At 50.6% G+C, this 143,806-nt stretch overlaps 1 protein-coding gene across 1 annotated transcript; it reads left to right on the forward strand.

Moving 5' to 3' along the window:
* The first annotated feature begins 27,552 nt into the window (after positions 1-27,552).
* LOC119968887 (NXPE family member 3-like) lies at positions 27,553-107,006 on the forward strand. Its single transcript, XM_038801824.1, has 6 exons — positions 27,553-27,655; positions 69,898-70,076; positions 73,529-74,316; positions 97,594-97,667; positions 103,345-103,554; positions 106,217-107,006. Exons 2-6 carry the CDS (start codon positions 69,957-69,959, stop codon positions 106,765-106,767), a joined length of 1,743 nt encoding a protein of 580 aa, XP_038657752.1. The 5' UTR covers positions 27,553-27,655; positions 69,898-69,956; the 3' UTR covers positions 106,768-107,006.
* Positions 107,007-143,806: the final 36,800 nt, after the last annotated feature.

The following is a 143,806-nucleotide window of genomic DNA, read 5'->3' on the forward strand; positions in this document are numbered from 1 at the left end:
CCACGCGAACACGGGGAGAATGTGCAAATTCCACACGGACAGTGACCCAGGGCCGGGATTCGAACCCGGGTCCTCAGCGCCGTAGGCAGCAATGCTAACCACTGTGCCACCGTGCTGCCCCCCCCTCAGGATCTTAAGCGTTTCAATCAGACCCTGAGGGGTCCTGGGGTTATATATGTACATTGACGTTGCTGGAGCAGTTTGAGAGAGTGGTTAATTAAGCATACGAGATCCTGGATTTTCCCAATAGAGGTATGGAATACAGCTCAAGAAATTTATGATAAGGTGTTTAAAACATTAGTTGAGCCTCAACCGTTGTATCAGGTAAGTTCTGGGCACCACACTTCAGGAAGGATGTGAAGGCATTAGAGAGGATTTAGAAAAGGTTCAAGAGAATGGTTCCAGGGATTAGGAACTTCAATCATGTGGTTAGTCTGGAGAAATTGGGGCTATTCTCCTCAGAAAAGAGAAGGTTGAGAAGAGATTGGATAGAGATGTTCAAAATCAAAAGGGATCTGTAGAGCAAGATAAGGAAAAGCTGTATGGAAGAATCAAGAACCAGAGTACACCAATGTAAAATGACTGGTAAAGGAAGCAGGGATGTCATGTGAGTGTCCCTTTAAGAAAGGTTTTGTTTGACCACATGGCTTGTCACACGGCTTCAGGGATGCCATTTGTGGGTGGAGCTGGGCTGTGGCTGTCAGGTGAGAGGGGGTTTTGTGTTTTGGTTTCATTTTTGGTTTGTTGGTTTGAACTGCAGGAAGTTTTCCTGTTTTATCTGTTTTTATTTTAAAGCTGTTTCAGTGAACTGAAAGCATATTGGGTGTGGCAAACCGCCTTGGTAACTTTAAAGATAGAGTAGATTTATGGAATGAGTTTTGAATCTGCTGGTTGGAGACTGGACCAGGATCTCAGGAAAAGGTCCAGTCCCATTCAAGTAAGATCACAGTGTGCTGGGTTTTGGTTTTATTGGATTTTGTATTGAATTGGAACAGCTACTAAGGGGGATTCATTAAGAGTTATACACACATATATTTCTGTAGCTGTTGCGTGATTTTTCATGTTTGTAATTGATGACAAATTCTTGATAAGCATCTTATATATGTTAACTACATTCTTATAATAAACTTTGTTTTGATCAAAGTGCCTGATGAATCACACCTGAAGTGAAGGCTCTTGTGCTATTCCTAGCCAAATTCAACATAAGAGTTATAGGTCAGGTGAGCTTCATAATACACTTTGGAGTTTCTAAGCCCTGGCCCATAACAGATTGGGGGCTCGTCGGATAAAAGTCTATTTCATTATTGGGTTGGCTTAGGGAACTCAAAGGTAGTGAGGGGTGAGCATATTTGTGTTTGCTTTTCAGATGTTGTATTCAAGTTTAAATAGGGAGTACATTGTGGACAATGGCTCTTTCAGAGGCTCAGAGGTTTTTGGGGCTGGAGAAGGCCACGCAAAGTACCTTACAAATGGTAACTAAAACAAAGCTTTTAGAATTGGCAAAAACATTACAGTTAACATTGCCTGACAGAATACGGAAAGGAGAAGTAATTGCGGCGGTAGCTGAGCATTTAAAATTGCCTGAGACACAGTCGGAATCATTGGAAATGGCAAGAATTCAATTACAGATGAAACAGCTTGGACATGAAAAAGAAATAAAACAGCTGGAATTCAAAATGAGGCAAAAGAAAAGGAGAGAGAGGAAAGGGAAAAAGAAAGAATAGCCCAAGCAGAACAAAGAGCGAAAGAAAGGGAGGTACAGATCAGGGAAAAAGAAAAAGGAGAGAGAGGAAAAGAAAAAGAGAGAGACTTTGATCTTCCGAAATTCGTCATGAAAAGTGAACGTCAGTTAAAATTGGCAGAGGTAAAGAGAAAAATGCAGTCTGAAGACAGTAATAAGGATAGTGAGAAAGGCAAGAGGTTCATGATCGAAGGTTTTGTGGGAATCTATTTCAATATGTCCAAGCATTGCCAAGATTTGATCAGAAGGATGGCAAAGCATTTTTCATTTCATTGGAGAAGGTGGCTAAAAATTGAAAAGGCCACAAGACATGTGGGTATCACTGATTCAAAAAAAGCTGGTAGGTAGAGCTGGTGAAGTGTTTGCATCTCTATCAGAGGAGGTATTTGGGATGTATGAGGAGGTGAAGAGATCCATCTCAGCTGCATATGAACTAGTACCTGAAGCCTACAGACAAAGGTTTAGAAATTTAAGGAATGAATCTGTTCAAACATACAGGGGGCGATTCTCCACACTCACGACGGTGCGGAGAATAGCGGGGGTCGTAAATTTTTACGGCCACGCTGGTCTGACGCCCTCCCGCTATTCTCCCCCCCCCCCACACACGCCTTCCGACACGAATCGCTGCCCGCCGTTTTTTTACGGCGAGCAGCGATTCTCAGCTGGCTGATGGGCCGAATTCCAAGCCCTTTACGACCGTTTTTAGGAACGTCAAACACACCTGGTCTGACCGTTCGTAAAAACGGCCGTAAAGTCGCGATCTGGGGAACCATGGCACCGATTGGCACGGCAGTACCACGGCCGTGCCAAGGGTGCCATGGGCCCGCGATCAGTGGGCACCAATTGCGGGCAGCGGGTACTTACCCCGCGCACTCTTTATCCTTCCGCCGCCCCGCTGTATCCAGTCGCGGGGCGGCTGAGGGGCATACCGGCCCGCGCATGCGCGGATTTCACGCAAATGCATGATGACGTCATCCGCGCATGCGCGGGTTGGAGTCTTCCAATCCGCGCATGCGCGGCTGACGTCATGTGACGCGTCAGCCGTCGCAAACTCTGGCAAGCGGGCTTAACGAAATTCGTTAAGCCCGCGATGCTGGAGTTCACGGCCGTGGCATGCTAGCCCCGACCGGGGACCAGAATCGGTTCCCGGTCGGGGGGGGCGGAGGCTGGCGTCAAACCCGCCCGTTTTTGACGCCAGCCTCATGATTTCTCCTGGGTTCGGAGAATCACGCCCACAGAGTTTAAAAGGATCAAACAGAGTAATTTTGATAGTTGGATAAGGGCTTTGAAAATAGACCAAACGTATGAAGCTCTTAGAGGAATGATAATTTTGGAAGAGTTTAAAAATTCAATTTCTGATGTAGTGAGAACTCATGTGGAACAGCAGAGGGTTAAAACTGCAAGTTTAGTGGAAGAAATGGCAGATAATTGTTAATTAATTGCGAAATCAAAGTTTAGTTTCCAACATTTGTTTCAGCCTGTGAGGGATGGAATCTGGGGAAAAGAGAAATACTCAGATGGTAAAGGTTAAGGAGATCTAATGGGAGATAATAAGGATAGTGCACCTCAGATTAAAAAAGAAATCCAGAAGGGTGGAAGAGAAATGAAAAGTTTCAGATGTTTTTACTGTAATAAACTAGGCCATGCAAAGTCACAGTGTTGGAGGTTTAAGAAAAGCACTGGGAAGGCTGATGTGGTAAAACAGGATAAGCCAGTGGGGTTTGTTAAAGTGGGAAAGGAAAGCCCAAGTGAAGTGAAGGAGGTGCAAAAGATTGTACAGCTGGTCAAGAGGTGATTGATAAGAAGGTGCCAGATCTTTTTAAAGAATTTACTTGTGTGGGTAAAGTTTACTCATGTGTATCAGGAGGAGCAGGTAAAGAAGTCACAATTTTAAGAGATGCGGGAGCTCGTCAATCTTTAATGGTAAGAGATGAGGAGTTATGTAGTTTGGGAAGAATGTTGCCAGAAAAGGTGGTAATATGTGGAATTCAGGCTGACAGTAGTAGTGTTCAATTATATAAGGTAAGGTTGAAAATTCCAGTGAAAAGTGGTGAAGTGGTAGTAGGAGTAATAGAGAAACTATCTTGTCCAGGAATACAGTTTATCTTGGGTAATGATATAGCTGGATCGCAGGTGGGAGTGATGCCTACTGTGGTTGATAAGCCAGTGGAAAATCAGACAACTGAAGTGTTGAAAGACGAATATCCTGGGATTTTTCCGGATTGTGTAGTAACAATCGAGCGATGATGAAGTTGAAGTGCAATTATCAGAAACAATTTTTGATCAGATGGTTGAAAAAGAACAAGAACAGGTGGAGGATGAGGCGGATATTTTTAGTTCAGGAAAATTGGTGGAGTTACAACAGAAAGATAGAAATAAAACGGATGTATCTGAAAGCATACACGGAAGAGGAATCTGAGTATATACCAGAGTGTTATTACCATAAAAGTGATGTGGATGAGAAAATGGAGACCTTTACATATGCAGGCGGATGAAAAGTGGGCAAATGTTCATCAAATAGTATTGCCGGTAGGGTATAGATAGGAGGTGTTGCGAGTTGCACATGAGGTACCAGTGGGAGGTCATTTGGGAATAAGGAAAACTCAAGCTAAAATACAAAATCATTTTTATTGGCCTGGACTACATAAAGATGTAGCTAAATTTTGTCAATCATGTCACACATGTCAAGTGATAGGGAAACCGCAAGCAGTGATAAAACCAGCGCCCTTAATACCCATTCTAGTATTTGAGAAACCTTTTACACGGGTCCTAATTGATTGCGTAGGACCCCTTCCTAAAATGAAAAGTGAGAATCAATATCTTTTGACGATAATGGATGTGTCTACTAGGTTTCCACAGGCCATTCTAGTACGTAATATTACAGCTAAAAAGATTGTGTAGGAGTTACTTAAATTCTTTACTAGATATGGACTACCCACAGAAATACAATAGGATATGGATCAAATTTTACCTCAAGGTTATTCAAAGAAGTTATGGATAGCTTAGGAATAAAACAATTTAAATCAACTGAATACCATCCAGAATCGCAGGGAGCGTTAGAAAAGTGGCATTAGACATTAAAGACAACGTTGAGGGTGTAGAAGCGGTTTCAAGACCTGTGTATTGAGTCAGCTTCCACCAGGGGTTATTCCCTGTAGGTCAGCTCAGTACAGAGAGGAACAAACATGACAACCTGGACAAAGATGGCTTACTTAATCAAGCTTGTTACGTGTACATGGAGAACAGACTGGATATCGGCCAAAACCTGTTCTGCCGAACAAAGACCCAAACACAGTAATTATACAACATTCAAAAATCAATAGCCCACCCCAGGTGAATGCGATCCAATCCCTGAAGCTGCTTCTTTTAAACTCATCCAATAGAATTGCAAGCAGTGTTTAAACTTCACCCAATGGAGTCGCAAGCAGCACATGATTGATCCTCATCCTGACAGCTGCGTACAGTCCCAGCAGCTTGTTGACTATTTGAGAGAAACAGAACAACAGAACCAGCACCCTGAATTGTTTCACAAAAACTGATGTCAGAAGTAATGTCCTTTTGGTCAAGTTAGCTATCCTAAATCCATTTTGATTACTTATTACTGCTATGCCCTAAAAATACATGTTTAATGGTTAATAATGATTACTCAGTCCTATAATTCATCTCAATACTTAATAAAACAACTTTTGTAAAACTACTCTAGTGGCATGCTAACGATTCAGCTTTAAGAGGCATCATCGCTGAACCCTCCCCTTCAATCACCCCTTTTGGCCCTTGGTTAGCCCAAGAATAGGTCATTAAAGAGACATACTGAATTTATTGGAGTCCGGCCGATGTGTGGAATATTCAACAGGTAAGAGCTGTAACAGTTCCTCTTTATCTAGGGGCGACAGGTGGTCTGCCATTTCCTAATGCGGCGTCTGAGGCAACAGAGCATAATAAAAAAGACAAACAATATAAACAGCCGCAAAAGTACAACAACGTGCGATATAATATGTATCCATGGATAGATATTGGCATTCAGTCCCCAATTTCATATTGTAGAGAAGAGGTTCTGTGACTGAAACAGTTCTGCAGCCTTCTCGGCGTGAGTCTGGATGAGCTTCCGCTCCTTGTTCCAGAGGTGGTCAATTGGCGTTGTCTCCTCCCGAAGTCCTTCCCAATCGGCCTGCAAGCGCGGGATGCGTGGAACTCCTTTCTGGACATATCAGTGAATCTGCTGGTCATCGTCAGTTCGCTTGAGGTCATCCGCGTCCACGATGGACACAATCCTGTATGTCAGTTCATGTCGGCCAATGGTAATAGATTCAGATAAATTGGTCAGAAGAACATTATGCCTGCCGTTCGTATGGGGCGGTAAAAATGCTAGGATCCCAAAGAAGGTCCTACTAAATACGAAATCCAGGGAGGGGCTAACCCTCCCAAACCTACAATTCTACCACTGGGCGGCAACAGCCGAGCGAGTAAGGGGATGGATACAGGAGCCAGAGGCCGAGTGGCTGCGCGCGGAGGAGGCCTCCTGCGTGGGGACCTCCCTCCGGGCCCTCACCACGGCAGCACTCCCATCCCCACCCAAAAAACACTCCAGCAGCCCGGTGGTGACAGCCACCCTCCAATCCTGGAACCAACTGCGGCAGCAATTTGGCCTGACCAAAATGTCTGACAAAGCTCCCATCTGCAACAACCATAGGTTCACCCCAGCACTGACTGACGCCACCTTCAAAAGGTGGAGGCAGGACAGAGCGACACTGACAGTCAGGGACCTATACACGGACGGCAGGATCGCAACACTGGACGAACTGACAGAGAAATTTCGGCTAGCCGGGGGAACGAGCTACGGTATCTGCAGCTCAAAACCTTCTTACGAAAGGAGACAAGGATGTACCCACAACCGCTAAGACAGACACTACTGGAAGACCTACTGGACGCAAGTATCATAGATAAAGGGAACTGTAGTGACATGTACGACCAACTGACAGAAAGGGCCGACACCGTACTGGACGCAACAAGAAAGAAATGGGAGGAGGACCTGGGGATTGAGATAGGATGGGGGCTCTGGAGCGAAGCACTGCATAGGGTCAACTCCACCTCCACGTGCGCAAGGCTCAGCCTGATGCAGCTAAAAGTGGTACATAGAGCCCACCTAAAAAGAACCCGTATGAATAGGTTCTTCCCGGAGGTGGAGGGTAGATGTGAACGGTGCCAAGTAGGCCCGGCCAACCACGCCCACATGTTCTGGTCTTGCCCCAGACTGGTGGAGTACTGGACAGCCTTCTTCGAGGCTATGTCTAAAGTGGTGGGGATGAGGGTGGAGCCATGCCCGAAAGTGGCGGTCTTCGGGGTCTCGGACCAGCCAGATCTATTCCTGGGGAGGAGGGCAAACACCCTTGCCTTTGCCTCCCTGATCGCCTGCCGTAGAATCTTGTTTGGCTGGCGGTCAGCAGCACCACCCAGAGCTGTAGGGCTGTCCGACCTCTCGGAATCTCTCCAAATGGAGAAAATCAAATTCTCCATCCGAGGGTCGGACGACGGCTTCCACAGAACGTGGGAGCCATTCATGCGACTGTTCCGGGATCTGTTTGTGGCCAACGAACAAGAGGAAGAATAGCCGGGTGGCCATGAATCAGGGGAACGTCAAGAATCAGGGGAGGATAGCCAAGGCATGAAAGGGAAAGAGGGACTGAGAGGGAGGGGGGGGGGGGGGCTAAACCTGAAGCAAGAAAGGCGCACCACAGGGGAGGGGGGTGGGGGAGACAGCTGAACATGAGGAGGGAGAGGCGAACCGTGAAGGGAGGGGGACAGGAGAGGAGAACCAGCGGGATGGGACAGGGGGCAGGGAAACGGGAGCCGGAAGGGAGGCACGGCGTGCCAAAACGTGCATGACATCTCCAGGAGCGGGGAACGAGGAGGTTGGGGATGGAGGATGGGAGGAGCAGCGGAGGCGAGCGGGGGACAGCGGCACGCGACCCGGCCAGGTGTCGCACACTGTGGTTATCTCCCCGGCACCCAAATGTATATTTGCCCCCCCCAGTCCCCGCCACCCCTTCCCCGCCACCCCTGCCCCCCCTTCCCCCACCCCACCCCCCCCCCCCCCCCCCGCAAACAGTCGCGTACTTACGTGGTGTAAATAATTCAGCCAGATGCACAGAGCTGCCGCTGTCGAGCTGGTGCACAGTACCCCACCAGTTAGTCTATTTCATATTTTATTGTATTCTATGTTGGGGTGTGCCCTTCTCTTCTAAATATGTGTATATATATAGATATATGTTTCTTATTCTGTGTACATAACGGTAATTATACCTTGTTCAAAAACCCAATAAAAACATTTATTAAAAAAAAGAACATTATGCACAGGCAATTCACACGCAATGCCTCGCTTGGTATAGTTGTTATATGATGTAACTCATTAATTGTTGTCTAATATGATTACAGCTGTTTAAGTGCCTTCCACACAAGCTGATTGACTTGTTGGCTAAGGTCTGTAGCCGTTTCGGCATCCTGGTTTATATCCTGAACTGCAGCTCTCATTTGCCCTTTCATAACCTCAATCCCTTCACTTATAGAACATAGAACATAGAACAGTACAGCACAGAACAGGCCCTTCGGCCCTCGATGTTGTGCCGAGCAATGATCACCCTACTTAATCCCACGTAACCCGTATACCCGTAACCCAACAATCCCCCCATTAACCTTACACTACAATTTAGCATGGCCAATCTACCTAACCCGCACATCTTTGGACTGTGGGAGGAAACCGGAGCACCCGGAGGAAACCCACGCACACACGGGGAGGACGTGCAGACTCCACACAGACAGTGACCCAGCCGGGAATCGAACCTGGGACCCTGGAGCTGTGAAGCATTGATGCTAACCACCATGCTACCGTGAGGCCCTTATCTCCACAATGTCAAGGGCGTTCAGTTCCACTATGTTTCTCTGTTGTCGCTTATGTATTTTCCATCAACTCCCGTCCAAAATCCCCCTCTCCAAGGCTACAAACAATCCTTGACCACAGCAATAGACTGGTAAGGGTAGATTGGCGACATCAATCATCACTCTTACTTGTCCATATCCTGATACTATCGTCACTGATTCATCATCGTCGCTGATTCATCAGTGAGGGTGAGAACTAACCCATGTCCCACAGTGTGGCTAGTGATAGGCTCATCACATTCGGGCTTGGGGGTTGTCCTTGGACTCGTGGTTGTAATCAAGCCAGAGCTCGCCGGTATCATAGTGGTGGTTTATGTCTTCAGCATGGTCCCCACCCATACCCTGTGGAGTCCTTGCTTCCTACAATATCCCACCCGATTCTCAAACTGCTGCACTGACTGGCTGCCTACCTCACTTCCCCGATACAAAGCTGTTAATCTATCACATATTATCTCATGATTGTCTGTACGGTTAGGTGCCTGGCAGGGATCCATGCAGTGAATTACCAGGCTGTCCCCCATAACTTACTAGTTCACAATCGGGCGATCTGGGCCATCAATGGCATGTAGGGTTCCCCGATTGGTCATTTTTAAAAACAATGTCATCTTGCCTGGGGGCAAAGGTCCTGCGTCCCAGCTTTCCATATCACCTGTAACTCCCATGATCATGGTTCCCAACTGATATAGGGCCCAGGAATCCGTATAAGCTGCCCTGCAGGGACATATAGAATCCTGTTTGTGCATACATCCTGAGGGTCATCATAATAAAACCTATACCACTCCTCCACTTTGCATCTCTCATAACATTAACAGCATCCCGACGCACCCGCATGACATTAGTATACATGCGATAACTGGACTTGACTTCAGCAATGTCCGGCTGCTTCTGCTTCCCTAGTGAGGTGGTCGATGTTGATGGCTGCAACCAGAGGTGAGATGGGATCCACAGGTGAGCTCGCAATATAATCCTGTAGGAATAAACAAACACCTTCCGGCGCTCAATTAGTATTATATCATTCACATCATCGCCACTCCTTCCTCGTATACATCCCCTCTGTGCCTTAGTCCCATATCGTGAGCCACTCTGGTGACCCATCTACAAATCCAGATAAGTCCCATTACAAGTGCGCAGCTGGCAATGCCATGGCTGCCCCCCCCCCCCCCCACCCGCCCCCCCCCCCCCCCCCCCCCCCCCCCCCCACAGCTCCTTGGGGTCGCCGACCCACCGGCGGGTTCTCTCAATCCTTGTGACTATGAGATGCCTCATGAGGATATGATTTCAACTGTGTCCAGTACCACCACCGCAGACCGGGTTTCTCGTCTATTAAGGCACATATTTGTCCAGCAATGATTACTGCATAGGGTCCCTCCCATCAAACCCCCTGGTCCCTTTTTACCTGTCATGAGTTTGACTATGACCCTATTGTCATAATATACACATCAGTATATAATGGAGCAGACACACACTGACTGACACACTGCAAGACCAATCAACACACACAACACAGCAGCCAATCACCAGTTAGAGCACACTCACTATAAAGACAGAGGGCACTAGTTTTCCTGCAGTTTCGGGATGCAGCCTCTGAGAAGGACAGAGCTCACAGCTTGTAGCACAGATCTTTACCATGTGCTGATAGTATAGACTGGTTAGGATAGGCATAGGTCTTCAGTTTAATCTAACATAGTGTCGACCCACAGTGAAAGTATGTTCAACAGTTCCGAGCTTAATAAAATAGTGTTGTACTATTTCAAGTGTTGGTAGCCTGTCTATGTTACTGCTAAGGTAAACGCAGTCTCCACAGATCCAGAGTACCCAACACATCACCTATCCCCTGGTGTCGGTAGTGAAGGGGTATCCTTTCCAGTCAGTTTGGCCCAATCTCTATGCTGTTGCTGTGCTGATCCTTAAGGACATGCAGGCGGTTCACCAGATCTTGCATGCATTGGAGTACAGTGCCTTTGCTTATCTCAAGTTCTGCTCCTCCAGTTATCACCTCCTCCGGGAGGCACATTGCTCTTCCTGGCATTAACTCAAAAGGGGTTAGACCCGTTCCCCGGACGGGAATGGCTTTGTTGCAATAATTTTGCAGACAGGGCCCATACCCAATTATTCCCTTCCTGCAATATAGCTTTGGCGAGGCTATTTTCAAGGATTGGTTCATCCGCTCTACCATTCCTGAGCTTGGAGGATGGTGTGGGATGTGGAATCTTTGCTGGTTGCCAGAAACCCCACAAGCCTCCCTCATGACTTTCCCCATGAAATGGTCCCCTTGGTCAGAATCCAGCTGAAGTGGCACCCCCCACTTTGGTATTATTTCATTAGCCAATATCAAAGCCACGGTACTAGCGGTGACATCCTTCCACGGGACTGCTTCCACCCACCGGGTGAATTTATCTACAATCACCAAACAGTATGTTTTACCCTGTACCCGAGGCAAAGGCCCAGTAAAATCTAGTTGCAAATTTCCTCATGGTCCCTTGGGCCGGGAGCTGACTTCCCATTTATCTTGCAGGGACGGCCTGTTTCCACCAGGGTGCACTGTATGCCTCACTGGCAGAATTTGGCCACATCCCTGTCCATTCCCTTCCACCACCAACATTCCTTTAATAGTTTGATCATATTGTCTCTCCCTGTGTGAGCTTGTCCATGGTATATGTCTAACAGGGATTGTTGCACGTCCCCGGAGGCTATTATAGTTCCCTCTCTCATCCATATTCCATCATGGCCTATCCGTCTCCCGTTATTTCTCCCCCCCGCACCCCTTTTCCTACACTAGTGCTTGTTCTTGCACCTGCCTTACATCAATATCAGCATTGCCTGCGACCTCCACGGCTGCTAATCCTGGAGTCTGCATCCCCCACCTGTTCCTGCTCTAAGAGGTCTCTCGCAGCCTGATCGGATCAAACTGTTACCTTACTGCGCATAATTCTCAATTCTCCGATAGGCCTAGACCTTAATCACGGCTGCTTCAAAGGGCTGCCGGGTGGCCAGTATCACGTTCCTGATTAAATTCTCATGCTGTATGTGGCCTCCACTGTGGCGGTCCACAAACCCAGCCTACTCCAAGCTGTCATATAGGCATGAACTATGCCAGAAGCGTCCCGACTGTCAGTGTACACATTGATCCACTTTCCCTTTCACTATTCCAGGGCCTTCGTTAGAGCTATTAATCCAGCTATTCATGCTGAGTGGATCCCGGGGATCTGTTCTCCTGCAATCAACTCACCTTCAGTATCCACTACAGCCCATGCCGTACAGGACTCCCCTCTGATATACCTCCTTGCTCCATCCACATACAAGTTGCTCACTCCCTCTCCCGCCAGTGGCTCTTCTGCCAAGCCTCCACTAGTGTTCTCCTCTACTTCCACAACACATTCATGAAAATGAAAATGAAAATCGCTTTATTGTCACGAGTAGGCTTCAATGAAGCTACTGTGACAAGCCCCTAGTTGCCACATTCCGGCGCCTGTCCGGGGAGGCTGGTACGGGAATCGAACCGTGCTGCTGGCCTGCTTGGTCTGCTTTAGCCAGCGATTTAGCCCAGTGAGCTAAACCAGTCCCTGTTCCTTGTATTGTTAACCCTATCACGGTAGCATTGTGGATAGCACAATTGCTTCACAGCTCCAGGGTCCCAGGCTCGATTCCCGGCTTGGGTCACTGTCTGTGCGGAGTCTGCACATCCCCCCTGTGTGTGCGTGGGTTTCCTCCGGGTGCTCCGGTTTCCTCCCACAGTCCAAAGATGTGCAGGTTAGGTGGATTGGCCATGATAAATTGCCCTTAGTGTCCAAAATTGCCCTTAGTGTTGGGTGGGGTTACTGGGTTATGGGGATAGGGTGGAGGTGTTGACCTCGGGTAGAGTGCTCTTTCCAAGAACCGGTGCAGACTCGATGGGCCGAGTGGCCTCCTTCTGCACTGTAAATTCTGTGATAATCTGTCACAGGATTTTCCCTCATATCTTTGCACATTTCCACGGGCGCGATTCTCCGCACTCACGCCGGTTCGGAGAATAGCGGGCTGCGAAATTTTCACGGCGACGCTCTCCCGCTATTCTCCGAACCCCACACAAACTACATGTCGGCATTCCCGGCAAAGGCCTCGAACGCGCCCCCGACACGACCAGAATCGCTACTTCTTGGCCCCCCGCTATTCTCCGGCCCGAATGGGCCAAAGTCCTGACGTCATCACGCACTGTTTTCACGCCGGCCAACACACCTGCTTTTCAAGTTCGTCAACCAGTCGTGCTGGCTGACGAGAGCTTTGAGGAGGTGAGCGCACCGCTCAGCGCACTGCTGGAGTCTGGCCACAACGGGGAAGGCATCCCCGAGAACGGGAGGGGGTCCAGAGCGGGGGGGTGGAGTGTGGGAGATGGAGGGGGGATTGGGGAGACGGAGGGGGGAGTGTGGGAGACGGAGGGGGCAGTGGGGGAGACGGAGGGGGGGGGGGAGTGGGAGTGGGGGGGTAGGGAGAGAGTGAGCGAGTGACCCGTCCAACCCCGGTTACAAAATGTCAGCCACCATGCCATGGCGTGCCGTTCACGAGTACACGGCCACTGTTTGCCCTGTGGCTTACGGACACAGGCCACTGACGCACCGGTGAAGAGGACGTAGTTAACTGCCCGTTGGATGCAGAAAGTGACCAGGGTTAGGCTGCCCACGTGTCAGCAGCGTGACCAGGCCACCGGGACACACAGGTATCCCGTGGCAGGCGGCTGCCGAGGTGTCGACTAACCTCCGTCTAACCTGTCCCGTTTCTCTGCCCTCACCACCCTTCTGTAGGTTAGCACGATGTCTGTGAACAGAACGGCTATGTTCTGCGCAGTGGTTGGGGCTGCTGCACTGCATTTGGAGATGCTGCAGCATCCACACCCACAACCCGCAGTGGATGCAGGGCCAGCTGCAGCAGCAGAGGGAAGGGCCGAGGAGTTGCCAGTCGTCGAGCAGCATGGGGGAAAGGAGGAGGAGGGGGAGGAGGAGAGAGTGAGGGTGCCGCCACGGCGCCAGAGGCGACGACCAAGGCCGAGAGTGTACCCTGCCCGGATCTCTTTCCTAACAATGACGGACATCACCTGCAGGAGGAGACTACGGCTGCGTAGGCGGACGGTGATACATATCTGTCACCTCGTGGCGCACCTCGCCCCACGTGGAATGGGGGGAGGACACGCGATCCCGGTTGCCATCAAGGTGACGGTCGCTCTTAACTTCTATGCGACCGGCTCCTTCCAGTCTCTGAGCGGGAACCTCTCCGGGATCTCCCAGTCATCGGTCCACAGGTGTGTCCGGGATGTGACCGACGCCCTCTATGCCATCGCGGACCGCTATATCACCTTTCCCGAGGACCGAGCAAGTCAAGACTCACGAGCTCGTGGATTTGCCAGCGTAGCCGGGATACCGATGGTGCAGGGGGCAATCGATTGTGTTCATGTCCCCATGCGCCCGCCTGCAGGGAGGTGTTCACAAACAGAAGGGGGACATACTCCATGAATATCCAGGTGTTATGCGACCCCCACATGAGGATCATGAATGTCTGTGCAAGGTTCCCAGGGAGTGTGCATGACTCCTACATACTGGTGCAGTCGTACATCCCTGCGATGTTTGAGGGGCGTCCCCCCCTGCTGAGGGGCTGGTTGCTAGGCGACAGGGGTTATCCGCTGAGGTCTTGGCTGATGACACCTATACGGAGGCCTCAGACCAATGCGGAAACACGATACAACAAGGCCCATGCAGCAATCAGGGGTGTGGTGGAGCACTGCCTTGGCCTCCTGAAGATGAGATTCAGGTGCCTGGACCGCTCCGGAGGGGCCCTGCAGTACCAGGCCGAAAGGGTCGCTCGCATTGTTGTGGTCTGCTGTGCGCTGCACAACATCGCGATGCAGAGGGGAGATGACCTACTGAAGGAGGCGGAGGGAGAAGCCAGTGGCAGTGGTGCCAGCACAGAGGAGGAGGAGGAGGAGGAGGAGGAGAGGGAGGAGGAGGAGGAGGAGGAGGCTGGCGGAGTGGCGGGCGCAGCACGCAGACACGACCCAGGTACTGGTGATGTCCAGGAGGTGGCACAACGGACCCGGCGAGGACAGCGGGCAAGCGACGCCTGTCGGGTGACGCGATTCACGCGTCGCATATGACGTCCCCGCTGAACACCAAACCACCACCTGCATCGCTAGTCGTGCAGAGGGTCAACACACAACTGCCACCACCACAGCCCCCCCCCCCCCCCCCCCCCCCCCCCACCCCCCCACCCCATCTCAGTGTACACTGCTCCACTTAGACATCACCCTTACCACTGGGTCCAGAAGGTATGGTACAACATCGATGGCTGTGTCAGCGGGTGTGATCAGTGCCATGTGGAATGATGACAGCCCGCTCTGTGAATACCCTTGATAAATGAATGCACTGCAGTGCAGAACAAACAAGCTGTTTAACAACCGTTGCTCGTAACTCCTGTGGAATATTAAGTTTATTATTAATAAGTAATAGCAAAACAGATCTATTGGATATCCAGTAAAATATTTAGTCATAAAAACAAAGAAGATTCAGAACAAACAGTCAATTATTCATTATATCTAGTTGAATTTACATCAGAGGTTAAAAACTACAATTCCTTTCCAACTGAGGTAGGTTCCTTCATCAAGAAATGACAAATTATCAAAATTATAGTAATTTTAGCAATTCTTCATCTGATGATGGGCTTATGTGACCCCAAAAGCTTGAGGTACTTTTGATAAATCAGCAATTCTATTCAGGAATTACAGCTGCACAGTAGCACAGTGGTTAGCAATGCTGCCTCACAGCGCCAGGGACCTTGGGTTACTGTCTGTGTGGAGTTTGCACGTTCTCCCCATGTCTGTGTGGGCTTCCTCCGGGTGCTCTGGTTTCCTCCCCCAGTCCAATAACGTACAGGTTAAGTGGATTGGCCATGCTCAATTGCCCTTCATGTCCAAAAAGTTAGGTGGGGTTACTGGGTTATAGGGATAGGTTGGGTGCGTGGGCCTAGGTAACGTACTCTTTCAGAGGGTTAGTGCAGACCTATGGAACGAATGGCCTGGCTCTGCACTGTAGGGATTCTATGATTCATGGGCTTCATTATATTGAGAAGATTCATAAGTATTCTAGATTTATGTAAAACATGAAAGTGCTTAAGAGGCTTTCAATTGGTTTGCTTTAGCACATAAGGGGCGAGATTCTCCGGACTCACGACGGTTCGGAGAATAGCGGGCGTCGGAAATTTTTACGGCGACGCTGTTCCGACGCCCTCCCGCTATTCTCCGAACCCCGCAAAATGTCGGAGTCGCCATTCCCGACAAACACCTCCTTCCTGCCCCTGACACGACCAGAATCGCCACTGATAGCCCCCCCCGCTATTCACCGGCCCGGATGGGCCGAAGTCCCGACGTCATGGCGCCCTGTTTGCACGTCGTGAAACACACCTGCTTTTTAAATTCGTCAACCAGTCGGCCTGGCCGACGACAGCTTGGAGGAGGTCAGGGCACCACTCTGCGCACCGCTCAGCGCACCGCTCAGCGCACCGCTCACCGCACCGCTCGAGTCTGTCCACAACGGGGAAGGCATCCCTGAGAACGGGAGGGGGGGTCCAGAGCGGGGGAAGTGGGGGAGACGGGGGAGGCAGTGGGGGAGACGGAGGGGGCAGTGGGTGAGACGGAGGGGGCAGTGGGGGAGACGGAGGGGGCAGTGGGTGAGACGGAGGGGGCAGTGGGGGAGACGGAGGGGGCAGTGGGTGAGACGGAGGGGGCAGTGGGTGAGACGGAGGGGGCAGTGGGTGAGACGGAGGGGGCAGTGGGGGAGACGGAGGGGGCAGTGGGTGAGACAGAGGGGGCAGTGGGTGAGACGGAGGGGGCAGTGGGGGAGACGGAGGGGGCAGTGGGGGAGACGGAGGGGGCAGTGGGGGGGGCGACGGAGGGGGGGGGGGTTAGGTAGAGAGTGAGCCTTCCAACCCCGTAATAAAATGTCTGCCAGCATGCCATGGTGTGCCGGTGACGAGGACACGGCCGCTGGTTCCCCTGTGGCTTCCGGACACAGGCCACTGACGCACCCGTGAGGAGGCCATAGTTTACTGGCCGTTGGATGCAGAAAGTGACCAGGGGTTAGGCTGACCGCGTGTCAGCAGCGCGACCAGGCCACCGGGACACACAGGTATCCCGTGGCAGGCAGCTGCCGAGGTGTCGACTAACCTCCGTCTAACATGTCCCGTTTCTCTGCCTCCCACCACCCTTCTGTAGGTTAGCACGATGTATGGGAACCGAACGGCGATGTTCTGCGCAGTGGTTGGGGCCGCTCTACTGGATTTGGAGATGCAGCAGCATCCACACCCACAACCCGCAGTGGCTGCAGGGCCAGCTGCAGCAGCAGAGGGAAGGGCCGAGGAGTTGCCAGTCGTCGAGCAGCATGGGGGGGGGGGGGGGGGGGGAGAGGAGGAGGAGGAGGAAGAGGAAGAGGAGAGAGTGAGGGTGCAGCCACGGCGCCAGAGGCGACGACCAAAGCCGAGGGTGTACCGTGTCCGGGTCTCTTTCCTAACAATGCCGGACATCACCTGCAGGAGAAGACTCCGGCTGAGTAGGCAGACGGTGATACATATCTGCCAACTCCTGTCGCACCTCGCCCCACGTGGAACGGGGGGAGGACACGCGATCCCGGTTGCCATCAAGGTGACGGTCGCTCTGAACTTCTATGCTACCGGCTCCTTCCAGTCTCCGAGCGGGGACGTCTCCGGGATCTCCCAGTCATCGGTGCACAGGTGCATCCGGGATGTGACCGACACCCTCTATGCCATCGCGGACCGCTACATCACCTTTCCCGAGGACCAAGCAAGTCAAGACTCACGAGCCCGTGGATTTGCCAGTGTGGCCGGGATACCGAGGGTTCAGGGGTCAATCGACTGTGTTCACGTCCCCATGCGCCCGCCTGCTGTGGACAAGGAAGTGTTCACAAACAGGAGGGGGACATACTCCATTAATGTCCAGGTGGTATGCGACCCCCACATGAGGTTCATGAACGTCTGTGCAAGGTTCCCAGGGAGTGTGCATGACTCCTACATACTAGCGCAGTCGTTCATCCCTGCGATGTTTGAGGGACGTCCCCCCCGGCTGAGGGGCTGGTTGCTAGGCGACAGGGGTTATCCGCTGAGGTCTTGGCTGATGACGCCTATACGGAGGCCTCAGACCAATGCGGAAACACGATACAACGAGGCCCATGCAGCAACCAGCGGTGTGGTGGAGCGCTGCCTTGGCCTCCTGAAGATGAGATTCAGGTGCCTGGACCGCTCCGGAGGGGCCCTGCAGTACCAGGCCGACAGGGTCGCTCGCATTGTAGTGGTCTGCTGTGCGCTGCACAACATCGCGATGCAGAGGGGAGATGACCTGTTGCAGGAGGCGGAGGGAAAAGCTAGTGGCAGTGGTGCCAGCACAGAGGAGGAGGAGGAGGAGGAGGAGGCGAGGGAGGAGGAGGAGGAGGAGGAGGAGGAGGAGGCTGGCGGAGTGGCGGGCGCAGAACGCAGACACGACCCAGGTGCTGGTGATGTCCAGGAGGCGGCACGACGGACCCGGCAAGGACGGCGGGCATGCGACGCCCTGGTGGCAGCACGGTTCACGCATCGCATGTGACGTCCCCGATGAACACCAAACCACCACCTGCATCGCTAGTCATGCAGAGGGTCACCACACAACTGCCACCACAACCCCCCCCCCTCAGTGTACACTGCTCCACTTCGACATGACGCTTATCACTGGGTGCAGACGGAATGGCACAACATTGATGGCTGTGTCAGCGGGTGTGATCAGTGCCATGTGGAATGATGACAGCCCGCTCTGCGAAGAGCTGTGAGCTCAGAATCGTTAGAGAGAGTCTGACCCATGGCAATAGCTGAACCATCCACCTTGGTGGCCGCTGAGATCGTCACGGACACTCTATCACGTGCCCGCGTGGGATAGCTGTGGGAGAGGGTGGGGGGAAGGGACTGCACACCCGGCACCGAAGTTTCACCGCTCATCAACCCCAGCGACACTCGGTCACCATCATGAATCCTGTGGCTGTGGAACAATCACACGGTATTACAAGTAAGGTGGGACAGTGCTGTGAACAAACATTTACAGGTGCCCTAGCCCCTACAACTAAACTGTGCCCTTCACCCGTGTCAACTTACTCAGTGTCTTACTTTGTTGCCTTACGGGCCCTACCACTACGTCTAAGTGATTCCCCAGATGATACAGCAGGAGTGGAGGAGGACTGCTGCGAATCGCCCCCTTCGACTAGTTTCTCCATCGGCAAGCGTTTCCTGGGGCGACCTGGCCTTGGTGGGCCAGGCTGCTCTGCGGGCATCTCGGGTGACGTTGTGCCACCCTGCTCTGCCTGCTGCCCACCCGATGCACCAGGGATGGGACGGGGGGAGGCCGAGAATTCCGCGACGTCCCGTGATGGAGTTAATGGGACGGGCCCCGAAACCTCCTCCTCCCTCGGGGAGCCCGGTTGCCCCCGGGCCTCACTTTGGGACAGAGGTGCAAGGGGGGAGGTGTCCCGTCGCGCCACCGACACCTGGCGCTGCCAGTCCTGGAGGCCTGCAACGGTATCCACCAGGATCCGAAGGTTTAAGGAGACGGAGTCCAGGGAGTTAGACATTCCCGCCAGGGACTGTGCAACCTCAACCTGTGAGTGCACGCCGCCATCCAACACGTGTGTCAGGCGGTTGATGCTCTCCGCGACTGACTGCTGCGACTGGGCCATGACCTGCTGAGACTCGGCCAAGGCCCGCAGCGCGCTGGCAATGTCGTTTTGGCTCTGGCGCATTGCTGCCTGTGAGAGGGAAACCCTGTCCAGGGCCGAGGATGACGCCTGCACGTGAAGCCCAACGTCTTGCATAACCTGACCCATGGCCGAAACAGTTTCACCCATTGCCTCCACCGTGGATGCCACCCGTGCGGTGTCGGCCTGGGTTTCTGCCATGAGCGGCACCACTCCCTGCTCGTGGACGCGGTTCGACTCCTCTAACAGCGTCTGCAGAGTCTGGAAGACAGCCCTCATCCCGTCGTTGTGTCCCTAGGTTTCTTGATGCATCGGCTGTGCGGGTGGGTGGAGAAAGTCCAGGAACTCTGAAAACGTCTGGGAGCCAGCTGCATTTTGGGCCTGGCCTGGCCTCCGCCAGTCCGGGCCCTCGGCTGCTCCGACCTCCACCTGCTGTACCTGCTCAGCTGTGATGTGCGACCCAGACTGTGACCCAGGAGCCTCATCACTAAATAGGCCCGCCGGGGTGAGTGTCTCTGGGATGGTGGATGGTGTGGGAGAAAGCTGTGCCGCAATCACGAGGTCGTCTTGGGTGGACGCCTCCTCGATGTCATCGGCCCGCTGAGAGGCCGCAGGGCGTTCGCAGGCCATTTCTTTATCCAGCGGTGTCGCCGCCCTCTGGGCATCCTGCTTCACAGATTCTGTTGGGGAGGATGGGACTCCCCGCTGATCAGGCACCCTCTGTCGTGCGGCCCCGGGTGAGGTGGGGGCAGATGCCTGTGTCCGTCTGGAGCCAGACGGCCCTGGTCGTTCGGCATCATGTCCTAGGGAAGAGAGTGAAACGGGTTATTTAGAGACGCTCGGCCGGGCGCTGGACGGTCCCAGTGGGCAGAGTGTGAAGGGACAGAGGATGGGGGAGGTGTCCCAGTGGGCAGGGTGTGAAGGGACAGAGGATGGGGGAGGTGTCCCAGTGGGCAGGGTGTGAAGGGACAGAGGATGGGGGAGGTATCCCAGTGGGCAGGGTGTGTGAAGGGACAGAGGATGGGGGAGGTGTCCCAGTGGGCAGGGTGTGAAGGGACAGAGGATGGGGGAGGTATCCCAGTGGGCAGGGTGTGTGAAGGGACAGAGGATGGGGGAGGTGTCCCAGTGGGCAGGGTGTGTGAAGGGACAGAGGATGGGGGGGTGTCCAAGTGGGCAGGGTGTGTGAAGGGACAGAGGATGGGGCAGGTGTCCCAGTGGGCAGAGTGTGTGAAGGGACAGAGGATGGGGGAGGTGTCCAAGTGGGCAGGGTGTGTGAAGGGACAGAGGATGGGGGAGGTATCCCAGTGGGCAGGGTGTGTGAAGGGACAGAGGATGGGGGAGGTGTCCCAGTGGGCAGGGTGTGTGAAGGGACAGAGGATGGGGAGGTGTCCCAGTGGGCAGGGTGTGTGAAGGGACAGAGGATGGGGGAGGTGTCCAAGTGGGCAGGGTTTGTGAAGGGACAGAGGATGGGGGGGGGGGGGGGGGGGGTGTCCAAGTGGGCAGGGTGTGTGAAGGGACAGAGGATGGGGGAGGTATCCCAGTGGGCAGGGTGTGTGAAGGGACAGAGGATGGGGGAGGTGTCCCAGTGGGCAGGGTGTGAAGGGACAGAGGATGGGGGAGGTATCCCAGTGGGCAGGGTGTGTGAAGGGACAGAGGATGGGGGAGGTGTCCCAGTGGGCAGGGTGTGTGAAGGGACAGAGGATGGGGAGGTGTCCCAGTGGGCAGGGTGTGTGAAGGGACAGAGGATGAGGGAGGTGTCCAAGTGGGCAGGGTTTGTGAAGGGACAGAGGATGGGGGAGGTATCCCAGTGGGCAGGGTGTGTGAAGGGACAGAGGATGGGGGAGGTGTCCCAGTGGGCAGGGTGTGAAGGGACAGAGGATGGGGGAGGTATCCCAGTGGGCAGGGTGTGTGAAGGGACAGAGGATGGGGGAGGTGTCCCAGTGGGCAGGGTGTGTGAAGGGACAGAGGATGGGGAGGTGTCCCAGTGGGCAGGGTGTGTGAAGGGACAGAGGATGGGGGAGGTGTCCAAGTGGGCAGGGTGTGTGAAGGGACAGAGGATGGGGGAGGTGTCCAAGTGGGCAGGGTGTGTGAAGGGACAGAGGATGGGGGGGGGTGTCCCAGTGGGCAGGGTGTGTGAAGGGACAGAGGATGGGGGACGGGGGGTGTTTGTCATGCAGGGTTGTCTCACTTGTTGCAGCTCCGCCAACCTCGCATTGCGCAATCTCCCGGGTGGCAGATCTGCCAACAAGGTCCAGTGCCCTCTGCTCAAACGTGGTGAGGGGCCGCAGGATGGGCGAACCCCCTCCTGTCTTGTTCCGCTCACGGGTGTTGTGAGCGGTCTTGTCCTGTTGGGGGAGGGGGCATAGGTAGATTATTACAATACGGCAGGTATCAGCAGTCCGTTCAGATACTGGTACAGTTTGGGGGTCAAGTTGTAATAAGATGATTGCATCTCTCCACGGGGGCCAGAGCGCTGGGTCTGTGACAGCTTTGTGAACCACCCTCAACTCATTCTGCCACAATCCCCCTCCACCCCCCTAATGAGTCAACCAATTTCAATCCTTTTGAACTAATTTTTGGTCGTGAGGTAAGAGGACCACTTAAATTGATTAAGGAAAAATTGGTGAGTGAGAAATCGGAACTAACATTAGAACATAGAACATTACAGCGCAGTACGGGCCCTTCGGCCCTCGATGTTGCGCCGACCTGTGAAACCATCTGAAGCCTATTTGACCTACACTATTCCATTTTCATCCATATGTCTATCCAGTGACCACTTAAATGCCTTTAAAGTTGACGGGTCTACTACTGTTGCAGGCAGGGCGTTCCACACCCCTACTACTCTCTGAGTAAAGAAACTGCCTCTGACATCTGTCCTATATCTACCACCCCTCAATTTAAAGCTATGTCCCCTCGTGTTGGTCATCACCATCCGAGGAAAAAGACTCTCACTGTCCACCCTATCTAACCCTCTGACTATCTTATACGTCTCTATTAAGTCACCTCTCAACCTTCTCCTCTCTAACGAAAACAACTTCAAGTCCCTGAGCCTTTCCTCGTAAGACCTTCCCTCCATACCAGGCAACATCCTAGTAAATCTCCTCTGATCCTTTTCCAAAGCTTCCACATCCTTCCTATAATGTGGTGACCAGAACTGCACGCAGTACTCCAGGTGCAGCCGCACCAGAGTTATATACAGCTCCGAAACTCAATCCCCCTGCTGATAAAGGCTAGCACACCATATGCCTTCTTAACAGCCCTATTAACCTGGGTGGCAACTTTCAGGGATTTATGTACCTGGATGCCGAGATCTCTCTGTTCATCCACACTACCAAGAATCTTGCCATTAGCCCAGTACTCTGCATTCCTGTTACTCCTTCCAAAGTGAACCACCTCACACTTTTCCGCATTAAACTCCATCTGCCACCACTCAGCCCAGCTCTACAGCTTATCTATGTCCCTCTGTATCCTATAACATCCTTCAGCACTATCCACAACTCCACCGACCTTCGTGTCATCTGCAAATTTACTAACCCATCCTTCTACACCCTCTTTCAGGTCATTTATAAAAATGACAAACAGCAGTGGCCCCAAAACAGATCCTTGCGGTACACCACTAGTAACTGAACTCCAGGGCGAACATTTGCCATCAACCACCACCCTCTGTCTTCTTTCAGCTAGCCAATTACTGATCTAAACCGCTAAATCACCTTCAATCCCATACTTCCTTATTTTCTGCAATAGCCTACCGTGGGGAACCTTATCAAACGCCTTACTGAAATCCATATACACCACATCAACCTCTTTACCCTCATCCACCTGTTTGGTCACCTTCTCAAAAAACTCAATAAGGTTTGTGAGGCATGACCTACCCTTCACAAAACCGTGTTGACTATCGCTAATCAACTTGTTCTTTTCAAGATGATTATAAACCCTATCTCTTATAACCTTTTCCAACATTTTACCCACAACCGAAGTAAGGCTCACATGTCTATAATTACCAGGGTTGTCTCTACTCCCCTTCTTGAACAAGGGGACAACATTTGCTATCCTCCAGTCTTCTGGCACTATTCCTGTCGACAAAGATGACATAAAGATCAAGGACAAAGGCTCTGCAATCTCCTCCCTGGCTTCCCAGAGAATCCTAGGATAAATCCCATCTGGCCCAGGGGACTTATCTATTTTAACATTTTCCAAAATTGCTAACACCTCCTCCTTTTGAACCCCAATTCCATCTAGCCTGGTCGACTGAACCTGAGTATTCTCCTCGACAACATTGTCTTTCTCCAGTGTAAACACTGATGAAAAATATCCATTTAACGCTTCCCCTATCTCCTCTGATTCCACACACAACTTTCCACTACTATCCTTGATTGGCCCTAATCTTACTCTAGTCATTCTTTTGTTCTTGATATACCTATAGAAAGCCAACATTGTTGGATTACGTGTCAAATTTTAGGGAATGGTTAAATAGAGCAGGTGAATTGGCTAGACAACATTTGAAAGTTGCACAACATGTGATGAAACATATAGCAGACAAGAAATCTAAAGTTCGTAGTTTTGCCAGTGGAGATAAAGTTTAAATATTGTTACCAGTGGTAGGTGAACCTTTAAAAGCTAGGTTTTGTGGACCTTATCAGATTGAAAGGAAATTAAGTGAGGTTAATTATGTGGTAAACACACCAGATGGAAGAAAGACTCACCGAGTGTGTCATGTAAATATGCTTAAAAGGTACTTTGAAAGGGAAGGAGAGAAAAAGGAGGTTTTAATGATTCTAACTCAAAGTGACAAACCAAATCCAGATGACATGGAATTTGACATACCTCAAATTAAATTGGAAAATGAGGATGTTCTTAAAAATTGGGATAAATTGTTGAGTTACCTTCCAGAGGAAAAACGAACTGACCTGAAAGAGTTATTGATATCACGTGGGCAAGTTTGTAGAAATAAATTGGGACGTACTAAAATGGCTATACGTGATGTAGATGTGGGAAAGGCTGTTCCAATCAAACACATCCATGCAGACTTAACCCTTTAAAATTGGCACAGGTTAACAAAGAGATTGAGAGTATGCTTAAAAATGGGATAATTGAAGTGGGTTGCGGTAATTGGAGCTCACCCATAGTAATGGTACCTAAACCAGACAGTACCTAATGGTTGTGTGTGGACTATGGAAAGGTGAATGCAGTTACAAGAACGGACTCTTATCCTATCCCATGTTTGGAGGATTGCCTTGAGAAAGTGGGACAATCTGCTTTTATTTCCAAACTGGATTTACTTAAAGGTTACTGCCAGGTACCTTTATCTGAAAGGGTGAAGGGAATTTCAGCTTTTGTGACTCCAGATGGTATATACCAATTCAAAGTTATGCCATTTGGCATGAAAAATGCCCCAGCCACATTTCAACGGTTAACAAACAAAGTTGTTTCAGGATTACCCAATTGTGCAGTATACATTGACGATCTGGTAATTTTCAGCCAGACATGGACAGAACATTTAAAACATCTGATGGAGTTATTTGATCGACTTCAGGAGGCGGGTTTGGTGAAACCAACAATTGATTCCAGCGGGGTGGAGTAGAAGTATACAGAAGGATGATGTTTCAAGAGTCCCAATCAAGTTACAGGTTCAGTCGGTCCGGAGCCTTGATCTGCCGTTGGGAGCGACGCAGTGGTGGTGGCGATTCCAGTGTCGGTCTGGTCCTCGGTGACTCCGGTAGCCTGCCAAAATCCTCTTCATCCTCGGGCGTTGGTAGGGGAAGGACGGATTGTCCTGGAGGGGTTGTGGCTGGGTGCACCAAGGAAGGGGAGGATGGCTCCGGGCCGGAAGGGTGTGTGTGCGTGGAACCTGCTGGTGCCAGGTCCCTGAGGGAGACAGTATCTTGGAGGCTGTCGGGGTACGCTACATAGGCATACTGGGGGTTGGCGTGGAGTAACTGTTCCCATTCAACCAACGGGTCTGCCATGTGGAGTTGTACGTGCTTACGGAGGAGTACGGGTCCTGGAGCTGCGAGTCAAGTCGGGAGCAACACCACGGATGTGGACTTCCTGGGGAAGGCAAAGAGACGTTCATGAGGTGTGTCATTAGTCACAGTGCATAGGAGCGACCGAATGGAGTGCAGTGCGTCCTCTCCACCTGCCCGTTTCCCCGGGGGTTATAGCTGCCTGTCCTGCTCGAGGTGTAGCCATCTGGGATGGCCACTTCCAGAATACAAAATGGATGCTCGCAAAGACTGTAGGGAACTGTGGACAATGTTAGGAAAACAAGCAGGCACAGAGCCTGTATGCATATTGGGAAAGCAGCTCCCAGACAGAATCAAAACTGTAGGTCAATTGACATATTGATGGCCCATCTCCGGGAACAAAGGAAAGACACTCAAGCAACCGATACTGCTCCAGACATCCCGGAGTCAGTTCCCCAAACCGAAAGCGTAAACAAAGCAAGGCCAACGACCACCAAGGACACGCCCAGCCATCAGGGCCCCCACCCGTTGTTGGTCAAGATCAATACCAGTGATCAAGAAGCGGTTGTAGCGCTAACAATTATACTCAAAGCCGAGAGACTAGTACAATAGAGGCTTTATTGTTGTACGATGCTGTCCCTCCATCTGCAACTGTAGACTAAAGGTCTGAGTGACTCACACGCATATTTATACACAAGCGTCCTGTGGGCGGAGCTAGCCGGCAGGGGCTTCCCGGAGGAACCTGTATTACAGGTACAGGCATACATCCCCCTACTGCAAGTACACATCACTACAGTGGTTATATCACCACAGCGGCACAATTAATTGGGGCCAAGTTTAAGGCCTGCCCAAATACACGCAAAGCCCCTCCGGGTATAAAAAGAAACACCAAGAGAGAGCCTACAAAGCCTTTTGCTGCAACTTTGTTTGATCTGTTCTGCAGCCTGCTTGTCCATAAAATCAGACCACGTTTCCCAGCATCCCTTGCTGGACACCATTTCAGGTGGCCACACCATCAACCCTTGATATTCAATGGCATTATCATCGCTGAATCCCCCACTAATAACATCTTGGGGGTTACCATTGACCAGAAACGGAATTGGACCAGCCATATAAGTACTGTTGCTATGAGAGCAGGTCAGAAGCTGGGAAGTTCGATTCCTGGCTTGGGTCAATGCCTGTGTGGAGTCTGCACGTTCTCCCCGTGTCTGCATGGGTTTCCTCCGGGTGCTCCGGTTTCCTCCCACAAGTCCCGAAAGACTTGTTAGGTAATTTGGACATTCTGAATTCTCCCTCAGTGTACCCGAACAGGCGTTGGAGTGTGGCGACTTGGGGATTATCACAGTAACTTCATTATAGTGTTAATGTAAGCTTACTTGTGACAATAATAAAGATTATTATTAAGTCAGGAGTGCAGTAGAATACTCTCCAGTTGCCTGGGTCATTGCAGGTCCAGCACTCAAGAAACTCAACAACTTCAAGACAAAGCAGCTCGCTTGATTGGCACCCCATTCACCGCTTTCAACATCCACTCCCTCCAACACTGACACATGGGCAGCAATTTGTCTCATACACCAGATGCACTGCAGTCAAGTCACCGTCGACAGTACCATCCAATCCACGGCCTCTGCCGCCGAGAAGGATAAGGGTAGCAGTTGCATGGGAACACCACCACCTGCAAGTTCCTTGCAAGCCACTCTCCATCCTCACCACTCACCAAGCCACTTCCAAGCCACTCCACCATACCTGCACCACATGGACTGTAATGGTTCAATAATGCAGCTCACCACCATCTTCTCAAGGGCAATTATGGATGGGCAATCAATACTGGCTGAGCCAGTGATGCTGACATACCATAAAAGAATTAAAAAGATATGCATTCAGCGCAATGAATGTTGGTCCTGCTAATGACATTCACACAAGATCAGATAGATTATATAATCTCTCCTCATAAATGTGACATATCGAGCCCAGGTTAAATATTAACCACTTGTACCAAAGGTAGCATATCTTTTATTCACGTTTTGTGCCTATATGCAAAGCTCCAGCTGTGGTCTAACTTTTTCTTAATTTTATTTGTTTCGGGGTATCGTTGAGAAACAGGAAGTGATCTGACAGATTGGTAACACTGGTGAACTGTGAGCTTCAAGTATGGACCAATGAGTAAGAAAGGGAAATGTGTATTCCTGGTCTGTATTCTGTTTCCTTTACTGCCTGGTGATACTGTTGGCTTTGCTGGTGATGGGAATCTGAGTCTTCGTCACATAAAGGTAAAATAATAAAACAACTTATTCATAAGAAATTGAAAAGTTAAACTGTTATTCATGTTTGAGCCTTTGACAGTAAATGTTGACAAGTGATGCGACTAAAGGTTACTCCAGATAAGAGCGAGTGGGCCGGATTCTCGTGCCTCAGTGTTGACATTGAGGCAGGATTTTATTTTTTTTAAATCATTTTTATTAAAGTTTTCACAAAATATCAACAACAAAAATATAAAGTACAAAATGTAAAAAATGTCAAAGAAGCTCAGTAACAGAAATCACCCGCCCAAACACATAGCAAATATATACACCCAGACAAATCCTCCAATAAATAGAAACAAGACTGAAATAAAAACCTCTCCCCCCCCACTTCCGGGTTGCTGCTGCCACTGATCGTTGTCTACCGTTCTGCCAGGAAGTCTAGGACCGGTTGCTACCGCTTGAAAAACCCCTGTACCGACCCCCTCAAAGCAAATTTCACCCTTTCCAATTTTGATAAACCCCGCCATGTCATCGATCCAGGCCTCAACGTTTGGGGGCCTCGCATCCCTCCACTGAAGAAGAATCCTCCGCCGTGCTAATAGGGACGCAAAGGCCAGCATACCGGCCTCTTTCGCCTCCTGCACTCCCGGCTCCTCTGCAACCCCAAATATTGCGAACCCCCAGCCCGGTTTGACCCTGGACCCTACCACCCTCGACACCGTCCTCACTACGCCCTTCCAAAATTTCTTCAGTGCTGGGCATGCCCAGAACATATGGGTGTGATTTGCTGGGCTCCCTGAGCACCTAACTCACCTGTCCTCACCCCCAAAAAAACGGCTCATCCTTGTCCCGGTCATGTGTGCCCTATGCAACACCTTGAACTGTATGAGGCTGAGACTCGCACACGAAGAGGAAGAGTTGACTCTCCCTAGGGCATCTGCCCAAGTCCCCTGCTCGATCACCTCCCCCAGCTCCTCCTCCCACTTACCTTTCAGCTCCTCCACCGAGACCTCCTCCTCCTCCTGCATCACCTGGTATATTGCCGAAATCTGTCCAACCCACACCCCCGAGAGCACCCTCTCCTGTACCGTGCATGGCGGCAGCAGCGGAAATCCCACCACTTGCCACCTAACAAACGCCCTTACCTGCAGATACCTAAAGGCGTTTCCCGGGGGGAGCCCCAACCTCTCCTCCAGCTCACCCAGGCTCGCGAACTTCCCATCCACGAATAGGTCCCCCAACCTCCTTATCCCTGCCCTGTGCCACCCCGAAAGCCCTCCACCTATCCTCCCCGGGACAAACCGGTGGTTTCCCCGTATCGGGGTCCACATTGAGGCCCCCAACTCCCCCCCCCGAGCCGCCTCCACTGCCCCCAGACTTTCAGGGTAGCCACCACCACCGGGCTCGTGGTATACCTCGTTGGAGGGAGCGGCAGCGGCGCCGTTTCCAGCGCCTCCAGACACGTACCCTCACAAGACGCTGTTTCCAGCCTCTTCCATGCCGCCCCCTCCCCCTCCAGCATCCACTTGCGCACCATCGCCACATTAGCGGCCCAGTAATATCCACAGAGATTGGGCAGCGCCAGCCCCCCCTCCCTGCTCCGCTCCAGGAATACTCTTCTCACCCTCGAGTCCCACGCGCCCATACAAACCCCGTTATGCTCCTATTGACCCGTCTAAAAAAGGCCTTCGGGATAAGAATGGGGAGGCACTGGAACAGAAACAAAAACCTCGGGAGCACCGTCATCTTCACTGACTGCACCCTACCCACCAAGGACAGCGGTAGCGCATCCCACCTCTTGAACTCCTCCTCCATCTGCTCCACCAGCCTCGAGAAATTAAGTCTATGCAGGGCCCCCCCGCTCCTGGCCACCTCGACCCCCAAATATCTAAAGCTCCTCTCCGCCCTTTTTAGTGGGAGCTCACCAATCCCCCTCTCCTGGTCTCCTGGGTGAACCACGAACAACTCGCTCTTGCCCATGTTGAGCTTATACCCTGAAATCTCCCCGAACTCCCTGCGGATCCTCATTACCTCCGGCATCTCCCCCACTGGGTCCGCGACATAAAGTAGCAGGTCGTCCGCATAGAGCAATACCCTGTGCTCCTCCCCGCCCCGCACCAGCCCCCTCCAGTTCCTCGATTCCCTCAGTGCCATAGCCAGGGGTTCAATCACCAGTGCGAAGAGCAGAGGGGACAGGGGAGACCCCTGCCTCGTCCCGCGATACAGCCAAAAGTACTCAGACCTCCTCTTGCTCGTGGCCACACTCGCCACCGGGGCCTCATACAACAACCTGACCCACCTGATGAACCCCTCCCCAAACCCGAACCTCTTCAGCACCTCCCACAAGTACCCCCACTCTACCCGATCAAAGGCCTTCTCAGCATCCATCGCCGCCACTATCTCCACCTCCCCCTCACTTGCCGGCATCATAATCACGTTCAGGAGCCTCCGCACATTCGCATTCAATTGCCTCCCCTTCAATTCTCCTCAATTCTCGAAGCTAAGACCTTCGCCAGCACCTTAGCATCCACATTTAACTGCGAAATCGGCCTGTAAGACCTACACTGCAGGGGGTCCTTGTCCCGCTTCAGGATCAAGGAAATAAGTGCCCTGGACATCCTCGGGGACAAAGCCCCACCCTCCCTTGCCTCATTGAAGGTCCTAACCAACAACGGGCCCAGCAAATCCACATACTTTTTGTAAAATTCGGCCGGGAAACCATCCGGCCCTGGTGCCTTCCCCCCCTGCATACTCCTTATCCCTTTGGTCAGCTCCTCCAGCTCAATCGGAGCCCCCAGGCCCACCACCAGTCCCTCCTCCACCTTCGGGAACCTCAGTTGGTCCAGAGAGCGGCCCATTCCTCCCTCCTCCAGTAGGGGCTCGGACCGATGCAGATCATCATAAAAGTCCTTGAAGACCCCACTAATGTTGATGAAACCATCAATTCACGAGACACGTGCTTTAAGATATGAACAGTGGTTTTAATCTACTTACAACAGAGCCAGCCTGTTCCGCGTTGAACTCTCGATGAACTGAACGACTGGCTCTGAGCATTGGTATTTATACAGCAGTCCAGGGGGAGGAGTCGTGGGCGGAGCCAAAGGTGGAGCCCTGTAAAAACTCCTAAGCATTCCCAGCGCTACTCCCCCTAGTGGTCGGGCAATGCAACTGCGCTTACAAATGCATGGTCTCATGTATATATAATACAGTGTGAATTACGGAGTTACATTCACCACAGATGTCAACCCCACTTCGCGCCACACTCCCCCTCCTGTGCTTACCTCCCCCAATCTCCCTAGCTGCGTCCCGCTTCCGAAGCTGATGCGCCAGCATCCGGCTTGCCTTTTCCCCATACTCAAAGATCGCCCCCTGGGCCTTCCTCCACTGCGCCTCCGCCTTCCTGGTGGTCAACAGGTCGAATTCGGCCTGGAGGCTACGCCTCTCCCTCAAAAGTCCCTCCTCCGGCTCCTCCGCGCACCTCCTGTCCACCCTCACCATCTCCCCCACCAGCCTCTCCCTCTCCCTCTGCTCTCTCCTCTCCTTATGGGCCTTAATGGAGATCAGCTCTCCCCTAACCACTGCCTTCAGCACCTCACAGACTGTCCCCACTCGAACCTCCCCGTTGTCGTTAGCCTCCAGGTATCTCTCTATGCTGCCGCAAACCTGCTCGCTCACCACCTCATCTGCCAACAGTCCCACATCCAAGGACCACAGCGGGCGCTGGTCTCTCTCCTCCCCCAGCTCCAAGTCTACCCAATGCGGGGCGTGATTTGAAATGGCTAACGCTGTGTACACGGTATCCTCTAACCTCGTGATCAGCGCCTGACTCATAACGAAGAAATCGATCCGGGAATAGGCCTTATGAACATGTGAGAAGAATGAGAATTCCCTAGCCCTCGGCCTTGCAAATCTCCAAGGATCTACCCCACCCATCTGGTCCATAAACCCCCTCAGTACTCTAGCCGCCGCCGGCTTCCTGCCCGTCCTGGATCTGGAGCGATCCAGTGTCGGATCCAACACCGTGTTGATGTCTCCCCCCATTATTAGGCCCCCCACTTCCATGTCCGGGATTCGGCCTATCATGCACCGCATAAAACCCACATTGTCCCAGTTCGGGGCGTAAACATTAACCAGCACCACCCTCTCCCCTTGCAACTTACCACTTACCATTACGTATCTACCGCCATTATCTGCCACAATGCTCGGCGCCTCGAACGAAACCCTCTTTCCCACCAGAATCGCCACCCCCAGATTTTTTGCATCTAGCCCTGAATGGAACACCTGGCCTACCCACCCCTTCCTCAATCTAACCTGGTCCGCCACCTTCAGGTGTGTCTCCAGGAGCATGACCACATCCGCCTTCAGCCCCTTCAGGTGCGCAAACACCCGGGCCCGCTTAATCGGCCCGTTCAGTCCCCTTACGTTCCAGGTTATCAGCCGGACCAGGGGGCTGCCCGCCCCCCTCCCCCGCCGACTAGCCATAACCCCTCCACGGCCAGCCACGCGCCCACACCCCACACTCGGCCTGTTCCCCACGGCGGCAGACCCCCATCCCGACCCCCTCTAGCGCTTGACCATACCAGCAGCAACCCGGTTCCCCGCCTCCCCCAGCTAGGACCCCTCCGAGTTGCGTTGCTCTCCCCATTGCACTCCCGCAAGTCAGCCGACTCATGCTGACCCCAGCCATTCCCGCCTCTCTTTCGACTCCTCCTCTTGTGGGACGTCCCCTCCCCCTCCGTTACCCACCCACAGGGTCCCCACCTCCCCCTTCATCCCAAGCGCGAGAAAAAGCCCGCGCTTCCCTGCTCTGGCCCCGCCCCTTCCAGCCTTCAGTCCGAGAAAAGAGCCCACGCTTTCCACCTGCCCGGTCCCGCCTCCTCTGGCGCAGCTCCTATTCACAGTCCCAGTCCTGTCACCCCCATCTCGGGCTTTCCCCTCCCCCGCGGGGGCCCCATCCCCCCTACCAACCCTCCACCCCCCACTTCATTTATTTGCCTCCCTTCACTAACCCACCCGACGGATCTAACCAAATCAGTGCCCAACTCACCCCAACTAAATCACGAAAAAACAAGAAAAAACAAGAACAGAGAACGTACAAAAAGAATCCCCACTCGAAGTGTAACACAACCTCAGCAATTCCCGACCATCCCAATGCACGGCCCTCATCCCGACCCTCAGTTTGTGTCCAACATCTCGGCCTGAACAAAGGTCCACGCCTCCTCCGGGGACTCAAAATAATGATACCGGTCCTTGTAGGTCACCCACAGACACGCCGGCTGCAACATGCCGAACTTCACCCCCTTTCTGTGCAGCACCGCCTTCGCCTGGTTGTACCCGGCCCGCTTCTTCGCCACCTCCGCACTCCAGCCCTGATAAATTCGAACCTCCGCATTCTCCCACCTGCTGCTCTGCTCTCTCTTGCCCCACATGAGAACACACTCCTGACCAGCGAATCGGTGAAACTGAGCCAGCACCGCCCACGGCGGCTCATTAGCCTTGGGCCTCCTCGCCAGCACTCTATGGGCCCCTTCCAGCTCCAGTGGCCCCTGAAAGGACCCCGCTCCCATCAGCGAGTTTAACATAGTGACCACATAGGCCCCCACGTCCGACCCCTCCAGCCCCTCCGGGAGGCCCATGATCCGCAGATTCTTCCGCCTCGACCGATTCTCCATCTCCTCGAACCGCTCCTGCTATTTCTTGTGGAGCGCCTCGTGCGCCTCCACCTTTACTCCTAGGCCCAAGATCTTGTCTTCGTGCTCCGAGACCTTCTGACGGATCTTGCGGATCACCACCCCTTGGGCCGCCTGGGCCTCCAGCAACTTATCAATGGAAGCCTTCATCGGCTCCTGCAGGTCCGCTTTGAGCTCCCTGAAGCAGCGCTGGGGAGCCTCCTGCTGCTCCTCCACCCACTGCATCCACGCCGCTTGGTCTCCACCTGCCGCCATCTTGCTTTTCTTCCCTCGCATTTTCTTTGGCTTCACCACCACTTTTTTAGTCGCCCCGCTCCTGGTCCAAGCCATACACCATCGGGGGAATGCTGCAAACTGCCTCCCACACCGGGAAATGTTGAAAAATTGCCATTGGGGGCCCTGAAAAGAGCCCAAAAGTCCATTCTAAGTGGGAGCTGCCGAACGTGCGACTTAGCTCTGCATAGCCGCAACCGGAAGTCCGACATTGAGGCAGGATTAGTGGACGACTATGACAGCAAACTTGGCGCCGCACCTGGACTAATTCACCGACCGTCAAGGGGCTAGCACCGGCGCCACGTGGAACACAATCCATTCCAATGAGAAACGGTGCTGGATTCGGGATTTACACTCAGGAGGCTGACAAGCTGCAGCAGCAGATACATACTCCACTCCCCACACACACCATCCCAGCCAACAAGATGGCAGCAAGGAGAACAGCATCCAGTTTCATGGACACTGAACTGGAGACCCTGTTAGACACCCTGGAGGAGAGGCAGGCGACCCTGTACCCTGGGGTGTGAAGGAGGCTCCCAGTCACTGGCGTTTGCTGTGCCTGGGGGCAGGTGGCAGAGGCGGTCAGCGTTGTTGGCAACCCCGAGGGAACCGGCCAGCAGTGGCGAAATAAACTGCATGACCTCCTCAGGGCGGCCAGGGTGAGTGGGCAGCACTCTGCCCCTCCGACCAACCTCCATCCCACACACCCACAACCCCCGCACCAGGAGGGCAGCCGAACCCCCACCCTGCAACACATGCCGGCACCATAACAGCCGTCATGACCAGGTGCCCTGGGTACTGAAGCCACCAGTCACCCACCCCCTGGGCTGGATGCATCAGACTGTCTCACACTGTGCATTTTCTGTTCCAACCCCCCGCCCCCTCATAATCTCATAATAAACGTGAGAGGGAGAAGACCAGAGGGGGAACCACTGGAACTGTGGCCTTTCACCGCAATGGAACAGAGGGCACTGGACATGGTCACTGGTCCCGGAGAAAGGGCATTTGCCGAGGCAGAAGTCGGCATCTAGCGAGGAAGTGAGACGCCGCTGCGTTGTCGTTACCCATGTCACCCCACCCATCACCACTCCTCCACCCACCACTGCACCCACCACCACACCAACACCTCCCCCCACACAACACTCCACCACTACCACCCTCACACCCCCTGTCCACCAGCATCCCGCACCCTGCTCCCCACATCCCCCTTCCCCCAAACACCTCCATCACCCCCCCCCCCCCCACCACAACCCCCACCCCATGGTCCAATCATGCATCCTGTCTTGTGTCTTGCAGGTGCTCCTGGTAATATTGTGAGCCCTTCTGGTTTCCCCCGTCCCCGGCTCAACCACAACCAGTGGTGAGCACCGACGACGAGGACACTGACAGCGACAGGAGCCCTCGACTCGCATCCCATCACACCCTGTAGCTTGAGTCCGGGAAAGACCCCGATGTTCCCTCAGAGCTGTTTCCAGCACCTTCCACCATCCCAGATCGACTCACCACAGTTGGGCACTTTAGTGAAGAGGCTCCCAGGACACTATCTGGTGCGCACCACACACATGCAATGGTACAACAGTTGGAGGTAGGAACCCTCGAGGGGGCAGTTGGTCAGAGGGCAGGCCAAGCCCAGGTATTGGCCGTCGTCCAGATGGATTTCAGCCTCCTGGATCGGACGGTCCCATTGATTGCGGAGATCCAGTCTCAGAGCCAGGGACTACATAAGGGATTGTTGGCAAGTATCCAATGCCTGCGTGCAGGAGCAGGAGGTGGTTCCGACCATTCATGCCACCCAGGCCAACACTGCCTGGGTGGCGTCAGCGGTGGAGGTCTTGAGGGTGAGGTTTTCGTCCAAGGCTCAGGATGTACAGGGCCTGGGGCACTCTGTGGAGGTGGTGGCCGATGCCCAGAATGGGGCTGCCCTATCACAGGCAGCCTTGTACCTGGACATTGCAGCGATGCTCCAGAGCGTGGCCCAGTCACAGCTGAGAGCGTCGGTGGCAATGCCCAGGCGCTGGCTGGCATGGCACAGACACAGAGTCCCATGAAGTGGCCTAGGGGCCATCAGGCACCCCGAGGGAGGAGGAGGTGAAGGGGTCCCATGCCGGTGACTCCTGCAGGGGAGGTGCCTGAACACCGCAGGGCCTCGCAACCCCCCTCCTGTCCCTGGCGCATCACATGGGCAGCAGGAGAACTGGGCGGAACCATGCCAACTGGGACACCCAAGCAGCAGCTAAGCTCATCCAGGCCCGGTTGTCCCAGCAGACAGGCGCCAAAGGGGACCTAGGTCACAGGGCAGCGATCACAGCAGGCCGCCTCCACTCCTGATGTACCATCTGGGGATCCACCAAGACGTAACGTTAGGGCCATAAGGCTTAGTCAAAATCCTGGAAGTCTCTCCCGAATAGCACTGTGGGTGTACCGACACCACGTGGACCGCAGCCGTTCACAAGGAGAATTAGGATGGGCAACAAATGCTGGCCTAGCCAGAGAAGCCCATTTCCTGTAAAAAAGAATTCAAATAAAAATATTAAATAGAATAAATGAGCTGAATATTATTTAATTGAAGAAAGACTGCAGAAAGCTGCAGAGGGGTTTAGAGGTCCTTGCGTACAAATCACAAAGAGCTAGCATGCAAGTTCAGTTGGTAATAGGGAAGGCAAATGGAATGTTGGCCTTTATTCCAAAAGGAAGGGGAGCGGAGCAGTGGGGGGAGGGGGGGGGGGGCAGTGTGCATGACGCCTTCATCCTGGCACATTCGACGGTTCCTGGTCTCTTCGAGGCGCAGTCCCGGCTGGGGGAGGGGTGGGGGGGTTGTCTCCTGGGCGGTTTCCACTGTAGTTGTGGCTTGTGACACCAATCTGGAGGCTACAGACCGACCGGGAGACTCATTATAAGGAAACCCTGCCCTGACCTGGGGCCTGATTGAGCCGAGCTCCGGCTCTGGAGGGACCTTGCAGCAGAGGGGTGTCGTGTTGGAGAAGAAGGATGAATGTCAGTCCTAGCCTGATGAAGAGGATGCAGGGGAGGGGGAGGAGGGACAGGACATGAGACCCGAGCAGGAATGGGAGGCCGCACTGTTGCACGTTTTACTTGAGTGTAATTCGCGTTTATTGGAGTGTATTAACACGCCTCCGTTTAAAGGCCGTGTGCTTAACACTGCTAGGCTCTATGTATGTATTTTCAGCTCGGGAGTCACCAGTTGCCGTATCTAGACAACTCACAAATATTCCAAGGTCAGGTTCAAAGTAATAAAACGATACACCGATTAGTAAGTTCCAAACGATCAATATTTATTATACAAATATAATAAATACACATGCACACGCTAAGGGACTAAGCTACAACTAAACTAAGCGATCAGAATACTTAACTAAACAGGAACAGGCAAGGTCAGGGAGCGAGGCCTTCGTTCCGATCTTGGTCTGCAACCTTCAGAGAGTGTGCTGGTCGCTGGGGGTCTAGTGGGCCTGGTTCGCGTAGCGAGCGTCGTATTGTCACTTACGGTTCGGCGGCTGGTGCTCAACGGCTGGAGTCAGGATACAGGTCGAAGTTCTTGGTCAAAGCCGGAGCACGAAAACAACAGCTCAAGCCGGAGCACAAAACAGACAGGACCATGTGTGGGGTCTATCTTTTATAGGACCCCAATGTCCGTGCCTCTTTTGGGGCGGGCTTTACCTTCAGGTATCGATTGGACCGAATTTTAATCGATATCTTTTGAATTTCCCCCAATGTGAGGGTCTCTTCTTGATGGAGGGGGCGGTTTCTATAGTGGATACTTCTGGTGCCGCTCTGTCTGGACATCCACTTAAAGTATCTATTCAAACCTGAATGTTGCCATTGTGTGTGCCCAGATCTGGATTGCCTCATTAATATGCAAAGCGTTTTGCCATTAACACCTTTGGTTTGAGATCTTCCACCTGGCCAGAAACTAGTTTTGCTGCTTGCAAAATGCTAATCAGTCTTTGCAGACTGCTGTCTTGGCTAAACTGCTTTTCCCTGCAGTCTTAGCAATTCTCCATCTTGTCAGTCCAGTGTCCATTTTAGGTGGCTACAGTGGCTACAGCACAACATGTGAACCTGGGCCATCATGCACAGGACGCCCTAGTCGCCTCCGGGTTCACCAACTGGCAGGGGACGGACACCCCCCCCCCCCCAAATACGCAGCAACCCCCCCCCCCCCCCCCCCTGCCCCACATGCTTGAAATCCCCTTCGTGATTCCTTCCTGACCTATTACGGGATGCAGATCCTGGGTTGGCAGTATCAGCGAGTCTGGTCGATGGGTTGGAAGATGATGACAACCTGCACTGGGACAAGCTCTTGTGCTCTGTGTCGTTTTACAACATCCGACTCCTGCTCTTGGTAGCACTTACCACCGAGCACTCAGGTGATCGCTGCATGCTGGCCATTCCATCACACGGTCCCATCGAATCCCTGGGGTGGCAGTGGTGGGGAGATCTTGGGGTGCGGGCGGGTGTCTGTGGGGGTGGGACACCTAAGCGGAGAGCGCTGGTAGAAGCGCCATCCCCGGGCCAATCCCACCTACAATGCTCATCCAATCCCCCCCCCCCCCCTCTGTGGCCAGCCCAGACCAGCCCACCCCTTCACACCTTTCTGACAGAGCACCGAGGCAGGTAGCAACGTTGTGCACAAATGTTTAATGTAACAAATATATACAGTTTTGTGCCCCAAACTCCAATGCAATAGTATGCCCTGTACGCCCGCCAACATAACTGGCCTAATTTTCCAGCCTTGCCTGCTCTAACACTACCCCTAGGTGCAATAGGAGTGGAGGTGGGCCTGCTGTGAAATCTCGCACTGTGACCTGGGTCCCCTTGAGCACCCGACTTGTTGGCGACCGGGCCTGGATGGGCCCAGCTGCTGCCCGGTTGTCCCAGGTGGTAAGGTGCTGCTGCCGATGTGATGTGCCAGGGATGGTGGGGCGAGGGGGAGTCCATGGCACAGCGGTGTTCTGGCACCTCCCCTCTGGGAGTCACCAGCATCATCACCTCTTTCTCCCTTGTGGTGCCCCCGGGCTACTCCATGGGACGGGTGTTTGAGTGGGGCTAACCCTGAGGCTCCCTCTCCATCTGCCACTGCCACTTCTGAGGCCTGCTGCCGCCTCTTCCAGGATCTGAAGGCTCGCGGCCATGAAGCACAGGGCGTGGACCACCTCCGTCTGGGACTGCTCTACATCACCTGCAACTATGCCACGTCAGCCAGTGCCTGGGCAATGCCGCTGATGCACTCGGCTATAGTCCGCCGTGACTGGGCCACAGTCAGAAGTGGCGCCACAATGTCTAGGGGCTCTGGGACATGGCTGCCTGTGATAGAGTAGCCTGTCCTGGGCCTCGGCCTGAGCCTGTATAGAGTGCCCTATGCCTTTGACATCGTGACCCATGGTCGAAACCTTCGCCCCAATGCCTCTACCATGGACGCCACTCATGCGGTGTTGGCCTGGGTGGCACACATGGTCGGCACCACCCCCTGGACCCCTCCTGGGCAGCCTCTCTCCATCCGTGGTTGGCAGAATTCAGTTGGTGAAAACATGTCCTGTCAAATTGTCTATTTTTATTTCAGTGCTTCCCGTTTTTTTGCCAAAATCCTTTTTGAGGGAGTGGAGAGATTGATTTTGACATTTATTTGGGCGGGAAAAGCAGCTAGGATTCAGAGGATGGTATTCCAGAGGGATTGGCAGTCGGTGGCTTGGCATTGCCAAGTTTGATATATGACTATTGGGTGGTTAACACTGAGAGGGTGCTGGGATGATGGGGGTGATCCTAAGGCATTATGGGTATGGATGGAGTTGGGTTCATGTAGGAGGTTGGGGCTAAGGGTGTTGGTCACGGCTTTGTTAAACTTCTCTCAGGGGAAGTACTCAGGGAATCTGGTGGTGGCTTTCACATTGAAGATATGGAGAAAATTCCGACTGCATTTCAAATCAGGGACGGTATTGAAGTTAGTGCCGATTTGAGCAAACCACATATTCGAGCCGACGAGGCTGGACGCTAGGTTTAGGGAATGTGAGGAGAAGGGGGTGGCAGTGATGAAGGATTTGCTTTCGGAGCATGGATTTTCGAGCTTTGAGGGGTTGGTGGAGAAATTGGGACTTTGATGGGCGGTGTAAGGTCTACACTTTCCTGTTATTGCATATATTAAGCAACGCCGACCATGCAACTAACAATGCAAAATCTTGTCTACCCGTTTCGGGTGCAAAGTAATTTTATTTGGTATCTATTGGTCGATTATAAAATAAATCCTTGTTACAGAATTTACAAGGTTCTCAGTTTAGCCCTTGCCTGCAAAAGACTATTTTGAGAATCAAATTATCCTTAGTAACTTACAGATGACAGATGGGCAGCACGGTAGCATTGTGGATAGCACAATCGGTTCACAGCTCCAGGGTCCCAGGTTCGATTCCGGCTTGGGTCACTGTCTGTGCGGAGTCTGCACATCCTCCCCGTGTGTGCGTGGGTTTCCTCCGGGTGCTCCGGTTTCCTCCCACAGTCCAAAGATGTGCGGGTTAGGTGGATTGGCCATGATAAATTGCCCTTAGTGTCCAAAATTGCCCTTAGTGTTGGGTGGGGTTACTGAGTTATGGGGATAGGGTGGAGGTGTTGACCTTGGGTAGGGGGTAGGGTGCTCTTTCCAAGAGCCAGTGCAGACTCGATGAGCCGAATGGCCTCCTTCTGCACTGTAAATTCTATGTTCTAAATTCTATGACTTGAATTCAAAATACAATAAAAGTAAAGGTTTTTTTGCATGTGAAGCAAGACAACTGCGTAGGTTAAAATAGATCGTAGAATGTAGACTGCTAGATACTAGATAAAAGGTCGCTTCCAAGCAAAAGTGAAAGGATGATTCATGAATAGAGCTTTAGTCTGAAACCATAGCTTTCTTAAGGAATTGGTTATCAATCTAAATCAATCTATTCCTTGCCCCTGTAATGTGTTGATTGCTTTGAGTCAATTTCTAATGCTTTTGATTTGATCTTTGAGCTGCCAATCCATCATATGCAACATTTTTTCATCGAACCTTAAAGTTAACATTAAATGTTGCATCCATAAATTCCTCAGTAGGGCTTTATCTCATATTGGTATTTAATTTTTGTGCTTATTGTATGTTGGTATGTGTTTTATGTAGGACACGTAATATAATTTTTTCTTTCGGACAAAGGATGGACAAAGGGGCAGCACGGTAGCATGGTGGTTAGCATAAATGCTTCACAGCTCCAGGGTCCCAGGTTCGATTCCCGGCTGGGTCACTGTCTGTGTGGAGTCTGCATGTCCTCCCCGTGTGTGCGTGGGTTTCCTCCGGGTCCTCCGGTTTCCTCCCACAGTCCAAAGATGTGCGGGTTAGGTGGATTGGCCATGCTAAATTGCCTGTAGTGTCCTAATAGTAAGGTTAAGGGGGGGAGTTGTTGGGTTACGGGTATAGGGTGGATACGTGGGTTTGAGTAGGGTGATCATTGCTCGGCACAGCATCGAGGGCCGAAGGGCCTGTTCTATGCTGTACTGTTCTATGTTCTATGTTCTATATGAACTCTAATATCAACCTGACCTTCATTAGAAATGTTGCATTTGCTTAGCTCGTTGCAAGCTATTCCTTGCAAACAGATATCCATTTTGCAGAGGCAAACAATATTCATTTTGCACAGTCAAGATGGAATCCATTTTAAATGGTTTCTGATTGAGCTTTTTAAATCAATTATTAATTCAACTTATTAATTAACCCTCTTTCACCTAAAGAAATAGCTAGTTTCTTTCAGGCGTATGCATTTTGATATTTACAGGTGCGACTTTGCAAAGAAGATCTTTCCGACATTCCCTGTGGTGTCACCTGCCTCGTTGCTAAAGAGGGTTTTCTTCACTGTGGGGACGGAGGAGGGAGTAAAACCCCAGGGTTTTATGGGTGGCTTATCGCGGAGGAGGCAGTATCCTTGGAGGGGGTTAAGGCCAAGTGGGAGGAGGAGTTGAGGTTTGAGCTGGGGGAGGAGGTGTGGTGTGAGATTCTGCTTCGGTTGAACACATCATCATGTTCGAGGTTAGGGCTGATACAGTTGGAGGTAGTGCACAGGGCCCATTTGACCAAATGCAGGTTGAGTAGGCTATCTGCAGGTGGGAAGGATGAGTGTGAGTGTTGTGGGAGGGGCCTGTCTAACAATGTACACATGTTCATCTTGTGTCTTAAGTTCGTGGTGTTCTGGGTCTTGTTTGGCACCATGTCGCCGATTCTCCAAGTGGAATTGAAGGCTTGTACCCTCAGGCCATATTTGGGGTATTGGTCCTGCCGGAGCTGCTGACTGCGATAGGGGTTTCATAGTTTCATAGAATTTACAATGCAGAAAGAGGCCATTCAGCCCATCGAGTCTGCACCGGCGCTTGGAAAGAGCACCCTCCGTAAGTCCTCTTATGCACACGCCCTCACCCTATCCCCGTAACCCAGTAAATCACCTAATCTTATGGACTAAGGGGCAATTTATCATGGCAAATCCACCTAACCTGCACATCTTTGGACTGTGGGAGGAAACCGGAGCACCCAGAGGAAACCCACGCAGACTCAGGGAGAAAGTGCAAACTCCACACAGACAGTGACCCAAGGCCGGAATTGAACCTAGGACTCTGGAGCTGTGAGGCAGCAGTGTTAACCACTGATGTTCAGGCCTTGGTCTCACTAGTTGCTCGAAGGCAGTGCTGAGGGATTGGAGGTCAGCTTCTCCCCCCACTGCCTCGGTGTGGCTGGGGGATCTCATGGAGTTTATTTCCCTCGAGAAAGTTAAATACACGGTGATGGGGCACTTGAAAGGTTCTGCCAAAAATGGCAGCCATTTATTCTGTACTTTAAAAAGCTGGTCGCCCTCAGTTGTTAGGGAGTTGGTGGTTGGGAGGGGGGGGGAGAGCTGGTGGGATTTCTGTTCAGTTTTCTGCGGTCGGGTGCGGGAGAGTCTGTTATGACCTGCTATCATTTTTGTTATGTATAAAATTGAAAAAATTGAATAAAAATACTTTTAAAAAATAAAGGTGAGTGCGGGGTGAAACTTTCCTGGGGCAGGGTTCACCTCAGTAGATGACCATGTACACAGCCTCGAGATGGGGTGGATAAAGGTCCACATGGATCATGGTCCATCACATGTGAAGGACTCAGGGGGTAGTGTTGGAATGACCGCCACAATTATTGTATCCAGTGTTAGTGGGGAAGTTTGGAGAACAACAGGAGGGAGATCTACCTTCACACCGTGAGATTCCTGCTATATCTCTGGCACACAGATGATGAGGGAGGAAGCATGGAATTCCCTGTGTGAGAAATAGTGAAGAACCATCATCTTACTGTAGCACAGCAATGGCACTGCTATGATTGATCGTACCAGCGAATCTGCTTGGGTCTGAGGCAGTGTGGGGCTAAAGGGGTCCTTTCTGGGGGTGGCCTCTAACTTGTTGGTGGTACAAGAGTGACCAGGGGCCTGCTTGGTGAGAAAGGAGGAAGACCTCTTTGGAAAGAAAGCCACTGAAAGCCAATGGGATTCTCCGTCCCACTGCATCCATTTTCTGTTCCTGCACATCCCCACCGGCAGCAGGATTCTCCATCCCGGCAGCCGGCCAATGGGGTTTCCCATTGTGGGCACCCCCAAACCTTCAGAAAATGGGGAGGGGGTGGCGTGGTGGTATTGTCACTGGACTAGTAAACCAGAGACACAGAGTAATGCTTTGGGAATCCAGGTTCAAATCCCACCACTGCAGATGGTAACATTTAAATTCAATAAAAATCTGGAATTAACAGTCTAATGATGACCATGAAACCATTGTCATAAAAACCCATCTGGTTCACTAATGCCCTTTCGGGAAGGAAATCTTCCATCCTCACCGGCTCTGGCCTACATGTGACTCCAGACCACAGCAATTTGGTTGGCTCTTAACTGCCCCCTCAAGGGCAATAAAAAATGCAGGCACAGTGAGCGGCGCCCACATCCCATGAACGAATAAAAGAAAAACCGAAACCCAGATAAGGTTTTCCAAATACAACTTTTAAACATAGCTGTGTTCCAATTTTAAGAGCAAATTCAGTCCAGGATTTCTTTGTCTTGACTCCTGCGCAAACTGCTCGCAATTGCTTTAATTCTCGATTCCAAGACTCTATTAAGATGATTTCAGACATTTGATTTAGCTTTGAAGGCTGTTGTCCCACTTTATATCTAGTTACTGCAATTGTCTCTTTAACTCAGAACACTTTGTTTACTCTTCCTTGAATTCTTCTGAACTATACCTTGGTCTCTGTTCACTTAACGCCAGACTTCTTGGACAATCCTCTTCATTACTCTAGTTTCCTCAAAAAGAATCTTTATTAATAATAATAATAATAATAATAATAATAATAATAATCTGTATTAGTGTCACAAGTAAGCTCACAATAACACTGCAATGAAGTTACTGTGCAAATCCGCTAGTTGCGACACTATGGCGCCTGTTTGTGTACACAGAGGGAGAATTCAGAATGTCCAATTCACCTAACAAGCACATCTACTCGCTGGGCTTTAAATTTCCGGCATCTGCTTTTTTTAACCATTCCTCCATAGTATGTCTTTTCTTCTAGCAAGGCTGAGAGAGATATTCTTCTTTCGCCCTTTAAAACCATTTGCTTCTTGTAGAGCTGTTAGAGCAGCTTGCTCGCTCACTTTCTTTATCCAACTGCAATAAAATTAGCTAAACTGAAACTTAAAAGTTTCTCTGCCTTATAAGGTCCCAGTTGCTAAGCAACCACTGCTGGTTTATTTATTCTTCATGATGTAATTCTCTCTCAGCAGAATAGAAACGCAGTTGAAACTTAACCAACCCCTCACATACATATACCTTTGTCCAGCATGAATATGACTATAGGTTTTACCCTTCAAGGCCCAGAAATATTGAATTAAGCAGACTTAAAACTATACCTTATCCCGAATGTTTACCAATGCAATTCTAATTCCTTTAAAACTACCTTTGCTTTCCTGACTGTCTGAACATGACAGTCACTGCATCTCAAGAGTAACACCTCGGAACGTAGACTTTGTGAAAGCAGGTAGTAGTGAAGGAGGCACAGCTGCATCATATATAGCATTCCATCAATGAAGTCCATCATGTGTTTACCAAAATTGACATTAATAATGGAGCAAAGGACATTCATTCATTGACCGTGAACAACTGATTGGTCATTAGTATGCCACATCAGAGACTGGAGCAGCGAGTTAGGTTGCACCTTGTATCTCATTTACACATTAACCCACGCAGGTCTCCAGATGGTACATATCTGGGATTGTCTCTTGGTCACCTCGATGTGCACGCTAATGTTTCAGGGACAAGGCTTCATCAGCCACCATGCATGTCGGGCAGAAAAAACTATAATGCTTCACATTTGCCATATGCTTCATATTCCGAGCCCTTTAATCATTACTATCTTCAATATTTCATTTCAAAGAGAAGGCAAAATCTGGAATGGATCCATAGCTCAATGCTGCCTTTTTCAGTGGCCTGAGGTTGGTCAAGTGGATTAAATCAAGTGGCAGTCAGGAAAATTTAGGGGATACTGACCAGGGTATCATAAGATTTAGGTTATCTATGGAAAAGACAAAAAGCAAACCAGAGTAAAAATTATTAATCGGGGAAAGCCAATTTCAGTGGGGTGAAAACAGATCTGGCCCAGATAAATTACACAATCTCCCTGTGTCTGCGTGGGGTTTCCTCCGGGTGCTCCGGTTTCCTCCAACAGTCCAAAGATGTGCAGGTCATGTGGATTGGACATGCTTAGGTGCCCTTAGTGTCCAAAAAGATGAGCAGTTTAGATGGGGTTATGGGGATAGGGCAGGGCAGTGGGCCCAGGTAAGGTGCTGTTTTGGTGGGTCGGTGCAGACTCAATGGGCCGAATAGTTTCCTTCTGCACTGTAGGGATTCTATGGATTCCATATTGAAATCAAAGATTGATAGGGGACATGTTAATAGGACAATGGGCTACCTTAAAAGAAGAGACAGTGGAATTAAAGTGAGATGCAATTCGATGAGCGAGAATGGTAGGACAAAGAAAGACAGATTTTTAGATGACATGAGTGATACGGAGTAAGATGATATAGAAAAGGTTGGGCAGCACAGATGCACAAATGGATAGCACTATGGCTTCACAGCGCCAGGGTCTCAGGTTCGATTCACCTCTGGGTCACTATCTGTGCGGAGTCTGCACGTTCTCCCCGTGTCTGTGTGGGTTTCCTCCGGGTGCTCCGGTTTCCTCCCGCAATCCAAAGACGTGCAGTTTAGGTGGATTGGCCATGCCAAATTGCCCTTAGTGTCCAAAAAAAGGTTAGGAGGGGTTATTGGGTTTCGGGGATAGGGTGGAAGTGAGGGCTGAAGTGGGTCGGTGCAGACTCGATGGGCCGAATGGCCTCCTTCTGCACTGTATGTTCTATGTTCTATGACAAATGTCATAGTGGTAAAGTGAGAACCAGATTGAATGTAGAAAGTTCAAAGGGGAAGTGAAAAAGTGAATAGAGGCAAAACGTCAATATGAAAATAGACCGACGGCAAGCGTGAAAGGGAATCCATTAGTCTCTTAAAGATATGTTAAAGAGTAAAAGGACAGTGAGAACATGACTGGGCTCAATTGGGGAGAAAAAAAGGGGATTTATGCATGGAGGCTTGTTGACAAAAGAAGGCTATTCAGGTTGCCGAGTCTGTGTCGGCTCTCTTTAAGAAAAACTCAGCTAGTCCCACTCCCTGACCTTTCCCTTCAGTCCTGCTATTTCTTCCTATACAGAAGACTGTCCAATTCTCTTTTGAATGTCATACTTGAACCTGCCTTGACCACATTCTTTTTCAAATTCATTTACGGAAGCAGGTGTCACTGACTAAATCAGCATTTCATTGCCCTTCAGAAGGTGGTGACCTACCTTCTTGAACCGGTGCAGTACATGAGCTGTAGGTACACACACAGTGCTGTTAGGGAGGGAGTTCCAGGATTTTGACCCAGTGACAGTGAAGGAACGGTGATATATTTCTGATTAGGGATGGTGAGTGACTTTGAGGGAACCCAGATATCTGCTGCCCTTGTCCTTCTGTTGCCGATCAAGAGGGCTGCTTTGTCCTGGATGGTGCCGAGCCTCTTTCTTCGGGTGAAAATATCTTTATTGACAGTTTAACAATTTTTATACAAAGTTTACAAAACCAAACAATAACACATAATAATAGTAATAACCTGCCCCAGCCTCCATCCAGAGCTCCGACACATCCGAAACCACAAATAATCCCACCAGTGGGCAAGGCCCCAACCCATTATTCAGGATTGCCGACATGGTATCAAACAAAGGACCTCCAGAAGCCCAACAGCTTTGAGCACGACCAGAATGTATGTGTGTGGTGCGCCACCCCCATCGAGCAAGTATCGTATCTGTCCTCCACCCCATCGGCAAACCGACTTATTCTCACCTTTGTGAAGTATGCTCAAAACACGACTTGTAGCTGAATGAGACTCAGCCTTGCACCGGACGAGGTCACATTCACCGTCCTTAGTGCTTCGCTCCAAAACCCCTCCTCCAAAATTAGCCCCAACTCTTCCACCCACTTGCCCGTCACTTCCTCAACCGAGTCAGTCTCCCCTCCCACTATCCGCTGGTATATGCCTGGCATACTGGTCACCTCCGACCCCGAGCAGGTTAAAGTCTGCTCGAGCCAGGTAGAAGGCTGCTTCACCAGGAAGGCTGGAAAATTCTTTTTGACCCAGCTACGCACCTGGAGATAACTGAACCCATCAGCGTCCGTCAGCCCATATTTCTCCCCCAGGCTGGCGAACTGACCGTCTGGAAATAAATCTCCCACCTTCTCTAACCCCTTCTTCCTCCACTCTCGAAACCTCACATCCAGCTTAGCAGGCTTGAATAACTGGTTAGCACAGGTGGGAGGCAGCCTCAAGGCAGCCTTCAAATTGAAATGTTGACGGAATTGCCTCCAAATGTTTAATGTGGCTACTACCACGAGTTAGTCGAGTGTTTTCATAGAATTTACAGTGCAGAAGGAGGCCATTCGGCCCATCGAGTCTGCACCAACTCCTAGAAAGAGCACCCTACCCAAGGTTAATACCTCCACCCTATCCCCATAACCCAGTAACCCCACCCAACACTAAGGGCAATTTTGGACACTAAGGGCAATTTAATATGGCCAATCCACCTAACTTGCACATCTTTGGACTGTGGGAGGAAACCGGAGCACCCGGAGAAAACCCACGCACACACGAGGAGGATGTGCAGACTCCGCACAGACAGTGACCCAAGCCGGAATCGAACCTGAGACCCTGGTGCTGTGAAGCGATTGTGCTATCCACAATGCTACCATGCTGCGGAACGGAGACATTACCAACGCCCTCAGGCTACCCCCACCCTCACGGACTCTGCTTCCACCAGGACCCACAGCTCCTCCGAGTCCCCGCACCACTCCAGCAACTTTTCAGCAATAGTCGCCCAATAGTAATATTGAAAGTTTAGCAAGGCCAAGCCTCCTAATCATCTTTCCCTCTGCAGCACCACCCTCCTGATCCTCAGGCCCTTTCCTGCCCAAATAAACCCAGTGACCAGCCAGTTAATCACTCTGAAAAATGCCGTGGGCAGGAACACCGGGAGGCATTGGAATAGAAATAAAATTCTCGCAAGATATTCATCTTAACTGATTGTACTCATCCTGCCAGGGATTGTGACTATCCTATCTTTGCAGGTCCACCATGATCTTGCCGATCAGATTTGTTTGGTTCAACCTCTGGAGTTTACCCCAGTCCCTTGCTGTCTGGAGCTCCAGACACCGAAAATTACTTCCTACTAACCGGAATGGTAACCTCCTAAGCCCCTCTCTCCTCCCCGGGACCCCAATTGCAAATGATTTGCTCTTTCCTATATTTAGCTTTTCGCTGGAAAAGACCCCAAAATGCCCGTTCCCCGTAATGTTTCCCACTGACGCCTCTGACTCCCTGACATAGAATAGCAAATCATCGGCATTTAGTGAGACCCTATGCTCTACCCCTCCTCTAACTACTTCTTCCCAAGCTCTTGAAGCCCTCAGCACCATAGCTGGTGGCTCTATTGCCACCGCACATAACAAAGGTATCAGTAAACATCCCTACATAGAGCCCCAACCTTCTAGACCCTCGCCAGGGGTAAGGACCACGTTCAACAACTGTCTCACATTTACTGTCAATCTCTGCCTCTTTACAAATCCTGTTTGGTCTTTCCCAACCACCTCGGGGGGTGGGGGGGAGGGGGGGGGTGGGTGCAAGACTCCAGTCTTAATGTTAACACCTCAGCTAGAAGCTTTGTGCCAGGGTTAACAGGGAGATCGGGTGATATGAACCATGGTCTGTGGGATTTTTGTCCTTCAGGAGCAGAGAAATCAACGCCTGTCCTCTCAACCGTGGCAAGGCACCTCTCTCAAAGGAAGCCCTGAGCATCCCCAACAACTGATGTTGTGGTCCAACTGATCTATGAATCTTTAAATAAAATTCCAGCAGGAATCCATCGGGCCCTGGTGGCTTCCCTGATTGCATCAATTTCAGCACTTTGTTGATCTCTTTCAACTCTAACCGAGTGTCTAAATCCTCCCACAACTCTTCTTCCCATCTTGGGAAACTCCAATTCCCCCAGAAATTCCATCATATGCTTCTCACCCCGAGGCAGTTTGGATCTGTATTACTCCTCGTGGAAGGCCCTAGAGATCCATTCACCTTCTCCTTAGCTGAAACCAGCCTCCCATCCCACGCCCTGATCTGGACAATGTCCCACTCAGTGTCCCATTTCCTTAGTTGATATGCCAGGAGCCAACTTGCCGTCTCTCCATACACCTAAATTGCCCGTTCAGCTCGCCTCAACTGCTGTATCGTCCAACCTGTGGAGATAAAATCAAACCACATTTGCATTTTTTTCCTATCCGCTAGTAATTCTGGGGATTGACTGCTCGTATTTCTGCGATCTATCTCTATGCACCAGTTTTCCCCATTCCTTCCTCGCGTCCGCATCAACATGTGGCTTGAAAGCTAATCTCTCCCCTGATTACTACCTTCAGCGCCTCCCATATTATCATGGGTGAGACCTCCCCATTCTCATTGTTTAAGATATAATCCTGGCTAGCCTTTCAGATCCTTGCACAGAACCTCAGGTTCGCCAACAGACCGACATCTAACTGCCTCCCCTTGCGACGCTCCCAGCCTACATCCAACTCCAGGTCCACCCAATGTGGGGCTGGTCTGAAATGGCCACCGCCGAGTACTCAGATTTCTTCACCCTGCCAACCACATCCTGCTCACGACAAATTAGTCAATCCTGGAGAACACATTATGGACTGAAGAGAAGAACAAAAGCTTTTTCTCCCCTGGATGCCGGAATATCAAAGGGTCTGTCCCCCCACCTACTCCCCCCACCGACCCCCCTACCACCATTTCCTCCATAAATGCAAATAACACCTTCGCCATACCCCCCCGGAACCAATGGCCTTGGCTTATTAGAGCGGACCGTCCTTGAGTCTAGCACGCAGATCATACCCCCCCCCTGCAGAATAAACTGATGTGTGCCTTGATCTAGTTTTGCTGCCAACAGCCATTTCATGAACGTTGTATTGTCTCAATTTGGGGCGTATATATTCACCAACACCACCTATTTCCCTCTATTACCCCCGAGACTATAACATACCCCCAGCTCAAGTCCGCTACTGACGTCTCCGAACAAAACCGGACCTTTTTATTAATTAAAATCGCCACACCTTAGGACCTGCCGTCGAACCCAAAATGGAAAACCTGACTTCCCAAGCCATCCCACCCACACGTGTGGGTCTCCTGGAGAAACATCACGTCGGCCCCCAGAGTCTTTAAATGAGCAACAGCCTGTGCTCATCAACACAACTTCCCCTCCCTCTTACCTCCTGTTCTATCTTTCCTATCGCATCTGTACCGTGGAACATTGACTGCTAGTCCTGCCCCTGCCTTAGCTATGTTTCAGTAATAGCTGTCATATCCCAGTCCCATGTACCCATCCATGCCCTAAGTTCATCAGCCTTGCCCATCAGGCCTCTTGCATTGAAATGAATGCAGTTTAATCTAGACTTCACTTGCTCTCTGCCCTGCTTCAACAGACCATCTGTCCGGTCATGTTTTGTATACTCTCCCTGTGTTTTATTTCACTCAACCCGTTCACTGAGTTCTCCACAGTCTCTGTACTCTGTATCTGCCCTTTTTAATTTTTGACTTTGGTTTCCCTGGCTTTCACTATTTCCCTTACTGCCATTTGTTTCTGTCCGCACTTTAATTCCCTCAGAATTCCAGCTTCTGTTCCTATCCCCCTGCCCCATTAGTTTAAACCCTCCCCAACAGCCTTAGCAAACACTCGCCCTAAGACAGTGGTTCCAGTCCAGCCCAGGTGCAGACCGTCCAGTTTGTACTGATCCCACCTCAGCCCAGGTGCAGACCGTCCAATTTGAACCAGTTCCAATGTCCCAGGAATTTGAATCCCTCCCTCTTGCACCATCTGGTTTAGCACACTGGGCTAAATCACTGGCTTTTAAAGCAGACTAAGGCAGGCCAGCAGCTTGGTTCAATTCCCGTACCAGCCTCCCCGAACAGGTGCCAGAATGTGGCGACTAGGGTCTTTTCACAGTAACTTCATTGAAGCCTACTTGTGACAATAAGCGACTTTCATTTTTCATTTCATCTCTCAAGCCAAGTATTCATCTTATCTATCCTGATTTTCCTATCTGACTAGTATGTGCCACTGGTAGCAATCCTGAGATTGAGGTCCTACTTTTTAGTTTAACTCCCAACTCCCTGAATTCAGCTTCCAGGGCCTCATCACGTTTTCTACCCATATCGTTGGTGCCTATATGCACCACAACAGCTGGTTGTTCACCCTCCCCCTCCAGAATGTCCTGCAGCCACTCTGAGACATCCTTGACCCTTGTACCGGGGAGGCAACATACCATTCTGGAGTGTCGTTTGCGTCCGCAAAAACGCCTGTCTATTCCCCTTACCATTGTGTACCCTATCACCATAGATTTGCCACTCTTTTTCCTGCCCTCCTTTCTCGCCTACACTAAACGCATTCAAATGGTCATTGGATAGGCATATGGACGATAAGGGAATAGTGTAGAGGGACTTTAGAGAGATTTCACAGGACGGCGCAACAACGAGGGCCGAAGGGCCTGTACTGCGCTGTAATGTTCTATGGTCTTCTGCGCAGCAGAGCCAACCACGGTGCCATGAACCTAACTGCTGCCACCTTCCCTGGTGAGCCATCTCCCCCAACAGTATCCAAAATTGTATATCTGTTTTGGAGGGAGATTGTTTGATTGATTGATATTTCTTGTCACATGTACCGAAGTACAGTGAAAAGTATTTTTCTGCAGCCAAGGGTACAAAGTAGATAAAAGAATAATCAACACAGTACATTGACAATGGTACATCAACAAATAGTGGTTGGTTACAGTGCGGAACAAGGACCAAAAAATAGCAGCATAGGGCATCGTGAATAGTGTTCTTACAGGGTACAGATTAGCAGTGGCGAACTGGGTCTAAAAATATTGGTTGCCAGGAGACAAAGGGGGCCCACCCACAACTACAATGCTATCATTTAATTTTCATAACGAATAAATAAAATTTTCAAAAAATACATATGGAAAAATGGGTACAATTAAAATTTTTATGGAAAAAATGTGTATTTCTTAGTAATTACAGTGTACATGTACTGTACATATTACTGGCAGTAGATACCAAATGTAAATACAGAATGTTATGATTGAATTTTTTTTAATTTTTTAAAATTTTAAGCAATTGGTTGATATTTTTAAATAGTTTACTGCACAATTTACACATTAACAGATAGTTCAAAAGCACAATAGAGCATTGCATGCAGTCCACTATATTAAGAGCAATTGTTTGTGTTCGCTAGATGACTGTGCGAATCTGCCAATAATTGCTTCTGCATCCAATTCATCTAACAATTCCTTTTCAATGGATAGCAACATGTATGATTCCAAATTCTCCTCAGACAGCGAATTTCTTAACCTTGTCTTTATGATCTTTAGCTTTGAAAATGTCCTCTCACATTGGACTTGAGTAACTGATAGTGTGCAGATGACTTTATAAAGTTCATAAAGGTTATCATATGCCTTGTCATGAAGTTTGTTGGATGCCAGAATTTTTAGTACACACGATGGGCAAGTGCTGCAAATTTTACAATTGTTGCAACTGGAATCCATATTCTCACCATCATTAAGCAATAGCTTTAATACATCAAAGTTTGAAGCAAAAGAAAACAATTCCAATATTACTTGATCTTTGCTGATTTGTGGAAACAGCTTAATAATACCTTCCAATGCTTCATCTTCAAGGCCCTTCCCTGCAATAGTTTTAAACTTTGCTGGGTCCAAGCAGGAAAAATCTTTATACAACTATTTGTGTTGTACAAAGCGTGATTCTAGTGACTGGACAATGCGATCCATTATTAGGTTAAACACATTTACTCGAAAATCAGCTAGAGAATCTGAGGAATTTCTTTCATCATCAATAAGCTCATCTGCCATTCTTTTCTTCTTCCTCTGCCTCTTAACTGGCAATGCTGTTTCCAACGCATCAATTTCCAATGTTTGATTTTCATCCATATTCATCTGTGAAATTCTGTCATTACATTTATTTACAAATTCCAAAGACTTGCTTTGAACGTTGTCAAATGTTCTTGTCTGTTCCTTCAACTTTGTTGTAGCGCTCCGAGGCCCCGACCGTAGAGCTCCTGGCGGAGAGAAAAGAACTACAAAGGAACTTTGACCTGCTCTCCACCAGGAAAGCAGTACACCAACTCCGCCAGGCGCGCGAGACCCTGTACGAACACGGAGACAAAGCCAGCCGCCTGTTGGCACACCAGCTGAGAAAGCAGGCAGCCAGCAGAGAAATTGCGCAAATCAGGGGTACCAGAGGCATGTTGGAAACAGAACCAGAGAGGATTAACAAAACCTTCAAGGCCTTCTACCAAGAGCTGTACACCTCAGAGCCCCCAACGGGGAAGGCTGGGATGAACCGGTTCCTTGATGGACTGGACATACCAGTCGTGGGAGAGGGCAGGAAACGGGACCTGGAAGCACCACTAGCACTGGGAGAGATCATGGACAGTATCAGCTCCATGCAGACGGGGAAGGCGCCGGGACCGGACGGATTCCCGGCGGACTTCTACAAAAAATTTGCGACAGCGCTGGCCCCGCACCTGCGGGAGATGTTCACAGACTCGCTAGCTAGGGGCACACTGCCACCCACATTAGCACAGGCCTCAATCTCGCTGATACCTAAGAAAGACAAAGACCCAACGGAATGTGGGTCATACAGACCCATCTCACTGCTGAACGCAGACACCAAAATACTGGCCAAAATCCTAGCCAAAAGGCTAGAAGACTGTGTACCTGAGGTGGACGGGCTTCGTCAAAGGTAGACAGCTCACCTCGAACATCAGGCGCCTGCTGAACGTGATAATGACCCCCTCCGGGGAGAGAACACAAGAGGTGATCGTCTCCCTGGACGCAGAAAAGGCCTTCGACAGAGTCGAATGGAAATACCTCATAGAGGTACTGGAGCGGTTTGGGCTTGGAACAGGGTTCACCGCTTGGGTAAAGCTCCTATACAACGCTCCCATGGTGAGTGTACGGACCAACAATACCAACTCCCAATACTTCCAGCTGTACAAGGGCACCAGACAAGGATGCCCACTGTCCCCGCTGCTGTTCGCACTAGCAATCGAACCGCTAGCAATCGCGCTCAGGGCAGCAAAAAATTGGAGGGGGATCCGAAGGGGAGGCAGAGAGCACAGAGTCTCACTCTATGCAGATGATCTGCTCCTCTACATCTCGGAACCACAAAGCAGCATGGACGGAATCATCGCGCTCCTGAAAGAGTTTGGAGCCTTCCCAGTACACCAGCAAGGGGGGGGGGGGGGGGGGGGGGGGCAGCACTAAAGGGGCTGCCGTTCAAACAAGCCCGACATAAATTCCGCTACCTGGGGATCCAAATAGCCCATGACTGGAAAGGGATCCACAAATGGAACCTCACCAGCCTGGCGGAGGAAGTAAAAAAGGACCTGCAAAGATGGAACACACTCCCACTCTCCCTCGCGGGGAGAGTCCAGACGATCAAAATGAACGTATTGCCCAGGTTCCTCTTCCTGTTTAGATCCATTCCGATCTACATCCCCAAGGCCTTCTTCAAAGCACTGGACAAACTTATCATGCCGTTCGTATGGGGGGGTAAAAATGCTAGGATCCCAAAGAAGGTCCTACAAAAAACAAAATCCAGGGAGGGGCTAGCCCTCCCAAATCTACAATTCTACCACTGGGCGGCAACAGCCGAGCGAGTAAGGGGATGGATCCAGGAGCCAGAAGCCGAGTGGGTGCGTGCGGAGGAGGCCTCCTGCATGGGGACCTCCCTCCGGGCCCTCGCTATGGCAGCACTCCCATCCCCACCCAAAAAACACTCCAGCAGCCCAGTGGTGACAGCCACCCTCCAATCCTGGAACCAACTGCGGCAGCAATTTGGCCTGACCAAAATGTCGGACAAGGCTCCCATCTGCAACAACCATAGGTTCAAACCAGCACTGACTGACGCCACCTTCAAAAGGTGAAGGCAGGACGGGGGGACACTGACAGTCAGGGACCTATACACTGACGACAGGATCGCAACACTGGACGAACTGACAGAGAAATTTTGGCTAGCTGGGGGGAACGAGCTACGGTACCTGCAGCTCAAAAACTTCCTATGAAAGGAGACAAGGACGTACCCACAACCGCCACGACAGACACTACTGGAAGACCTACTGGACGCAAGTATCCTAGAGAAAGGGAACTGTAGCGACATGTATGACCGACTGGTAGAAAGGGACGACACCGTACTGGACGCAACAAGAAGGAAATGGGAGGACGACCTGGGGATGGAGATAGGGTGGGGACTCTGGAGCGAAGCACTGCATAGGGTCAACTCCACCTCCATGTGCGCAAGGCTCAGCCTGACGCAACTAAAAGTGGTACATAGAGCCCACTTAACAAGAAACCGTATGAGTAGGTTCTTCCCGGAGGTGGAGGACAGGTGTGAACGGTGCCAAAGAGGCCCGGCCAACCACGCCCACATGTTCTGGTCTTGCCCCAGACTTGTGGAGTACTGGACAGCCTTCTTCGAGGCTATGTCCAAAGTGGTGGGTGTGAGGGTGGAGCCATGCCCGATAGTGGCGGTCTTCGGGGTTTCAGACCAGCCAGATCTATTCCTGGGGAGGAGGGCGGATGCCCTTGCCTTTGCCTCCCTGATCGCCAGCCGTAGAATCCTGTTTGGCTGGCGGTCAGCAGCACCGCCCAGAGCTGCAGACTGGCTGTCCGACCTCTCGGAATCTCTCCAAATGGAGAAAATCAAATTCGCCATCCGAGGGTCGGACGACGGCTTCCACAGAACGTGGGAGCCATTCATGCAATTGTTCCGGGACCTATTTGTGGCCAACGTACAAGAGGAAGAATAGTCGGGTGGCCAAGAATCAGGGGAAAATGGACGTAAATCGGGGGAAGGTAGCCGGGGGGGGGGGGGGGGGGGCTACGGGTTTGTTATGGGGGTTTGATGGCTAGCTAAGGCCCAAAACCAAACTGTAAATAAATGCCAATAAACATGTGCCTCGGCCATATTGGGGAATGTATAATATGTATGCCGGCTAAAGGGGGGAGGCCACAGTTATTATTACGAAGATGCTTATCTGTAAATATATATGTTAATTTTTGCGTGTTCTTTTTTTTTCTCTCTCTCTAACAATTTGTAATTTGTTCAATATAAAACATGAAAACTGAATAAAAAACATTTATAAAAAAAAACTTTGTTGTAGCTGAATCTCCATGCAGTAAACATATCTAAACCACTTGTCTGTAGATAACTTGATAACGAGGTTGTAGTTTCAAATATATACAAGTAAGTAAATGCTGTCAATATGGTTTCAAACTTTAGAAGACTTTGAAGTAAAACATTTGCTTCATGTTTTGTTTTTGCATCAAACTTTTCTGAATCTTGTATCATTGATAAGCATGTCAATAGATTTACGAAAGTACTGGCAGCGGCATCATCAAAACATCCAAATATAGTTGTTGCTGCATTGGATTTTCCTGACCATCTGGTCTCACCAATTAGCTTTAATCGTTTCATTTTTTCTTGTCCTAGATGTTTTCCAACAACTTCTATCCATACAGCCATTCTCTTGTATGATGCTTTCAGAAAAGTTGCTATATTCTGGAGCAAATTGCAAAAAGAAACTGCAGGCACGCAACATTTTGTTGTTTCAGTTATCACCAAATTCAAGACATGGGCATAGCACCATATATGAACATGTTGATCAGCCACATCAGCAATTTTACTTTGTAAACCATTATACTGGCCATGGTAGCTTGCAGCGCCATCTGTGCTATCAGATAAACATTTTTGGGGGTCAATTTTAAGATGCTGTAATGTTTCAATCAATAGATCAAAAAGTCCCTGTTCTGTACCATCATTACTTGGCACAACTGAAAGTAGTCGCTCACAGATAATACCTTTAAGCACATACCGAATAATAATGCTCAACTGATCGATGGATGAATTATCTTGTGTTGAATCAACCTGAATAGAATAATATTTTGCTTGAGAAACTTCATGACTAATTCTTTCTTATATCATAGTCTTCATAATTTTGATTAACATGTTTATAGTTGTTTTACTCAGGTATGTAACAAGTCCACCACGGCCTTTACTTTGAGCCTTTCCTTATTGCTCTAATCGTTTGATTCTTTGTTTAGACTTCTTTTGCACTGCAGAAACGTGAGCTGCCATAATGGGGTCATATTTTGCCATCAACGGCACTGTAGCTAAAAAATTGCCATGATTCAGAACCTCATTATCTAGAGTGTAGGCCGATTCATTTCTGTGACCTCGAAAAGAAAATGCTTGCTTGCCTAACATCTTTATGATGTCTATAATCCTCATAACAATACTTTTCTCCTTCAATACTTATTTTTTCCTTTTAATTAGTGATGCTGCAAAAAGATTTATCTAAGGTGCCATCATTAACCACACTGATATATTGCTGAGCATTTCTGACATGTGATGTAAAGTCAAGCTCTGGCTAATACGCCTGTAGTCACTAAAGCCACGTACAAAGGGTGATGGATTACAAGTAGAACATAGAACATAGAACATTATAGCGCAGTACGGGCCCTTCGGCCCTCGATGTTGTGCCGACCTGTGAAACCATCTGAAGCCTATCTGACCTACACTATTCCATTTTCATCCATATGTCTATCCAGTGACCACTTAAATGCCCTTAAAGTTGGTGAGTCTACTACTGTTGCAGGCAGGGCGTTCCACACCCCTACTACTCTCTGAGTAAAGAAACTGCCTCTGACATCTGTCCTATATCTACTACCCCTCAATTTAAAGCTATGTCCCCTCATGTTGGTCATCACTATCCGAGGAAAGAGACTCTCACTGTCCACCCTATCTAACCCTCTGACTATCTTATATGTCTCTATTAAGTCACCTCTCAGCCTTCTCCTCTCTAATGAAAACAATCTCAAGTCCCTGAGCCTTTCCTCGTAAGACCTTCCCTCCATACCAGGCAACATCCTAGTAAATCTCCTCTGAACCCTTTCCAAAGCTTCCACATCCTTCCTACAATGTGGTGACCAGAACTGCACGCAGTACTCCAGGAGCGGCCGCACCAGAGTTATGTACAGCTGCAGCATTACCTTGTGGCTCCGAAACTCAATCCCCCTGCTGATAAAGGCTAGCACACCATATGCCTTCTTAACAGCCCTATTAACCTGGGTGGCAACTTTCAGGGATTTGTGTACCTGGATGCCGAGATCTCTCTGTTCATCTACACTACCAAGAATCTTGCCATTAGCCCAGTACTCTGCATTCCTGTTACTCCTTCCAAAGTGAACCACCTCACACTTTTCCGCATTAAACTCCATCTGCCACCTCTCAGCCCAGCTCTGCAGCGTATCTATGTCCCCCTGTGTCCTAAAACATCTTTCAGCACTATCCACAACTCCACCGACCTTCGTGTCATCTGAAAATTTACTAACCCATCCTTCTACACCCTCTTCCAGGTCATTTATAAAAATGACAAACAGCAGTGGCCCCAAAACAGATCCTTGCGGTACACCACTAGTAACTGAACTCCAGGATGAACATTTGCCATCAACCACCACCCTCTGTCTTCTTTCAGCTAGCCAATTTCTGATCCAAACTGCTAAATCACCTTCAATCCCATACTTCCTTATTTTCTGCAATAGCCTACCTTATCAAACGCCTTATTCAAATCCATATACACCACATCAACCGCTTTACCCTCATCCACCTGTTTGGTCACCTTCTCAAAAAACTCAATAAGGTTTGTGAGGCATGACCTACCCTTCACAAAACCGTGTTGACTATCGCTAATCAACTTGTTCTTTTCAAGATGATTATAAACCCTATCTCTTATAACCTTTTCCAACATTTTACCCACAACCGAAGTAAGGCTCACAGGTCTATAATTACCAGGGTTGTCTCTACTCCCCTTCTTGAACAAGGGGACATTTGCTATCCTCCAGTCTTCTGGCACTATTCCTGTCGACAAATGTTGGGAAACTCAAAGGCTAAGCAATATGAACAATATAAGCATCTATTTTCTTTGTTATATGTTAGCCATTTTCTTGGGACTGAGTCATTCATAATTTTCCTCTCATACAAACGAGCATCAAATGGCAGATCATCAAGTGGCTGGTGGATGTTCAGCAAAAAACTGTTTTAGCTTTGCTCGTGATAGATATTGGAAGATTCCAGTAATTAATCTTTCATTTTCTTGCGTAGGTTCATTTACAGGATGTGCTTCAGAAACCAAGTCATTTATGCTTGAAGGAATATCTGATTCCCTGTCACTAGTTGAAGCTATGTGTTCAGATGTTGCAACTACAGGCAGTACAGATACCGGAACAAGGAAGCCTGAAGAAATATTGGGCCTGGATTGATTAGTAATGGATGCACTTGTATTTGTCTCTACATTCAAAATAGCTCTTCTCTGTTCTTGTAACTCGCATGTTGTTGCATCATCACCATGAGCATTGTTTCTTGCTTCTTGATTATTTGTTGCAGAACTGGATATTGATGTGGATTGTGCTTGTGGTATTATAAACTCTGTAATAGGCCTGCATCGCTTGGCTGATTCCTTCCTTTCTGCTTCTTTTTGTTCTTTGCATTTTAGTGACCCAGATTTATGCTTTTTCTTTTCCATGCTGGTAGGGGTAATATTCCTGAAATAAAAACTTAATTAAAAATAGCCCACATTGGGAAAAATGAATATTGATGATTGCAAGAATAACTTGACAGAATGCCAGATAAACCCCTACTTGATAAAAAATATAAAATAACTTACATACACTTCAGTAGGCTATGTTCATTAGTCAATACTACTGTGGCCTATGCAGCTTCAGAAGAGGAGACAATCCACTGTCCAGTGTTCACACCAGCAAGCAACTGAGACAACTGTTGAAACTTAGAAGTTTGGTCCGACTATACTAAGACATTAAGAATGGTCCCACGACCAAAGTTAACATGTCCAGTTTGATACCAGTATAGTTTTACAAGTCGCAACCCTTTCAGTTTACCGATCATGGCTTATCACTTCAATATCTTTGACCTCATGATTCACGGTCAAAGGTACCGCTTCTCCTTTTCGGTGACCTCACGACCCTATGTACTGCTTGATATCCTTTCAAGTTGTCGACCATCTCAAATCACGAATTGTAACTTTATCTTTAAATTCACACACTCTTGCTGAAAACATGGAATTTCCTTAATTATGCCCGAACCGGGCCCCCCTATTCCACATCCTTCCACTACCTCCCCTGCTTCGTTCCTTTTCATGCACTGCTTATTTGTGTCCTGTTCTCTTTTTTTCTTATTCCTTTTTATTACTAAAACAGTTGTCTGTGTTTGTTTCTTTATTGCATTTTTATTTGATATAGGGGGCCCACTTCATCAGGGGTCCACTTGCCATTGGGCAAGCTGACACCCTGGCCAGTCCGCCACTGCAGATCAGTCCAAGGGAGAGTTGTTGAGGAGTCTGGTAGCTGTGGGGAAGAAGCTGTTCCCCTGTCTGGATGTGCTGGTCTTCAGACTTCTGTATCTTCTGCCTGATAGAAGGGTCCAGAAGAGGGCAAAGCCTGGGTGGGAGGGGTCTCTGACAATGCTGTCTGCCTTTCTGAGGCAGCGGAGGTGTAGACAGAATCAATGGGAAGGTAGCAAGCTTGTGTGATGCGTTGGACTGAGTTCACCACACTCTGTAGTTTCTTGCGATTTTGGACCAAGGCTGTGATGCAGCCGGATAGGATGCTCTCTATGGCACATAGAACATAGAACATAGAACATAGAACAGTACAGCACAGAACAGGCCCTTCGGCTCTCGATGTTGTGCCGAGCAATGATCACCCCACTCAAACCCACGTATCCACCCTATACCCGTAACCCAACAACCCCCCCCCTTAACCTTACTTTTTAGGACACTATGGGCAATTTAGCATGGCCAATCCACCTAACCCGCACATCTTTGGACTGTGGGAGGAAACCGGAGCACCCGGAGGAAACCCACGCACACACGGGGAGGACGTGCAGACTCCACACAGACAGTGACCCAGCTGGGAATCAAACCTGGGACCCTGGAGCTGTGAAGCATTTATGCTAACCACCATGCTACCGTGCTGCCTTAAATCTGTAGAGATTTGTGAGACTCGATGCAGACATGCCAAATTTCTTTAGCTTCCGTAGGAAGTAGAGACGTTGTTGGGCTTTCTTCACTGTCGCATCAATGTAAGTGGACCAGGACAAACTGTTGGTGATGGTGATCCCCAGGAACCTAAAGCTATCGACCATCTCTACTTCGGAACCATTGATGTAGACGAGGGGGTGTTGGTGAGGAAGTCAAGGATCCAGCTGCATAGGGATGGGTCAAGTCCAAGATTGCAGAGTTTGGTTATTAGTCTTATTGGGATAATGGTGTTGAAGGCGGAGTTGTAGTCTGTGAACAGCAGTCTGACGTAGATGTCCTCGTTGTCGAGATGTTCGAGAGTTGATTGGAGGACCAGAGAGATAGCATCTGCTGTGGATCGGTTGCCGCGGTAGGCGAACTGCAATGGATCGAGACCACAGGGGACCCTTGCACTGCTTTCCTATTCTTTACACTCACTCTCAACGGGCTGAATAGCCTAATTCTACTACTATATTTTATAGTCTTATGGTTTTATCTAAAATCAGAATAGTGAATGGAAAGGCCCCGGGAAAGGTAGAGAGCATGAGGTGTAACAGTACAGTGAGCTAGTGCGCAGTCCATTCCAGCCTGACTGGACCCGGAGACCCAACACAAGTGAATTAACCACTAATAAGTTTTATACAACTTCCTGAAATCCTTGGCCCTTGGCTATCCAATAATTACAGTCACCAGGGCCGGGATTCTCCCCTACCCGGCGGGGCGGAGGGTCCCGGCGTAGTGGAGTGGTGCCAACCGCTCTGGCGTCAGGCCTCCCCAAAGGTGCGGAATTCTCCGCACCTTTGGGGGCTAGGCCCATGCCGGAGTGGTTGGCGCCACGCCGACTGGCACAATGACGTCAGCCACGCATCCAGCGGGGCGGCGGAGGAACAAAGAGTGCGCGGGGTTCGGACCCGCTGCCCGTGATCGGTACCCACCGATCGCGGGCCCATGCCACCCTTGGCACGGCCGTGGTGCGGCCGTGCCAATCGGTGCCATGGTTCTCGAGAACGGCACTTTGCGGCCGTTTTCACGAACTGTGAGAGCAGGTGTGTTGGAGTTCGTGAAAACGGCCGTAAAGGCCTGGGAAAGCGGCCCATCGGATAGGGGAGAATCGCTGCTCGCAGAGCGGCCCTCCCGCGATTCTCCCACCCAGCCTGGGCAGCGGAGAATCGCGCCCAAGGTTTAATCAGGAATCGTCAGCATGGTTTTGTCAGCGGGAGGTCATGCCAACGAATTTGACTGAAGTTTTCGAGGAGGTGATCAGGCGTGGAGGTGAAGGTAATGCAGTTGATGTTGTTACATAGATTTCAGCAAAGCCTTTGACAAGATCCCACATGGGAGACTTATAAAAAAGGTAAAAGCACCAGGGGAACTTGGCAATTTTGACCCAAAATTGGTTTAGTGGGAGGAGACAGAAGTTGGTGGTAGAAGGGTATTTGTGTGACTGAAGGCCGAAGTCATGTGGTATACCCCAGGGATCAGTGTTAGGTCCCATACTGTTCATGATATAAATTAATGATATAGATGAGAATGCAGGGGGAATGTTAAGTAAGTTTGCAGATGACCCACAGATAGGCAGGGTGATTAATAATGAGAAAGAAGGTCTTTGGTTGCAGGAAGGTACAGACAGGCTGGTCAGTTGGGCAGATCAGTGGCAGATGGAATTTAACCCTTAAAAATGGGGGGTGATGCACTTTGGAAGGTGTAACAAGACAAGGGGGCGCTCAATGACTGGCAGGACATGAGGAAGCTTGGAGGAACAGGAGGATCTTGGGGTGCTTGTCCAAAGATCACTGAAGGTGGCAGGGCAGGTTAATAGGGAAGTTAGGAAGGCAAACGGGTAACTTGCCTTTATCATCCGTGGCATAGATTATAAGAAAAGGGAGGTTGTGTTTGTTGTAGAACGTTGGTTAGACCACAGTTGTGCAGTTCTGGTCGCTTCACTATAGGAAGGATGTGATTGCACTGGAGACCATGAAGAGGAGATTCACCAGGAAGCTGGCTGGGATAGAAGTGATGGTGTAGTAGCATTGTCACTGGGCTTGTAATCCAGCGACCCAGAGTAATGATCTGGGGATCTGAGTTCAAATCCCACCACAGCACGAGATGGAATTTAAACTCAATAAAATATCTGGAATTTAAAGTCTAATGATGACCATGAATTGATTGAGTGAAATCCATCTGGTTCAGTAATGTCCTTTAGGGAAGGAAATCTGCCATCATTACCTGACCTGGCCTACATGTGACTGGCAGTAACAGTGGATCTGGTCCATGGGATGGAGGATGACGCATGCGAGCTGGCCATTCCATCACATCGTCCCATTGGATCACTAGGGTGACGGTGCTGGAGACGGTTGGGGGTGGGGGGAGAGGATGGAGAGTCCAGGCTCCCCACAACATCCGGCCATTCCCCCTCCCCCACACTGGTTGCTCTGTGGCCAACCCAGACCACCCCCCCCCCCCCCCCCCCATCACGCACATCTGACAGAGCACCGAGACAGTTTGTAACAGTAGTCACAGATGATTAATGTGACAACGTATATATAGATTTGTGCCCTATCCCCTTAAATAAACTGTGCCCTGCACCATGACAACTTACCTAGTGTCTAACCTTCTGGCCTAACGGGCCCTGACGCTACCCGTAGGTGGGTCCCCCGATGGTACAGGAGGACTGGAGGCGGCCTGCTGTGAATCCCGGGCTAGCGACCTGGTCCTGTTGGCGGGCGTCTTCTGGGGCAACCGGGCTTGGATGGGCCCGGCTTCTGCTTGAGTGTCCCAGATGGCATGGTGCTAGCCTGTTCTGCCTGCTGTCCACCAGATGCACCAGAGAAAGGATGAGGGAAGTCCAAGATGCTGCGGTGTTCTAGCACCTCCCCTGCGGAAGTCACTGGCATGGGTCCCATCACCACCTCTTTCCTCGGGATGCCCGATGGCCTCTGGACCATGCCATGGGACGGGGTGGTAGCAAAGCTATTGCCTGAGGCTCCCCCGCCACATGGTGCTGTCAATCCTGGAAGCCCGTTCTGGCCTCGACCAGGGCCTGCATGCTGGTCTCCATGGAGAACAGGGAGTGGATCATCTACATCTGGGACTGCACCACATCACCCATTGACCGTCTGGGGCGGGTTTAGCACAGGGCTAAATCGCTGGCTTTTAAAGCAGACCAAGGCAGGCCAGCAGAATGGTTCAATTCCCGTACCAGCCTCCCCGAACAGGCGCCGGAACTAGGGGCTTTTCACAGTAATTTCATTTGAAGCCTACTTGTGACAATAAGCGGTTTTCATTTCATTTCATTTTCGACTGTGCCATCACCTTCTGGGTCTGTGTCACATCAGCCAGTGAATGCGTCATCTCCCTCTGGGACTGGGTCATCTCCCTCTGGGACTGGGCCACCTCCATCTGGGTCTGTGCCACGTCGACCAACAGTTGGGCAATGCAGCCGACGTTCTCAGCTATGGCCCGCTGTGACTGGCCCACTCAGGAACACCGTTGCAATTTCTAGGTGGCTCTGGCACATGGTTGCCTGTTGGACGCTCGCTGACAACCCCTCATGTAGTCCCTGGTTCTGTGGCTGCATCTCCACAATCAATGGGACTGTCTGTTCCAGAAGCGCAAAACCCATCTGGACGGCTGATAGTCCCTGGGGTCGGCCCACCCTCTGACCGGCCATCCCCTTGGGAGTTCTTACCTCCTGTACCGGATCAGCTGTGTGGTGCACACCAGATACTGCCCCAGGAGCTACTCCGTTAAAATTCCCAACCAGGGTGAGGGTGGTGTGGGTGTGAGGGTGGTGTTGGAGTGAGGGTGAGGGTAGTGTGAGGGTGGTGTGGGTGTGAGGATGAGGGTGGTGTGGGTGTGAGGGTGGTGTGGGAGTGGGGGTGAGGGTGGATGGGGTAAAGGTGATGTGGGGGTGTGTTGGGTGGGGGAGTTGACACATGTGTCACTGGGAACCGCAACTCAGCACGTACTCACTTCCTCACTCGAGGCCGAACTCCACCCAGGTGACCTCCCTTTCCTCCAGGCCGCCGACCACGTCCAGGGCTCTCTGCACTGCCATGGTTAGGGGCCACAGATCCGGGGGTGTAGATCCAGAAGTGCAGATCGTCATTAATGATCGCACAATGTTCAGCACTATTTGTGACTCTTGGACACTGAAGCAGTTTGTGTCCATAAGCAGCGAGACCTGGACAACATTCAGGTTTTGGCTTTTAATTAACAATAACATTCACGCCAAACAAGTGTCAGGCAATGACCATCTCCAACAAGAGAAAATTCAACCATCTCCTTTTGACATTCAATGACATTACCATTGCTGAATCGCCCACTATCAACATCTTGGAGGCTTCCAATGACCAGAAACTGAACTGGATCAGCCAGATAAATACTGTGGCTACAAGAGGAGGTCAGAGGCTGGGAATTGTGTGTGAGTCACTCACCTTGTGATGCCCCAATGATTGTCCACCATTTACGAGGCACAAGTCAGGAGTGAAATAGAATACTCTCCATTTGCCTGGATCATTGCAGCTCCAACATCACTCAAGGAGCTCAATAATGTCCAGGACAAAGCAGCTCGCTTGATTGGATCCTATTCACCACTTTCTTTTTTTTAATCTTGAGAGTACCCAATTCATTTTTTCCAATTAAGGGATAATTTAACATGGTCAATCCACCGAGCCTGCACACCTTTGGGTTGTGGGGGCGAAACCCACGCAAACACGGGGAGAATGTGCAAACTCCACACAGACAGTGACCTAGAGGCAGGATCGAACCTGGGACCGTGAGGCAGCAGTGCTACCCACTGCACCACCGTGCTGCCCGCCATTCACCACTTTCAGCTTCCACTCCCTCCAACACTGACACATGGGCAGCAATTTGTCTCATATACAAGATGCACTGCAGCAACTTGTCAAGTCATCATCGACAGTGCCATCCAATCCATGGCCTCTCCCACCGAGAAGGATAAGGGCAGCAGATGCATGGGAACATCACCACCTGCAAATTCCTTCCAAGCCACTCACCATCCTGACAAAATCCTCCAGCAACTCGGGCAGTCGCCCGGGGCGCCATGTGCTAGGAGGCGCCATCAACGAGTGCGTGACCGGCGTCAGAGACCTGCCGACAGAGAGACCGGCCCACCGATCGGTGAGTCCCGATCATATACCAGGTCACACCGCCCCACCCCCCCGACCCGACCCCACCCCCCCGACCCCCGCCCCCGCCCCGACCCCCCCGACCCCGACCCCCCCGACCACGAACCTGACCCCCCCCGACCCCGACTCCCCCGACCCCGACCCCCCCGACCCCGAACCCCCCGACCCCGACCCCGACCCCAACGACCCCGACCCCGACCCCCCGACCCCGACCCGACCCCCCCCGACCGACCCCGACCCGACCCCCCGACCCCAACCCGACTCCCCCCGACCCCGACCCGACCCCCCCCGACCCCGACCCGACCCCGACCCCGACCTGACCCCCCCGACCCCGACCCCCGACCCGACCCCCCCCACCCGACCCGAACCCGAACCCGAACCCGAACCCGAACCCGAACCCGAACCCGAACCCGAACCCGAACCCGAACCCGAACCCGAACCCGAACCCGAACCCGAACCCGAACCCGAACCCGAACCCGAACCCGAACCCGAACCCGAACCCGAACCCGAACCCGAACCCGAACCCGAACCCGAACCCGAACCCGAACCCGAACCCGAACCCTAACCCTAACCCTAACCCGAACCCTAACCCGAACCCGAACCCTAACCCGAACCCGAACCCGAACCCGAACCCGAACCCGAACCCGAACCCGAACCCGAACCCGAACCCTAACCCGAACCCGAACCCGAACCCGAACCCGAACCCGAACCCGACCCAACCCGAGCCCGAACCCGAACCCGAACCCGAACCCGAAACCCGAACCCGAACCCGAACCCGAACCCGAACCCGAACCCGAACCCGAACCCTAACCCGAACCCTAACCCGAACCCGAACCCGAACCCGAACCCGAACCCGAACCCGAACCCGAACCCCCCCCCACCCGACCCACCCCCCCCACCCCGACCCACCCCCCCCTCCCGACCCCCCCCACCCCGACCCGACCCGACCCCCCCCCACCCGACCCCCCCCACCCGACCCGACCCAACCCGACCCCGACCCCCCGACCCCGACCCCCCCACCCCCCCCGACCCCGACCCGACCGACCCCGACCCGACCCCCCCCGACCCGACCCCCCCGACCCCGACCCGACCCCCCGCAACCCGACCCCCCCCGACCCCGACCCGACCGACCCCGACCCGACCCGACCCCCCCGACTCCCGACCAGACCCGACCCCCCCCCACCCGACCCGACCCGACCCACCCCCCCCACCCGACCCACCCCCCCCCCTCCCGACCCCCCCCCCACCCGACCCGACCCGACCCCCCCCCCCCCCCCCCCCCCGAAGGGCGCCGAAGTTCAGCTTGCCCGGGGCGCCAGCAACCCTAGGGCCGGCGCTGCTACCAATGACCAGAAACGGAACTGGATCAGCCAGATAAATACTGTGGCTACAAGAGGAGGTCAGAGGCTGAGAATTGTGTGTGAGTCACTCACATTGTGATGCCCCAATGATTGTCCACCATTTACGAGGCACCAGTCAGGAGTGCAATAGAATACTCTCCATTTGCCTGGGTCATTGCAGCTCCAACATCACTCAAGGAGCTCAATAATGTCCAGGACAAAGCAGCTCGCTTGATTGGATCCTATTCACCACTTTCTTTTTTTAAAAATTGAGAGTACCCAATTCATTTTTTCCAATTAAGGGATAATTTAACATGGTCAATCCACCGAGCCTGCACACCTTTGTTTGTGGGGGCGAAACCCACGCAAACACGGGGAGAAAGTGCAAACTCCACACGGACAGTGACCTAGAGGCAGGATCGAACCTGGGACCGTGAGGTAGCAGTGCTACCCACTGCACCACCGTGCTGCCCGCCATTCACCACTTTCAGCTTCCACTCCCTCCAACACTGACACATGGGCAGCAATTTGTCTCATATACAAGATGCACTGCAGCAACTTGTCAAGTCATCATCGACAGTGCCATCCAATCCATGGCCTCTCCCACCGAGAAGGATAAGGGCAGCAGATGCATGGGAACATCACCACCTGCAAATTCCTTCCAAGCCACTCACCATCCTGACAAAATACTCCCTTCCTAACAGCACTACGGGTGTACCTACACCACATGGACTGTAATGGTTCAATAATGCAGCTCACTACCATCTTCTCAAGGGCAATTAGGGATGGGCAATCAATACTGGCTGAGCCAGTGATGCTCACATCCCATAAAAGAATAAGAAAAAGTTTGGGATTCAGGCCAATAAATGCTGGTCCTGCCAATGACATTCCCACAAGATTAGATTGTATAATCTCTTCTCACAAATGTGACATTTCGAGCCCTATTAACATATTGGGTGAGATTCTCTGGCCTCTCCTCGGCGTGTTTCTCAGCAGTTGGAGGCGGCCTGCCATTGGCTGGTGGAGGGATCTTCTGGTCTTGCTGCTGTCAATGGGATTTCCCATTGAGTCCTCCTCACATTTCCAGGAAACCTGCAGCAGGGATAACGCTGTCGGCTGGACGGGAAGCTCCCACCGGCATGAACAGCTGGAAGATCTCATGGAATCCCTACAGTGCAGAGGGAGGCCATTCAGCCCAGCGAGTCTGCACCGACCTTTCATATGAGCACTCTACCCATCCCACTCCCCCCTATCCCTGTAACCCCGTAAACCAACCTGCACTTCCCTGGACAATAGGGGAAGTTTAACATGGCCAATCCACCAAACCTGCACATTTTTGGATTCAGCCATTATCTACTTGTTCAAGGGCAGCATATCTTTTATTCGGTGCTATGTCTTTTCGTCCGACGTCACTTCGTCCAACGTCACTTCGTCCACGTCTTTTGGTCCTACGTCTTTTTGTCCTCACGTCTTTTGGTCCTACGTCTTTTTGTCCGATGTTTTTTTTGTCCAACGACTTCTTGTCCAATTGTCAATAAACTCCGTAGAAAACAAGGTATAATATCTTCAATGATAGATTCACAGAACTAATGATTTATTATGAGAATTCTATTGATAAAATACAAGTAAAATACAGTGGAAAGATGTATTTCTAAAAAATGTTATTTACATTTACAACTGAACGGAAAGAGAGCGGTAATAACAATCCTTTAACGAGGCTCGTTATAGTTTTGTGCATTATACACAAAGATATTGTGCAAGATATTATACCTTGTTTTCTAAGGAGTTTATTTACAATTGGACAAAAAAATTATCAGACAAAAAGACGAAGGACCAAAAGACGTGCGGACAAAAAGACGAAGGACCAAAAGACGTGGACGAAGTGACGTTGGACGAAGTGACGCCGGACGAAAAGTCGCGTCACGCTTTTATTCGCATGTTGGGCCTATATTCAATTCTCCAGTTGTGGTCGAATTTTTCTGAATTTTATTTGTTTTCTCGTTACAGTTAAGAAGCAGGAATTGATCAGCCGGATCGATAACACTGGTGAACTATCAGCTCCAAGTATGGGTCAACGAGGAAGAAAAGAATCATTGCATTCCTGGTCTGTTTTCAAAGCCGTTTTCTGCCTTTTGATACTGTTGGCTTCACTGCTGATAGGGAATCTGAGTCTTCGTCACATAAAGGTATGTAGAATGATAAAACAGCTGGAATAAACTGAGATGATCTTAAAATCTGAGATGGGGGAGCAGAGTCTAAAAACATGGGTCTGGATTCTCCATTTGAGAGACAGTGGTGACTCTGAGACTGAATCGGTGGTGTTCTATGACAGGAAAATTTGTTAACGGACTACACCAGCGCAACTTGGAACATGACCGATTACAATGGTGTCTGATTCATCAGGCTCAGGATTGACACTTGAGAGGCTGACAAGCTGCAGCCGCCTATTAGCACTCCACTCCCCACACACAATCATTCCAACCAACAAGATGACACTGGTTGTGGTGTAGCACGCCCATCCCATTAATGGGTCAGCTGGGGCCACAGGGTACCCAGGGGGGTGGCCTGAGGGGACACCCATATGACCCGTGGCACTAAGTTCACAGTGAACAGTCAGTGGCATGGCTGCCTTGTCAGCTGTGAGAATGGTGTTCCGTGCACATGCACCCTGACCCCATGGCCCACCTCGTCGCCACCCCCGCTACTCCCCCCGACCCAAGCAGAGGTTCCCCAGCCATCAGCACAACTGTCAGCACACTATGGCGATGTTCTGTATCCTCTCTCTCTCCCTCGCCAGTGATGGTTCCTATTTCCCGATTTTTGATACCACAAGTGAAACTCATCATCAGTAATTCCTCCCTTTGGAGGTGGGGTGTTGCGGAGGCTCCGGAGAATACCTTGTCAGTCCCTCTTAGGGTATGCAAATGGCGTTTACTGTGCGTGGGAATTAGAACGTATTGATGCCGCTGTCAGGGCACTGGAGCATGGCATTCCGTTGTGTGCCTAGCACCATCCACGAATTTGGTCTCATGACCAATTCTCTGCCCAATCGCCTTTCGGCGTCGGCAGACGGAGAATGCCGTCCATGATGTGTGTGTGTATGTTGACCGTCTGCTGCAATAGAAAGCAGGTGGGGGTGGGAAGGGTTCGTAGTTTTATTTCAAATTGCTCTTGCTCTCCAACTTTCACATTCAGTTTCCTACTTTCCTCTCTGATGCCATTGTCTCATCTGCAGCAATATAATTTCACCGGCAGTTACTGTCCTCTTGCATCTTCCTTAAACAACTGTTATTCATGCCTGAGCATTTGACAGTAAATTTTGACAAGCTATGCAACTAAAGGTTAGTCCAGAAAAGAGTAGGGGCGCGATTCTCCGCTCCCACGGAGAATCACGAAGGCCGTCGTGAAATTGTCCGACTTTCACGACGGCCTCGGAACCCACTCCCCGCACCTAATTCACTCCCACCCGGGGGGCTAGGAGCGGAGCTCCGTTCTTCTCGGCGGCGCGCCGAGAATGACACGACGGTGGCGCCTCTATGACGTCAGCCGCGCATGCACAGTTTGGCTGGTTCCAACCTGCGCATGCGCGGCTGATGTCATGACGCTGACGGCACGAACCCGCGCATGCACAGTGGCCGTCTTTCCCCTCGGCCGCCCTGCAAGACGTGGCGGCTTGATCTTGCGGGGCGGCGGAGGGGAAATAGTGCGTCCGATTTGGACGCTGGCCCGACGATTGGTGGGCACCAATCACGGGCCTGTCCCCTCCCGAGCACAGTCGTGGTGCTCTTTCCTTTGTAGGCCCCCTACAAGCCCCAAACGGGCTTCTCACTACTGTTTCACGACGGCAGCGACCAGGTGTGTTTGCCGCCGTCGTGAAACGGTCGCGAATGGCGGGCCGCTCGGACCATCTGGGTTGGAGAATCGCCGTTCGCCGTAATAAATGGCGAGCGGCGATTTTTCCGAGCGCGGGGGGGGGGAGAATCGCGGGGTCGTGAAAATTGTCAGGGGGCCCTCCCGCGATTCTCCCACGCCGCTTGGGGAGCGGAGAATCGCGCCCTAAGTGTTTCTCTAGTTGCAAACACGCAGCAAAGTTATAGCACTCAGTGTTGGAGACAGTGACTAATGATGGTATTTTCATTTCTAAAACCACTTATGCTGAGGCTAATTGTACCTTATTAATGCTATCCAGTCAAGATCAGTTAACTCTGCACCAACCAGAGATTGAGCATGGGGTGTTTCTGGTCCTGAGTTTAGGAACATTTGACAAAGAAATTCTGTGTTAAATTCAGGCCCACAGAATTGTGAAGGTGTGAAGCCGCCATCTGATGATCTGCCACTGATCCCATCACAAATCAAGGGGACAGGATAATTTACATCAATACAAGTAGGCTTACATTAACACTACAAAGAAGTGCAGCACACTACGGTGCCTTTTCAGGTACACTGAGAAGGAATTCAGAATGTCCAGTTCACCGAACAAGCACGTCTTTCGGGACTTGTGGGAGGAAACCGGAGCACCCGGAGAAAACCACCGCAATCACGGGGAGAACGTACAGACTCCGCACAGACAGTGACCCAAGCCGGAAATCAAACACGGGTCCCTGGTGATGTGAAGCAACAGTGCTAACCACTAGGCTACCGTGCCGCCCAATATGGCCGGCACCCTCACCTGCAGTGACGCACCAGAGGCACCTGTGCCTCACACAAGCAGTGAACCCTGGAGACAATCGGGGGAATCAGGAGGTTCAGATTGGACTGAAGAGAGATCAGGGTTTTTAAAAATGCAGATACCCCTTTCACAATTCTCAGCCAATTCTTCTTGCATTAATTGTAAATTGTGATTGGAGCTTAAGGCTCCTTTTTAGTTCACATTTTGTTGTAAACAAAGGGGTGGGTAAACTTAGTGCACATGTGGGAAGCAGAATTTTGGATTACCTTAAATAAATGGAATTAATTAATGACAGAATGGTTACAACACAGAAAGAGACCATTCAGCCCATCATGTCTATTGGCATTCCCCCATCTTCTGTCCATAGCCCTGCACATTCTTTCTTTCCAGATAACAATCCAATTCCCTCTTGAATGGCTCAATCAAATCTGTATCCATCACACACTCAGGCAGTACATTCCAGATCGTAATGACTCGCTTTTACTCCATCTTTATTACTGCTTCTCTGCTTTCCAATTCCACATGGTCCTTCTGCCCATCCATCACTTTATCTGGGCCTGATCTCCAAAGTGCACGAACAGAATGATTCTGGAAAATCAGTATTTCAGCGTGTTCCTGTTTGCATGCTTTAATCTCCTTGGCTCTTTACTCATTCTTTTTCCCCTTTTGCAGACTCCATTCACTGCAAAAACTGTGATTTTCCCAATTTTTTTCTGTCACTTGATAATTTCAGGTCTCTGATCCCAATGTTCTCCTTCTCTCTGTGAACATCAAACATGCCGACACCCTCACTATCGGATAATCTCCAATGTACCTTCCTTGAACAATTCCAAACTCCGGAACGATCTCGGAAGCTTTTCCTCCTTTGTAAATCACTGCTTCTTTCTTGGCACGAGGTGGGCCTGTTTCGGAAAGTGAATCTGAAATTAAACTATATTTATTAGTTTACAAAGTTGTTTCTTTCCACAGTACAAAAATGTACCAACCTCAGGAATGGAGGCAAATTGGAAAAGGTACCCATCTCCAAAGATTTATTCCACAAATGTACATCCAAAGGAGAATAAAACATATTTTTGGACAGACAAACTGTTGCAATGTGGCTACCAGAATCACAGCTTCACCCCTGAAGAAAGGTCAGAGGGGGAACTCCTCATGAAAATGATCAAATGGCCAAAACCACCCAACCCTTCTGTGTCCTTTGTGAAAAGCAGCGACCCAGCACATGTTCGCTTTGTCATTTTAAATTCTACAAAGACTTTCTATGTCGGGGATCAGTTACAAGTGATGCTGCAAATGAAAGATTTTGAAGGACACCCAAAGCAATATGGGGGTGACTATCTCCAAGGCCGGGTCCACACTCCAGCTTTAAAAGCTGGCTCAGCTGGAACAGTTATAGATAACCAAAATGGATTTTACTATCTAAACTTTAATTTATCTTGGCCGGGGACAGTTGAAGTGTCTGTTTCCCTGGTTCATCCCAGTGAAGGAATCCAAGCACTTGAAAGACTTCGCAAGGAACGGCCAGATAGGGTGTATTTTATAAGTACCTTCAAATATCGGGGGATTTCAGAGACCACTGTGTGTAATCTCTGTTTGCCACAAACTAAACCACTCTGTAACTTTACTGATCCCAGGACCGGGGAGCCCTGGTTCTGTTACAAACCAAAGAAGCTTCCGTGCTCTGCCCGCATCAACCATGCCAAAGGAGATTATTTGAAAGGTCTCTTGATTGGGGAAGAGAAGCGTTATTTCCAGAGGTATGTTCATGTTTTTTTCTTCCATCTTGTTTTTCTGCCTCTCCTCCTGATATTTGAACAAGGCATAAAACTCCACTAGAAAACTGATGAAAAGTTTGAACATGAAATACCTCCGACAACATGAAAGCATTTCATTTATTTGCCACATTGACTTAGAACTCTCATTAGAGACAGAGACAGAGTAAGACGTCTTACAACATCAGGTAAAAGTCCAACAGGTTTGTGATTTCACCTGAGGAAGGATCTGTGCTCCGAAAGCCAGTGATTCAAAACAAACCTGTTGGATTTTAACCTGGAATCGTAAGACTTCTTACTGTGCCCACCACAGTCCAACACTGGCACCTCCATAGAGACAGAGAAAAGAGGAGCAGGAGTTGGCCATTCTCCTCCATTCATTATGATCGCGGCTGATCCTCTGTCCATGCTCCATACTCCCGCACTCTCCCTCTGCCACTTGACACCTTTAGAGTCTAGAAATCTATTTCCTTCTGAAATATATTCAGTGACTTGGCCTCCACAGCCTTCTGTGGTAGAGAATTCCACAGGTTTACCATCTTCTAGTGAATAAGGTTCTCCTCATCTCAGTCCTAAATGTCATTCCCTGGATCATCAGACTGTGACCCCTTATTCTAGAACCCCAGCCAGATGAAACAGCATTACTGCATCGTCTGTCCAGCCTTGTAGACATCTCAATGCAATCCCCCACCAGTCTCCTATATTCCTGCGAATACAGACCCAGTTGACCCAATCTCTCCTCGTATGATAATCCTGCCATCCCATAGGTGCTGCATAGGGCCCACATGACTGGGACGAGGATGAGTAGGTTCTTTGGGGGTGAAGATAGGTGTGCCAGGTGCTCAGGGATGCCAGCGAACCATGCCCATATGTTCTGGGCATGCCCGGCATTGGAGGAGTTCTGGAAGGGGGTGGCGAGGACGGTGTCAAGGGTGGTGGGATCCAGGGTCAAGCCAGGATGGGGACTCGCGATCTTTGGGGTTGGGGTAGAGCCGGGAGTGCAGGAGGCGAAAGAGGCCGGTGTGCTGGCCTTTGCGTCCCTAGTAGCCCGGCGAAGGATTTTGCTACAGTGGAAGGACGCGAGGCCCCCAAGCGTGAAGACCTGGATCAATGACATGGCGGGGTTTATTAAGCTTGAGAAGGTTAAATTCGCCCTGAGAGGATCGGTGCAAGGGTTCTTTAAACGGTGGCAACCTTTCCTCGACTTTCTGGCTCAACGATAGGGTACTGGGACAGTAGCAGCAGCAACCCGGGGGGGGGGGGGGGGGGGGGGGGGTGGGGGGGGGGACGTTGATTATGTTAGCTTATTTTATTTAAATTTGATTTATCTAATTTTAATTTATGGTTAAGTTCTCTTGTTTGGGTGGGGGGGGGGGGAATGTGATACATGTGATGTTACGGTATGGGGGGAATTGTGGGTGTTATGGGGCTGTTAGTTGTATATTACTGCTTTTTGCTATACTTTTTGTTATATTTTCTGTAAAAAATTCCAATAAAAATTATTTAAAAAAGAAAATAAAAATCCTGCCATCCCAGGAATCAGTCTGGTGAACCTTCGCTGCATTCCCTCCATGGCAAGTATATCCTTTCTTCGATAAGGAGACCAAAATGGCACACCATACTCCAGATGTGGTCTCAACAAGGCCCATGCAGCTACAGTAAGACATCCTTGTTCCTGTTCTCAAGTCCTCTTGCAATGAAGACCAACAAACCATTTGCCTTCCTAACTACTTGTTAGGAAGTGCAGGTTGTCATCACCCTCCTTCCCATGGACCAGACCCGCTGTTACTGCCAACTGAGGACCCCACCTCGTAGTGCGACAGGTATGTATCATGGACGGAGTTGCAGGCGGAGGGGGGCTGGGGGTGGGAGTGAGGGTATGTGGGGGTGGGATGTGGTGTCCAAGCACCTCGCCAGACTACCCCCGTCCACCATGCCCACCCCCCTCAGTCAGTGAATATGAAGGCGATCAGAGCGTGCCATGTGCGTTGGCCTTGGTGTGCGTGGTTGCCTGTGCATGCCTGGGCTCCAAGTCCTGCCCACCCTCCCTCTCCTCCGCATCCTCCTCATCTGACGAGGCTTGGCATTCCTCCTCATCCTCCAGCCCATCGTCCCTCTGCTACGCAATGTTTTGGAGGACACAGCAGGCCACCACAACGCGGGCAGGCCTCCCAGCATTATACTGGAGGGCCTCTCCAGAGCGGTCCAGGCACCTGAGCCGCATCTTCAGGATGCTGAAGCTCCGCTCGATCACGGACCTAGTTGCAGCAAGAGCGGGTTTGGGCGTCGGTCTGTGGCCTCCAGATAGGTGTCATCAGCCACGATCACAGTGGATAACCCCGTCGCCTGGAGCCAAGTCCCCAGCCGGAGTGGCATCTCGAAATGTCAGCAATTGTCGAATGTGCCAAATTGAAGGCATCATGCATACTGCCCAGATATTGGGCACAGAAGTGTGCGATGCACAGCTGATGGTCACATATCTGCTGCATGTTCATCGAGTAGAACCCTTTTTGGTTTGTGTAGAGCAGCCTGTCATCTGCAGTTGCTCGTAGGGGGACATGCATCCAGTCGATCATCCCTGGACCGAGAGCATCCAGGCGATCATCCCTGGACCCAGAGCATCCAGGCGATCATCCCTGGACCCAGAGCATCCAGGCGATTCCTGCTGACCAGGCATCCTGGTGGGCGCGGTATACATTGAAGTGGATGTATTGAGCCGCCTGGACATACAGGGCCTCCGTGTCAGCGTCGATGCACCTGTGCACCAAGGTCTGTGAGATCCCAGACAGGTCTCCACTTGGCGGCTGGAAGGACCCGGCCACGTAAATGTTTACGGCGACCGCTGCCTTGACGGCCGCCAGGAGCGGGTGTCCTCCCCATACCCCAGCGGTGCCATCATCTGGCAGATATGTCGCACTGTCTCTTTACTCAGCCAGAGTCTTCGACGGCATGCCCGGTACGGCAGATTTTCCAATCACAGGCGGTGCCGACACATGAGGCCTCATACGGCGCCTCCTTGGCACCTCCTCCTCTTCAGCTGTTGGGCAAGTGTCTCTCAAAACAGTGTAGTTGCCATCTGTCCCTCCGTTGCTACACGTTCCATTCTGTCTCCTCCTCCACTCACATAGCCACAGAGTATCCCCAGGACTGGGGCAATTAGCAGGAAGGCCACCATTGCTGGTTGAATTCCAATATCCATTGTCTGCAGGAGGTGAGAATCTGACATGTTAGCATGGTCAGTACCCCCAACTGGCTAGATGGTGGCCCCTTGGCACTGTGGACTCTGCCCCTGCATGTTCCCCCTCCCCACCCGTTCTGCACCCCTGCCCCGTCAGTGGCTAGCACCTTGAGGGCCTCTGGCCCTGGTGCCAGCACCTGATGCCAGGGGTACCATTGGTCACTGACTTCGCCAGGTATGCACCAGGCGCCCCCATAGGGGCTGCTAGTGGGTGTTGCCCTGGGTGGGCCGCGGTGGGTGGCGGCAGGGTGGAGGGGGGTGGCAGAGGGTGGGGTGAGGGATTGGGGCATCCATATGACCGATGTCACTCTGCAGCGCCAGGGCCAAGGTGGGTTGTCAGTGGGTGTGCAGCAAGATGGCCGCAGGAATGGCCATATTTCCTGGGCACCGCTCCATTTCCTTGGGGCTAAGACAGCCACTCGGCCTGTTCCCCCATTCCCCCTCCAATCTCCTCTGGCCCTGGCAGGGCTTGCCCACCCCAGCCAGCCTAGCCAGTGTATGGCCTGAGAGCCCACAGTCGCGCCTCTCTCTGTCCTACCTCGTCTCTTCCCCCAGCAGTCACAACATCGGTTTCATGTCTTTTAAAAGCACAAGTGAATCGTGCCATTGGGAACTTGGACCATCGGAGATGAATTGCGGAGGCCCCAGAGAATATCGGGTCGGGCCCGCTAATGATATGCTAGCGGTGTTTACTATGCGTGCGTTCCTGTACATCTTGACGGCGCTGTTGAGGTGACGGAGAATCATGATTTGGCGTCAAATCAGCCCCCACCGTGATTTTGCCATTGAACCTATTTTCCGCCCAATTGCGTTCTGCGATTTTGGTGTCGGCCAATGGAAAATCCCGTCCCATATCTTCGGAGTTTCCTTTGTTTAGACTTAGGACCCTAATTTTGATCAGACGTCTTTGCTTTCCATCAGAATGAAGGATTCTGTCATGTTAAGGCCTGTGTTCTAGAACATAGAACATAGAACAGTACAGCACAGTATAGGCCCTTCAGCCCATGATGTTGTGCCGACCATTTATCCAAATCCCAAGATCAACCTAACCTGCACCCCTTCAATTTACTGCTGTCCATGTGCCTGTCTAAGAGTCGCTTAAATGTCCCGAATGACTCTGACTCCACCACCTCTGCTGGCAGTGCATTGCACACACCAACCACTCTCTGTGTAAAGAACCCACCTCTGACATCTCCCCTATACCTTCCTCTAATCACCTTAAAATTATGTCCCCTCGTGACAGCCATTTCCACCTGGGGAAAAGTCTCAGGCTATCCACTCTATCCATGCCTCTCATCACCTTGTACACCTCTATCAAATCACCTCTCTGACTTTTTGCTCCAGTGAGAAAAGCCCTCGCTCCCTTATCCTTTTTTCATAAGACATGCCCTCCAGTCCAGGCAGCATCCTGGTAAATCTCTTCTGTGCTCTCTCCAAAGCATCCACATCCTTCCTATAAAGAGACAACCAGAACTGGACACAAGTGTGGTTGAACCAGAGTTTTATAAAGCTGCAGCAAAACCTCGCGGCTCTTAAACTTAATCCCCCGTTAATGAAAGCCAACACAACATACGCCTTCTTAACAAACCTATCAACCTGGGTGGCAACTTTGAGGGATCTATGTACGTGGACCCCAAGATACCTCTATTCCTCCACACTTCCAAGAATCCTGGGCGTGATTCTCCGCCCCCCACGCCGGTTGGGAGAATAGCGGGAGGGCACCCCGACATTTTTTGCGCTCTCCCGCTATTCTCCCCCCCCTCGCCCGACCCACGACACGAATCGCCGCTCGCCATTTTTTACGGCGAGCAGCGATTCTCCGCGGCCGATGGGCCGAGCGGCCGGGCCTTTACGCCCGTTTTCTCACGGCAGCAAACACACCTGCTTGCTGTTGTCGTAAAAACGGGCGCTGGATGCCCGTTTGGGGCGGGAGCACCACTGTTGTGCTCGGGAGGGGACAGGCCCGCGATCGGTGCCCACCGATCGTCGGGCCTGCGTCCAAAAGGGACGCACTATTTCCCCTCCGCCGCCCGACAAGATCAAGCCGCCACATCTTGTCGGGCAGCGGTGGAGAAATGCGGAACCTCGCATGCACGGATTCCGTCAATGGCGTGATGACGTCACCCGCGCATGCGCGGGTTGGAGCCGGGTGACGCGCGGCCTTAACGTTGGAAACATGGCCAGTTTCACAGCAGCCTTTACGACTCTCCGAATTTGCGGAGAATCTCGCCCCCTGCCTTTAACACTGTATTCAGCATTCAACTTCAACCTTCCAAAATGAATCACTTCACATTTATCAATGTTGAACTCCATCTGCCACTTCTCAGCCCAGCTCAGCATCCTGTCAATGTCCTTTTGTAACCTGCAACAACCCTCAACACTATCTACAACTCCACCAACCTTCGTGTCATCGGCAAACTTACTAACCCACCCTTCCACTTCCTCATCCAAGTCATTTATAAAAACTACAAAGAGCAGAGGTCCCAGAACAGATCCTTGCATGACAACCACTGGCTACCGACCTCCAGGCGGAATACTTTCCATCCACTACCACTCGCTGTCTTCTTTCGGCAAGCCAATTCTGTATCCAGACAGCCAAATTGCCCTGTGTCCCATGCCCCCTAACTTTCTGAATGAGCCTACCATAGGGAACCTTATCAAATGCCTTACTGAAATCCATATACACCACATCCACTGCCCGGCATTCATCAGTGTGTCTCGTCACATCCTCAAAGAATTCAATGAGCCTTGTCAGGCATGACCTGCCCCTCACAAAGCCATGCTGACTATCTTTAATCAAACTATGTTTTTCTAAATAATCATAAATCCTATCTCTCAAAATCCTTTCCAATATTTTGCTCATAACAGACGTAAAACTGATGTGTCTGTAATTCCCAGGGATTTCCCTATTCCCTTTCTTGAACAGGGGAATACATTTGCCTCCCTCCAATCATCCAGTACTACTCCAGTGAAGAGTGAGGACGCAAAGATCATCGCCAACGGCGCAACAATCTCTTCCCTCACTTCCCGTAGTAACCTTGGGTATATCCCGTCAGGCCCAGGGTATTATCTATCCTGATGCTTTTCAAAATTTCCAGCACATCCTCCTTCTTAATATCAACCTGTTTGAGTCTATTAACCTGGTTCATACTGTTCTCATGGGCAACAAGGTCCCTCTCTCTCATGAATACTGAAGCAAAGTATTCATTTAGGGCCTCCGCCGTCTCTTCAGACTCTAGGCACAAGTTCCCTCCACTATCCCTGATCAGCCCTACTCTCACTCTAATCATCCTCTTATTTCTCACATAAGTGTAGGACGCCTCGGAGTTTTCACTAATCCTTTCCACCAGGGCTTTTTCATGCCCCCTTCTCGCTCTCCTCAGTCCATTTTTGAGTTCCTTCCTGGCTATCTTGTAACCCTCTAGAGCCGAGTTAGATCCTTGCCATTCCCTGCCAAACTAGTTTAAACCCTCCCGAAGAGCTCTAGCAAACCTCCCACCCAGAATATTAGTGTCCCTTCAGTTTAGGTGCAATCCGTCCTTCATATACAAGTCCCACCTTCCCCAGAAGATATCACAATGATCCACATATCTGAAGCCTTCCCTCCTGCACCAGCCCTGTAGCCACATGTTCAGCTGCACTCGCTCTGTTCCTTGCCTCACTTGCATTTGGCACCGGCAACAATCCTGAGATCACTACTCTGCTTGTCCTGCTCTTTAGCTTCCAACCTAACTGCCTTAAATATCTTTTTAGATCCTCATCCCTTTTCTTAGCTATGTTGTTGGTGCCAATGTGCACCACCACTTCTGGTTGCTCCCCCGCCTCCCCCTTAAGAATCCTGGAGACTCGATCCGAGACATCCCTGGCCATGGCACCCGGGAAGCAACATACCTTCCGGGAGTCTCGCTCGTGACCACAGAATCTCTTAACTATTCCCCTAACCATTGAATCTCCTATCACATTGCTTTTCTATTCTCCCCCGTTCCCTTCTGAGCCACAGAGTCAGACTCTGTGCCAGAGACCTGGCCGGTAGGGCCTTCCACCGATAGATCATCCCCCCCAACAGCATCCAAAATGGTATACTTGTTTTGAAGGGCAATGGCCAGGAGGGATCCTTGCACTGTCTGTCTGTTTGTTTTCTTTCCCCTGACTGTAACCCAGCTACTCTTGTCCTGTACCTTGGGTGTGGCTACTTCCCTGTAACTCTTCTCTATTACCTCCTCTGCCTTCCGGATGATCCGAAGTTCATCCAGCTCCAGATCCAGTTCCCTAACACGGTCTCTGAGGAGCTGGAGGTGGGTGCACTTCCCGCAGGTATAGTCAGCGGGGACACCGGTGGGAGCCCTCACCACCCACATCCTACAGGAGGAGCATGCAACTGCCCTAGCTTTCATCCCCTCTTACCTTACAGAATATAGCTGCCCCATGGACCAACTGGAACTCCGCCCTCCGACCCTGCTCCCAGTCAGCTGCACTCTCTGTAAACTCCCGGCTCCCTTCACGCTCTTTGAGGAAATGTAGGAAACAAAATTAAAGGAGCACCTTACTCCCTTCTCACCTAACTCCCTCAGTCACCAAACTCTCACTATAGCACTCAAATGTACCCAAATTCAGCACTCAGTGCAAACAAAGTCAGCTCTATAGCTGGCTCACCTTTATACTGTGACTCTAGCCTCTGAAAACTGGCCTAATCCAATTAACTAATTAACAAGCTCCAGCTGCAAGTAGCTACAAGTAGAACCTTTGTTTGAAGCTAATTGAAAACTCACTGATGTACCATCAATTCACGACAAGACGATGAGAACGAGTGAACATAGGCTTTATTATCCAAGAACTTACCTGCCTGTGACTGCTGTAACAATGAGCGCCGCCCATAGACGGCAGGTCTATATACTGCCCCGGGGGGGGGGGAGGGGGTGAATCCAGAGGCGGAGCCCACCAGGGTTCCAGTACAATACCTGGAAGGAGATCATATTACCATTCCCTGGCCATAGGCCACAGGGGTGAAGTGGGGTCGTCATATGTTCAGTCTGTCTGGAGGCCGGATTGTTCTTTTGGACCTTCTCAGCTCTGGCGATGCGGCGGGTACGGGAGTTGTAGTTGTTGACCCCGAGAGCGTGTTGTCTGGAGCTTTAGTCCGGCGGTCGGCGACGGTTGAGGGGTGGGATTAGGCGGAGGGGGGGGGGGGGTGGATCGTGGCAGTGTAGGCACGGGACAGTACAGGAGCTCCGGGGGGCATAAGGGCCGGTAGGTGCGGTTTGCACTCTGCGCAGACTTGGCAGTCCCTGGTCATGGCCTTGACCTCCTCGGTGGAGAAGGGCAGATTGCAGGCCTTAATAAAGTGGATAAGCCAAATGACCCCCGGGTGGCAGAGGTCATTGTGGATAGCCCGAAGTCGGTCATCTTGCGCCCTGTGCCGCAGGACATGGCATCTGAGGGCTCGTTGAGCTCCCCAGGACGATACTTGATATCATAAGTATAGGTGGAGAGTTCTATCCTCCACCTCAAGATTTTGTCATTTTTAATTTTGCCACATTGTCGTTGTCGAACATAAAGGCTAACGACCATTAGTAAGTGACGAGAGTGAACCTCCTACCGGCTAGGTAGTGTCTCCAATGCCGCACAGCTTCCACAATGGCTTGCGCTTCCTTCTCGACAGAGGAGTGTCGAATCTCGGAGGCGTTGAGGGTGCGGGAAAAGAAGGCTACTGGCCTGCCCACCTGGCTGAGGGTGGCAGCCAGGGCGATGTCTGACGCATCGCTCTCTACCTGGAAGGGGTGGACGCATCCACCGCATGCACCGCGGCCTGAGTGATATCGGCCTTGATGCGGCTGAAGGCTGAGCGGGCCTCAGCCGTCCCAGGAATATAGTGGCTTTGATAAGAGGGCGGGCTTTGTCCGCATAGTTGGGGACCCACTGGTCATAATAGGAGAATAACCCCAGGCAGCGTTTGAGGGCCTTGAGGCTGTGGAGAAGGGGAAGTTCCATGAGGGGGCACATGCGGTCGGGGTCGGTCCCTAGGACCCCGTTTTCCACGACATAGCCGAGGAAGGTGAGCCGGGTTGTGCGGAAAACGCACTTCTCCTTGTTATATGTGAGATTGAGGGATTGGGCGGTCTGGAGGAACTGCTGAAGGTTTGCGTCATGGTCCTGCTGATCATAGCCGCAGATGGTAACATTGTCCAAGTACGGGTGTGTAGCCCGCAGCCCGTACTGGTCCACTGTTCGGTCCATCGTTCTCTGTAAGACCGATTCCCCATTAGTGATGCCGAAAGGGACCCTGAGGAAGTGGAAGAGGCGGCCGGCTGCTTCAATAGCAGTGTAGTGGTGATCTTCCGGGCGGATCGGGAGCTGGTGGCAGGCAGACTTCAGATCTATCGTGGAGAACACCCGGTACTGTGCGATCTGGTTGACCATCTCCGCTATGCGTGGGTGGGGGTACGCATCGAGTTGCGTGAACCGGTTTATGGTCTGGCTGTAGTCCACAACCATCCGATTCTTTTCCCCGGTCCTGACAACCACCACTTGTGCTCTCCAGAGGCTGTTGCTGGCCTCGATGACCCCCTCCGTCAAGAGTCGCTGGACATTCGACTTGATAAAAATCATGTCTTGTCCGCTGTACTGCCTGCTCCTGGTGGCGACGGACTTACAGTCAGGGATGAGGTTCGCAAAGAGCGAAGGGGGCGGGGTGACCTTAAGGGCCGTGAGGCTACATACACTGAGAGGGGCTAGGGGGTCTGCCGAACTTTAGGGTCAGTGCTTCGGTGACTGAATTGTAAGTCAAGTCCAAGCAGTAGGGGGGCGCAGAGGTGAGGGAGGACATCCAGATTAAAATAGGCATATTCAGCGCCTTGTATCGCGAGGTTCGCGGCACAGTACCCCCGGATCTGTACCGAAGGGGATTCGGAGGCAAGTGAGATTGTCTGGGACGCAGGGTAGATGTGGAGGGAGCAGCGCCTTATCGTGTCGAGATGGACGAAGCTCTCTGTGCTCCCGGAGTCGAAAAGGCAGGGGGTCTTGCGCCCATTGACCCGGACGGCCATCATCGAATTCTTCAGATGTTTTAGCCGCAACTGGTCGAGGGTGACTGCGCCGAGCTGCAGGTAGTCTGCATGGTCGGAGGTATCAGGGTCACAAGATGGCCGCCCCCATCGGTCGCACGTGTCGGGCTGAGTTAAAGATGGTGCCCCCCATGAGCTGAACGAAGCAGATGACGCGTCTGAAGGGGGCGATACGGGCAGGCACGCAGCCTCATTGTGGGGTGTGTGGGCCTGTGAGTCCGTGGATCAGGCCTGGTGAGCTTTTGACTTCAGGGCTTTGGATCGGGCCAGACAGGCTCTGGCAAAATGTCCCTTTTTGTCGCAGTCGCTGCCGGGCGTGTTGGTCCTGACCGCAGAAGTAGCAAGACGGTCCCCTGGGCTTAACGGGCAGCCGCACGGCACAGGCCTGGGACGCAGTCGGGTCTGGTGAAGGCCGCGTCTGTGGTGCCCATGAGGGGTTCACTGGGTCTCCTGGGTACGCGCTGAGGCTCTGGTAGGCCACCTCTAATGAGGTGTCTAGTTTTACCGTGTCCTGTAGATCAGTGGCCCCGTTTTCCAGCAGTCACTGCCGGACATAGTTAGACCTGACCCAGCCATGTAGGTGTCCCGGATCATCAGCTTCATGTGTTCATCGGCCTTCACATCCCTGTAGTTGCAGTTGCGGGCGAGTAGAGTCAGGTTCTCTAGATACTCATCCAGCAATTCCCCGGCGCGTTAGCGGCAGGTAGTGGGAATGTGCCACGCGAACACGTCGTTCACGGGCTTCATGAACTGTCTCTTTAGAATTGTGACCGCCACTTCATACGTGGCTGCGTCCTCAATCATACCCGAGATTCGGTAGCTTACCCGGGCGTGGAGGAGGCGCCGCTTGAAGGCGTCGGAGGGAGGCGTTTCATAGGAGTCGAGGTAGGCCTCAAAACAGTGGAGCCAGTGGGAGAAGATTTCCTTAGCTTCTGATGTTCGTGCGTCAAGTTCCAGTTTATCAGGCTTCAGAGCGGCTTCCATAGTGATGTCTTTGGATAACAAATTGATGAACCATCAATTCACTACAAGACGATGAGAACGAGTGAACATAGGCTTTATTATCCAAGAACTTGCCTGCCTGTGACTGCTGTAACAATGAGCGCCACCCACAGGCGGCAGGTCTACATACCGCCCCGGGGGGGGCGGATCCAGAGGCAGAGCCCACCAGGGTTCCAGTACAATACATGGAAGGAGATCATAGTACCATTCCCTGGCCATAGGCCACAGTACTATACAGACAACTTATATTATGGTGAATATGGGCTGGTTTAGCTCACTGGGCTAAATCGCTGGCTTTTAAAGCAGACCAAGCAGGCCAGCAGCGTGGTTCGATTCCCGTACCAGCCTCCCCAGACAGGCGGTGGAATGTGGCGACTAGGGGCTTTTCACAGTAACTTCATTGAAGCCTACTCGTGACAATAAGCGATTTTCATTTCATTACATTCACCACACTCACCTTCTCCTAAGCCAACAACTTTGAAGTGAATTAACCAAAGTAAGAGCTTCAGCTTGGACTCAGGGCTCAAAGCTGCGTTTGTTCCTCCCAAATCCCCAACCCAACCCTGCCCCACCTTCTGTCCTCCCAGCCCTGTATCTGTGGTGGGAGTGGGACCACCTGGTGTAGGCCCCGACCCCGGGTGCACACCGTACTGCCTGCCTCTGTCCTCCCACCCCTCTGCTTGAGGTGGGAGTGGGACCACCCAGGGCTGCAGACCCAGCCTTCTGTCCTACCACTCCTCTGCCTGAGATGGGAGTGGGACCATCTGGGGCTGCTGTGAAGACAAAGGACTTTGGGCGCGATTCTCCGTCCCCCCACGCCGGGTGGGAGAATAGCGGGAGGGCCTCCCGACATTTTTCACGCCCTCCCGCTATTCTCCCGCCCCCCCGGGCGTTCACGCCCGTTTCAACACGGCAGCAAACACACCTGCTCGCTGCCGTCGTGAAACGGGCGCCAGATGCCCGTTTGGGGCATCTGGAGGCCCGATTGGCACGGCAGTACCAATCAATCGGTGCCCACCGATCGCTGGCCGTGCGTCCGTAACGGATGCACCCTTTTACCTCCGCCGCCCCGCAAGATCAAGCCGCCACGTCTTGCGGGGCGGCTGAGGGAAAAGACGTGCATGCGCGGGTTGGTGTCATCGGCCGCGTCAGCCGGCGTGACGCTTGACGTGCGGCCTTGACGACGGTCGTCAAGGCCGTGACGCACGGGGCCGCGCTCCTAGCCCCGCCCGGGGGGGGGGGGGGGGGGAGAATCGGCCCCGGAAGTGGGCGTGAAGGCTGCCGTGGGTCACGGCCTGTCCAACGGTAGCCTTTACGATTCTCCACATTTGCGGAGAATCTCGCCCGTGGTTTAGGGCCCCCACAGGGTGGGAGTAGGGCAGCTTGGGACGTTGCTTTAGGCTCCTCCAGGGCAGAGGAATGCTGCCCTGCTCTGCTGTTGCCCTGCAGCACCTTCCCCTTGTGGCATCTGCTGTTGTGATGCCACATCCATCACCAACCCCCCACCCTTCCCCCCTACTACCCTGATCTCAGTTACACGGCCGTGCCTTACCAGGGGTGGGCATGGCCAGTACCCCAGGGGCATCCTCCACTCTGCTGGGGGCAGGGCAACCAGGAACCCATGCGGGGGCGGCAGCCTCTCGACCATCCGCTGCCTCCACGCCCCCCTCGCCCTTCTGCCTACTAACGCAGCAACTTGGGGTCAAATGTTATGCCCACCCCACCATGACCATCGAGGCGTTACTCGTGTGATGGCCGGGGTCGTCAGCCCCTCGGCCATCGTAGCCGCCTCAAGGATGTACGGCAAGGCCGTGTTTTTCCTGCGGGCCGAGCAGGCGGTCCACCGTGTCCTGGAAAGGGGGCTCACAGTGGGCGGGACACACTTGCCGGTGGACCCGCTGGAGGCCACCGCCGAACGTGTCATTCTCTCCAACGTCCCACCCTACCTCCCCACCGATCTCCTCCTCCCCCACCTCAACCTACTGGGGCAGGTCAGGCCCGGGGTGGCGCCGCTGACTCTCGGCCTTCGGGACCCCTCCGTCCGCCATCGATACTCCTTCCGGCGTCAGGTTTTCTATCCGCCTGACCCGGGAGGAGGTCATGGAGGGAGATTTTCTGGTCTCCCACCAAGGGGAGGACCATAACGTGTTCTGGTCGGTGGATGGCATGCAGTGCGATGCCTGCAGAGGGCTGGGGCATATCCGCCGTAACAGCCCCGCCCTGATGGTCGTTCCCAGCACCACCCCCAGGGCGGCCGCAGCTGCCGCTGCTCCCCTGTCCTCCACCATTTCTTCGTCTGCCCAGCAGCCACCCATGACAACACCGCGGCTGCTGGCGGGGAGGAGGGGGAGCCTCCGCTTGACCAGCGACAGTCAAGAAAAGCAAAATGCTCGGCGGCACGGCGGTCAGACTGGGCCCTCCAAGACCTAGGCCTGGCCCCGGCCGCTGTCCCCATGTCAATCTAGTCCAGCTCAGAGTCCGCAGCCTCACCTCGGGACACCGCCTCCCTGGAACAATCTGAGGAGCCCGGAGAGACCACCGACCGGGCTCCAGAGGGAGACAGTGAGACTGTGTACGGCCCTGAGATGGAGGGGGATCTGGCCTCCTCACAGTCCCAGGGGCCGGGCGATGTGGAGGGGGGGATGCTGCGGAGGACTCTGTGGTGATGGAGGCCGTGCAGCAAGGCAATCCCGCCTCACCGCCTCCCCGCAAGCGCCGCCTGTCTGGGCAGGAGGAGGTGGTGGATCTCACTGCCCCCTCCCCGAGTGATCGGGGGTGGGTGATTCCGGTGCTTGTTCCCATCCCCCTCACACCCAGCCCTATTAAAAAGAAGAGTAAAGCCAGGGAGGCCTCCAAGGCCCCCGAGGCATTTGGGCTGCTGTCGTCCCCCCGAGCAGGGAGAGCCGGAGCCGGGCGGAGACGTGACCCCCGAGGGCTCGTTCCGCCCGTTGGAGTTTTACCCTCCGGTCACCTCCTTTTGTTCATCGCCGGAGGCCGGCGGCAGCCACCAGAGCCCCGACATACACGGGTCGTGGGCGGGTGGCGGAGAAGAAGGCTCCCCGTTCTCTACGCCCAAGCAGACGATGCCAGGGAGCCCAGGATCAATCCCAGAGCTGTTTCCGGAGATCTTCCCGGATCTCTCATTGGGCCCGGTGTCGGTGGCGGGGACGGGGTTGGAACCGCCACCGTCCGTGGACCCAGAACCTCGGGAGGAGCCTGCGAGGGACCCGGCTGAGGACGATCGCTGGGGGTGGGATCGACTTGGGCCTGGGGTTAGCTGGTGGGCCTGTGTGGGAGTGTGGCGGGGGACTCGGGCTCGGGTGGCGACCGCTCGGAGGAGGAAGGCTGCTCGGTGACGGGTGAGGAGGAGGATTTAGATGCTCTCTGCAGCGAGGCAGAGGGCGCCCTCACACCCGGCACCGAGTCTCCCCTCATCTCCTCGGGAGAACTCCAAGCATTTTTGAAAACGCATCACGGTCACCGTGACCATGTGCGGCTGGCCCTGGACAGGGGTAAATCTGGGGCTGCTCCTTGAGTCCGCCCATGCCAAAGAGGCGCGGGAATTCGATCAGGACCAGGAGGGGAGCAGCGCCAAGCTGTTTTGTTCCTCACGGGCTCCTGAGGGAATGGAGGGAGCGACAACCCTCTACTTCCTCCGAGCACGGAGGTGATTGGTGAAGGACACACGCTGCAACTGACATGGAGGTAACCATAGCCAGCCTCAACATCAACGGCAGCAATGACGCACATCGCCATTTCCAGTGCTTCTCTGTCCTTTGGGACGGAAAGTACAGGGTGTGCTTCCTGCCGGAAACCCACCCCATTCCGGGTGACGAGGCTCAGTGGACCCTGGAGTGGCAAGGAGGCGTCTTCATGAGTAACCTGGCCCCACGTTCGGGCGGGGTGGCTATGTTGTTGTCTCCACATTTTCAGCCAGAGATCTTGGGGGTCAAGGAGCCAGTGCCAGGCCGTCTGCTGCACTTAATAGTCTGTGACAGGGATGTGGTGCTTCACTTTGTGAATATCTACGCTCCCTGGTCGGGCCGCAGCAGGCGACTTTCTACGAAAAAGTGTCCACTCTTCTAGGCACCAACCCGGTGGGCGAGTGCATCTTCCTCGGAGGGGATTTTAATTGCACCCTCCAGGACAAGGACCGTTGTGGAGTCCAGCGCAGCTTGCCGGGACCTGGTTAGTCCTTCGACTTGGTGGACGTCTGGCGGACTCTCCATCCTGAATTGCGAGTGTACACCTTTGTGCGCCCTCTGTTCAGAGCGCCCAGAATCGACCGTCTTTACATTTCCGAGACGTACTTGCCCAGCGTTCCGACGGCCTCTGTGGAGCAGGTGCCGTGCTCGGATCACCACCTGGTGTGGGCGGGGCTCGCTCCGTCCTGCGCTCAGACACGGTCCGCGTACTGGCATTTTAATAGCCTGCTGCTGGAGAACAAGCGGTTCCTGGACTTGTTTCGCCGTTTCTGGGCCGGCTGGAGAAGGAAGCGGATGGTTTCACCTCCTGGAGGCTATGGTGGGATGTGGGCAAGACTCACGTCCGTGCCATCTGGCAGGGGTACACAAAGGGTTCTACGGCAGGGCGGAACTCCACGATTGGCTGAGGAAGGCTTCGATCTGGAGTCACATCTTGCTCAGCCCGATGAGGACCTGGCCCTGGGGCAGGTGTACAGAGAGAAGAAGGGCATGCTGGGGGACCTGCAACTTGCCGGGTCCCACGACGCGTACATGAGGTCGCGGATCCATCTCCTGACGGACATGGACCGCGGCTCCCCTTCTTCTTCTCGCTAGAAAGAGGACGTGTGGCCCGTCGGCAGATTTCTACGCTGCTGACTGATGACGGGTCCCTCGTCTCGGATCCGGAGGAGGTCAGGACCCTCCGACCTCTTCTCTCCAGATCCGTCCAGCGAGGATGCTTTCAGAGTTCTGTGGGAGGACCTGCCGTAGGTCGGCCCGGAGGGCGCCGGGAAGCTTGATCAAATCATCAACCTCCAGGAGCTGACCGGCGCCCTGGACAGCTTGTCACGGGTCAAACCCCAGGGCTGGACGGGCTGACCGTGGTGTTCTTCAGGGCCTTCTGGGACGTCCTGGGGAGCGACTATACGGGGGTCCTGGGGGAATGAATCGCAACAGGGGAGATGCCCCTTTGGTGGCGCAGGGCCGTCATTGCCCTGCTGCCTAAGAAGGGCGAACTCGGCCTCCTTAAAAACTGGCGACCGGTCTCCCTCCTCAGCACGGACTACAAAACTTTTGCCAAGGCAATATCTTTACGCCTTGGCCCCGTGTTGGACCACATGATTCACCCTGACCAGTCCTACACAGTCCCAGACCGAACCATTTACGATAACATCCATCTGGTCCAGGACATTATTCATTTCACCAAGAGGACTGGTATGTCGAGCGCCTTCCTGTCTCTTGACCAGGAGAAGGCGTTCGACAGGGTGGGGCACTAGTATTTGCTCAGGACTCTGCGAGCTTTCGGGTTCGGGGCGCACTTCGTCGCCTGGATCCGATTACTGTACACCGCCTCAGAGTGTCTGATTAAGGTTAATGGGTCCCTGACAGCGCCCCTTCGCTTTGGGAGAGGGGTGCGTCAGGGCTGCCCCTTGTCCTGCCAACTTTATTCTCTGTGTGTGGAGCCTTTCCTGCACCTCCTGCGGAGGAGGTTGTCGTGGCTGGTTCAGCGCGAGCCGGACATGGAGGTGGCCCTCTCGGCTTACGCCGATGATGTGCTCCTCATGTTCACTGACCTCGGTGACCTGCAGAGGATGTGAGAGTGCCAGGCTGTGTACTCCGACGCATCTTCTGCTAGGATCAACTGGGCTAAATGTTCCGGACTCCTGGTCGGTCCGTGGCAGATGGACCCCCTCCCAGAGGAGCCCAGGCCCTTCAGCTGGAGCCGGACCAACATCCTCTACCTGGGAGTCCATTTTTGCCCGGCAGAGGAAGCCTGGCCGGCGAACTGGCAGGAGCTGGAGACCAAGGTCACCACTCGCCTGGGACGCTGGACAGGACTGCTCCGAGTGCTGTCCCACAGGGATCGAGTTTTCGTCATAATCCAACTCATCGCCTCCATGCTGTGGTACTGGCTGGTCACTTTGACCCCCTCCCCCTGACTTTGTCACATGCATCCAGAGAACTCTGCCTCGGTTCTTCTGGGACAAAGGATTGCACTGGGTCACTGCGGAGGTCTTGAGTCTCCCGATTGTGAAGGGCGGTTTGGCGCTGGTGTGCCTTTGCACCCAGGTCACGACATTCTGTGTTCAGACTCTGCAGCGATACCTGTACATTGAGCCTCCTGCACGATGTTGTGCCCTGGCGACGTATTTCTTCTGCCCGATGTACGGCCTGAACTACGTCGTGCAGCTCCTGTTCGTTGACCGGAATGGTCTTCGGAACTCTTTGTTGGCGCTGCCCGTCTTGAACCAGGACCTTCTCAAAGTCTGGAACAAGGTCGCCACATGCCACAGCTCTCCCCCGTCAGGGGTAGTGGCTGTCGTAAGGGAGCCACTGCTCAGGAATCCGCACCTCCGCCAATATCCATTCAGGTGTGCTGACGGAGCAGAGGGCTGTGGATGCTGGGGTGACCAGGATCGGGGACGTGCAGGGTGGTGGAGGGGCGGGCTGGATGACACCCTCCGAGCTTGCCAGGCGCGGAGCGGTGTCTGTCTGGTGCGCGGCCAATGCTATCCAAGGCCTCAAAACGGTTGTGCTTGGCCCCGTGGGCACACTTGGACTCGAGACGGCGCATTTGTGCGGTGGCATCCCGTCTGAGCGGATCCCTCCTCGGACGGAATTCCACATTGGTCCCAAACCCCGGAACCCCCTCGGGTACCGGTGCCCCACAGCCCCAGCCGCCTCACATACCCTTCGTGCCCTTTCGCACCGCGTGGAGCAGTTTCCTGTACGGCCTGCTGTTGCACACCTTATACCTCCTTGCCCTCGCCCGCCGCCCGGACAATCCTTGGCGTGCCTCATTGCCGTGCGGCGGCAGAGGTCCACACTGGAGGTCCTTCTACGGACGTGTCCTCCCCATAAAACTAGGGGACCTGGGTGGAGGGTTCTGTGCATGGCAGTGCCGTGCAACCATCGTTTGAACCACTTTGTGGCTTTGCCAGAGACCTGCCACTTTTGCGGCCTGGTGGAGACTGTGGAGCATGTGTATGTTGTTTGTCCTATGCTGCACTCCCTTATTGGTTTCTTGATATTGTTGTTGTTGAGGTTTTCTTTGCACTTCAGCCCCGCACTCCTGATCTACGGACATCCGGTGTGGAGGGGGGTGGGGAGGGTGGAGGACGCCCTCGTGAACCTGCTCCTGGGCCTGGCCAAACTTGCCATTTATAGGTCCAGGCAGCGGGCGACCGAGGGGGTCGTCCAGCCTGACTGTCTGCCCATCTTCCGCGGCCTCGTTCAGCGGGCGGGGTCCCTGGAGCGGGAGCATGTGGTGTCCACGGGCACACTCGAGGCCTTCCATGCTCGGTGGGTACCGCAGGGGTTGGATTGCCTTATCAAGCCCAATTTCCACACTTTAATTTGATGGGATTTTGATAAGTTTTTATTTCCTTTCTCGTTCTTTTTGGGCTGTGCTCCACTCGTTGTTTTGGGGCACTCCCCTCTTTTGTTTTATCCATTGGTTGTCACACCCAGCATCACGCCAGTGTCAGTGGCGGATGCTGGCTTAACTCCTGTACGTGCAGATAAATGTACAGGTCATAAATTCACAAAAAACACAAAAAAACAAAAAATAAAAAAGACAAAACACATAAACAAAAATATATTTTTTTCTTTTTACAATTAGAGTAGCAAGACCATTTAAGTTAATTTACTAAATAAAATAAAGAATAGACTGTAGATAAAAATTAACCCTTAATATCCCTCAGTCTCCAAACTTTCATTGTAGTTCTCTAAAGGAACCAGCACACGATGATGATTAACGCTTTGACAAAGGGTCACCTGGACTCGAAACATTAGCTCTTTTATCTCCGTAACAGCCTCCCCAAACAGGCGCCGGAATGTGGCGACTAGGGGCTTTTCACAGTAACTTAATTGAAGCCTACTCGTGACAATAAGCGATTTTCATTTCATTCCCTACAGATGCTGCCAGACCTGTTGTGATTTTCCAGCATTTTCTCTTTGGTTTCAGATTCCAGCATCCGCAGTAATTTGCTTTTACCCAGTGGCTGACTTAAATGTGCAGATCTCGCCCAGCAAGGGTGACTCACGATTGGCCCAGTGCCCAGTATGGAGCCTGATTTGGGGCTTGGCTACCCCAGACTGATTCTATGTCTAGATTTTCTGAGGCAATATTCTCTCATTATTTTACTGATTTCACCCTTAATTAACAACACCACCCCACTTCCTTTTCCTTTTTGCCTGTCCTTCCTATTTATTGAATTCTTTTGGATATTCAGTTCTCAGCCTTGGTCACCCTGCAGTCATGACTCTGTAATCACAATGATACCATACCTGTTTATATCAATTTCCGCTTCTAATTCATCCACCTATTGAGAATGCTCCATGCATTCAGAAACAGTGGGTGTGATCAAACAGCTCCATTGCACCTGAAAGGCAGCACACCGCAGTGCAACACGGCCGATAAAAGCCGGGAGACCCCGTACCCAGGATCTACCCAGCTCTCAATGCCTCGTGAGATCTAATGTGAACTCACAACACGTTGTGATGTGAATCACCGCTCATTGCTGGCGGGATCACTTTTTGGCAGGTCTGCATATTAGAGCTGGACAGCTAGTCTAACATTAATATGCAGTTTCCTGAGGCGCCCAAGGTGTTGGGATCTATCCCCTTCGCCTCGGTGACCTCGATCAAGCGCCATTCAGTACTGGTCTCCGCCAACGAGGACCAGATGGAACGGCACTCATGCGGGTCCCAAGGGGATTGGAGGCCCCCTGGTGCTTCCCCTCTGGGCAGGATGGCACCCTGGCATTGGCAGCCTGCAACCCTGGCAGTGCCACCTGGGTGTCACCTTGGCACTGCCAAGGTACACAGGTGGCACTGCCAGCTGGCAGGGGCACTGCCAAGGTACCACTTTGGCATTGCAAAGGTGCCAAGCCCACATTTTGCACATGGTGACGATTGGGGATGCACTGCGTGGGTGTTGGAGGAGGTTCAGGTGGACCCGGGAACTGCCTCACCCTTTGTTAAGGCTGGGGAGGTGTGTGGGGCGAGGGTGGGGGTTCCAGAGATCAGGGTGGCATCTAAAAATTACATCCCGATCTCTCGCTACAGAGGCGTTCCAGTGAGTGGAGTTCCTCAGTGCACAGACCGAGCCTATATGCGGCATGGGCCGTACGTTCCATGCTGAGGCTCCCTATCTAACCGGGGCACATTAAATAGTGGGGTGTTTCTCAGCGGTGCGAGTGCTAAACGGGCTCGCTATGGGACTTTGTTTCCATTTAGTTCAATCGCACCCAGTGCCTTTAGACTTGTCTTTTCACACTTTTACATAGATTTTAGTGCTTTGCCCCAATTTGCTGCTATAGTTTCCTCTACCTTTCACTTTCGCCTTCTACTTTTCTACCTTTCGTTTCTGTATTTGTTTCTTCCTCTTGAATCTCCACACTCAGGCTCCGCCACTCTAGTTTAAACTCTCCCCAACAGCGCAATACCCAATTTCAGAAATGCCACAGTGAATAATGGAAAATTGAATGGATAGGTAGATTATGCCGGAACACCTTAGAATTGCCCCAAGTGCTCCACTTGTAAAGGCTGCGGAATGGATCCACTTCTCAGGCTGGAAAGAGGAAGGCCTTAAAAGTCCAGAAAATAACAAATAAAATGTTTTTAAACTTTCTTCTGTAATTCAAGCAAAAACGGCAAATGTTGCTTTTTAAAAGATGAAAATGAAATGAAATGAAAATTGCTTATTGTCACAAGTAGACTTCAATGAAGTTACTGTGAAAAGCCCCTTGTCGCCACATTCCGGCATCTGTTCAGGGAGGCTGGTACAGGAATTGAACCGTGCTGCTGACCTGCCTTGGTCTGATTTCAAAATCAACGATTTAGCCCTGTGCTAAACCAGCCCCTAATAGATGTAGATTGGTAATTGTATTTTTGATTTTATCTTTTGGTGAAGGTAATGTTACAGTACAAGTAATACCTTTGATGCTCCTTTTCTGTATTAAAGCCATTACTGTCTCCCTCTGCTCAATCCTCTGGTCAGGCCCTTAACACCACTCCCTAAGTCCAAGGAACTCTGACTTGAACATATATGATGAGAATAAAATGAAAATCGCTTATTGTCACGAGTAGGCTTCAATGAAGTTATTGTGAAAAGCCCCTAGTCGCCACATTCCGGCGCCTGTCCGGGGAGGCTGGTACGGGAATCGAACTGTGCTGCTGGCCTGCCTAGTCTGCTTTAAAAGCCACCGATTTAGCCCAGTGAGCTAATCCAGCCCCTCTGCAACTTTCGAGTTATCGTTTCTCCTTTAAGACTCACCTTAAAACCTGTATCTTTGACCATGGTTTTGTTCCTCTGCTGTAATATCTCCGTGTGTGGCTCAGTGTTAAATTTTGAAAACACTCCTATTAAGCAGCTTGAGATGTTTTACAAAGTTAAAGTCGCTGTATAATTTCAAGCTGTTTTTGTAGTTGTTGATGAAGTTAAAGTTGTTTTTAATTAAGTAGAGCAACAGAGAGCAATTAATCTGCTCATCTGAATATGGAATAAACTAAATAGAGGACGGAATTTCACTGAAAAATATCAGAGTTCATTTGTGGCTGGGTTTTTAGGGAGATTCCCGCCGGCTCTGTTGACGAGTTCCCCACCGCTATCAAACAACACTTAGGGTACGATTCTCTGGCCGTGTTGCACTCAAGCGAGAGCACAACGCGGCGGTGAATCCTGGGAAATCCGGGCAGTGCCAAAATCCCCCTGAGGCTTTTCTTTCCCTTCTGCTCTTTTTAGCCTCTGAACCTATTTAACTGCTGCAAATCTCTGCCTTCTGTTTCTTCTTTTTAAATCAGGACCGCAGCTCTCTTCCCATTTTTTAATGGCGTCCCGATCTCTCGCTACAACGGGGAATTCCGGCGAGCGGAGCTTGCCATTGTAAAAATTGGGGCTATGTGCAGCGTCGGCCATACGTTCCCCGTTTAGGCCCCTTATTGAACGTGAGTGCCAGGAAACACGCAGCTAAACGCGCTCGCTTGGGGACTTTGTTCCCCTTTCGGGAACTCTTCCTTCTATTTTCTTCCTTTTTTTTTTTTTTAAATTTTTTTTTTTTCTAATTAAGGGGCAATTTAGCGCGTTCAATCCACCTAGCCTGCACATCTTTGGGTTGTGGGGGCGAAACCCACGCAAACACGGGGAGAATGTGCAAACTCCACACGGACAGTGACCCAGAGCCGGGATCGAACCTGGGACCTCAGCGCCGTGAGACTGCAGTGCTAACCTACTGAGCCACCGTGCTGCCCTCTATTTTCTTCCTTACCTTGCTTTCCTGATGACTCCTTCATTGCAGGTCACTCCCGCAGAGGCATGTGTACTGATCCACGTGATCATTAATGATGTGTGAGCATGGACAGTGAGTTTTAGTAAGCGATCCCTGACTTGGAGAACAGCAAGGCTGAATTTCATGCTCTCGCCCAGCGTCCAATGGCAGACACTCCAGTAGAGGTTGCTGTTTAGTTATGAGCAGCTCAGCTTGATTTCTCCATTTATATTAAACAAAGACTATTGTGCTCAGGTATAGTGAGTGACCCTATTGCTATCTCAGCTGAGAGCTAACTCAAAATAGACATACCTTCCCCTGTGCCTGGGATGAAGAGTTTACCTCTGACTATCAGGATTTTTTCCTCAAAACCTTTCTGTTTAAATAAATTTGGGGCAAATGTTTACGGAATAGGACAGCAGCAATTCATTTTGGGATATCGCCTGTCTGAGTCAACGTTTTACAATGATACAATGGCTTCATGTATAATATGGTTATATTTTCAGTAAAGTCAACCTCAAGGAGCCCATATTACCCAGCACAACAGGTTATATAATGGTACAACCTTCACCTCGAACAGGTAAGACGGCTACAAATTCGTCACTAGTAAATTGATGTTTGGGTATATCAGAGGGAGTTGGAGTAAGCAAACTACTGGAGCAATTCTTTGCTGGATTATTTTCAACGAAGGTATAACTTAATGCCCCACACAGTTATTTATTCAGTTAAAATATCATTCTGGTCCAAGATTATTTCACCTCGTGGTCTTTGTAGAGAATGATGGTGACAAGTGAGCTTTGCCATAATGGTGTACGTTATTGTTTAATTTTAGATCATACTTTTGACATACAGCTAAATGTTAGAGGATTGGTTAATTAATAGAAAGCAAAGAGTTGGGATAAATGGGTGTTTCTCTGGTTGGCAATCAGTAGCTAGTGGTGTCCCTCAGGGATCCGTGTTGGGCCCACAATTGTTCACAATTTACATTGATGATTTGGAGTTGGGGACCAAGGGCAATGTGTCCAAGTTTGCAGATGACACTAAGATGAGTGGTAAAGCGAAAAGTGCAGAGGATACTGGAAGTCTGCAGAGGGATTTGGATAGGTTAAGTGAATGGGCTCGGGTCTGGCAGATGGAATACAATGTTGACAAATGTGAGGTTATCCATTTTGGTAGGAATAACAGCAAACGGGATTATTATTTAAACGATAAAATATTAAAGCATGCCGCTGTTCAGAGAGACTTGGGTGTGCTAGTGCATGAGTCACAGAAGGTTGGTTTACAGGTGCAACAGGTGATTAAGAAGGAAAATGGAATTTTGTCCTTCATTGCTAGAGGGATGGAGTTTAAGACTAGGGAGGTTATGTTGCAATTGTATAAGGTGTTAGTGCGGCCACACCTGGAGTATTGTGTTCAGTTTTGGTCTCCTTACTTGAGAAAGGACGTACTGGCGCTGGAGGGTGTGCAGAGGAGATTCACTAGGTTAATCCCAGAGCTGAAGGGGTTGGATTATGAGGAGAGGTTGAGTAGACTGGGACTGTACTCGTTGGAATTTAGAAGGATGAGGGGGGATCTTATAGAAACATTTAAAATTATGAAGGGAATAGATAGGATAGGTGACAGCAGAACTAGGGGGCATAGCCTCAAAATAAGGGGAAGTAGATTTAGGACTGAGTTTAGGAGGAACTTCTTCACCCAAAGGGTTGTGAATCTATGGAATTCCTTGCCCAGTGAAGCAGTTGAGGCTCCTTCATTACATGTTTTTAAGGTAAAGATAGATAGTTTTTTGAAGAATAAAGGCATTAAGGGTTATGGTGTTCGGGCCGGAAAGTGGAGCTGAGTCCACAAAAGATCAGCCATGATCTAATTGAATGGCGGAGCAGGCTCGAGGGGCCAGATGGCCTACTCCTGCTCCTAGTTCTTATGTTCTTATGTTCTTATGTTCTTATGTTCTTATGTTCTTATGTTACAATGTTATCTGACCCTCATGATATGTGCGGTGTTTTATTCCTAAACTTATTCCACAAAAAAGACTGAAAATTCAGGTTTTCTATCCATAAATGGAACGCATTTTTAAAATCAAATTGCTCTCATGGGATGTTAATGATTTAACTTAATGGGCTGGTTTCTCCGTTCCTGAGTCTAAATGCTGACGCCAACGAAGGATCCATGGATGTCCACGACAGAAAGATCGGCGCCACGCCCGCACCGATTCCTCTACCAGTGAGGGGCGAGCACCGGCGCTGCGTGGAACATCAGCAGAAAACATGAAAACTGTTGGGGGAATCGGCAGGTCCTTGATGGACACTCACAGGGCTGACAATTTATACACCCCCCCACACATACGCTGATCGTGGCTAAAAGGATGTGACAGGTTGTGCTGGAGCGCCCATACAGCTGATTGGTCGACTGGGGCCAGAGGGCCAGTGGAGTGGCCGGAGAGGGGGGGATTGCCATTGAATATTTTAAGGTGGAGGGAGATGGATTTGTCTTAGGCAAGGGAATCAACGGTTATCAGGGGAAGATGAGAATGTGGAATTCAAATCACAAACAGATCAGCCATCACCGTATACAATGGCAGAACAGACTGGAGGGGCCAAGAGGCCTACTTCTGCTCTGTTTCTTCTGTCTGCTTGCATATTCAAAGGGAATTGGGTGTTATTGTTCTTGAGTTACTGAAAGCTAACATACAGGTTCAGCAAGCAATTAAGAAGCCAAATGGTATGGAGACCTTTATTATGAGAGGATTTGAGTTCAGGAGTAAAGATGTCTTATTGCAATTGTGTCGCGCCTTGGTGAGCCTGCACTTGAAGTATTGGTCTCCTTACCTAAAGAAAAATATTTTTGTTGTAGCGGATGTGCAACAAATATTCACCAAATTAATTCCTGAGCTGGAGGGATTGTCCTCTGAGGAAAAATTAAATAAACTGGGACTTTATTCTCTGAAGTTTAGAAGAATTAGGGCCAGGGCCATGATGTCCAACTAGCTTCGGAAAGAGATGGCCCACAGGTAATAAAAATTGTAATGCATACTTACCTGCTTTGAAAACAGCACTGAAAGATCCAATGGCCTTAGATGGTCAGGGCCTACATTGAATGACTCATTGTAGGCCTGACTGCAGTCCAGCTCCAGTGGATTCAAGGGGGACACACCACTCTTTCTACTGTACCAGCTGCCATAAAGCAGGGACGAAATAGGGACACAGTGGTTAGCACTGCTGCCTCACAGCGCCGGGGACCTGGGTTCAATTCCGACTTTGGACGACTGTGTGTGTGGAGTTTGTACATTCCCTACGTGTCTGCATGGGGGCTGCGGTTTCCTCCTGCAGTCCAAAGATGTGAAGGTTGTGTGGATTGGCCATGATAAATTGCCCTTGAGTGTCCAAAGGTTAAGTGGGGTTACGTGGATTGGGCCAGGGAGTGGGCCTAGGTAGGGTGCTCTTTTGAGGGTCGGTGCAGACTCAATGGGCCGAATGGCCTTCTTCTGCACTATCTGCATTCGATGAAGGCAGATAATTTAAAGGGTTCAGTGAAATTGATAGGCCAGGGAGAAAGTGTCCAATCCTACCCAAGAATTGAAACAAAATTGTTGCTCTCAATGCTCTCAATTACAATTTGACATCAAAAGTTCTCATTTTGAATGAATTTGACATCAAATTTGATAGTTTAGTCAAATCTATATCCAATGCACTCAAAGCTGTCCAGCACACTCAAAGCTATCAAATATGCATTGAAAATAGTTATCACGTAACTAGCTGAGGCAGCCCATCATTGGCCAGCGGCAGGATCTTCTAGTCACACCATTGTCAATGGGGTTTGCCGTTGAATGCACCCCTCACTGCCATGAAACGCGTGGCAAGGGTGTGCCGTCACCAGGACGAGAAGATCCAGCCAGCGTGAACAGCTGGAATGTATTTATTTGTTTTTTCATTTTGTCCAAAATAATCATTCCTGTATATGGTACACGTTTGAGAGCTCCACCAGATCCTCAATGATTCTAAATTATTTTTATCTCAGGATCTATACTTTCCATCACCCACATCCCCAATACCTACCTTGTTGCCTCATCTTCGCTGCTCCTGCATCAATTTCATATCTATATCAGGACTGGCTGCAAAACGTTACTTCAAGTTTCCAACCAACCCTGTGAACAGAGATCTCCAATTGTTGGGGAAGGGTGAAGATGGTGAGGGGGAGAGAGGAGGACTGGAGTGTGGAAGGAAGGACAATGAAGAGGTGGGGAAAGGGGAGGGATGGTGTGGGGGAGGGGAGGGGAGCGGAAGAGGGGTAGCGAGAGAGGTGGAGGAGGAGAGGATATGGTGGAGGAGAAGGGTGAGGTGGTGGGAAAGGGGTGTAGCGGAAGGGGAGGAGAGGAATGGGGGGGCAAGAGAGGGAGAAAAGGGTGAGGGAGAGGAAGGGGTTGGGAACAGGGGAAGGGGAATAATGCAGGAATGTGGAAGGATGGGTAGGTGAGAGAGGAAACAAGGAGGAAAACAAAATAAGGGTAGAAGGGGTGAGGTGTAAGTGGGGTTTCAGAAAGGAATAAAGAATGTGGTGGGAGGGAGGGGAAAGGGGAGGGAGAGGGAGAGGCTGGGTGGAGGTGTATATACTGCATGTACAATCAGCTGGGATCAATGAAAATTTTGACTGTATACAGTCACATTTTGTTGTGATCGCTGCAGGATGGCAATTGGTGCCAATGATAGCAGTTGATAACTTTCGCAAATATGGTCTGAGTGAAAAAAATAATGAAATGGTCAGTTCTGAGTGAAAGTAAAATAGAATGATAGCTAGCCGATTGCTTCTGGGGGCAAGTCATATGAAACAATGACAAAATGATTGCACTTAATAATAATAATAATAATAATCTTTATTAATGTCACAAGTACGCTTACATTAACACTGCAATGAAGTGACTGTGAAAACACCCAGTCGCCACACCACGGCGCCTGTTCAGGTACACGGAGGGAGAATTCAGAATGTTCAATTCACCTAACAAGCACGTCTTACGGGACTTGTGGGAGGAATCCGGAGCACTCAAAGGAAACCCACGCAGACACGGGGACAACATGCAGACTCCACACAGTGAGCCAAGTGAGAATCAAACCTGGGATCCTGGTGCTGTGAAGAAACAGTGCTAACCACTGTGCTGCCATGCCACTGTGCTACTTGAGAACAACTATGTCAAATGATGGCAAATGATTGCAATTGAGTGTGGTTGACATAAAATGAAAGCTGTTGAAAGTAAATGTTTTCATATTATATGAAAGCTTTGGGTAGGGAAGGTCAATGGAGGTTGAGGCGTCAGAAATCAGGTGTGGGTTTTGAGGTCAGGGGTGGTGGGTCTGGTTGGGGCTACAGATTGGGTCAGGTCTGCGGGTCGTTGGCGGGGCGGGGGAAATGTGGGCCTGCGGCGGAGCAGTCCTTGGGGGCTCGGTTGGTGTGGAAAACTATGGGGAGGGGTGAGTCGCGGGTGTGGCTGGAGTCACGCGAGTCGGGGGTAGAGATCAGACTGGATCTTTACAATAGTTACCCGGAAGTTAGAGGAGGTTTTAATTCTTCTCACCTTCTCTGGGGAACTATTGGTGTAACTCTGTTGGCACCTTCCAAAGTTTGTGATCGCACTTTCGGATGGTTCCCAACACAGGGCGACTGCCCAGTGGAAGTTGGCACTGCTGGCAATAGCCATGCAAACCCTTATCTGTAAAGTTCCAAGATTCTTTAGAATTCTCTGCCCCAAAGTGCTATGGAGGCCAACCATGGAGGCTCAGTCAAGGCAGATGTCATAATATACATCGATGTATATAATGGAGTGCAAACAGGCAGTGATTGACACACAGGATGACCATTAAGCACACAGAACACAGCAGCCAATCACCAGACAGAACATGACCACTATAAAGCCAGAGGGCACCAGTTTACCTGTTCTCTCAGGACCAAGCCTCTGAGACAAGGAGAACTCGTGAGCTAGCCAGTACAAACACCATGTGGTAGCTGGTAAGCCTGGTCAGGTTAGTGTCAGGTCTCCATTCAAGTCAGCATAGTGTCAACCCACAGTTGGACATGTATAATAGTTTCGATGTTAAATAAAATCATGTTGCATCTCATCAAGTGTTGGAAGTCTGTCTCTCACTACATTGCATCAAATGCAATTCACATCGACCCAGCCAGCCCAACACATCAGCAGAGATTGCTAAAATTGCTAACCTCAAGTCTTGTGCATCACGACTCCTCTGCCTGTTTCTCTTTATTTTCAGCCACAGCTCTCGGAGAGTGTGTCCGGGGAAAGCCCTTGGTGTCACCATCTGGTTTTTATTATCAGGACCAGTGGATGTCAATGACCTGCAATATTCGCCGCTTTGACACTCCTGAAAGAATTACAAACTGCCTCCGGAGGAAAATGGTTTACCTGTTTGGAGATTCCACTGTGCGTCAGTGGTTTGAATATTTCACTGAATTCTTGCCAGGTTAGGTCGGTTATTCCGTCCATCCATTCATCAAACCTCCTGTATCTTGCATTTAACTTGGATCACACATTAATATGATACTTGAAATTTGTAAATTATAACTTTATAATTGGCTCAAGTACAAATCCGAACAGAGATTTTTATAAATGTACTGATGAGAAACATCTCAGGATTTATGAAAAGAGCTGTAAATGACTCCCAACAATAAAGGAAAAGTGGAGGTGAACCAATCAGAATACTGGGGAAAATGGTTTTCATTCCCCATTTTACCCTCTGATTTCACTGACTTAGGGGCAGAAAAGTAAACGTGAGATGTTTAAAAAATACATATTATAAAATAAATTTTGAACAGAACTTGGGCTTAACCTGGTAGATTTTTTGTTTTGCCTTATGGTACTGCGAAAATGGCCTTTTCCCACGGTGCAGGGAACAGGAACATTGGAGCAGATCTGTTTTGATTGGTCCCATGGCTCAGGCCTTATCCGGGTGAGATGTATTGGGAATGCACACCGACAATGAGTCAACTAATGAAGCTGAGTCAGTATTCCAGCCTCCCCCTTCACTTTCCCAAAAGAATGGTCACTGCATTCCCAATGAACCATGGAGCTGAGACCTGTGCCCCTCCCACCCCACTGATCAGAATGTCCCCAGAACAGATCAAGGACAGGCTGGTAAAGTTTCAGCTCTTCAGGTTTTGTATCTCCCAGGATGTCTTGTGGCCTTTTTGCCTCCATCAGCAGTGAGAAGGGCCAGAATTTGCAACCTGATCCATAGCTGTGGGCCTGAGCTGTGGACCTAGCTAGGACAAGTTGGGACATGTGCCATGCTCCTGTCTCAGAACATAAAGACCAAAAGTGCTGGGTAAGGACAGCACTGCACTTTGGGAATTGGATGACATTGAGGAGTTCAATCCCAAGAGTATCAGTAAAGTTCCAGAGTACCGTGTATTGAAAATACAATTTGATTCAGTCTCCAGGAATGGGTATCCATGACAGCACATTATCTTATACATAGCATTGGATAGAGCCAGATAGCTTATGCAAATTACAAACACCTTGATATTGAGGCAAAATGGATTGATTAACGGAAGTTGTAAATAAATCAAAATTCAAATAAATTGGTTTCTGTTCTTTTCAATGGATCTGATTTGTGAGTGGTTACAAACTCAGCAGCTTTACCACTCTGTATCTCTGGGGAAAGTTACCCACTGGTTCTCAGCCATAGTCCCAGTCCCTGGCTCCTGTCAGACATGGGTGGGATGGGAGGAGGGATGGGGGTTAGGGGTTGTGCGGGATGGGTCAGATATCAAGGTGTGGGAAGGATGCACATCGGGGGAGGTGGAGGGATCGGATATTAGGGATATGGGCAATGGGGGGCAGTAGTGGGGCATCAGGGTAGGTCAGACATTGAGGGGGTCAGACAAGGTTGGAAACGGGTGTGGTCGGACAGTGGGGGAGTGAGTGGCCGGACATTGGGGGGTGGCGGGTCAGACACTGGTGAGGGTGGGGGTGTTGGATATCGGAGGGGGGGAGGGGGGGCTAGTCTGTGTATTTTAAATAGGCTGAAGTTAAAAATGCTTTTATTGCTTCTAACACTTTCAGAGTAACTATGAGCACAACACTGTTACAATCATCCAAAGTTCGCAATTTAAATCACTTTTGTCGGTCGGTCCCTGCGCAGCGCAATTGTCCAGCGGGGCTTAACGCTTCAGGACAACAGCCAGGTAAACCCTTACCTGGGAACGTCCGAGGAGGATTCCCCTGCGCATCATTGGAGTACCCATCAAATCTAACGCTGGGAAGCCAGGAGGTTACAAGCCTTCGTAAGTGAATAAAGATTTGTGTCCAGGTATCCTTCAGTGGCTGGCCTATCTGAGTTTAAATCCGAATCTCCTTTCCAATGATGGGCCCTGAGTTATGTTTCATTCGGTGTTTTGTAATATCTCCTACGTGTCAGTACCTGTTGCAGCAATTGCTCTGGGTGCTTTCTAACTGACAAAAAGAACTTCTGATACCAGTCCCAAAGCCTGACCCTGATCCCTGCTCTGTCTCACTCTCTGCAATGCTAACCTTCCCAGCTTCTTTCATTCACGTGTGTTGCAGTAGCTCTCAGGTCCCATCAAGCCATGCCTCTCCCCATTTGCTCCGTGCATAAACATCCGACCCAGTCGATGTCACCAGCAATTTTGCTCTTTGTCCCGACTGATTTACAGAAGTTACAAAAGCAAGATGAATACATCAGGAAAGTTGTATGTGTGGGAGTTATATCATCGGTGGGAGATGGTTGAGGGAAAGAGAAGATTAGTAGAAATAAAAGATTCTGTTGAAGACAAAAAGGAGAGATAAATTGTAAAATAGGAAGCGAGGGTGTGAGATTGGGGGAGAAGAACAAAGAGTTGAATGAGAGACAGAGAACAAAGCAGAGTGACAGTAGCAGGAAGAAATGGACACAGTTTTGCTCATCAATGTGTATGGGTGGAAAATTCTGAAGCCATATCAGCAAATCAGATTTTGTTAGTCCACTCAGTTCGAATAAATTCTTATTGAATGTCACCCAATTAATAATGATCACCCCCCCCCCCCCCCCTCCCAGTTTTATCTCTGTTAACATCAACAATAATGTGCCTTCGCAAGTTAAATCATGTTATCCTTTATTTTTTTAGGACTCAAAATATTCGATCTGCGTAATCCTAAAAATATTGGCCCTCACCTTGCTGTGGACTTGGAAAACAACATCATGGTAGAATATCACCCACATGGCCCACCAATCCGATTCAATACTGTTTCAAGCCAGGACCTGCACTACATCGCAAATGAACTGGATGAAATTAAAGGAGGAAAGGACACAGTTATAACCATCTCCTTATGGTCTCATTTCAGCACTTTTCCAATAGAGGTTTATATCCGAAGATTACAGAATATCCGGAGATCAATTCTACAGTTACTCGGCAGGAATCCGGACACAGTGGTAGTAATGAAGACGGCCAATGTCCAGGCCCTTCCTGGAGATGTCAGTCTGTACAACAGTGACTGGTACTCTTACCAGCATGATTTAGTGTTGAGGAAGATGTTCACAGGCACCAACGTGGCATTTGTGGATGCCTGGGAGATGACAATTGCACATTACCTGCCACATAACTTACACCCCCAGCGAGTCATTGTAAAGAATGAAATAGATATGTTTCTTTCTTACGTGTGTCCATCTGAAAAGTGATGTGTAGGAATTGTAACAATGATGTGACTTGTGCATGAGTGATATCAATCTGTCATTCCAACGGCCGACCAGACCCATACCAGCCTGCTTAAAACTGATTTCTTAAAGAAGAGAAAAGACACTGAATCAAGATGTTGGCCACAAGTCGCCTGACCTCGAGAATTCCAGTTGACCAGTTTCCAGAAAGTTTCAACATGAAATTAATTTGAACTGAGACCAAGCAAACTGCTTTGAAATGCAGGGCGATATTTCAAAGTGAATCCTTGTGTGGGGGGGAGGGGGGGGTGGAAGAGAACAGGGACATTTGAAGAGAGATAATTGCTATAATCCAGATGCCCATAAAAGTTTCTAATTGTCTCAGTGTCATGGGAGTGTCCCTTTAAAGAAATGTTTTTGTCTTATCACATGGCATAAGTCATGTCATTGTGTGGGTGGAGATGGGCTGTGGCTCTGGGAGTTGGTTTTACTTTCACTTTGGTTTGGGGCTGTTTTGGTGGATCTAAGATTTTGCTTTCATTTTCACATTTGGCTGCTGTACTCAGAAAGAGAAGTATCTTAGCATGTATCTCGATCTTCATTTTAAAAGCTGTTTCTCCAGATTAATTGACAACTTAAAATACATAATTGCTTTCTGGAAAGAATTCAAACCTGCTGTTTTGGAAAGGAAACCGGAGCATCCATACCATGTCTTGAGCGCCGTGTGCTGGGCCACACCTTTGAAAAGGGGGTACTGATTTATGGGATTTTGCTATTAAATTGGAACAGTTAAAGGGGGGGAATTTATTTAAGTTTATACATAGATTACTATAGCTGTGTGAGGTATTTATGGCTGTAGTTGAGAAAAATACTTACTGTGTGTGTTTATCAAAATGTTAACTAAATTTGTATAATAAAGCTTGTTTTTGATTAAAAGTGCTGAAGGCCTCTGTTGAATAACACCTGAAAGGCAGGCTCTTGTGCTCATCGGAACCAAAATCGATAAACAGTTGTAGGTCAGGTGAACTCCATTATATACTTTGGAGTTTTCCAAACCCTGGCCCATAACACTAAGGAAGTGACAGAAAATTGCAAAATGTTGGATATTGAAACAATGGCTGCCACAGACAAACCCACTCAAGACCGCTTGGAAGTACACAATGGGTGAAGTAATTCAAGGCCACGCTGCAACCACTGCAGCGAGATTGCAAGAAGGTTTCCAGCAGAACTGATAGGCTGAAAGCTGGGCTTCCTCCCGCTCTCTCCATTGAGATCATGGGCGGGATTCTCCAACCCCCTGCCGGGCTGGAGAATCACCGGGGGGCAGCGTGAATCCCGCCCCGACGCCGGCTGCTGAATTCTCCGGCACCGTTTTTTTCGCGGGGGTGGGAATTGCGTTGCGCCGGTCGGAGGCCATTGGCAGCGGCCCCCACGGCAATTCTCCGCTCCACGATGGGCCGAGTGGCCGCCCGTTTTCGGCCAGTCCCGCCGGCGTAAATTACACAAGGTTCTTACCGGCAGGACATGGCTCTGCGGGCGGCCTGCAGAGTCCTCAGGGAGGGCGCGGGTGATCTTGCCCCGGGGGGGGGCCTCTATGGTGGTCTAGCCCGCAATCGGGCCCACCGATCTGCGGGCGGACCTGTGCCGTGGGGACACTCTTTCCCTCTGCGGCGGCCACTGTAAAGCTCCGTTTGGCCGGTGCGGAGAAGAAACCCACTGCACATGCGTAGGAATGCAACTAAAAGCCTTGCAGATCAAAGATGTTGAGGGGGTTTAACTTTGGAAATATGATTTTCACTTTCTAGGAATTTAAAGCTGCTGAGGCAGCTGATGGACGGGACAGCTGAGTCTTAAAGCCGTGACTTTGTTTCACTTTCTGTCTGGACTGCTCTCTAACTTCCAGGCATGGGTCTCTGTTATGGGGGGGGGGGGGGGCTGTGTTAATGGGGATTCTGTTATGGGGATTCTTTGTTATGGGGTTACTCTACTATAGGGGTCTCTGTCATGGGGGCCTGTGGTGGAGGCTTCTGATAGGGAGTCTCATTGGGGGAGCCTGGTGGGGAGGTCTTCTGGGCGTGGGCAGGATTTGCATTGTGTGGGGGAAGGGCCCTCCGATGGACTTTGAGGGCAGCCACCTTAAAGCCTTACCCCCTTAGCCCACCACAAGTTCCATCGCACCAGAGCCACAATGGCAAACATATCAATGGTCAGGAAGTGGGTAGTGGGGGAGGGGTCGGTCTGGGAGCGGATGGAGGCAGCATCCTGCAAAGGTCTGGAGGCTTTACTGACGGCGCCACTGCTGTTCTCGCCGGCTTAGTACTCCACAAGTCCTGTGGTGGTGGCAGCCCTGACGGTGTGGGTGCAATGGAGGCAGCACATGGGACTGGAGGGGTCACCGATCTGTGACAATCACAGGTTTGTCCCGGGGGGGCTGGTTAGGGACTTTAAGGCATGGCAGCGGGCAGGGATTGGGGATCTATTCATCCAGGAGGGCTTCCCGACCTTGGAGACATTAGAGGAGGAGCTTGACTTGCTGGGAGGGAACGAGTTTCGGTATCTTCAAGTGCGGGACTTTGTCCGGAGACAGGTTCCAAGTTTTCTTCACCTGCCCCTGAGGGGACTACAGGATAAAGTGCTGTCAAAAAGAGGGTTTGGAGGTGGGAAGGTTTCGGACATATACAGGGAATTGTTACAGTTGGAAGGGGCCCCTATCAGAGAGGTGAAGAGGAAGTGGGAAGAGGAGTTGGGAGGGGAGCTGGAAACTGAGCTGTGGGAAAAAGCCTTGAAAAGGGTAAATGCATCTTCGTCCTGTGCTTGACTCAGCTTGATTCAGTTCAAGGTAATTCACAGGGCCAACATAACGGTAGCCCGGAAAGTAGGTTCTTTGAGCAGGTGGAGGACAGATGTGGGCAGTGTGGGGGTAGCCCGGCCAACCATGTTCATATGTTTTGGGCATGTTCGAAACTGAGGGAATTCGGGCAGGGATTTGGAGATGTTATGTCGGAGGTCCTGCAAGGTAGGGTAACTCCGAGTCCAGAATTCGCAATATTTGGGGTGTCGGAAGATCCGGGGGCAAAGGGGCGAGGGAGGACGATATTCTGGCCTTCTCCTCCCTGGTGGCCCGGAGACGGATCTTGCTGAGAAGGAGGGACTCAGAGCCCCTGGAGGCAGGAGTGTGGGTCAGTGATATGGTAGAGTTTCTCAGTCTGGAGAAAATCAAATTCGCTCTGAGAGGATCAATACAGGGATTCGCCAGGAGTTGGCAGCCGTTCATCAATTTCTTTAACAAAAACTGAACGTTAGCAGTAAGGGGGAAAAGGGAAAAGGAGGGTGAGGGAGGGAAATAGGAGGCATTGCAATGTTAAATAAGGACAGGGCATTTAGTATACGGGTAATTGGGGATAGAGCGGGTGAAGTGGGGTACGTGGTTTATTGTGTGTTGTTATTTTAGGAGGCATTTTGTGTGCCAACCTGCACGGTTGTTTTAGAAATGTCAATAAGTTAAATTGTGAAAATTACAAATGCCTCAACAAAATGTTTTTTTTTAAGAAGCTAAGGTCGAGCAGCACCTAAACAGCAGGTGCACAGCCATCCCAACTCAGCTCGTAGCCATGGTGCCGAGACAACCAGCCCCAAGATTTTTGCATGCAGACCTGGAGAGGCTCCTCGATGCGGTGGAAGCCAGGAGGATCCCCCAAGGGTCCTGGAGGATTAGTCCCAGGGCAGCCAGTGCCACCTGGAGTGAGGGCGGCAGCCATGAGTTTGGGGAATGTGATCAGGAGGACTGGCCTCCAGTGTCGTAAGAAGGTCAATGATCTATACTGAGCCGCACGGGTGAGTTGACACCAATGCCCCTCCCCCCCTTCCCCCGAGACCTTTCTGCCCCCACATGAGCATCCAGTCCATACCCTCCATGTGGTTCCCAACTCTCCCTTCACCCCTGTGGTGATCGTAGACCTGAGTAGATGCAATACAACTGAGCAAGCACTAGAGGGAGCACGGGAGAGCTATATATACACAGGGACAGGAAGTGACGACACTTCACGGAAGGCAGAACTGGTAGCAGGACACAGACACAAGCAGGCAGCATTTGAGGTAGCCGTAAGTTAAGCTCTGAAGAGAGAACAAATTCACAATAAAGCATCTTCTCCAACTTTGAGATTACGAGCTTTATTAAGACACGAGGAACAACACATGGTACCAGGATTGGCTTCAGGCGCTTACTACAGGACAACTCAGCTGCAGACACAGAAAGAACAAAATGGCATGGAAATCTCCTACTGGACATTGGACTTGGGAAGACATCGCTGATTCGAGGATGTGGCTTGGATACCCACCTCAGCTGGACACGACTGGCAATGTAAGAAATGTCTGGAAAATGTTTAAACAAATGTTCGATTTTTATATCATAGCTAATGATGTAGCAGCAACCTCAGACAAAATTAAAATAGCAATGCTCATCGCAGGACATGAAGCTAGGAAAGTATATAATGGATTTAAATACTCAAAAGATGAAGACAGCAACAGCTTACAAACAATACTAAACAGATTTGAAGAGTACTGTAAGGAATTTGAACAGCACGGTATGCTCAGAGGCCAAACTGCACAGAGACTGAGTGATGCAAAACTTAAACAATCACTAAAAGAACAAGAAATCGCGAGTGAAAAGTACAGATCAAGAAGAAGAAATAACTTTAATTTTTCACACAGCCACAACGCTGAAATCCAGTCCAGATCGAAAGGAAAAGGTAACTTTTCAGAAAGAAAAAACGCTGAAATCCGCAATAAAATGGCGTCGGAGCACATTTTACAGTCTCGGGCAGACAAAGAACTACAAACTGCGTCTGCGCATGCGCAGGAAACGGAAGCCGCGCATGCGCAGTTACAACCACCCGTTTTGCATTCTGCGCATGCGCAAGCCACACATGCGCAGTTTAAAAAAGTTTGTGTTGCTGATCGTTATGCGCATGCGCAAGCCGCGCATGCGCAGTCTCAAAACGTTTTGGTCGCAACCCCCCCTTCTCCCATCAAGCCCCCCCAACCCTCCACCATATGAACAACAATATGAACAACACGTACGGCTGACAATGCCCTCTCTGTGTCCACGCAGGAGAAGCTCTTCCACAAACGCCGGGAGAGAGCCCAGACTGGCAGAGGTGTGCCAGACATACGAATCCTCACCACCTTTGGGAATGTGCCCTGGGGGTGACTGGGATGGCGAGGACAGAGCAGTCACTAATGTGGAGGTTGGCAGATGCCGCAGAGGTGAGGATCCACTGGGACCCACCCAGCATATCTGTTAAACGTGAGTTGGTATTGCCTTACTGACTGACCCATCTCTCCCACTGACCACATGTCCATTCTCTCGCAGGTCCGCCAGCCAATCATGCCAGCCCATTCCGGGTGGCCCCTCCTCTACCTCCCAGGAGAACGCCTTGGACTGGAGCTCTGACGATGCCACGTGACACAGCTGTCATCCCCACCCTCCACTAGCGCAGAGACACACACCTCAGTGGGAAATGTGAGTGGACAGGCTTCTGTTGCACAATCTGGTGAGCTGCACATGGCTGCTCATGTACATCAGATGGAGGCTGGTACCTCCAGGTGAGACAGCAATCAGAGGTCTGCTGGATCCCAGGACCCTGCTGAGTCCAGCCTGATGCTGAGCCTCTGGTGCAGGGTTGCCTGGAGCTGATGGAGATGTTCGGGTGCGGCCAGGACAAGGTATTGGAAAGTGTAAAAGAAGAGCTCGACAGTCAGTCTACTGGCCAGGCAGTAATGCAGATATCGCTAACCTAGTGTTAGAATATAACACCTGTCAACACAACCAATGACTCCAACAGAAAGAGAAGTTGACAATGCACGATCTTGTAAAGACTCCATGATTGACATATTCTATTTTCATGGAAAGATTACTTATTATTCTTTGATTATTATTCAAATTATCCAGAGGTAATGCGTTTTCCGAACTCCAGTTGGTCAGCAGTAATTAAAGCCACTTGTGCTTTTAAAAATCGGGAAACAGGCGCCATGGTTGATGCGAGAGAGAGATGAGGTAGGACACGCAGAGGCACGATCATGGGCTGCCGGTCCTGACACTAGCTGGGCTGGCTGGGCAGGTGGGGCCCTGCCAGGGTCGAGAGGGGTGTCAGCCGGTGACCAGGGGATGGTCAGTGGGGCCAGAGTGATGTGATCTCCACGGGATTGGGGAGTGTCCAGGCACGGACTGCCATTGCCACGGCCTGCAAGGCAGCCATCTTGCTGCACACCCCACTGACCACCTTCCATGGCCCGTGGTTCTACAGAGTGACACTGGCCTTGTGGGTGCCCCCCATCCCACCACCTCCCCACTCCAGCCCTCACTGACGCATCCCACCATCCCGCACCCTAGCATCCATTCACCACCCCACTACCTGTACACTCCACCCGCACCATACCCTCCACCACATCATCCATCCCCAAACCAGCTGCCACGCCGGCAGGGCATCACGCAGCCCACCCAAGGGCAACGCCCACATTAACCCCTGCAGGGGGGCCCCGGACAGGGGTTGCGGAGGGTACCGCTGGCAAGAGCTGATGCTACCCCTGGCAGCAGGGATGGGTTCCAGGGCCAGAGGCCTTCACAGTGCAGGGCACCGACGGGGCCAGGGGTGCGGGGACTGGGGAGGAGGTGGAAGGGGGGCATTGGGGGGGGGGGGGGGGGGGGGGGCAGGGTCTGCAGTGCCAGCTGGGACCACCGTGTAGCTGATTGGACCTGGTGGGGCAAGGGGTTATGCACCATGCTAATATGTCTGCCTTGCACCCACTGCAGAAAATGGATACTGGAATTTAACCAGCAATGGTGCCTCCCTCCTAGTCGCCACAGCCTTGGGAGATGCACTTCAGCTGTACGAGCTGGAGCTTCTCACGGAAGAGAAGCTGTAGCAACGGAACCTGCCCCAGAGGAACAGGAGGATGCCGGTGAGGACGGAGAACCGGCCGTCCAACGGGCCGAGGAGGAGGTAAAAAGGGAGTGCCACATGAGGCTCGTGTGTACCGGCAGCATCTGTCATTTGAGGACCTGCTGGACCGGACATGCCGTCGAAGACTCCAGCTGAGCAGGGGGACAGTGCAACATATCTGCCAGATCATGGTGCACCTGGCATCTCAGGGAAATGGGGGAGGACACCCGCTCCCGGTGATGGTCGCCATGAACTTCTATGCCACGGGTCCTTCCAGACGGCGAGTGAGGACCTGTCCAGAATCTCACAGAGCTCAGTGCACAGGTACATCCGCGCCACCACAAAGGCTCTATATGCCCGGTTGGCACAATGCATCCATTTCAATGTGGACCAAGCTCACCAGATGCCCAGGCCGCAGGGTTCGCCTGAAGATGACAGGCTGCTCAATACCAACCAAAAGGGGTACCACTCAGAATCACAGAAAAATACAGTGCAGAACAGGCGATTCGGCCCATCAAGTCTCCACTGCCGCATGAAAGGCACCTGATCTGCCTACCTAATCCCATTTTCCATAGCCTCGAATGTTATGATGTGCCAAGTGCTCATCCAGGTACTTTTTAAAGGATGAGACAACTCACCTCTACCACCCTCGCAGGCTGCATGTTCCAGACCGTCACCACCCTCTGGGTAAAAAGGTTTTTCCTCAAATCCCCCCTGAACCTCCCACCCCTCACCTTGAACTTGCACCTCCTCATAACCAACCCTTCAACTCAGGGGAACAACTGTTCCCTATCCAACCTGTTCATGCTCCTCATAATCTTCTGCACCTCGATCAGGTCGCCCCTCAGTCTTCTCTGCTCCAGCGAAAACAATCCACACCTATCCAACCTCTCTTCATAACATAAATATTCCATCCCAGGCAACATCCTGGTGAAATGCCTTTGCATCTGCTCCAGTGCAATCGCATCCTTCCTATAATGTGGCGACCAGAACTAGACACAGTACCCCAGCTGTGGCCTCACCAAAGTTCTATACAACTCCAACATGACTTCCTTGCTTTTGTAATCTATACCACGATTGATAAAGGCATTGATTGATTGATATTTATTGTCACATATACCGAACTACAGTGAAAAGTATTTTTCTGCGTATATAATAGACAAAAGAATAATCTGGGGCTGGTTTAGCACAGTGGCTAAACAGCTGGCTTGCAATGCAGAACAAGGCCAGCAATGCGGGTTCAATTCCTGTACCAGCCTCCCCGAACAGGCGCCGGAATATGGCGACAAGGGGCTTTTCACAGTAACTTCATTGAAGCCTACTTGTGAAAATAGGCGATTATTATGATCGACAGAGTACATTGACAGTGGTGGATCAACAAATAGTGATTGGTTACAGTGTGGAATAAGGCCAATCAAGAGCAGCAAAAAGTGTTGTGAATAGTGTTCTCACAGGGAACAGATCAGTAAGGTCAAATGTACCATATGCCTTTTTCACCGCACTATTAACCTGCCCTTCTGCCTTCAGAGATCTATTTACAAACAAGCCAAGTTCTCTTTGTTCCTCAGAACTTCCCAGTGTGGTACCATTCATTGAATATTTCCTTGACAAATTGCTCCTTCTCAAGTGTAGCACCTCACACTTTTCAGGATCAAATTCCATCTGCCACTTTTCTGCCCATTTGACCATCCCGTCTATATCTTCCTGGGTGATGGATATCACGTTCACCGCAGGATTCGGATTAAAATAAGGCATTAATACAAACAGCATTCTAATTCAAGATGGAATAATACCACTCCAGCTAAAGGTCAGGTAGAGGTTATCATCTGATGGGAGAGACTCCAAGCTGGTTTCAATGACTCATTAAACAATTAAAGGCTCTTTTTGATAGACCAAGAAATTCTTTGAGAGAACTCCCTATACCGAGAAGTATTCAAAATATGAGAACAGATAAACAGATACACAAATCCTTCTCAAACTATACCTTTGGACACTTCCGATAACACCTTCACAAGAGGGTCTGTTTCTAATATCTGGAGAAAGACAGGCACCAAACGGGGCCTCCCTTGCCAATATATTTTAGGACTCCTGACATTTACACAGACCTATTAAAAGATCTGTCACTGATAGTACATCCAATTAGCCATTTGGCTCCAGGTAATTAACCAACAATAAATGCCAAGGTAACGAATGCCTTCCTGAACCGATAAGCAACTTTTATATATTTAAGGGGAAGGCATTTTAGCAGAAGCTCTCTCTAATTCTGACCCCCCTCTAGGGCGTGAGTCAGTTCTGTTCTTAGAAGCTTGTCTGATCGAACAAAACGTCAGGTTGTAAGTATGGGTTCTGTATAACTTCTCAGAAATGTATTAAGACATTGATAGAGATGCTTTAGGGTGTATCCATATTTAGATATCTCATTTTATTGAGAGAAGTTAGTGTGTAAGCAGATAACATAGGACTGTTAACAATCCTGTAATAATAACAGATAACTAGAAGGACTGTTTAGTCCACTTATACTTAACTCTGCAATTCAATATATATCTATTGGGAGTATTTTCACAATAAAGATACTTTAATTAAAATTACACTGTGTGAAAATTAATCTCGAAGTTGATCTCCTAGACACTCATTTAGGAAGCCCTGAATAGGCTAGGACCCACTCCGTTAGAGGTATTGATTTAGTTATGAGTGACGAATCTGAACTCTCCCCATAAAAAGTAACAGACCTTGAGACCTTGAAAAGCATTCTCGCTTCGTGAGATCTATTCTGAGTCTTGGCAGGAAAACAGGTTTCCCTCTTTTGATAGGTTGACCGGAATAACCTAAATCCACTACACCTGTAACCCAAGAATCTCAGCCTCACTGCAAACTACCTGGCCTACCTTTGTGTCATCCGCAAACTTACTGACCCAGCCCCCCACATAGTCTTCCAAGTCATTTGTATAAATGATGAATAATAGGGGACCCAGTACAGATCCCTGTGGTACGTCACTGGACACTGACTCCCAGTCACTAATGCCAAGCCAAGTCTGTTATCACACTCTATTTCCTACAGCTCAGCCAGTTTTGAATCCACCTTTCCAAGCTCCCCTGTATATCATGTGCATTTGCCTTCTTCATAAGTCTCCTGCAATGGGAGTGTCCCTTTCAGAAATATTTTTGTCTTATCACATGTCTTCAGTGATGTCACTGTGTGGGTGGAGCTGGGCTGTGGTTCTGTGGGTTTTACATTTGCTTTGTGTTTGGACTGGTTTTGAACAGCACGGTTTGAAAGAAGTGTCTCTCTCTATCTTCATTTTAAACGCTGTTTCCAGACTGCTTAATAACTTAAAAGAGATAATTGCTTTCTGGAAGGAATTCAAACTTGCTGTTTGAAAAGGGGAACTAGCGTATCAATAACAAGTCTTACACCAGTAAGAATGCTGTGTACTGGGCCACACCTTTGAAAAGGGGTTTCTGGTTTTACTTGGATTTTGTTATTGAATTGGAACAGTTAAGACAGAATTCATTAAGGGTTACACATAGATTACTGTAGCCGTGTGGGGTCTTTATGTTTGTAGTTGAGAAAAATGCTTACTGTGTGTGTTTATCAAAATGTTAACTAAATTCAAAGAATACAGCTTGTTTTTGATTAAAAGTGCCTAAGAACTCTGTTGAATAACCCCTGAACTGCAGGCTCTTGTACTCATCGTAGCCAAAATCAATAAACAGTTATAGGTCAGGTGAACTCCATAATATACTTTGTTTTTTTCGAAAACCTGGCCCATAACAATAGAGCTTAGGAATAAAAAAGGGTTGCCACATTGCTAGTTGTTTATTATAGACTCCCAGATAGTCAGCGGGAAATTGAGGAGCAAATGTGTGCGCAATTTGCAGAAAAGTGTAAAAATAATAATAGGCTAATTATAGTGGGTGATTTCAACTTCCCCACACTAACTGGGATAGGCATTGTGTTCAGGGCTTAGATGCAGCAGAGGTTGTAAAATGTATACAACTTTTTAGCTCAACATGTGGAGGGCCCAAAAACGGATGTTGCAGTGCTGGACCTAATTCTGGGGAATAAAGCTGGACAGTTGGGTGATGTGTTGGTCATTAGATCATAGAATTTACAGTGCAGAAAAAGGCTATTCGGCCCATCGAGTCTGCACCGGCTCTTGGAAAGAGCACCCTACCAAAGGCCACACCTCCACCCTATCCCCATAACCCAATAACCCCACCCAACACTAAGGGCAATTTTGGACGCTAAGGGCAATTTATCATGGCCAATCCACCTAACCTGCACATATTTGGACTGTGGGAAGAAACCGGAGCACCCGGAGGAAACCCACGCTCACACGGGGAGGATGTGTAGACTCCGCACAGACAATGACCCAAGCCGGAATCGAACCTGGGACCCTGGAGCTGTGAAGCAATTGTGCGATCCACAATGCTACCGTACAACCGTGGAGGAGCATTTTAGTGATAGCGACCACAACATGGTGCAATTTATTATAGACAAGAAAATGGACAAATTTCAGAAAGGTTCTTGGGTTGGGGGAGAGCAGATTTTAGTAAAATAAGGCAGGATCTGGCGAAGATAGATTGGAGCAAGTTACTGGTGGCAAGATCTACAAGAGAGCAGTGGGGGTGTTCAAAAAGGAAATGGGGGGGGGGGGGGTACAGGCCCAACATGTCCCCTGGAGGGTAATAGAAAGGAATAACAAGCCAGAGAACCATGGATGACCAGAGATATTCAGGATACAATGAGAAGGAAGAGAGAGGCTTTTAATAAAGGTGAAGGAACCCTGAGGGAGCAGTGACCACAATATGATAGAATTTATCCTGCAGTTTGAGAGGGAGAAGCTGGAATCAGATATAGCGATATTACAATTTAAAAAATGGTAACTACAAAGACATACATAGAACACAGAATAGTACAGCACAGAACATGCCCTTCGGCCCTCGATGTTGTGCCGAGCATTGTCCGAAACCAAGATCAAGCTATCCCACTCCCTGTCATTCTGGTGTGCTCCATGTGCCTATCCAATAACCGCTTGAAAGTTCCTAAAGTGTCCGACTCCACTACCACAGCAGGCAGTCCATTCCACACCTTAACCACTCTCTGAGTAAAGAACCTACCTTGAGCATCCCTCCTATATTTCCCACCCTGAATCTTATAGTTATGCCCCCTTATAACGGTACATCCACCCGAGGAAATAGTCTCTGAACGTCCACTCTATCTACCCCCATCATCATCTTATAAACTTCTATTAAGTCGCCTCTCATCTTCCTCCGCTCCAAAGAGAAAAGCCCTAGCTCCCTCAACCTTTCCTCATAAGACCTATCCTCAAACCAGGCAGCATCCTGGTAAATCTCCTTTACACCCTTACCAATGCTTCCACATCCTTCCTGTAATGAGGTGACCAGAACTGCACACAATACTCCAAATGTGGGCTCAGCAGGGTCATGTATAGTTGCAGCATAACCCCGCGGCTCTTAAACTCAAGCCCCTGTTAATAAACGCTAACACACTATAAGCTTTCTTCACGGCTCTATCCACTTGAGTGGCAACCTTCAGAGATCTGTGAACATGAACCCCAAGATCTCTCTGTTCCTCCACATTCCTCAGAACCCTGCCGTTGACCCTGTAATCCGCATCCAAATTTTTTCTACCAAAATGAATCACCTCGCACTTATCAGGGTTAAACTCCACCTGCCATTTTTTGGCCCAGATCTACAACCTATCAATGTCTCTTTGCAGCCTACAACAGCCCTCCACCTCATCCACTACTCCACCAATCTTGGTGTCATCAGCAAATGTATTGACCCACCCTTCAGCCCCCTCCTCCAAGTCATTGATAAAAATCACAATTAGCAGAGGACCCAGAACTGATCCCTGTGGCACACTGCTGGTAACTGGTCTCCAGTCTGAAAATTTTCCATCCACCACCACCCTCTCTCTTCTATGTGATAGCCAGTTACTTATCCAATTGGCCAAATTTCCCTCTATCCCACACCTCCTTACTTTCTTCATGAGCCGACCATGGGGAACCTTGTCAAACGCCTCACTAAAATCCATGTATACGACATCAACTGCTCTACCTTCATCTACACACTTAGTTACCCCCTCATAGAATTCAATCAAATTTGTGAGGCAAGACTTACCCTTCATGAATCTGTGTTCACTATCCCAGATTAAGCTGCATCTTTCCAAATGGTCATAAATCCTATCCTTCAGGACCTTTTCCATTAACATACCAACCACCAAAGTAAGACTAACTGGCCTATAATTACCAGGGTCATTCCTATTCCCTTTCTTGAACAGAGGAACAACATTAGCCACTCTCCAGTCCTCTGGCACTATCCCCGTGGACAGTGAGGACCCAAAGATCAAAGCCAAAGGCTCTGCAATCTCAACCCTTGCCTCCCAAAGAATCCTTGGATATTTCCCATCTGGCCCAGGGGACTTGTCGACCCTCAGTTTTTTCAAAATTGCTAATACATCCTTCCTCAGAACATCTACCTCCTCCAGCCTACCCACCTGTATCACACTCTCATCCTCAAAAATATGGCCCCTCTCCTTGGTGAACACTGAAGAAAAGTATTCATTCAACGCCTCTCCTATTTTTTCTGACTCCATGCACAAGTTCCCACTACTGTCCTTGACCAGCCCTACCCTCACCCTGGTCATTCTTTTATTTTCACCTTGGTCATGTCTTTTAAGACATGAGGGAGGAGCTAGCCACAGTTGATTGGAAAAGGAGCTGAGCAGGAAAGACAGTGGAAGAGCAATGGCAGGTGTTTTTGGGAGTTATTCGGGAAGCACAACAGAAATTTATCCTAAGGAGGAGGAAACAGGCTAAGGGGGGGACAAGACATCCATGGTTGCTGAGGGAAGCCAAGGACAGCATGAAAGCAAAAGCAAAAGCATACAAAGTGGTGAGGATTGGTGGGTAAGGTAGCTAATAATATAAAAGAAGATAAGGGGTTGGTTTAGCTCACTTGGCTAAATCGCTGGCTTTTAAAGCAGACCAAGCAGGCCAGCAGCACAGTTCGATTTCCGTACCAGCCTCCCCGGACAGGCGCCAGAATGTGGCAACTAGGGGCTTTTCACAGTAACTTCATTGGAGCCTACTCGTGACAATAAGCAATTTTCATTTTTCATTTTCAAGAAGGTGGGAAATTATAGGCCAGTTAGCCTGACTTTGGGCACTGGGAAGAGTTTAGAGTCCATTATTAAAGATGAGATTGTGGAGAACTTGGAAGCGCATGAGGACTGATTCAGCACAGCTTCGTCAAGGGGAGGTCATGTCTGACAAATGTGTTCGAGTTCTTTGAGGAAGTAACAAGGAAGTTAGACAAAGGAGAACCAATGGACATGATTTATTTAGATTTCCAGAAGGCCTTTGACAAGGTGCCGCATAGCAGACTGTTAAATAAGTTAAGTGCCCATGGTGTTGAGGGTAAGATCCTGGCATGGATAGAGGACTGGCAGAGAGTGGAGAAAAATTGAACTTTTTCACGATGGCAGCCGGTGACTAGTGGTGTGCCTCAGGGTCTGTGCTGGGACCATAACTTTTCACAATATACGTTAATGATCTGGAAAAAGGAACTGAAGGCACTGTTGCTAAGTTTGCAGATGATACAAAGATCTGTAGAGGGACAGGTAGTATTGAGGAAGCAGGGGGGCTGCAGAAGGATTTGGACAGGCTATGAGGGTTGGCAAAGAAGTAGCAGATGGAATATAATGTGGAAAAGTGTGAGGTTGTGCACTTTGGATGGAGGAATGGAGGCATAGTCTATTTTCTAAATGGGGGAATGCTTAGGAAATCAGAAGCACAAAGGGACTTGGGAGTCCTTGTTCACAATTCTCTTAAGGTTAATGTGCAGGTTCAGTCGGCAGTTAGGAAGGCAAATGCAATGTTAACATTAATGTTGAGAGGGATAAAATACAAGACCAGGGATGTACTTCTAAGGCTGCATAAGGCTCTGGTCAGACCCCATTTGGAGTATTGTGAGCAGTTTTGGGCCCCGTATCACGGGCCTCACGGTAGCATGGTGGTTAGCATCAATGCTTCACAGCTCCAGGGTCCCAGGTTCGATTCCCGGCTGGGTCACTGTCTGTGTGGAGTCTGCACGTCCTCCCCGTGTGTGCGTGGGTTTCCTCCGGGTGCTCCGGTTTCCTCCCACAGTCCAAAGATGTGCAGGTTAGGTGGATTGGCCATGCTAAATTGCCCGTAGTGTAAGGTTAATGGGGGGATTGTTGGGTTACGGGTATACGGGTTACGTGGGTTTAAGTAGGGTGATCATTGCTCGGCACAACATCGAGGGCCGAAGGGCCTGTTCTGTGCTGTACTGTTCTATGTTCTATGTTCTATCTAAGGAAGGATGTTCTGGCCTTGGAAAGTGTCCAGAGGAGGTTCACAAGAATGATTCCTGGAATGAACAGCTTACCATATGAGGAATGGTTGAGGACTCTGGGTCTGTACTCGTTGGAGTTTAGAAGGATGAGGGGGGATCTTATTGAAACTTACAGGATATAGCGAGGTCTGGATGGAGTGGATGTGGAGAGGATGTTGCCACTTGTAGGAAAAACTAGAACTAGTGGACACAATCTCAGACTAAAAGGAGGATCTTTAAAACAGAGGTGAGGAGGAATTTCTTCAGCCAGAGGGTGTTGAATCTGTGGAAAACTTTGCTGCAGAAGCCTGTGGAGGCCAAATCACTGAGTGTCTTTAAGACAGAGATAGATAGATTCTTTATTAATAAGGGGATCAGGGGTTATGGGGAGAAGGCAGGAGAATGGGGATGAGAAAAATATCAGTCATGATTGAATAGCGGAGTGGCCTAATCCTGCTCCTATGTTTTATAGTCTTATGGTCAAATAAGTACAACCAGATTGTGCCATCCAACCCAAAGGTTTTTCAATCCAGCGAATGGAACGCACGATGGCCTCAGGCAAGTCGAAGGGCAGGGGTTTTTGCCTCCTGATCAACACCTCCTGGTGCTCGGACGTGGAGTCCCCAAAGTGCCATTTCTCCCCAGACCTAGAATACCTAACTGTGAAGTGTCGCCCCTTTTACCTCCCACGTGAATTCACCTCTGTAGTCATCACAGCAGTCTACATTCCACCCCAGATGGAAGTGAAGAAAGCACTTGACGAACTACATTCCACCATCAACAACCAAGAAACAAATCACTCCGAGCTCTGACAATCGTGGCTGGAGACTTCAACCAGGCCAACTTCAGGAAGGTCCTACCCAAAGTCCATCAACATATCTCCTGCTCCACCAGAGGTGCAAACACCCTGGACCACTGCTACACGAGCATCAAAGGAGCCTTACGCTCCATTCCCCGACCACACTTTGGCAAATCCGACCACAAGTCGGTATTCCTACTTCCGGCTTACAAACAGCAATTCAAGCATGCTGAGCCAATCAAGAAAACCGTGCAGTGCTGGTCCGATGAATCTGAGGAGGACATACTCCGCGACTGCTTGGAGACGGTGCACTGGTCCACATTCAAGGCCGCGGCAGTTAACCTGGACGAGTACGCAACCACCGTCACAGACTTCATCAGTAAGTATGTCGAGGACTGTGTACCAAAGAAGACAATACGGGTATTCCCCAATCGGAAACCCTGGCTCAACCAAAGGGTTCACTCCCTATTGAAGTTCCGGACGGAGGCGTTCAAGTCTGATGACTCTGACCCATATAAGAAATCCAGGTACAACGTACTGAAAGCTATCAGGGTTGCAAAAAGACAATACTGCATCAAACTAGAGTCCTCTGCCAACGACACTAACCCACAATGACTATGGCAGGGCCTACACAGGATCACAGGCTATAAAGCAAGGCTAGGCAGAATATTTGGGGCTGCAGCATCCCTACCCGATGATCTGAACAAGTTCTCTGCCCGCTTTGAGCAGTCAGCCAATGTATCAGTGCCACCTGCCCCAACAGCCCTGGACACACCCATACCCACTATTACAGCCTCAGATAAGAGCTGCCTTCTTGAAAGTGAATCCACGGAAAGCGATGGGCCCTGACGGAGTCCCTGGGCGAGCGCTCAGAGCCTGCGCAGACCAGCTGGTGAGTGTATTCGCAGATATCTTCACCAACCCCCTCCACCCCCTTCAAGAAGGCCACCATAATACTAGTACCAAAGAAGAGCAAGGTAGCCTGTCTCAACAACTACCCACCGGTGACTCTGATGTCTGTTATCGTGAAATTCCTCGAGCGGCCAATCATGAGACGGATCACTGCCAGCCTGCCAGATGGTCTCTCCACTGCTGTTTGCCTATCACCGCAACCGGTCCACAGCAGATGCTATCTCCCTGGCTCTCCAATCAACACTCGAACACCTCGACAACAAGGACACCTATGTAAGACTGCGATTCATAGACTACAGCCTTCAACACATTATCCCAACAAGACTAATAACCAAACTCCGCAATCTTGGACTTGACCCATCCCTGTGCAGCTGGATCCTCGACTTCCTCACCAACAGACCGTAATCTGTCAGGATAGGCAACAGCACCTTCTCCACAATAGTCCTCAACACCGGAGCCCTGCAAGAATGTGTGCTCAGTCCTCTACTGTACTCCCTATACACATATGACTGTGTGGCAAGATTTAACTCCAACTCAATCTACAAGTTTGCGGATGATACGACTGTGGTGGGCCGTATCTCAAACAACGACGAATCAGACTGCAAGAGGAAGGTAAATCACTTGGTTGCATTTCGGTGTACCGAAAACAAACTCTCTCTAAATGTTGGAAAGGTCAAGGAACTGATCATCGACTTCAGGAAGCTGAGCACGACACACACTCCCACGTGCATCAATGGCTCTGAAGTGGAGATGGTCGATAGCTTTAAGTTCCTGGGGGGTCACCATCACCAACAGTCCGTTCTGGTCCAGTTACGTTGATGCAATAGTCAAGAAAGCCCAACAACGTCTCTACTTCCTACGGAAGCTAAAGAAATTTGGCATGTCTGCATCGACTCTCACAATCTTCTACAGATGTGCGATAAAGAGCATCCTATCCAGCTACATCACAGACTGGTATGGCAACTGCTCGGTCCAAGATCGCAAGAAACTGCAGAGTGTGGTGAACTCAGCCCAACGCATCACACAAACTTGCAACACCCACATTGATTCTGGCTACACCTCCGGCTGCCTCAGGAAGGCAGAGACCCCTCCCATCCAGGCATTGCCTTCTTCCAGACGCTTCCATCAGGCAGAAGGTACAGAAGTCTGAAGACTCACACATCCAGACATAGGAACAGCTTCTTCCTCACAGCTACAATACTCCTCAACGACTCCCCCTCGGACTGATCTGTTCCCTGTAAGAACACTATAAACGACGCCCTATACTGCTGTGCTCATGTATTTACTTTGTTTGCCCCCTTGTTCCACACTGTAACCAATCACTGTTCTGTCAATGTATCATTTGTCAATGTTATCTGTTAATTATTCTTGTGTCTACTATGTACGTACTGTGTACATTCCTCGGCCGCAGAAAAATACTTTTCACTGTACTTCGATACATGCGACAATAAATCAAATCAAGCATCAAACAAGCAGAGCAAATCAGCACGGCATTAGTGGAGTACAGAAAGTGCAGGGTGGAGCTGAAGAAAGCAATTAGGAGAGCAAAAAGGGGGACATGAGAAACCTCTAGTGGTAAAAGTAGAGAAAATCCAAAGATATTCTATAAGTATTTCAACGGGAAGAGGATAACCAGGTAAAGAGTCGGGCCCATTCGGGACCTAGTGGGAATCTGTGGGTGAAGCCAGAGTACATTGGTGGGGTGCTGAATGAATATTTGACTGTAGCTTGCTGACAGTATGATACGGTTCAGTGCCAAGTCTCAGATGAGGTTCAGACACTGTCATTCTATTACAAACCAGGAGACAGGGCAACGCTGTGTCTGAACAAAAAATGCAGGAATGAATCCCGTTGGAAAGGTTGCTTGGTGTTTCACAGAGAGGTCTGGAGGCCGTATGAACATAGAACATAGAACGATACAGCGCAGTACAGGCCCTTCGGCCCTCGATGTTGCACCGACATGGAAAAAAAAACTAAAGGCCATCTAACCTACACTATGCCCTTATCATCCATATGCTTATCCAATAAATTTTTAAATGCCCTCAATGTTGGCGAGTTCACTACTGTTGCAGGTAGGGCATTCCACGGCCTCACCACTCTTTGCGTAAAAAACCCACCTCTGACCTCTGTCCTATATCTATTAGCCCCTCAATTTAAGGCTATGTCCCCTCGTGCTAGCCACCTCCATCCGCGGGAGAAGGCTCTCGCTGTCCACCCTATCTAACCCTCTGATCATTTTGTATGCCTCTATTAAGTCACCTCTTAACCTTCTTCTCTCTAACGAAAACAACCTCAAGTCCATCAGCCTTTCCTCATAAGATTTTCCCTCCATACCAGGCAACATCCTGGTAAATCTCCTCTGCACCCGTTCCAAAGCTTCCACGTCCTTCCTATAATGAGGCGACCAGAACTGTACGCAATACTCCAAATGCGGCCGTACTAGAGTTTTGTACAACTGCAACATGACCTCATGGCTCCGGAACTCAATCCCTCTACCAATAAAGGCCAACACACCATAGGCCTTCTTCACAACCCTATCAACCTGGGTGGCAACTTTCAGGGATCTATGTACATGGACACTGAGATCCCTCTGCTCATCCACACTACCAAGAATTTTACCATTAGCCAAATATTCCGCATTCCTGTTATTCTTTCCAAAGTGAATCACCTCACACTTCTCCACATTAAACTCCATTTGCCACCTCTCAGCCCAGCTCTGCAGCTTATCTATGTCCCTCTGTAACCTGCAACATCCTTCCGCACTGTCTACAACTCCACCGACTTTAGTGTCGTCTGCAAATTTACTCACCCATCCTTCTGCGCCCTCCTCTAGGTCATTTATAAAAATGACAAACAGCAACGGCCCCAGAACAGATCCTTGTGGTACGCTTGTGGTACCTTGTGGTATGGTTGAATATAAACTGTTTATGAGCAACACATAGCTCTTTCTGTATCCAAGCTGCTGCCATGCATGGGTGCTGTCTGCAGGCTGGCTCCTTCCACACTCCACCACCCAGTCTGATATCATGTGACACTCTAATACCATATCATGGATGGTACAGTTCTCCAGTCCCACAGTTAACCCTTTCTCTGCTGAACACACTTTTTGTACAATGGCTGGCTGCTATCACGTAACGGCATCTTACAACAAATCCCAGCGGTAGAAGTGCGGTTTGCACTCTGCGCAGATGTGGCAGTCACGGGTTACTGTCCTGACTTCCGTGATGGAGAAAGGCAGGTTGCGGGTCTTAATGAAATGGTAGAGACGGGTCACCCCTGGATGGCAGAGGTCCGCGTGGAGGGAGCGGAGGCGGTCTATCTGCGCGCTGGCGCAGGTACCGCGGGACAGGGCATCGGAAGGCTCACTGAGCTTCCCAGGACGATACAAGATATCATAGTTGTACGTGGACAACTCGATCCGCCACCGTAAAATCTTGTCATTTTTGATCTTGCCCCTTTGTGCATTATCAAACATGAAGGCTACTGACCGTTGGTCTGTGAGGAGGGTAAACCTCCTGCCGGCCAAATAGTGCCTCCAATATCGCACAGCTTCGACTATGGCCTGGGCTTCCTTTTCCACAGAGGGGTGGCGGAGTTCGGAAGCCTGGAGGGTTCTGGAGAAGAAGGCCACGGGTCTGCCCGCTTGGTTCAGGGTGGCCGCCAGAGCTACTTCAGATGCGTCGCTCTCGACCTGGAAGGGGAGGGCCTCGTCGATGGCGCGCATCGTGGCCTTTGCGATGTCCGCTTTGATGCGGCTAAAGGCCTGACAGGCCTCCGTCGACGGCGGGAAGGTCGTGGTTTGCATGAGGGGACGGGCCTTGTCCGCGTAGTTGGGAACCCATTGGGCGTAGTATGCGAAAAACCCCAGGCAGCGTTTGAGAGATTTGGGGGTATTGGGGAGAGGGAGTTCCATCAGGAGGCGCATGCGTTCGGGATCGGGGCCTATCACTCCGTTACGCACTACGTAGCCGAGGATGGCTAGGCGGTCGGTGCTGAACACGCATTTATCCTTATTGTACGTGAGGTTAAGGAGTTTTGCGGTTTGGAGGAATTTCTGGAGGTTGGCGTCATGGTCCTGCTGGTCGTGGCCGCAGATGGTGACATTATCAAGGTACGGGAAGGTAGCCTGTAATCCGTACTTGTCGACCATTCGGTCCATCTCCCGTTGGAAGACCGAGACCCCATTTGTGACACCAAACGGAACCCTAAGGAAGTGGTAGAGGCGCCCGTCAGCCTCGAACGCGGTGTACAGTCGGTCACTCGCGCGGATGGGGAGCTGGTGGTAAGCGGACTTAAGGTCCACAGTTGAGAAGACCTTGTATCTCGCGATCTCGTTTACCATGGTAGAGATACGGGGGAGAGGATACGCGTCCAGTTGCGTAAACCGATTGATGGTTTGGCTGTAATCGATGACCATCCGGTTTTTCTCCCCCGTCCGGACCACCAGCACTTGGGCTCGCCAGGGACTGTTGCTGGCCTCGATGACCCCTTCCGTCAGCAACCTCTGGACCTCGGACCTGATGAAGGATCGGTCCTGGGCGCTGTACCGTCTGCTCCGTGTGGCGACGGGTTTGCAATCGGGGGTGAGGTTAGCAAACAGGGAGGGAGGGTCCACTTTGAGGGACGCGAGGCTGCAGACAGTGAGGGGGGGTATAGGGCCGCCGAATTGAAAAGTCAAGCTCTGCAGGTTGCACTGGAAGTCCAGTCCTAGGAGTGCCGGTGCGCAAAGGTCAGGGAGGACAAGGAATTTATAATTTTTAAAAACCTTCCATTGGACCGTGAGGTCCGCGATGCAGCACCCGGTGATGTGGACGGAGTGCGAACCTGAGGCTAAACCAATTTTGCGTGTTACGGGATGGACAGGGAGCGCGCAGTGTCTTACCGTGGCAGGGTGAACGAAGCTTTCCGTGCTCCCGGAGTCCAGCAGGCAGTCCGTCTTGTGGCCGTTGAGGTGGATCAGCGTAGTCGTTTTGGCGAGCGTGCGTGGATGAGACTGGTCGAGCTGAACGGCCGCGAGCCGTGGAGAACATTCGTCGTCGCTGTCCGATTCCATGCTGGAGGGACCTTGCGTGGCAGATGTGGAAGTCGGTGGCCAGGATCCATATGTGGGGTGAACGGCCGCGAGCCGTGGAGAAAATCCGTCGTCGCTGTCCGATTCCATGCTGGAGGGACCTTGCGTGGCAGACGTGGAAGCCGGTGGCCAGGATCCCCAGGTGAGGTCTGTTCCCCAAGATGGCGGCGACCAGGACCCGCACGTGGGGTCGGGGCCCCAAGATGGCGGCTCCCAGGACCCGCACGTGGGGTCGGCACCCCAAGATGGTGGCGCCCAGGAAGCCCTCGTGGCCGCTGGAGGCGGAGCTAGCGTTGCCGGCGCTGTGAGCGGAGAGGCGCGCAGGCCGGCTCCAGGACGCCGGCTAGATGCATCAGCTGTGGGAGGAGGTAAGGCGCGCGGGCCGGATGCGGGGGGCCGGGGGCGGGGGGAGCCGAGTCGCGCTGCGGGCAGGCAGGGACCGGGGGGGCCCGGAGAGGCGAGCCGGTCGGGCGCCGGGGCCCGGGGGCGGGGGGGAGAAACGTGCGCGGCGGGCAGGCAGAGGCCTGGAGGGGCCGGGGAGGTGCGCATGTCGGCCAGCGGGGCGCGAGTCGGGAGCAGCTGGAGGGGCCCTGGAGGAGAGAGGGAGGCACACAGGCCGTTGGCAGAGGCCTGGGGGAGGGGGGCAGAGTGCTGTGCAGCTTCCAGAAACGCTGCAGCCAGCATTTTGGCCTGGCAGACCGTGGAGTAGTGGCCCTTCTTCCCGCAGCTCTTACAGAGGGCGGAGCGGGCTGGGCAGCGCGAGCGAGGGTGCTTAGCGTACCCACAAAAGTAGCAGCGGGGCCCCGCGGATTTATCGGGTCGCCCCGCGGCACAAGCCTGAGGGAGGCCGGGAGCGGTGGGTAGCTGGTGGGAAGCGTGCCAGGAGGCGGCCTGGCCAGGGTCATAGGTGCGAGCGCTTAGATCTGCGACCTCCAGGGAGGCGGAGAGAGTCAGCGTCTCCGTTAAACTGAGTTCGTCTCTTTCCAGCATCCGCTGGCGGATCACGGGAGACAGCATCCCAGCCACGTAAGCGTCTCTGATGAGTAGCTCCATGTGCTCTGTAGCGGACACCGCTTCACAGGCGCAACCTCTCCCCAGGGCACAGAGGGCCCCGGCGTATTGGTCTAGAGACTCACCGGGGACCTGCTTTCTGGTGGCCAGCAGATGTCGAGCGAATACCCTGTTGGTCGGTTTGATGAATTGTCCTTTTAGCTTTTGTATAGCGTCATCATAATCTGTTTCGTCTTCGATTATTGAGTAAGCGTCAATACCCACGCTGGAGTGGCGGACGTGCAGCTTCTGTGCCCCGGTGGGGGGGGTGGTTGTAGATGCCAGGAACCCTTCGAGGCAAGTCAGCCAGAGTTTGAAAAGTTCTGTAGAGTTCGGAGTTTGCGGGCTGATGCGGAGGCATTCGGGCTTGATGCGGAACTCCATCTTCAAAGTTGTAGTTAATTAAATTGATGCACCATCGATTGCACGTGAGGCGAGTGATTTACCAAAGTCAGGCTTTAATTAACTAGAACACAGCCTGGCGATCGTCTACAGTGGAAAGGGACGATCGTCAGGCTTCTGAGCATTTATACCTCGTTGATAGAGGCGTGGTTAACTCAGCCTCTCGGCCAATCGGTCGAGAGGCACATGACCGACCAGGGCCAATGGTAAGCCGACGTTCTGGCCCAATGGCAGACGAGTATGCAGATCATATCATCACACACACTTTTTGTACAATGGCTGGCTGCTATCACGTAACGGCATCTTACAACAAATCCCATCAAATAAACATAACTTTCAGATTCAGCACTCCCAGCAAGGAACCAAGAACGCAGATCAGAAACTCTGGTAGATGAGTAACATCGGTTTCTGGCTGCCTTTTCAATTAGTTACAAAATAGTGCGAGTGCGCGCTGGGTTATCGAACAAGAGCTAAGTGGGCTCCTGGTGCATACACAAAGCTGGAACATAACACTTCATATGTTAATTTGATAGATCTGTTCAAGCATATGAATTACCTTCTTCAAAAACCCCAGAAGCAACACTATTGCCAATGCACAATACTAAGCTGAACACTTTTGAAAGATAGTCAGAAAGAACACACGGTAATAACTATTGTCATTGATTAAGAAACAACAAAGATTCTGCCTCCAAAATATCAATGTTTTAATGGGATTGAACAGCACACCCAGTTCCTGACTTCTGCCTAGTGACCCAAACAGCAAGATTCATTCAGGTAAAAAAAGAAACTTGGGACATTGTGAACCAGCCATAATACAACATAATGTCTAATTCAAGTTGACAATGCAGAGACACAACATTTGGTCAAAGATTACGCACTGTAAGATTCAGTGGACTGTCACATTGCCTAGGACATAGAACAATGCAGCGCAGTACAGGCCCTTCGGCCCTCGATGTTGCACCGACATGGAAAAAACTAAAGGCCATCTAACCTACACTATGCCCTTATCATCCATATGCTTATCCAATAAGCTTTTAAATGCCCTCAATGTTGGCGAGTTCACTACTGTTGCAGGTAGGGCATTCCACGGCCTCACCATTCTTTGCATAAAAAACCCACCTCTGACCTCTGTCCTATATCTATTACCCCTCAATTTAAGGCTATGTCCCCTCGTGCTAGCCACCTCCATCCGCGGGAGAAGGCTGTCGCTGTCCACCCTATCTAACCCTCTGATCATTTTGCATGCCTCTATTAAGTCACCTCTTAACCTTCTTCTCTCTAACGAAAACAACCTCAAGTCCATCAGCCTTTCCTCATAAGATTTTCCCTCCATACCAGGCAACATCCTGGTAAATCTCCTCTGCACCCGTTCCAAAGCTTCCACATCCTTCCTATAATGAGGCGACCAGAACTGTACGCAATACTCCAAATGCGGCCGTACTAGAGTTTTGTACAACTGCAACATGACCTCATGGCTCCGGAACTCAATCCCTCTACCAATAAAGGCCAACACACCATAGGCCTTCTTCACATCCCTATCAACCTGGGTGGCAACTTTCAGGGATCCATGTACATGGACACCGAGATCCCTCTGCTCATCCACACTACCAAGAATTTTACCATTAGCTAAATATTCCGCATTCCTGTTATTCTTTCCAAAGTGAATCACCTCACTCTTCTCCACATTAAACTCCATTTGCCACCTCTCAGCCCAGCTCTGCAGCTTATCTATGTCCCTCTGTAACCTGCAACATCCTTCCGCACTGTCTACAACTCCACCGACTTTAGTGTCGTCTGCAAATTTACTCACCCATCCTTCTGCGCCCTCCTCTAGATCATTTATAAAAATGACAAACAGCAACGGTCCCAGAACAGATCCTTGTGGTACGCCACTCGTAACTGAACTCCATTCTGAACATTTCCCTTCAACCACCACTCTCTGTCTTCTTTCAACTAGCCAATTTCTGATCCACATTTCTAAATCACCCTCAATCCTCAGCCTCCGTATTTTCTGCAATAGCCGACCGTGGAAAATACGGAGGCTATTGCAGATGGCCTGATTTAACATTTAGTCAGGGAATTTAGTCAGGGAATTCACATCATGGTTGATGTGATCACAGCTCTCTCTCTTGAGCAGACCCTCGGAGTTGGGGATGACTTGCTTCCACGCTCAGGTGACTGAGTAGTCCATTGCGTGTTCGGCAGTCTCTGGCATATGTGTGGAAGATGCTGATTGAAGGAACGGGTGGGTGAGGTGCCCGGGTTGCCAAGCCCTCTGTTCACTAATGGCGCTTAGCTTCAGCTTGGTCTCATCAATTAAACTCCAGGTGCTCACCTCCTTCCCGGATGCTTTTCCTCCACTTCAGGTGGTGTTGGGCCAGAGATTGCCAGGTGTCGCAGGGCAACCTGAGAGTGTTTGAAGACTAGGAGCTCAGGCCTGGCACCAAATGATACCTCTGTGCGGATTCTCCATCGGCCGACGCTGCAATCGTAAAACACGATTGGGCGGGGAATCGGTTTTGATGCCGAAATTGTGGCCGGCGCTGGTTTCATGCCAAATCCTAATTGTCAGGTGGCTCGACAGCAGTGTCAATGCATTGCAGGACACACATACAGTAAGTGACGTTGGCATATCATTGGCGAGCCTGACCCGGTATTTTCCAATGACTCCCCGATTCTCCGCCTCCACTGGGGAGAATTCCTGACTGCGAGGTTCACTTGTACTTTTAAAAATGGTGAAACAAGCACCGTGGCTGTTGAGGAGGAGAGAGAGGTTACAGAAAGTGTCCAACATCGGCATAGTTTGCTGACAGTTGTAGCGCTGGCCGGAGGCTTCTGCCAGGGCCATGGGGAGTAGTGGGGGTGGCCAGGAGGTGGGCTGTGGGTCAGGGTGGAGGTGCACGGAACACCATTGTTGCAACCTGCAGGGCAGCCATGCAGCTGCGCATGCCGCTGACTGCTCACTGTGAACTTAGGACCACAGGTTGTATGGGTGTCTCTCCAGGCCACCCTCCTAAATGATCCATGGCCCCAGCTGACCCATCAGCAGGATGGACCTGCTCCAGCACACCCAGTGCCATCTTGTTGGCTGGGATGAGTGCGTGTGGGGAGTGAAATGTGTCTATGCAGCTGCAGCTTGTCAGCCTCTCGAGTGTGAATCAAAGACCCAGCGGATCTGGCACTGTTTCCCATTGAAATCGATTGTGTTCAACATGACGCTGGTGCTAGCCCCTCACTGAATGGGTCCAGGGACGTAACCAGTTTTACTATCGTGGAAGTCACTAATCCTGTCCCGGCGTCAACACATCGGGCTGGATTCTCCGAATTTGAGGCTCAGTGCCGACACAGGCGTGGAAACAGTGTTTTATGACAGGAAAAACAGTGCAAGAGCTGCACCGATTTAGCTACGTTAAATGGGTGTTAAATGGGCTAGCACCATCGCCACGTGGAACACAATCAAATCCATTCAAAACGGTGCCGGATTCGCCAGGTCCGTGATTGCCGCACATTAGGCTCATACGCTGCAGCCGCACTTAAACTGTCCATCGACCAGGACGCTGAGCTGGACATCCTCCTGGACGCTGTGGAGGAGAGAAGGTTGACCCTGTACTCCGGCCCGGGAGGAAGGCCATCAGGTGCCACTGTTCGCCGTGCCTGAGTGCATATGACAGAGGTGGTCAGTGCCGTGGGCAATATAGCACGGACTGGCATGCAGTGCCGGACGAAACGCCACAACCTCCTCAGGGCGGCCAGGGTGAGTTTGCCACTCCGTGTCCCTGGCACTAACCCCGCCCCCCCCCACAAATCCGTAACCTGGCCCCTCCCCCGGGGATGGCCAAACCCCCACCCTGCCTCACAGGGCAGCACCCATGCCATCCACCATGGCTGGGTGCCCAGGCCACTTCGGCCACCATCCACCCAACCCATGGGCTGCATGCGTCAGACTGTCTAACGGCTTTGCTGTTTGTGATTGCACCCCCGCCCCCAGGTGAAGGCCGCACATGACTGCCGGGAGCGGGAGAAGGCCGGAGAGGGACCATCAGAACTGCGGCCCCTCACCATGACCGAGCAGAGGCCACTGGATGTGGTCGGCGGAATAGAGGAAAGGGAAGTCAACAAGGCGGAGTTCTTCGCCAGGCAAGAAAGTGAGACCCTGCTTAGTTTCGGATCCCCATTACACATGTGTGGAGACATCCCCCCCACACCCTATCACGCCATATTCCCCACCTCCTTCATCCCAATCCCCCACCTCTCTTATCCAACACCCCCCACCTCCCTCACCCCCTTCACCATCTTCATTGCTCACCCCCATCACCCACCTCACCCCCGCCCCCCACGTGCCCCTGGCCTGCTATCTACTTGTTATCTTGTTTCTTACAGGACCTGCTGGAGATGGGGCCGGTCCATCCAGAGTCCCCCGCCCCCAGAGCCGGTGCCCCCCCCCAGACAGCAAAGCACTGACGGGGAGAGCAGCCCAAACACTAACCCTCTGCCCAAGACTCAGGACACCCCGGAGCTCGGGTAGGAGGAAGACATGGATTTTCCTTCACAGCTGTCTCCCGCACCATCCACCATCTCAGACACTATCACCTCGGTTGGGCACATTAGCAAAGAGGCTCCTGGGATACTATCTGGTGCACACTACACATCGCATCCGGTACAGCAGGTGGAGGTAGGAGCAGACAAGGGGCTGGATGGTCAGAGGCAGGCTGGTCCCAGGAACCAACTTCCGTCCAGACAGGTCCTGGGCTACTGGAACACTGAGTCCCAGCCACAATGTAGATGCAGTCAGAGAGCCAGGGACTACAAGAGGGGATGACGACGGGCATCCAGCACCTGTGGGCGTTGATGGAGGAGTCCATTCATGTGCAGGAGCAGGAGATGGTGCCAGTTATGGGTGCCACCCAGGCCGACACCGCAAGGGTGGTGTCCACGGTGGAGGCATTGGGGATTGCGGTTTCGACTATGGGTCAGCGTGTCCAAGGCCTGGGACATTCTGTGCAGGCGGGGCCGAGGCCCAGGACAGGGCAGCCCTCTCACAGGCAGTCATGTGCCAGACAGGGATGTGGCCGAGTCACTGGCTGATGTGGCACAAACCCACAGGGTCACCTGGTCACCTTGCAACCATGTCTCCCTAACTCGACTACATCATACCTATTTGCATGATTATTTCATCCATTTTATTGCGAATGCTCCGTGCATTAAGGCATAAGGCCTTAAGGCTTGTCTTTTTAATATTGCTTGTCCCATTCTTATTATCTTTCACCGTGGTCCTGTTTGTTTTTGGCTCCCCACCTCCCCCAGATATGGTCCCAATGTCTCAGAAATCTGAAACACTCCACTCCCACCATCTCTTCAGCCACATATTCATCTGAAATATCCTGTTATATGTGCTCTGACTAGCACAGATAGCACTGGTAGTAATTTTGAGATCACTACTTTGGAGGTCTTACATTTGAAGTTACTTCCTAACTCCCTATATTCTGCTTTTAGGACCTCTTCCTTTTTATTACCTATGTTGTTTGCACCACGACCACTGGCTGTTCACCCTCCCCCCTGCAGAATGTCCTGGAGCTTCTCTGAGAAATCCTTGATCCTAGCACCAGGGAGGCAAGGTATCACCCTGAAGTCTCACTTGCGGGTGCAGAAACTCCCATCTATTCTCCTGAGCCAAGGGCGCAGACTGTACTCTGGGTGGGGGACTTATGCCTATCACCAGGAGTAGCTGAGCAGCACTACCACAGACTGAACTGCTAAATTTCTGAGGGCAAAGTTGCTGGACTGGGAATGCAGCAGGTGGTAAGGGAACCAATGATAGGGGAAGAAAGCATTTCACCTCATCCTCATCAGCCTGCCTGCCACAGATGCATCTGTCTATGACAGTCTCGGTAGGAGTGACCACCACACAGTCCTTATGGAGACAGAGTTTCATCTTCACATTGAGGATACCCTCTATCGTGTTATGTGGCAGGATCAACATGCTAAATGGCATAGACTTCGAACAGATCTTGCAACTCAAGACTGGGCATCCATGAGGAGCTGTGGGCCATTAGCAGCGGCAGAATTGTACTCAATCATAATCTACAACCTCATGGCCCGGCATATTCCCCACTCTACCATTACCACCAAGCCAGGGGATCAACCCTGGTTTAATGATGAGTGCAAATGGGCATACCAGGAACAATTCTAGGCATACCTAAAAATGACGTGCCGACCTGGTGAAGCGTCAACATAGGACTACTTACATACCAAACAGCATAAGCAGCGATTAATACACAGAGCTGAGCAATTCCACAGCCAACGGATCAGATCTAAGCTCTACAGTTCTGCCACATCGAAGTTGTGAGTGGTTGTGGACAATTAAACAACTCACTGGAGGAGGAGGTCTTCTGCGGCAGGATAAAAACTAAAGTTTGCCAACAGTCTTGCCTCTGGCAGTATCGATCAATCTGAACCAAGGGTAACCTCCGCTAAAACCCACAATGTTGGTGACAGAGTTACCAGGTCCAAGGCAGCAATGTAGGTGCTGTAATTAAGTCACATTCTGTGGGATAAAGGAGGAAAAGTGGAGTTTCTTGTTACAATCCATGTTTCCTTCAAAGAAAACCTCCATTAGAAATCTCCCAAATATTACACCGTTGCACTGTCCCATTCAGGATAAAACTTTATTTGCAAGTAGAATAATTTCACGGACATTGAAGAATGCATTTTTAAAACCAGGAATATTAAAACCTTAGTTAAACCAGATACAAAAATTGAATAAAGCCGCCTGGAATATGTGCTGTTTTGTTCTCAGTAACATGTTGCTGAGAGCCTGAATAAATGTTTCAGAAACAATGTTTCCATAAAGCACCCATTAGCTTCTGTTGATGGATGAAGAAAAATGGTGCAGGAGTCTGAAAATAGACCCATTCGCAGATTATATGTTTGTTCAGTTGTAAGACCATAAAACCATAAGACATTGGAGCAGAATTCGGCCACTCGGACCATTGAGTCTGCTCCAATCTGCCATTCAATCATGGCTGATATTTTTCTCATCCCCATTCTCCTGCCTTCTCCCCGATCCCCTTATTAATCAAGAACCTATCCATCTCTGTCTTAGAGACACTCAGTGATTCGGCCTCCACAGCCTTCTGCGGCAAAGAGTTCCACAGATTCACCACCCTCTGGCTGAAGAAATTCCTCCTCATTTCTGTTTTAAAGGATCATCCGTTTAGCCTGAGATTGTGCCCTCTGGTTCTAGTTTTTCCTACAAGTAGAAACATCCTCTCCACGTCCACTCTATCCAGGCCTCGCAGTATCCTGTAAATTTGAATAAGATCCCCCCTTATCTTTCTGAACTCCAGCGAGTACAGACCTAGAGTCCTCAACCATTCCTCATACGACAAGCTCTTTATTCCAGGGATCATTCTTGTGAACCTCCTCTGGACCCTTTCCAAGGCCAGCACACCGTTCCTTAGATATGGGGCCCAAAACTGCTCACAAAACTCAAAATGGGTTATGACCAGAGCCTTATATAGCCTCAAAAGTACATTCCTGGTCTTGTATTCTAGCCCTCTCGACAGAATGCTAACATTGCATTTGTCTTCCTAACTGCCGACTGAACCTATACGTTAACCTGAAGAGAACCTTAAACAAGGACTCCCAAGTCCCTTTGTGCTTCTGATTTCCTAAGCATGTCTCCATTGAGAAAATAGTCTATGCCTCCATTCCTTCTTCCAAAGTGCATAACCTCACACTTTTCCACATTGTTTTCCATCTGCCACTTCTTTGCCCACTCTCCTAGCCTGTCCAAGCCCTTCTGCAGCCCTCCTGCTTCCTCAATACTACCTGTCCCTCTACATATATTTGTATTACCTGCAAACTTAGTAACAGTGCCTCCAGCTCCTTCCAGATCGTTAATGTTTGAGAGATGTGACCGTTTGAAGATTTGAGTAGATTAGAGATGAATAATCTCATGGCTGTCTGGTACTCTGCCTGTTATAGTTAGAAAGCCCAGTGGTGCCTTGTGTGGGCAGAAATAGGCTGTGATTACTACCCAGCTGGCTGTCTTCACGAGTATGGAGCTGAGCAACGACAGAACCCCGGTGAAAACAGACAGTGGGGGAGGGGGGGTATTTTCTGCTTTTGGGGGCAGGATCGACAGCACCCCTGAGGCACCCTCAATTACGACGCGAGAGCGAGGTCAGTAATCAAAAGGCTTTAGTCTACAGAGAACTGAACCGCATCTGAGAGAAGTGTGCTCACCACATGGAGCCTTATCCTCTATACCTTTTCCTGGGGGCGTAGCCAGAGGCGGAGTCCCCCAGGGTTCCAAGCATCTTAAAGGGGCAAGGTATTAAAGGTCAGGTACTGTTTACAGCAGTTATTAATACCGTTCATCACAGCCCCAAAACGTGATTTTCGTTTGCCAATTTCCCGTTTCGATTGTCCCCCCCCCCCACCCCCGACCAATGATGTAGCAGGAACCCTGACGTTCAACATCGGCATTCCCATTCGAATACATTTAAATCTACATCTTAATGCCTGATAATCCGCCCGCCCCCCAACTCCTTTACATTGTGCATCCACACCAAAGTGAATCCCAACAGGTATCCCACGGCATGCACCTGGCGAGCAGAACTTGCTCAGGAGGGAGAGTGTCCTTGCACTGCCCAAGCACTGTCCTCTGGCAGTGCCCCTGGCACAGCCCGAAGCATTGCCCAGGCGTTGCCTCCTGGGGTGAAGCGCAGGGCGCAGTGCCAAGGGACAATGCGGGGGTGGGTTGGGGGATGGGGGGGTATTCCTTGTGGGGGTGTTCCGTGGTGGGAGGGTGGGTGGGGGTTGCATGGTGGTATGTTCTGGGGGGGTGGGGGGAGGAGTTCCGTTTTTCATTCCTTGCATTGAGGTGCATTTAATCTTTTAAAACCGAGTTACTGGCAGGATGGACAGAAACGAAGCACATTCTGCCAACGTAACGCCTTGGGACCCACTCCTTCATTTTCTTTCAGCTGCGTGCCGAACGATATGTCGGGGAAAACCGCTCCCGGGGGGCTGGCGGCCTCTTCTCTGCTTTTCCCCCACGCTGCACCACTCAGCCTTTGTTTGGGAAAATGTCATCCTCTTGACCCTCAATTTCCTTGCCTTCCACTGCCACCGCATCAGAATATTGTCCCATAAGGGTCTGTGATCTCTTTCCCAGCTCTTGTGCACCTGCAGTGTTTTTAAGCAGCCGACGGATTCAGACAGTGGAAAGAATGAAACAAGACAATTGCGGAAGCTGGCAGCCATTCACAGCCTGTGACGAAGGAGCTACTCAGAAAATGTCAAGTTATGTTAAAATGTTAACTTTTCCCTCTCTAGATGCTGACTGCTTCAAACATTTTTCTGTTTTGTGATTCGGAATAAATATCGTGAATTTCCGCAGGAATTCTTCTGCTTACTCACTGTAACTGATTTTTTGCCGGCAGGATTCTCAAGAAGATTCATCCCGATATAATTTGTCTACTTCATGCTTGTAACAGGTTAAACAGTAAAACATTCCCAAATGTCCAAAAACCATTAGGATCCTGCTGATTTTCTCATTTCATTTAACTCGAGAACATTGAGGAGCGTGTGGGAAACCCCAATGTGGTATCATGATAACTGGAAGAACTGCAAGCATTAATGAAGTGTCTAGAGTAGCCACTAGAGGGAGCTACATTTACAACTACATAAGGCAGTGTGGGGGAGTGTAGGCAGGAGTTAGCTGGAGAGAGATAGAAGTACAAATAGTGTAAGTGAGAGCAGATCATTGCTTATATCAATAGTATGATTAGAACATAGAACATACAGTGCAGAAGGAGGCCATTCGGCCCATTGAATCTGCACCGACCCACTTAAGCTATCACTTCCACCCTATCCCCGTAACCCAAGGGGCTGGTTTAGCACAAAGGGGCTGGTTAGCACACTGGGCTAAATCGCTGGCTTTTAAAGCAGACAAAGGCAGGCCAGCAGCACGGTTCAATTCCCGTACCAGCCTCCCCGAACAGGCGCCGGAATGTGGTGACTAGGGGTTTTTCACAGTAACTTAATTGAAGCCTACTCGTGACAATAAGCAATTTTCATTTCATTTCAATAACCCTTCCAAACCTTTTTGGTCACTAAGGACAATTTATCATGGCCAATCCACCTAACCTGCACGTCTTTGGACTGTGGGAGGAAACTGGAGCATCCGGAGGAAACCCACGCAGACACGGGGTGAACGTGCAGACTCCGCACAGACAGTGACCCAGCGGGGAATCAAACCTGGGACCCTGGCGCTGTAAAGCCACAGTGCTACTCACTTGTGCTACCGTGCTGCCCTGAAGATGAGCTGAAGATCAGCTGAAGATGAGTGTAGTTTAAATGCTAATAATCAACTGTGTATTCTTTAGGAATACGCGTCAAATTCAAATTAGTAGTGTTAAATTTATAGCTTTGTTTAAGTTCAAGCTATTTTGTAGTCTTTTAATTCTAATTAAAAATCTGTCTATCTTCTTTAATTTACTCACTGTCCCAGGATCCACCGGACTCTGGGGTAGTGAATTCCACAGATTCACGACCCTTTGAGAGAAGGAGGGCTGGATTTTCCGCTCCCCGATGCCGAAATCACGTTCGGCGACGGGACGGACGGTTTTTGAATCCTCCGCCCACTGAAAAGCAGTGTGCTCTCGGAGTACGCCGATTATCCACCGCTTCATGATGCTCTGTCCCTTACTGGCCGAGTTGCCGACGGTGTGGGTTACGTGTGCTCTCACCATTTGTGAACTCGGCGTGGTGGCTGTGGACTCAGTTCGGGGCCCCCACAGTCAGGGCAAAGCCGATCGACGGGCAGGGGAGGCTTCATTTGGGGCTGGGGGGCTGTGGCCGGGTGGTCCAGGGTGCACGAGCGGCCAATGGGGGCAATACTTTGGCGGTCCAGGTCCATGGAATACGGTGTGGCCACTGCCGGAAGTGCTGGGGGCCGTATTGGCAGCTAGAGATGCGAGCTCTATGCTGCCTCTCTGCTAGCCTCTGGCAAAACTACTCAAACTCTCTTCATAAGACAAATCCTTTGGGCGGGATTCTCCATCCGCCGATGTCAGAACTGTAGTGGGCACCAGGTTCACGCCAAATCGCAATTCTCTGGCGACTCGACAGCAGCGTTCCACTTCCCACATACCGCAAACGCCATTTGCATATCATTAACTGGGCTGACTGAGGGTTGTTGCTCGTTTTGGGTGAGTGTGCTTAACACTCACTTGGCTCTGTTTCTCGTTCTAAGCTCTGGAGTCGCCAGGTGCCGTCACAAGTTTCAAGGTCAAGTTCAAAGCAATAAAGCTGTACACCAATTAGTAAGTCCAAAACAATTAGAGTTTATTATAACACAATTATAATAACACTCATGCACACGCTAAAGATTAAACCTACTTCTACCACTAAACAACTAATACTTAGCTAAGAAGGAACTGCGAGGTCAGGGAACAAGGCCTTTGTTCTGGTCTGGTCTGCAGGCTTCGGATCACTATCAGTCGGCAAGGGTGTCAGTAATGCCGGTTTCAGGTAGCGGTCATCGTTAGGCACTTACTTATTGGCGGCTGCTGCTCAATGGCTGATGTAGAAGACAGGGGTCTGGAGGCTGGAGTCGGAGGCCGGAGACAGAAGACTGAACCATGTGTGGGACCTTTCTTTTATAGGTCCCAAGGGGTCCGCGCCCCTTTGGGCAGGCTCCCTCACCTGCTGGGGATCGATTGGGCCTCTTCCCAATCGATATGGTTTGAACCCCCCAATCTTAGGGCCGTTCCTTGATCGCTGGGGCGGTTCGTAGGACTTATTGTCCTGGGCTTCTCTGGCTCCACCGTGTCTGGTCTGCTATTGAATGTATCGATTGATATTTAATTTGTGTCCATTGTACCTGGGACTGGCCCGGTATCACCTCATTAATATGCTAACGGCTTTCCATTTACAACGCTGCCTGATCTCTGAAGCTGTCGGGAAACCGGTTTCTGCAATTGTCTCAATGCATAATTGCTCTGCAAGCTGTTTGCTCTTTAACATGTCCATTTTCCCTGCACTCTTCGCAGTCTTCCATTTTGTGTTCATTAGTGGCCATCTTAGATGGCTACACCCCCTCCTTGTGATCCTCACTAGAAATTGTGAAGGATCACCTATGTACGGTTCCTTTGTGTTCCTTTGGGTTCCCTGACCTTAGCGAGTTCCAGGGCGTCTATTCTGTCCTCAACTATGGCAGAAAAATTTTAGCTAACATTTTCTAATTGGCACTATGTCAAAGGGGGCATGCATTACCAATTTGAATCGGGAACCTCTAACTATCGCAATAATTACTCTCGTCTTACGTTTAAACATCCTATCACATTCTAAAGCCTTACATCCTATAAAATCCTAAAGTCTTACTCATTCATTCCACAGTATCTTTACATCTCGCTTTCTGACTCGGCAGTCGAGTACAGAACAATATAATACATCCATAATCATGTTATTTACAGATCGCATTAAATAAATCTCTTATACATCAAGGGGTTGGGGGGATTGGTGAAATCTGAAAATAGGGGATTGAACTCTGTAAATGGTTGAGGGGCAAGAGCGGGAGGCTCTCCTTTTCCATTTCCTCATCCTGATGGTCTGCACTATGATGCAGAGAACTGCAATCACCAAAAGTGATTCAATTACATATGAAAGCGAGTACCAGGTCATGAATTTTGTGCACCAGGTCTGAACCTCGCTGTTCATCACTGGGCTTTGAGAAGTCGGTGTCTGGGAAACATTAACGGCGGGGGTCATGGGGGAAACATGGTTTGCGTCCGCGATCAAAAGTACAACAACAGTGAATAAAAATATGTAGGCTTCCATCGTGGTCTTCTTTCTTCTCTTCCTTCTGTATGGCTGATCTTGCTGTGATCCCTCCTTCGACTGTTCGAAAGCTATGGGATCAAGCACAGTATCTGTCAATACATCGTTTAACATCTGTAATGCTAGTGTATCTGTCCTATCATTCCAATTGACCCTTAAATGAATGGCCAAGTCACACCCTGTGACTCCCCTCATTTTTTTTTTTTCAAAAGCGAATTTAGGACCAGACATACACCTAACAACTGTTCCACTGCGAGCCGTCTCGCAGGCTTTGCGATTTACCATCCGGATGTTCCTGGATGTAAATAGCAGATGGGATGGCTGCCGAAGGGCTACCTAAAGAAAAATGAAACCAAAGTTTGGAACGAAAAGGTCGAATGAGTTGCGTATGGGCCGCTACGGGTAAGATTTGTATGGGATCCCCGGGTAGGGCGTGCTGTGCTGTACCTGAGCTTAGCTGACCAAAAGGGGGTTCTCAGACAGTGCGGGTCCTCAATGCCGTTTCTCCACTGCCTGAGCAACCTGAAATGAACGGGCAAGAATGTAGTCATATGGAATTGCAGCCTCTATTCCCAGAGTAGAGGGGCACCTAAAAAGGGAGGACCCAAGATGCTCCAACATCTACAAACAGAAGACAAGTCGTGAACTTTGTCGGTT

This window comes from Scyliorhinus canicula, chromosome 7 (genome assembly GCF_902713615.1).
Source record: "Scyliorhinus canicula chromosome 7, sScyCan1.1, whole genome shotgun sequence".
NCBI classification, from domain to species: domain Eukaryota; kingdom Metazoa; phylum Chordata; class Chondrichthyes; order Carcharhiniformes; family Scyliorhinidae; genus Scyliorhinus; species Scyliorhinus canicula.

Coding starts and splice junctions, on each gene's coding strand:
- LOC119968887 (XM_038801824.1), top strand. CDS start 69,957: ATGGGTCAACGAGGAAGAAAAGAATCATTGCATTCCTGGTCTGTTTTC. Junction 97,668..103,344: donor ACAACCTTCACCTCGAACAG/GTAAGACGGCTA, acceptor CTTTATTTTCAG/CCACAGCTCTCGGAGAGTGT. Junction 103,555..106,216: donor TTTCACTGAATTCTTGCCAG/GTTAGGTCGGTT, acceptor TTATTTTTTTAG/GACTCAAAATATTCGATCTG.